Source organism: Indicator indicator, chromosome 3 (assembly GCF_027791375.1).
Source record: "Indicator indicator isolate 239-I01 chromosome 3, UM_Iind_1.1, whole genome shotgun sequence".
Classification (NCBI taxonomy): Eukaryota; Metazoa; Chordata; class Aves; order Piciformes; family Indicatoridae; genus Indicator; species Indicator indicator.
The window spans coordinates 50018040-50142493 of NC_072012.1; the positions used below are offsets into that span (position 1 = coordinate 50018040).

Here is a 124454-nt window from a genome sequence, read left to right on the forward strand (position 1 = left end):
CCCCCCGCCTCCTGCCGCCCGCTCGTACGGCCGCGCGGGCAGGGCGCGCTGCGCTGCGGCGGGCAAGGCTGGGGCGGCGTCAGCGGGAGCACGGTGCCGGCTGCAGGGCTTTAAAGCAGCCTGTAAGCTGAGATGCTACCACAGACAGCGGCGCGGTGGCGACCGCAGCAGCAGCAGCTCCGCGAGCCCACACGGGCGCCCGTCTTTCGCCCCCGCCGCGCCGCGGGGCGTGAGAGCGGCTGCCGCGTAGCTCTAGGTACCCCCCGGGCCTCATGGCGACGTTTCGCGCTGCCCTCAATTTCTTCCTTCTTCTCCTCCTGTTCTGCCTGCCGGGGCTGCGGCGAGGGGCGCGGGGCGGCGGGCAGCGCCCGCGGGGCTGCCCGGCGCCGTGCCGCTGCGAGCAGGAGGGGATGCTCGTCCGCGCCGACTGCTCCGACCTGGGGCTCACGGCCGTGCCCGACAACCTCAGCGTCTTCACCTCCTACCTGTAAGTGTGGGCAGCCCGCGCTGGCGGGCTGGGAAAGGGGAATTTGGCGGGCGCCTCGGTACCAGCAGCGGTGGGGCGGCCGCTGGCGGTGACAGGAGACGCGCGGAGCCCCCGGGTTGCCTACTGAAGACTTCAAATAAGTTTCTAATCGCTTTTTAATCAGCGGGCGGGTTGTAAAGCGTTTGTAGGTATCTCGCTGTCTCCGTGCCCGGAGGATGGCTGTGTGATGTGCCGTATAGAGGGTAATTAAAAGCGGTTGCAACGGCAGAAATTCGATTCGATCTGCAAGGACGTTATATCTTCACCTTTGATTCCCGGGACAGGGCTTTGAACTGCGGTTGCTGCTGATTTAATCTTTAACAGATTCCCCCCTCGGGTTGAGGAAAGGCAATAATAAAGCAACCTCCCAGGAGGTGGGCAGCGCTTGGGGACCAGTGGCGTGCCCGGGTGGCCCCGTGCCGCCGCCGCGGGGGGCAGGTGCCTGTGCCCGGAGCCGGGCCCGGGCTGGCGCACTCCACCCTTGCCGGAGCCCTCCTTCTGCCTCAAAGAACTCTTCTTATGGGGAGCCCTTCCTCTGCTTCAAAGAACTCTTCTTATGAGGCATCTTCGCCCGCCCGTGCCACGGTGCTTGGGAAACTGCGCTGCGTCTCGGGCGCGCTGAGTTGCAGCGTATAGGGACAGGGACGGCCAGAACGGATACAAGATGTACAACAAAAAAAAGCATCCCTCAAAACTGCGTGGAGGCTTTTTCTTTGTTTCCTTCGTTTTGACGGGATTATCGTCATTTCAGCCTTTCTTGGTTTTGAGCGTTGAAAGCGTTAGTGCACTGAAAGCGTTAATTCAGTGCCCTCCGTACCGATTTCATATTTGTGGTTGCATGCCCGGTAGCATTTTTAATTTAATGCTTCTCCTTATGTAGCATAGAGTGCATCCGTTTCTGAATGTGTTTGTCCGTCAGTATATTTGTATGTACGTGCTGTTGGCGTGCTTGCTACTATGGTTACTGTAAAGACGCTTGGATAGTACTATGTATCTGGGGCACTAAAGTGACAATTCTGAACTCACTTTTCTGTTCATACTGGACTTCAAAGGATGTAAAACATGTGTTGCATCCCAGAAAGTAGACGGAACTAAACTAGAAATGGCCATTCTAAGAGAATTACGAACATGGCATCAGCAAGGTAGAAATTAAACGCAACCAATAATAAGTATATGTTAGGAGAAAGTTTCATTTAGTGAAAACAGCATTGGTTTAGAAAGAGGATGTACAGCTGAAAGACTTTTCTAAATATTATGCTTGTAAATACTGTTCTGAATGTCATCTTATAATCAGTTTTAGCTTATCATAAGCATTTCAAAGTCAAAGCTATTAGTAATGCCAAGAGGCAGGACACAGTGTAACTGAGTGACCACTTAAAGTAGAGCAAGACTTTGGCTATGTATAAAAAAGATACAGTCTTTAAGACACATACAAAGTGCTTCTGGTTTCAAAAGGTCCAGATTTAGGGCATACACATGACAATGTTTTCTGGTGCTTAAATAGTCATAAGCAGAAAGAGAGATAATGAAGGTATCAAGGCATATGTAAGCCTTATATATCCAGTGTCAAGAGGTAAATGCCCTAAATTTTTGGAGGAATGCTAAAACTGGAAAAAACATTAGAGAACCTACTGTTTGCATGTCTTATGGGGAAAAAAACCCAAGCCATAAATATACTTGATGTTGTCAAAATACACCGCTGAAGAGCTGTATACCTCCAGTAACCTGGCTGCTCAGTAGGATTGTCATCTGGTACAGACTTTTGGGTTTAGATCCTCTTGTCCTTCAGCAGGGGAATGTCTTTATCTGATTGAGAATTCTGAGCTGCTTCATAGCACACACCCTGAAGTAAAAATGCACCACTGTGGGATAGGCAGACTTTGAAATGTCCAAGGCTGCATGCAGGCAGTATAAGAGTATAAACAATTGGCTCATACACATAGTCAGCCGGTCTTAACCCTTTTTCCATATTTACCAGGCTGTTATCCTTGCATTGATTAATTATTGTCTAATTATGCAGAATCGAAGCTCCTGCCTGCCTCCCTTAAAGAAATGTCAAGCCGCATTTTCTGTAGATGGCTAAGCAGTGGCAAATTGTAGAACATGCCTGCTTGTTAGAGAGATGCTTGTCTCCCTGAGCTTGGTAGTAGCTACCAGATACTTCTTGATCTTTCTGGTTGGTTTTTGGTTGTTTGTTGGTTTTTTTTTCACCAGAAAACCAGAGTTGTCTTTGTGCCGTGACAATTTTTACTTTACATCAAAGTGGGAGATTAAAACTGTATGCTGACATCAACTCTCTTCCCAGCAAGACAAAAAAAAAATCCCTTCTCTAATCAGTTCCATTCTTGCCCAGTGGACATACCTGACCGAAACTGGTCTGTGGTACTACTTTATGTTAAGTTTGAGCTTTCAAAGTTTTTGGTTTGGTTTGTTTGTTTTTTTTCCCCCCCCTACGTTTCTGTCATTTTGATCTTACCTCTTTATCTCACAGAAGTGTTTAAAAAAAAAAAATAAATGTTTTCTGATTTGTACTGGAAATTGTAAAAAGCTGAAATGCTGAGGCCATTAAGGTTTGATTTATGTTGGGACAAACGTGTACAGAGCATGATATATTGTGGTGACTGAATTTCTCATGGCTTTTTATGATGCTGCTCTTGCAGCAGAGCTAAATGTAGTCTGCAGATGGACCTGCTACGCATTTCTGCATTCTTATTTACATTCCCAGGCAACAATTCTTGCTTCCCATCAAAAAAAAAAATCTTTTTATCTACGATTACGTGTCAGCTGCCACGAACTGTTAGGCGTTTTAAGAGCAGACGAGGAGATTCCAGGACTTTCTTTCCATTCCTTTTTCTTCATTTACTGTTTTAGGCTAACTAATGTTTTCGGTGTATTTAATTCAATTCCCGTTGACATAGATGAGAATTCCATGTGCTGATGAAGGGCAGCACTGAGTCTCTGTTTCAAATTAAGCACATGTCACTTTCCTATCAGTGCACAGCAAAATGAAGAAGCCAGGTTCTACAGGTCTCTTGCGCTTGAGATCCTCATTAATTCTAAAACCAAGCCTGTGCATTAGTGAAATATTGCTGCCACTTAACTGTGATGTGGAAAATCGAGGCAAAGAAGGGCTTACTCAGAGTTAGAGGTAAAGTTTATGACAAACCCAGTAATTAAAGGCAGAGTGCTTTATCCTCACTCCATTGCTTAACCACAGGCTCACCTTACTTCTCCTAAATATAATTACTCATTAAAATTACTGTAAAATCTGGCAGCTCCTGTTCAAGAATATTTAGTATGATGAGTATAATATATATCTGGTTTTGTATTTGAAGACAATGTCAAAGGTAGCTCTTAAAGATTTTGAGGATCTCTGTTAGGTGCCTGGATAGCAGAGAAACGTACATTTGTAATAAATGCCAAGGCTGTCTTTAACATTTCAGATGCTATATTCTTTATGATCAAAACCTCTCAATGATATACTTAGTGGAATATTTTAAGTGAAATATGAAGCAGAATGTTTTTCCTAACATATACCATCTTAGATTGACGTAGACATGGGTGCATACTTGTGTAAATATTGCAGCATATGGTATGTTGCCTTTTACATTCAAGTTTACTTAATGAATTATCTGTTATTACTTACTGAGACGCATGTTATTTGCATTAAAAAAAGGTTTCATTTTGAGTACATGGTAGACATGCATAGAAACATTTTGGAAAAATCTGATTCATATAATTTTTTTAAATTCAAACTGAAAGTGTTTAATATTGCTAAGGGGGAAAAATTGCAAATAAGAGAGAATAAAATTGCAAATAAGGGAAAATAAAATTCTTTTTTTTTTTAATATTCAAAAGTATGTTCCCAGAAATTAACTATACTTCTGAAATAAGACAGTTGTTTCTCTGTCAGAAATACCCAAAAACATTAAGACTAGCCCTTTGGGGTAAATTTGGGCTATTTTAGTCACTCTCATCTCATGGTGCAAACTCAAGTCTTGTCTGCATCCTCAGCTAGGGGCATCTTGGGAATGACCATAGGTTTTCAGAGGGATCAAACAGCAAGATATCTTCTTACGAAGAACTAAACTTTATAATATCTCTTACAACTTCAGATCCCTTGACAAGATTTAGGTATTAGGAAGTTAGTAAAATGTCTGCTTTCAGAAGAAAGTGCTTCTTTATATAGCTACAAACTTTATAAACCATTTTTGTGCCTTTTTAGTTGAAATAAAGTGGTTGCCATGTGGTTTCAGTTAATAATCTGAGTCTTGTTCCAGATGAGGATGAAGGTGAATCCAGGTTCTGGATTTAGAATTTAGTGTTAAATCTCCCTTTTGAAAAGCAAACTGAGCATTTCCTCTCTCCTCGTGGCAATAGTAGGTATGGGAAGGTAAAAAGCATGCATACGCAAATCAGAGATACGTAAAATTGGAAGAAATTGCAAACTATGTTTTCAAGGGATTTGCTTTAAATTTCAAAGCATAATGTATCAACTCAAAGACAGTTTCTTTGTGAAGAAGCTGGATTAAAAATGCATTTAAGAAGCAATTGGCACTCTTCCCACTTGAGAGTACAGCGCTAAAAATGACTTTACACTGCCTCCTGAAGAGCCTTGTGCTGCTCAGAATGGGGAGGAAAAGCTACATCCACAGCTCCTCTCTCCTTTGTAGCATTTGCTCGATGGAAATGTTGCATAAATGGACAGGGCAGAGGAAGCCGTCTTGAAGCTTGTAGAGTGTAAGGGGCTGGGGATGCAAAGGCACCTTCAGTTTGGTTTGGTATCTGAAGTGCATAGGACAATTGGCTGGGCAGAGGGAGCCTGGCTCCAGCTGTGAACGCATGCACTGGGCTGACCTTCCCAGTCGGCATGCCAGCAGAGATTAGACTTTCCTCAAGCAGCCCCTTGTTAACCCAGGCTTTCCCCCCATGTCATTTGTCTTTCAAACATTGCTACCAGTTTCGCAGCAGCCCGGGTCACTTGCTTTTGCTCTGTTTGTTGGCCAAGATGATACTTCATCTGCATGTGCTGCTTTCTTAATTCTCTGGGGGGTTATTTAAATGGTCTTGCCTAATACGATTTATGGTATTTTCCCTGACTTACTTCCTTGAACTGTCCAGCAGATCTGATTCTTTTCCCAGTAAAAGTCATGGTAAATAAGGTGTGGTTCCTTTGGCTTCAAACAAACTGACTGAGGGCAGAACATGATGTGGTGTTTTTGACATACCAAAACAGCTTTAGACTGCAGTCTCTGAAGAAAATAACCTAACGTCTTCAAAAAGAAGGAGAAGTGATCAAAAGCACGCTTACTCCTCAGAGATTTGGCAATTCATGTGGCAAATCCTTACGCTACATGCTCTGTACTGTTTGCCGGGAAGACCTGAGAAACTTCTGTACAATATTGCATGGTCAACTGTGAGGGAGTTTAATGCCTGGAGGATTACAAAAGAAAGAAGTGTAGCCAGGGAGGGATAGAGCCTGAACTGCTGTTAGTGTTACTTGTTGAAGGTGTGCTACCCTCTTCTCTCTTTTAGAAGCAAGGTTGCAATGAAAAATGAGCAAAACTAAGACAATAAGCATCTTTGGCTGTATATATGAGTAGCTCAGGGAGCTGGGGGTGCTTAGCGTGGAGAAGAGGAGGCTCAGAGAAGAACTCATTGCTGTCTACAACTCAAGGGAAGTTGCAGCCAGGTAGGGGTTGGTCTCTTCTCCCAGGCACCCAGCACCAGAACAAGAGGACACAGTCTCAAGCTGTGCAGGGGGAAGTTTAGTCTTGATCTTAGAAAGAAGTTTTTCACAGACAGAAAGATTGTCCATGGGAATGTGCTGCCCAGAGAGGAGATGGAGTTGACGTCCCTGGAAATGTTCAAAAAAAGATTGGATGTGACACTTGGAGCCATGGTTTAGTTGTCAGGTGGTGTGAGATATTAGGTAATAGGTTAGACTTGATGATCTCTGAGGTCTTTTCCAACCTGGTTGATTTCTTTGGTTCTGCAAACAAGAGGACACAGTCTCAAGCTGTGCAGGGGGAAGTTTAGGCTTGATCTTAGAAAGAAGTTCTTCACAGACAGAGAGATTGCCCATGGGAATGTGCTGCCCAGGGAGGTGGTGGGGTCAATGTCCCTGGAGGTGTTTAAGCAAAGCCTGGATGAGGCACTTAGTGCCATGGTCTGGTTGATTAGTTAGGGCTAGGGGATTGGTTGGACTTAGTGATCTTGAAGGTCTCTTCCAACCTGGCTGATTCTGTGGTGATTCTGTGATGATTCTGTGATGACTGTGCGATGATTCTGCGATTCTGTGACAGTAACTCCTGGTAGCCCTGGTATGAGCCCCAAGAAGCATCTTTTTTTACTGAAAGCCTATGGACAACATGCCTATTGGCATGTTTGAGTTGGAATGAGCATTAAAACAGCAGCACCCATGTAGAAAGACCATCCTGGAGTGTCACTCTTCTCAAGCTGCTTCTCAGAAAGCTGCTCACTCAAGCCAAGAGAGCACAAGCAATCTAGTGTTATGCACCTGCAATACCTGGCACTCTAAGTGTGAATGAAATGGGTTAACAGTGCAGATCCTCAGGAGCTGGTGCATTATGTCCCCAGCTTGATAAAGCCTTTGCTACAATAGTGCATTCTGTACAATCATCCAGTTTTATTACTTTGCTATGCTGTACCAAGATTTAGCTCTGAGCTTTGGGGTTTGGGGCAGTGGCACAGCACTAAGGTCCATCCCAGAAAGGACAGGTTGTATTTTCCTGACTAGACACTACTGCAAAACATAACTCTTCTGAAGTGTAGTGTTATCCAACAGTGATAAGTATAATAATCAGCCACTCTCAAATTAAGATCTTACTGGTAACAAATGGGCTCTTAGTTTGGGCTTCGTTGTATGATTTGGCTCCAGTCCTGCAAATACTTACACAGATACTTCGCTTCAGTGTCAGGAATGGTTCCAGTGAAAGCACACCTGCAAATGTTTGTTGGATTGAGGGCTTGAATAATTCTATAACCATTATCCCCTTCCCCAAAAATGTCAGCTCAGTTGTGTGGAGTAGTTTCACAAAGATGTTCTGCTACCTTTACGCAGCCCTAAAGTCTTACATATAACAGAAATTGCTTAAGAGCCATCCTTTCAAACATGTTCAACATCTTTTCTGAAGATTTAGTTTGATGTGGAATGGCATGTGTTAAGTTATGTAATTGCAATTAAACAATTTTAAGGAAATTATTGTGGTTTAAAAAAATGGCTGAATTTTGTTTGCATCATGGTATGGAAGTGGAGCCCCTTTGTGCAGGAGGCAAGATACTATGTGTATTTGAGCAAATTAAGTATCTGTCAGCCTAAACCAATTAAACCAGCTCTAGTTTCCACTATGCAATCTCTCCCCTCTTTTGCAAACATTTGAATAAATGCTTCCTTGTTTATTGAGAGCAGCCATGCTTAAGAGTGTTGCCAAATAGAAGCTTTAGGCACGCAACTAATGCAGAAGTATTTGCTGGATTGGGATTTAAACTGTGTAGTAATAGTGCATAAACATAACCCCTTCAGCCTTAGATTATTTTTGTGCTTGTGTCCCATACCTTCCCATGAAAAGCGCACAACAATTTGGTGCTGGTATTTGTGAAAGGGAGGTAGGAGATAGAAAAGTAAAGCTGGTGATTAGTACTAACTACATCTCTATTTTCACCAGTTCACAGTCTCACAGTATATCAGAGGTTGGAAGGGACCTCAAGCCCTACAAGGAGAGGCTGAGGGAGCTGGGGGTGTTTAGCCTGGAGAAAAGGAGGCTCAGGGGAAACCTCATTGCTCTCTACAACTACCTGAAGGGAGGTTGTAGCCAGGAGGGGGTTGGTCTCTTCTCCCAGGCACCCAGCACCAGAACAAGAGGACACAGTCTCAAGCTGTGCCAGGGGAGGTTTAGACTCGAAGTAAGGAGAAAGTTCTTCACAGAGAGAGTTGTTAGACATTGGAATGTGCTGCTCAGGGAGGTGGTGGAGTCACCATCCCTGGAGGTGTTCAAGAGGGGATTGGACATGGCACTTGGTGACATGGTTTAGTAGTCATGAGGTCTTGGGTGACAGGTTGGACTTTGATGATCCTTGAGGTCTTTTCCAACCTTATTGATTCTGTGATTCTGTGAAGAGATCATCAGGTCCAACCCTCCTGCCAGAGCAGGATCACTTGGGGTAGTCCGCACAGGAATGCATCCAGCTGGGTTTTGAAAGTCTCCAGAGAAGGAGACTCCACAACCTCTCTGGGCAGCCTCTTCCAGTGCTCTGTCACCCTCACTGTAACAAAGTTTCTCTTCATGTTGAGCTGAAATCTTCTATGTTCAAGCTTGAACCCATTGGTCCTTGTCCCATCACTGTGCACCACCCAAAAGAGCCTGGCCCCCTCCACTTGACCCCCACCCCTCAGCTCTTGAGAGACATTGATCAGATCCCCTCTCAGTCTTCTCTCCTCCAGACTAAACAGCCCCAGGGCTCTCAGTCTCTCTTCAAAGGGGAGATGCTCAAGTCCCCTAAGCATCCTCCTGGCTCTCAGTTAGTTCCTTATGTTTTGTTGTTGGGTTGGTTTTGTTTTGTTTTTTCTACTAGTTCTTTTACCAAACACTCCAGTCTGCTTTGCTTGAGGATGGAATAGTTACAGCACTGGTATTGCACAGAAAGAAAACTTTGCTAGCCCCTTGTTTCTGCAGCAGTAGGCATCTTACAATGCCAGTTATACCATGTCTTCTTCATGCTGTGATAATAGAAATGCTAGTCGAAGTGAAGGAGAGAACAGATGTGAGATGATGTCAGCATGAAGGGAAGTGTATCTGCACTGATTTGGCATTCACAGGGTTTGTAAATGAGTCTCAGTCTACCCTGAGGGGAGAAGTAGGTCATAGCTGGCAAAAAAAGGCAAGTAAGATAAGGCAATGCTCTCCCTCACCCATCACTGAAAGTTATCTGAACCACCTTAATGAGTAATTTGCCTTTGGGTTTTTTATCCCAGATCAGTTTGGCATGGAAGCTGCCTCAGAAATTAAATCTTTCCCCTGTTGATCTCATGCATGATGAGGTTGCAATTATGCTTGTGGTGGGAGGCAGACCAAGTTCTTTAGTGCCCAGAAATGAGATTCATCCTTATGAAGGTGTAGAAACCAAAGTTTCTTGACCACTCTGGTTCACAGATGTTGCCACTTTGTTGCTCTGTCAGGGGGGTTGGACTCAATGATCTCTTGAGGTCCTTACCAACCACTAATACACTGTGATACTGTGATCTACCTACATCAGAGTTCAACTGATTTGGTAGTGGCTGGTAAGTGCTAGAGATGTGTAGATTAAAAACACTAAATGAGGTGCTAATTATGAGTGTGACATGGTAAAATCAGGTGAAATCCCAAGGGATTCCTGGTCTGCCTTTAATTTTGCTCTTGGCTGTATATGTGGGCTGAACTCTGGGACGTAAAAGATTCTTACTAGAACAACTAAAGCCTATGCAAGCATCTGAAAGCAATATTTGACCTGCTGACAAGAAAACAGAGGATCCATATGCTTGGTGCAGTATGGAAGTATTGCCTTTGCTCACACTGAAGTTGTGCTAAGACAAGGGTTTGGAAGAAGGCCAAAAGAAGTGTGGTTTCAACCTGGTGAGCTAAACAAGGGTCTCATGGAGCAAATTCCAGTCCTGCATAAAGCCTTACTGTTTTGACTTTAACCTGCAACAGGCACACACAATTACAGGAAGATGAACGGAAAAGCAAACTGCATTGTGGAAAAGAGATGGCAGGAAACTTGGGAATCTGTCTGTAGCAGTGCTATGGAGCAGTGAAATGTGGCCCTTGTCAGGCAGCTCAGGCAATCTGAAACCCTCAGGAGAAGTTGCTGGAATCACAGAATCACAGAAACATTCAGGTTGGCAAAGCCCCTCAGGATCACCAAGGCCAACCCACAACCCTACTCTACAAGGCTCAGCCCTAAACCACAGCCCCAAGCACCACACCCAAACCACCTTCAAACACAGCCAGGCTTGGGGACTCCACCACCTCCCTGCTCAGCATATTCCAATCCCTGACCACTCTTGCCCTCAAAAAAGGTTTCCTACTGTCCAGTCTAAAGCTACCCAGTGGCAGCTTGAGGCCATTCCCTCTTCTTCTATCACTAATGACCTGGGAGAAGAGACCAGCACCAACCTCTTCACAACCTCCTTTCAGGGAGTTGCAGAGAGCCAGGAGGTCTCCCCTCAGCCTCCTCTTTTCCAAACTAACCATCCCCAGCTCTTTCAGCCACTCTCCATCAGATTTATTCTCCAGTTTACATTTGTGCCATGTGTCTGCAATAAGGTTTGTAAGGTACAGTTAACTTGGCACAATCAAGTTGTGCCAGGGGAGGTATAGGCTGGATGTTAGGAGGAAGTTCTTCCCAGAGAGGGTGATTGCCCATTGGAATGGGCTACCCAGAGTGGTGGTGGAGTTGCCACTGCTGGAGACGTTCAAGAGGAGACTGGATGAGACACTTGGTGCCATGGTCTGATTGATTGGATAGGGCTGGGTGATAGGTTGGACTGGATGATCTTGGAGGTCTCTTCCAACCTGGTTGATTCTGTGATTACCAGAAACATTTGTGACTACCTGGCTCTAGTGGAGGTAACACCTAAGTGTTCAGCTGTGATGGGGTTTGCAGTACTGCTGCTGCTGGGTGTTCTTTAAAAATGAGTGTGGGGAACTGTGGAAGAGTGATTGGTAGCAACATAAGGAGTTGACATGGTGTTATTTAGTCTTAGCATGAAAAGGGACAATGTGAAAGCTCCTAACCTGAGAATGGCATCCGGAGAGGTTGTGAGTGCCTCACACCACTTGGAGGCTTTGCAATGTCTTTTACCTCTTCCCTATGCATATGTAGAGTAGTGTGAACTGTTGAGTGGTAAACTTCAACTTCTTTCTGGGCAAGACAGAAGATGTGAAATGAAATGGCAGGACAGTTCTGGAGCCCCTACTACAGGAAAGATCTGGAGGTGCTCGAACATGTCCAAAGAAGGGCCACGAGGATGAGCAGAGGGCTGGAGCTGCCCTACAGTCCAGGACAGACAAGAGAGTTGGGGCTGTTCAGTTTGGAGAAGAGAAGGCTCCCAGGAAACCTTCTTGTGGCCTTCCAGTATCTGAAGGGGACTACAAGAAAACTGGGGAGGGACTTTTGAGTGTGTCAGGGAGTGATAGGACTGGGGGGAATGGATCCAAGATGGAAGTGGGAAGATTCAGATTGGATGTTAGGAAGAAGTTCTTCCCCATGAGGGTGGTGAGACACTGGCACAGGTTGCCCAGGGAGGTGGTGGAAGCCTCATCCCTGGAGGTCTTGAAGGCCAGGCTGGATGTGGCTGTGAGCAACCTGCTGTAGTGTGAGGTGTCCCTGCCTGTGGCAGGGGGCTTGGAACTGGATGATCCTTGAGGTCCCTTCCAGCCCTGACAATTCTATGAATCTGATTCTATGACAAGCCTCTTGGAACATCCTATCTGCCTGAAGGCCAGGGACACTATGGAACATAGCTGAACACGTTCTTGAAATCTTGAAGTATGTGTTTTTAGAATATAACAAATGATCCCTGAATACTGATAAAGTGAAAAACTTTTATCTGGAATAGAAAAATACATTGTGCAGGAAGAACAGGTTGATGTGGGAGAATATTCTAGCAGAAGTGTTTCCTAGGTTATTTGGGTGGAATATTTATAATAAGTCATTATGGGAAATGAAGAAAAAGAGACCCAGTGCCAGATTCCTGTCTGCATTTCATTCCATGTGTGTAATTTAATAGACTTGTGCCAAGAAAGATTTCAGGTAGTTTTTTCTCTCTTTATACTAATGGAATTAACTTAATTTTGTAGAAAGGGTACTGCTGAAATAAGTTTGAGGGTTTTTTTTTTCCTAAAACATTAATTACTATAATTAAAAGTAAGCATTTACTTCAGTTTTAATGTACCAACTCCTGGCAGAAAAGCTTCTGATGTGTCATTACTGTGCATGGTGTCCGTCTTCCTGAAATAAGGACAAGTAAAAATAATTTTTAAAAAATATGGTTTTAAACATACATACAGCCAAGTGACCATTACTGCCTCAGGATCCCAGGATGTTAGGGGTTGGAAGGCACCTCTGGAGATCAGCACTGGTTAGGCCACACCTTGAGTCCTGTGTCCAGTTCTGGGCCCCTCAGTTTAGGAAAGATGTTGAATTGCTGGAGCATGTCCAGAGAAGGGCAACGAGGCTGGGGAGAGGCCTTGAGCACAAGCCCTGTGAGGAGAGGCTGAGGGAGCTGGGACTGTTTAGCCTGGAGAAGAGGAGGCTCAGGGGAGACCTCATTGCTCTCTACAACTACCTGAAGGGAGGTTGTAGCCAGGAGGGGTTTGGTCTCTTCTCCCAGGCAACCAGCACCAGAACAAGAGGACACAGTCTCAAGCTGTGCCAGGGGAGGTTTAGGCTGGAGGTGAGGAGAAAGTTCTTCCCAGAGAGAGTGGTTGGCCATTGGAATGTGCTGCCCAGGGAGGTGGTGGAGTCCCCATCCCTGGAGGTGTTCAAGAGGGGATTGGACGTGGCACTTGGTGCCATGGTTTAGATAGGCATGAGGTGTAGGGTGACAGGTTGGACTCGATGATCTTTGAGGTCTCTTCCAGCCTTCTTGATTCTATGATTCTATGATTCTATGATTCTATGATTCTATGATCTTCCAGTCCAACCCCCTTGCCAGAGCAGGACCAGAGAATGCAGCACAGGTCACACATCCAGACAGGGCTGGAAAGACTCCAGAGAAGGAGACTCCACAACCTCTCTGGGCAGCCTGTTCCAGTGCTCTGTCACCCTCACAGTGAAGAAGTTCTTCCTCATGTTGAGGTGGAACCTCCTGTGCTGCAGTTTCCATCCACTGCCCCTTGTCCTATCCCAGGGCACAAGTGAGCAGAGGCTGTCCCTGTCCCTTCCTTCCTGATCCCCAACCCTCAGCTATTGATAGACATTGATCAGATCCCTCTCAGCCTTCTCCTCTCCACACTAAACAGCCCCAGGGCTCTCAGCCTCTCCTCACCAGGCACTGCTCCAGTCCCTTCAGCATCCTTGGAGCCCTCCCTTGCACTCTCTCCAGCAGATCCCTGTCCCTCTTGAACTGGGGAGCCCAGAACTGGATGGAGTATTCCAGGTGGAACCTCAGTAGGGCAGAGTAGAGGGGGAGGAGAACCTCCCTGGATCTGCCTCGTTTGCTGGCAGGACAGGTTTGTTCTGTGATGTCAGGGAGTTGTGGGGAATGGTACAGGCTTCCCAGCACTTTGAGCAAGGAGGTGTTTGCTTTCCTATTTCAGTATTTTGCTGTTATTGTTGATAGTGTTCAGTGAAAAGAGAACAGGTTTTTTTGGAGCACTGTGCTAGCTTCACTCCATTTATCACAGCAAGAGCTGTCGTACCAAACAGAGTTATCAAACTCACATTGCTCTGCATGTCGGTGCCTCAGCTGTTCTGCCTTCAATGGCTGCCTTGCTCAGCCTGTGAAGAATCCCGTAAACCTGAAGCCAGATGTGGTCTGTTTTCCACATTAATCATGAATCATGAACATAGCATCTTGCAGTTGCGTTCCTGTCTGTGTGAGCATAGAGCAGTGCTGTAGGAGCATCAGATTTCACGAGGAATTTGCAATATCCAGATTCTCTGGATTGTATTATTTACAGTATCTCTTTGGGAGAGGCATATAGGGAAATGCTGCATGCTCTCAACATGCTGCTAGTTTAATCTCTTCTGATAAGGGATTGTGAAAGTCAATTATGAGTCAATTTGGTTCCTAGTGAAGCTAGAACTGAAACTCCTTTTAATGATTTGGATTGAGCTCCTGGTATGTTACAGTTAGGTTTATTGTAGAGAGCTCTGCTGGGTCACAGTGAGACTAATCTAAGGGAAATTACTCTTTATCCAAACATCACTGTATGTCGAGTACACAAACAGGTTGGGCTTTCATAGCTGGCAAATGAATAATTACCTAAGCACACAATAATAGTAATTAATTGTAAATGACATTCGTTGGTGGTTTTGATTATCTCAGTATGCAGAGCTTCTATCAAAGTGTTCACAGCTTTTATGAGGCAGCAGTAAGGCAATTCTTCAACCCATGTGTGCTGGTCAAGATTAGAGCAATGAAAACAAGTGCTCTGTGTATCAGTGCCCATGTAACACTAGGGCTTGGGAAATGGGTGGATGTCTGAGCCACAGCAGAATTGTAATAGAAAGACATAAAGCATTATGAGAAGAGAAGGCACCGAGGAGACCTTCATGTGGCCTTCAAGTATCTGAAGGGGGCTGCAAGAAGGCTGGGGAGGGACTTTTTATGGTGTCAGGGAGTGATAGGACTGGAGGGAATGGAACAAAACTAGAAATGGGGAGATTCAGATTGGATGTTAGGAAGAAATTCTTCCCCATGAGGGTGGTGAGACACTGGCACAGGTTGCCCAGGGAGGTGGTGGAAGCCTCATTCCTGGAGGTTTTGAAGGCCAGGCTGGATGTGGCTGTTCACAACACATTGTGTTGTGATGTGTCTCTGCCCATGACAGAGGGGTTGGAGCTAGATGATCCTTGAGGTCCCTTCCAACCCTAACAATTCTATGATTCTATGATAATGTCTATATTCCAGTCAGCAGTATCACTATTAGCATTAAAGATAAATGAAATACATTTCTAGCTGTAACTTACTGAAACAAAATAAGACATGAAATAAGCCTCCTGTTCTCTCTTCTGTAAAATGGTGGTTTTTATCAGAAACATCTCCAGCAATTTGATAATCTTAACATTTATTAGCAGATAATCTGAGTGTTCCTCTGTGCTATGAAGTCCATTCAGACTGAAATGCCTTGGACCATGTGACAGTTTTAGGCTGCTGCCTAGGAAATTTTCCACAGATCTTGAGTAGAAAGTGGTAGCATATAAAATAAATTACCATTGGATGTAAAGGGAAAATAATGATAAGGTCTAACTAATCCCATTGGTCTGATGACCAACATAAATTTAGTTGTATAAAGTATTTTCTCTGGGCTCTTTGCTCTAGCTGATACCAGCTGGTGGCTTTTGCTACCCTTGGCTGCCTTCTTCTTGTGGCTAAGTAACTAACAGCTACTCTCTTTTCTCTTTTCGCTTGTACAGGGGGGAAGGGGGCAGAGAGAGGGCAGCTATTGGTAGCCCCCTGGTTCTGTCCAGGGGAGTCTTTGTGTCGTTTATAAATTGTAAATATATATAAATATTATGTAGTTTGTACACATCCATTGCATTTCATATCTCTAGGTTGTAGTTTGCTTGTAAATAGAGCTTCATTTGCTTCCATCCCAAACTGAGCTGGGCTGGCAATTTTATTTTGGGGAGTGGTTCTCCAAATTAGTTGGGGGGGGAATAATTTCAACCCCCCACAGACCAGTACTAGCCAAAGTGACTCTTTAGAAGACAGATGTGAGGAGCTACCAAAGAAACTAATATATTTGTATGCTGCTTAACTCATGCAGCAGCTCCTGGCTTATTAGGCAAGCTGAGCTCTTCAAAGAGTCAAACACCTGAGTCAGTCCATTTGGGTGCAATTAGAGCAAGCCTGTTGCTCCTGCAGTGACCCGGGCTGCACTTTGGGAAGGCATGGTTCAAGACTGTGTAAGCTGACCTGACAGAAACAGCCCAGGGCTGCAGCAGGTGGGGAGAAGGACACAGAACAAAGGGAGCTCAATATTTTTCTTTATAAACTGTAGCATCATTATTGATGAAATGTGAGATGGAGTTTCCCAGCAGTTTACAATATGAGTAAGAGGCTTTGAAGTTGCATACTGAGATGATTCTACAGTGCTGCTTCAGAGCATATAATTCTTTAGCATTTTAATGATGTCATATATATGTGTGTGTGTGTTTTTCACCTCTAGTTATAGAGGGTTAAGACTGGGGTTTAATATTTTTTCATGTGTCAGGGCAAGCATAAAGAAACAATTGCATAGAGAGTCTGATCAGAGGGCTGGAGCTCCTCTGCTATGGCCACAGATTGAGAGAGTAGAGGTTGTTCAGTCTGGAGAAGAGAAAGCTCCCAGGAGTCCTTCTTGTGGCCTTCCAGTATCTGAAGGGGGCTACAAGAAAGCTGGGGAGGGACTTCTTAGGGTGTCAGGGAGTGATAGGACTGGGGGGAATGGAACAAAACTAGAAATGGATAGATTCAGATTGAACGTTAGGAAGAAATTCTTCCCCATGAGGGTGGTGAGACACTGGCACAGGTTGCCCAGGGAGGTGGTGGAAGCCTCATCCCTGGAGGTTTTTGCAGCCAGGCTGGATGTGGCTGTGAGCAACCTGCTGTAGTGTGAGGTGTCCCTGTCCATGACAGAGGGGTTGGAGGTAGATGATCCTTGAGGTCCCTTCCAACCTTAAAATTCTATGATTCTGTGATCTCAGTGCACAGATTTTTAAAAGTGGGGAAAGAACCCCCAATAATATTCGGATTCCTGTCGTTTCCTTGTATATCACCACCCATCCGAACAGGCAGCGTAGCTCATGTAAAAGCCTTTTATTTCCCATGAATACTTTTTAATTTATTTGTAATCATCTTGTTGACAGGGTTGTGTCTGACTGCCAGATTTAGTAAAAACACCTAATTAAGTGTTCTGATAGGCAAGATAAGGTTTACTGCTGGCATAAGATCATAAAATCCCTGTAAAGCACTCGGGGAATAAATTCTATTAGCATAATATATTGAGAAATAGTAGAAGACACAATACTGATGGGTAAAAATTTAGTCTAAACAAATGAAAGTGCTTGCTAAACCATGGAATAATGTCTTCAAACCTGCAATTTCATCTAAATATATAAATAAATGACACTTGAGCTTCCTCACAGTAGAGAAGCAAGTTTGAGATATCACCATCCAAGTCTATACCTAAGGCTGAGTGATACTAAAATTAATAACAGGTTGATTTTAATACCAGTTCTGTACTTCATGCTGCTCTCTCAGTGTTTCACAAAGTACACAGAATCACAGAGTCATCACAGAATTGTTAGGGTCAGAATGGACCTCAAGGATCATCCAGTTCCAACTCCCCTGCCATGGGCAGGGCCACCTCACACTAGATCAGATTGCAATTTAGTTTAAAGGGTAATGATGAAGAAGAATTCAGTCATGGGTATTGGTTTATATTGCTTCTGAAGTCTTGTCCTGGCAGGGGGGGCTAGAGGTACCTTTGGCCATTTAGAAATATTTCCCTTTGTAGGTTACTTAGGACAACAACATAGCTCAGAAGGAAATTAGAAAAAGCTTACAGCTGCTTCTTAGAAAAGCAGTCAGCTCAGAGATACCCTGGGAATTGTTCCACTAATCAGAAGTGCCAAGCAGAGAATGTAACATGTCTTTCTCTGCCTTTGAGGAGGTTTGCTGTGTGCCATTGCCTTGTCTTCAGAGGGCTGCTTGTGGGCAAGCAAGCCCCTTTCAGACTGCTCTGCAGCTGGGTCAGCAAAGCACTTCCCAGTCCAGTTCCAAATTATGAAGGTCTATCAGAAAATTGAAATGCTGACTTTTCTTGGATCTTAAAAAATTATGTCCATGTTCTTAAGCTTTCACATCTAGAAGACCTGATGATGTAACTACAAGCTTTGCTAGTTCTGGGTAAACTCCCTGGTAAAATGATTGGAATGATTATACATACTGTGTTTTCTGGAGACATAAATGTGGGCTGATGCATCTTCAGGCTGATGCATCTTCAGGCTGATGGTTTCAGCTGCAGTGTTTCTGTATAGTGTAGAACCTCCATACACTCATTAAGTCTTACCCTTAACCTGTGAAATATATTAAAATATAGAAATTAGTGTTTTGGTTTTTTTTCCTCAGTATCTGAATCTTTCATTCTGGCAAAGTGGAAATACTTTTGAAGTTCTGTTAACCATTAGATGTTTCCTGGGATACCAAAGCAGCTTGTACTCATGGGAGTTTGGCAATTACATACTTTTGTACACAGCTGCAGACGTAGCTGCTTTGTGTGTGGATGCAAAGACAAGATCATGGTGTGCCTGGTGTGACACCAGGCATCCAGCTGTGCTTGGGGCCCCATCCCTGGAGATATTCAAGGTGAGGCTGGACAGGCCTCTGGACAGCCTGATCTAGGTGAGAATGTCCCTGCTGACTGCAGAGGGGGTTGGACTGGATGACTTTCAGAGGTGCCTTCCAACCCAGACCATTCTATGATTCCATGATATAACCTCTACAGCATCTACTCAATGCCTGGTCCCTTCCTATAAGTCTGTGTTTGCTATCTTCATCTCTACACACCTGTGTTGCTTTTAAGACCTCTATCCTTTAACCTATCAAAGTAGGAAAGAGACACCTTACACCAGAAAACTAAGCTATTTTAAACTTCTCAGTTTATTATTCCACATCTAGGAAGAGGCTGTTCATGAGAGTTTTCTGCCTACTGAGCCTGAATTACATCTCTCACTGTTTAGGACATTAACTGATAAATTCAGAAAGATTATTGACTTTCTAAGTTGCAGTTGGTGGGATGCATACAGATAATCTGTCTGCCTATATATATGCTGGGAAAGAGGTTCTGGCAAATATTTGAGCTTTATAATATTTCACAGGATCCCAGGATGTTAGGGGTTGGAAGGGACCTCTGGAGATCTTCCAGACTAACCACCCTGCCAGAACAGGACCATAGGATCCAGCACAGGGCACACAGGAACACATCCAGACAGGGCTGGAAAGGCTCCAGAGAAGGAGACTCCACAACCTCTCTGGGAAGCCTGCTCCAGGGCTCTGGGACCCTCACAGTCAAGAAGTTCCTCCTCCTGTTGAGGTGGAACCTCCTGTGCTGGAGTTTCCACTCATTGCCCCTTGTCCTGTCCCAGGGCACAAGAGAGCAGAGGTTGTCCCTGTCCCTTCCTTCCTGACCCCTAGCGCTCATACAGTTACATACATTTATTATATATTTATATACTTTATTAAATATCTTATTGACTATATTAATTGTATTAATACTAATTATATTAAACATTAAGTTTTATGTATGGATATACATTTACTCTTTATTTTACGTTACATTTTATATGCTATGTCATTGAAATGTGCCTGACAGTCACTTTGAAAACCTGCAAGCCTGCACATCTGTACATTGATCAACAGCAAGTGTACAGGCAGTAGAAGTTAAGGCAGCTGGCTGAATTTGATCCTTAGATCACTGACTAGATTTCAGCTGTAGTCCTAGATCTGCCTTCTTCCATCCCTGGAAGTGTTCAAAAAAAGGCTGGATGAGGCACTCAGTGCCATGGTTTAGTTAATCAGATGGTGTTGGGGGATAGGTTGGACTTGAGGATCTCAAAGGTCTTTTCCAACCTGGTTAATTGTGATTCTGTGCTTCTCTGTGGAAGTAGTTATTGTCAAATAAACCTGTAAATTGTGTGGTCTTGTTATCACAGTGAACTGTGTAAGCTCTGATAAAACAGAAGCAAATCATTGAAGAGTCTGCAATTATGAAGCCATTAAAATGAGGAAAATCAGAGTTTAATTATTAGGCAATGTATACTGTGAAGGGCAAGGCAAGAGATTGCAAAATGGATCAACGAAGGCAATTAAATCCCTATCTCATTCTGACAGCAAGCACATCTAGCCGGTTTGGGAAGGTATTTAACTGCTACTTTGTAAGTGAAAACAAATCCCTGTGTGGCACAGTGTGAATATTCTCATTCCTGAGAGCATGCTGCCCCTTTCTAAATGCTGTCAAACCACTCATTTCAGCTGCCTCAAGTGCTTTGCAATGTGTTAAATACTGATAGCTTCATTATTACAGGAATCTCTTTGTTATGAAGAAAATGTTTCTCATTTTGAAGAGGAGATACAGATGTAGTCTAAAAACTTTCAGCTTCTGGAGAGGTGGGCACAAGCCAACCTCATGAGGTTCAACAAGACCAAGTGCAAGGTCCTGCATCTGGGTTTGGGCAATCCCAAGCACAAATCCAGGCTGGGCAGGGACTGGCTGGAGAGAAGCCCTGAGGAGAGGGACTTGGGGGTGCTGGTAGACAAGAAGCTCAACATGAGCTGTCAGTGTGCACTTGCAGCCCAGAAAGCCAAGCAGAGCCTGTGGCCAGCAGGTCAAGGGAGGTGATCAGTGGGAAAATCAGAGTAAAACTTATGAACTATTTGCTTCCCTAAACAGAAAGAAAAAGCTGTAGAAGATGCTTCTTTTTCAACTGTTTGGTGCAAAGTTTTCCATGCAAAGCAATTTTTAACAGTGATTTAAACACCTGAAATCTGAATCTTGCTCAACCAAAAGGATATTAAAGTAGCAAATGATATTTGGGAATTACTATGCAATAATTCTGAACACTTCACAATAAAAATATGTCATTTTTATTGTCCATATTAAGGTAAGCATTTTACTGTTACAGTAACATAACAAATCATGTAGATTTTATTTTTCAGACATGGGATCATAAATGAGCTGCTAAATTACATCAGATAAAAGATTATTTGTAACAGTTGCTCCTCACTTCCAAATCTACAGCCTTCTGTCAACAAAACCAGGTTTGGGTCTATCTCTCCTTAGCCTACAGCCCACATGAGACCATGTTTAAGAAAGGGAAAGAAAACTCATCAGATAAGAGCTTACAGTTGTGAATGCCACCTTACTCCAAAACACCTATGGAATATACCATCCAGAGCATATTTGCAACAAGACTTTAAGAACTATTATTAACCCTATGGAGTGCAGTATGGCTCCTATGGATCACAGGACCAGAGAATGTTAGGGGTTGGAAGGGACCTCTGGCGATCTTCCAGTCCAAGCCCCCTGCCAGAGCAGGACCAGAGAACCCAGCACAGGTCACACAGGAACACATCCAGATAGGGCTGGAAAGGCTCCAGAGAAGGAGACTCCACAACCTCTCTGGGCAGCCTGTTCCAGTGCTCTGGGACCCTCACAGTGAAGAAGTTCCTCCTCATGTTGAGGTGGAACCTCCTGTGCTGCAGTTTCCACTCATTGCCCCTTGTCCTATTACAGGGTGCAAGTGAGCAGAGGCTGCCCCCTCCCTCTTGACCCCCAGCCCTCAGCTATTTAGAAACATTTATAAATGTATATACTTGATACCTTTCTACAAGAATTATTTCATTCCTTTAGACACTGTGACACTATAATGGTGCAGTAACAGGGGCAAAAAAGGACTGTAAGAAGTGACTGTAGAAGCCAATTTCAACTGCATTTGCTGGTTTTCCCTTATTCCCTATGCAGAGAGGGAATATTCTCCTCTGCCATTCCTACTTTGAAAAATCAATTCAAATTCATCATTCCCAGGAATGCTCAGCAAATAAAACAGACAAAAACACAGCAGTCACATTTCAGAAGTTATCATCTCATATATCACATAAAAAAAAAAAAAAGAAAAAAACAAAAGCACAGCAACAACAACACAAACAAACAAACCAACCCTGCCAACCCAAAAGGTTTCTGCTTCTAAATAACTTAACCCAATAAGGTTTCCAATTTGATCTTTCACTCTTCTAAAATTCAGAAACCTAAGAAATGACACAGAATCACAGAACCAGAGAAACATTCAGGTTGGAAAAGCCCCTCAGGAGCACCAAGGCCAACCCAGAGCCCTACTCTACAAGGCTCACCTCTAAACCACAGCCCCAAGCACCACAGCCAAACCACCTTCAAACACAGCCAGGCTTGGGCACTCCACCACCTCCCTGGGCAGCACATTCCAGTCCCTCACCACTCTTGCCCTCAAAAAAGGTTTCCTACTGTCCAGTCTAAAGCTACCCAGTGGCAGCTTGAGGCCATTCCCTTTTCTTCTATCACTAATGACCTGGGAGAAGAGACCAGCACCAACCTCTCCACAACCTCCTTTCCAGGTAGTTGTAGAGGGCCAGGAGGTCTCCCCTCAGCCTCCTCTCTTTCACACTAACCATCCCCAGCTCCGTCAATCTCTCTTCAGTCACATAGAACACTTGGGGCACTAAGGAAAATGTCCCTTAGCAGCTATGAATCATCTCATTCTGTGTGTGTCACAGTAGCCAGAGACTGCCCTATACCTTCACCAGACACCATGACATTGGCACTTGGTACCATGGTCTGGTTGATTGGATAGGGCTGAGTGATAGGTTGGACTGGATGATCTTGGAGGTCTCTTCCAATCTGGTTGATTCTATGATTCTATGATTGATCAGAATTTGTTGGGTTTTTTTTCCTACCAAGATTTGTATTTTAACATTTTGAAGCCAGTTCTGTGTTTCCTGATTACTAAATATCAAATCACCAAAATATGTTTTGTAATCACATTCTACATAAATAATTTTATAAGGAATTATATTGAACATATAATAAGCTAAGAAGAATTGGAATAATAAATAGCATTATAAGGAATTAATTATATTAAAGGTAAATAAGCTAAGAAGAATTATATCACTAGATAACAATATAAGGAATTATATTAAAGGTATAATGAGATAGGATTAATAAATAGCATTATAAGGAATTATATTAAAGGTAGAATAAGCTAAGAAGAATTATATCACTAGATAACAATATAAGGAATTATATTAAAGGTAGATTAAGATAAGAATTGTATCACTAGATAACAATATAAGGAATTATATTAAAGGTATAATAAGCTAGAATTAATAAATAGCATTATAAGGAATTATATTAAAGGTATAATAAGCTAAGATGAATTGTATCACTAAATAACAATATAAAGAATTATATTAAAGGTATAATAATTTAAGAAGAATTGTATCACTAAACAATATAAGGAATCACATTAAATGTATAATAAGATAAGAAGAATTGTATTTTAAAATCTTACTCCTCCTAACATGTTTAAGGCCAATACAAGTGTTCTATACACCTTTGCAATAAGGATTTTTTTTTAATTGACTTTATTTGGTTTACAGTATAGAAAACTCTGCAGGGAGCCTCAAGAGCTTGTTCAATTCATTATTATTAAATCAACATTCAGAGAGCTTCTTTCTGCCCTTCCCTGGCAGGATTAATGGATTCTGGCCTGATTTGTGCATTTAACAGTGAGAGCTCTTGCTGGGTAAGCTAGCAAGCTTGACTAATTCTCAGTTGTGCTAACTTCATAAACCTATTTTAGGGTTGTAACTTTGATTAAAGATTAAAGGTAGTGACTTCATGCTGCTACCTTTGAACGTATGATACTCTAACACGATTATGGTTAATAAGTGTAAATAAAATACTGCCTATAAATTGTGAGGTGCCCATCTGAAAATATCTGCCTAGGGGATATTTCAGAACATGCTGCAAACTGCCATCTTTGTGGTTTGAAACGAGACTCCCCCAAACAATCAATGCATTGATATTAAAACACCTGCATATGCTTTAAATGCTGGAAATAGAAAAGGATGCCCTGAATTAGTAAACTCCCTGACAAGAACAGGTAATTTGCATTTTGAAGCAACTTGAGTTAGAAAAGTGAACAATTCTGGTTTGGTTTTGTTTGGTTTGGTTTGGTTTGATTTGGTTTGGTTTTATTTGGTTTGGTTTTATTTGGTTTGGTTTGAATTGATTTGGTTTTATTTGGTTTGGTTTGATTTGGTTTGATTTGGTTCGGTTTGGTTTGGTTTGGTTTGGTTTGATTTGATTTGATTTGATCTGATGTGATTTAAAGCTGGCTTGCTCAGCAAAGCCATTTTAAACCTGCAAAGCATTCCAGTTGCTATCGGGTTTTTCACCTTACCAGACAACCCTAGAATCAGTATTCAGAAAGGCCTCAAGAAAGGAGAAAAGAGAGGAAAAAATATTTTCAGCCTGTCTGACAAGACTACATAAAAAGCTCCTGATCAAAGGCTCTTAAATACACGTTACTGGTGTGACAAACAACATTTTTGTCCCTTTATTAGATTTATTTTTCTTCTGAAAACTGCAGTGGCCAGTGTATAGTTTCTGAAAGAAAGCTGGCTGGGTTGTATTCTTTGATTCCTAATTAACACCTCCAGCCTCAAAAGAGGACTAACAGAAATACCATAAAATGTTGCAGCTGCATTGTTATTCCGCTTGGTTGGTTTGTTAAAAGTCGGCTGGGCATTGGCAGCTGCAATAAAGGGAAAGCTCAATGGCTGTTTTGTATTGTGCCCACTGAAGTGAAAGAAGGCAACCATTTTATTTTCAATGGGCAGCTGCATAGTGATGCTTAAATGGAACTAAATGTGAGATTTACTGTTAATTTATAGTAATTGGTTATAAATAAAATTGCAGTAGAGCTTCGCTTTCGTCTGTTAAAGCCACAGAACGCAGACTGAAGGGAAATGAGTTCTGAGGGGTAAAAAGTGAACAGTAAAATACTAAGAGTGATAGAAAATGCTGCTTGAAGCAGTAGGAGTAATAGCATTCAGGTTTGTAACGTAATGCAGCAGCCACCTTGGAAGCAAGTGGCCAAGTCATTCTTTAGATCATGCTTTGAGAAGTAAAGGTAGACATTGCTTTGCCCCACAGTAGCAAACCCTAGAATTTTAGTGCTGGTATCAGAACCAAGTGCAGCTCTGCCCGGTGAGCAGAGCTTTGTGTTTTGGGGAGCAGAATAAAGGAGGCATTTAACTCCAGTCAGATAAACCTCACTCACATTCAGCAAATGCAATTAAGGAAATATGTAAATCTAGATGTTTCATCAAATGCTAGCTGAGGGGTTACCACTTCTTTCCTTGCACAATGACTGAACTAAAGAACCTCAGTGTCTGTGTAAGGACCATTGTTGCAGCCCCAGAGCCTGTTGGAAACAGAGTCCAGACTGGCCGTGGGAAATACCTACATATTTGACACAGGCCCCATTTCTGAGAGAAAAGGGGGTGGAATAGAAAGTATGGAGATTTTACTGTTGCATTCTAATCAGCCATGATCTGCCTAATTTGCTTTGATCAGGAAGATAAACTAATTTTCCTATAGGCTGGATGAAAGTAATTAGCAACCCAATGCTTTCATGTTTTTGAAAAGGGCAAAGAAAAGAGGAGCAGAAATTGTAATGGTGGGAGCAAAGTACCCCTAGTCGGCTCATCTGAAAGCATTGTTAGTGCAAAATAGGATGGTGCCAGAGGAGAGGGGCCCTGATTAAGGTGGGTTTATGGGCTAGGATGCCCTTGCAGACCATGATCTGTAATGCTGTGCAGCTCAATGTTTATGAAGATGAATTTCACATGAGTTTCACTATAGTCAGATTTTGTTCTCTTCTATAGAAAAAGAAAAAAAAAACCCAAAACACTCCTGTTCTCTGAGAGTGCTCTTTGATTCCACAAGGCATCTTGGTATCTATCTCCACAATCACACTGGAATAATTGAGTGCTTAATTAAACCCTGAATCTGCTGCTCCCATAAGGCTTTAAGGTGAGGGTTTCTAAGGCCACACAGTGAAATCAAAACCACTATATAGCCATAGGGTATATAGAGCAGGGTAGATTAAGGCTGGACATCAGGAGGAGGTTCTTTACCATGAAAGTGGTAAAATACTGGATCAGGTTGCCCAGGGATGTGGGTGGATGGGGCATTCAAGATCAGACTTGAAGTGGCTCTGGGCAGCCTGATCTAGTTGGAGGTGTCCCTGCTCACTGCAGAGGGGTTGGGTAAGATGACCTTTGAGGGTCCCTCCCAACCTGATGCAATCTGTGAATCTGTTTGTACCAACTTAGGAATTATGAAGCCTTGTAAATGTATACAGTTCTTACGAGATAGCAGAAAGCAAAAATGTGGAGTAATGGTTTTGATAAAGTTCTTGTCTTTCAATGCAAAACAAAGTCCTCTAACATCTGATGAAAGGAAATGTTAGACTTTCCTTAGATAAAGCTATATAGCCATAGCCAAAGCCACATTATCCCTCTCTCCTGATTCCAGTAGTTAACAGCCATGCAGTTCTGTGGGCCTGCACTGGGAGTGTTAGCCTCACACATGCACTATCCTGTACTATGCCTCAGCTACATTGTCTGGGAGCTATTACTGCCCCTTGGGTTTGGACATCCCTTTGAAGTATAAATGAAAATTCCTTGAAAAACACAAAGTTTCACAGTAAAACCCTTAGTATGCAGACATAAGGATGTGCTGAAGGGCCTGGAGCACTGCCTGATGAGGAGAGGCTGAGAGCCCTGGGGCTGTTTAGTGTGGAGAGAAGACTGAGAGGGGATCTGATCAATGTCTATCAATAGCTGAGGGCTGGGGGTCAGGAAGGAAGGGCCAGGGACAGCCTCTGCTCACTTGTGCCCTGGGATAGGACAAGGGGTAATGGATGGAAACTCAAGCACAGGAGGTTCCACCTCAATGTGAGGAAGAACTCCTTCACTGTCCCAGAGCCCTGGAGCAGGCTGCCCAGAGAGGTTGTGGAGTCTCCTTCTCTGGAGCCTTTGCAGCCCTGTCTGGATGTGTTCCTGCGTGCCCTGTGCTGGATTCTCTGGTCCTGCTCTGGCAGAGGGGTTGGACTCGAATATCTCCAGAGGTCCCATCCAACCCCTAACATCCTCTGATCCTGTGATAATGTAATGCCAGGACACAGAACTGCCATGTTTACCCAGGCAAGCAATAAAATAATCTTAATGAAGTCCTTAGGTTGCAGAATCCCCCGTGTTTAATCCCTATCTTTAAAATGAAGATTGTTTTGGAAGTACTTATTAGTCAACTACTATTAAACTAAGAAGCTTTAAAAGATTCTATGTTTCTGTAATTTTTGGTTTGACTGCTGCCAGTCAGCAGTCTGCTGCTCTGTCAGTAACAGGACTGTTACCATGAGTAAACAGGTCTGTAAATCATGCATCACACCTGACTTAGAAGATGTTACTGGACTGCATTGTTCAGCTTTTAGTTGTCTCATTGTGAGAAACTTGACTTACAAGGAGATAGAAGATATTTCAGGAAGACATTAGGGGCCTAAAACACTCATTCCTTGTGGAGGCCAGGCAGATCTTTCACATCGAGTCATAGATTTGTCAGGGACAGAAGGAACCTCAGGGATCATCCAGTTCCAACCCCCCTCCCATGGGCAGGGACACCTCACACTACATCAGGCTGGCCAGAGCCTCATCCAGCCTGGCCTTAAACACCTCCAGGGATGGGGCCTCAACCACCTCCCTGGACAACCCATTCCAGGCTCTCACCACTCTCATGGGGAAGAACTTCTTCCTCATGTCCAGTCTGAATCTCCCCACTTCCAGCTTTGTTCCATTCCCCCCAGTCCTGTCACTCCCTGAGATCCTAAAACATCCCTTCCCAGCTTTCTTGTAGCCCCCTTCAGATACTGGAAGGCCACAAGAAGGTCCCGTTGGTGCCTTCTCTTCTTCCTAACATCTAATTTAAATCTCCCCGCCTCTAGCTTGGATTCATTCCCCCCAGTCCTATCCCTACATGAGAAAAGAAGGTCTCCTTGGAGCCTTCTCCAAACAACCCCAACTCTCTCAGTCTGTCCCCATAGCAGAGCAGCTCCAGCCCTCTGCTCATCCTCATGGCCCTTCTCTGGACATGTTCCTGCACCTCCAGATCTTTCCTGTAATAGGGGCTCCAGAACTGGACACAGTGCCTGAGAGCCTCACCTTTGTACAGACTTTTGGGCTCTGCAATAGCAATGCAGCCCCAAATCCTGTAACTTTCAGCTGTACTGAATGGAAGTTAAGGATTCCCCTGTTCCCTAGGCTGCCCCATACTTTGTATGAATTGAGTGGTTCAGCAGGCAGCTGCAGGCAGCCAACTTAATAATTTTGTCCACCTACCTCTATATTTTGAAATGTGTATTTTAAAAGTCACATAAGCATAGGGACTCAGTTTACCATTTGTGCTGTGGCTGTTGCATTGCAGTCCACAGCCACAACTGGGATTGTGGCTCCACTGTGTCAGAAACAGTTAAAATACAGAAGGAGGCTCTATAAAGCTTTTTTAGGGGTGGGGAAAGATGTTTGTGATGAATGGGAGAAAGATTTTATGGTGTGGGTAGAGAAACAGGGGCATATGTTGTATCTCAAAGACACTCCTATTAAAAAAAAAATAATATCCTTTAAAGACTGAGTTTGGAAAATTAATTTCCCCTGCTAGCAAGATGTATTCAAGAGTACTGGGGAGGGGAAAAACATGTCTATATTCCTATACAATAGCACTGTTAAACTGAAGCATGTAACAGCTTTTTCAGTTGTCTTTCTGTGTCCTAAAAGATGTTGGCATTATGAACATCTGCAGTATTTGTCTCCCAGCCCACGTGATGTCAGCTCCAAAAGCTGTGCTTGTTTGAATGTGAGAACATGGTCACAAAACTGAAAACTGATGGAAGAGTTGTAAAGAAAAGTGGAAGCAATCATTGAAATACCATGGAGAGCTGTGGTTAGCCTGGGAATCTTTACTGGTTTTGCTTAAGGAGGCAGCAGAACTTCACAGATAAAGCATTGGTCTGAGATTCAGACCTGTTGTTTTCTTCTGTTTCCTTATTGCATTGTTTAGTGCCACAGTAAAATTAATTTACCTTCCACTCTACAGCCTCTTCAACTCCTAAGTTCTAGTTAGCTCTCTGTTTCTGTGGTTTGAAAACTGTTGTAGAATTGAGTATTGCTGTGCACAAAGCACAGGAGAGAAAAGCCAGCACACACATAATTACTTTGGCTCAGAAAATTATCCTCTGCCAGCACACATCTTTCTTGGGTCTGGGTGGGCAGAAGTTGCAGCCCTGGCACTTGTGAGAGAAGAGATAGCAATACTGTCTCAGACCTTCGAATTACACCACTTGTTCTGTAGGATGAGAGCCAGAGTGCAGATTCTTGCAGCTGTTGTTTGGAAAGCTGAGGAAGGACAGAGGACACCTTTTGTCCCTCTTTTGGGCTTGCACAGAAATTAATTTCCTAAATCCTTAGATTTTTTTTTTTTTCAGAAAGAAAACCATGGGGAACTCAGAGGGACTGTAACTCTTACAGGAAGAAAACACTGATCCTAATTATGCGAGTTGTCCTTCTTTCAGAGCATTCTGTTGATTACAAGGCCTAAAGTTCTTTAAAAAAAAAATCTTGTGGTAATACAGAAATAGGCAACTCAAAATGGTGCAGAAAAGAAGCTTTACAAGGAGCACTTCACACTCTTGTGACATCACTCATTTTCAGTCCCAAAATGAAATCACATCTACATGATTTAGGAAGGTGTGTGTGAGCTCTGCCTGTGTTCTGAGCCATCTGGAAACCATCAGCAAAGCTCTGAGCCTGACCTTACCTGAGCACTACCCTTACTAAAAAGGATGCTTTTTTATCTAGAGACACCTAAGAATCTGCACGTGAGAGAAACCTGCTCCACCTCATTGAACCTGGAGGAGTCTGACTGCAAGATAGAAACTCACATGAAGCTCTGCTTTCATGAAACATCTTAAGTTACAGAGAAGAAAGATCTCAAACATGTTACAGCCTTACTTGCATTCACTTTTGTTAGGGTTTTGCTCATTTTTATTAAATTATCCTTGTTACTTATTCTGTGTTCCTAGGAAGACCTACCTATTTATGTCTTGAGAAAAGAAAGCCCCCAAATTAAGTCACAAATCTTAATATATAATGACTAAAGCAAAGACCACTTTCACTTGTGAAGAAAACTACTTTCTGTCATGAAAAGAAAAGCTTGAGGAAGTGACCAGACAGAATCACACAAAACATCAGTTGGTAGAGACCTCTAAGCTCTAAGCTTCTCCTTTTCATCAGTAGCAGGAGGAATCACAGAACTGTCAGGGTGGGAAGGGATCTCAAGGATCATCCAGTTCCAACCCCCCTGCCATGAAAAAGGACACCTCACACTGCATCAGGTTGCTCAGAATCACATCCAGCCTGGCCTTAAAAATCTCCAGGGATGAGGCTTCCACCACCTCCCTGGGAAACCTGTTCCAGTCTCTCACCACCCTCATGAAAAAGAACTTCTTCCTGCTGTCTTATCTAAATCTTCTCTCCTCTAGCTTGGATCCATTCCCCCCAGTCCCATCCCTACCCAACACCCTTAAAAAGTCCCTCCTCAGCTTTCTTGTAGCCCCCTTCAGACCCTGAAAGGCCACAAGAAGGTTCCTCAGAGCCTTCTCTTCTCCAGGCTGAACAACCCCAACTCTCTCAGTCTGTCCTCATAGCAGAGCAGCTCCAGCTGCTAGATTAGAGAGGTGAAGGATGCACCTCCCAGTCATGGTCTTGGCATTTGGAGCTCAGCTTTCCATATTGCAGCAAACTGAAACAAGACAGCACAGCCTGGCTCTCCAGGCATTGCTGGTGCTATTAAAAACCCCATCCCTGGAGGTTTTTAAGGCCAGGCTGGATGTGGCTCTGAGCAACCTGATCCTTGAGGTCCCTTCCAACCCTGACAATTCTGTGATTCTATGACTTGAAGGCAGCTTTGTGGACATTCATTTTGACTGAAATACACAAATCTGTTCAGAACTTCCAGGATGAAGCCCTGGTATAGCCTTGCATGATCTACCAGGGATTCCTGAGAGATCCTTTCTTTACAGCTGTCCACTGAGCTCTGCCACTTTTTCATTTGAGCAGTTCTATTTGGCTGTTTAGAATTTTCAGCTTGAATCCTGCAGATTCAGCACCACACAAGAAAAAACAAAGACTTCAAGACATGGAATCATAGAACTGTGAGGGCTGGAAGGAATCTCAAGGATCATCCAGTTCCAACTCCCCTATGCCATGGGCAGGGACACCTCACACTACAGCAGGTTGCTCACAGCCACATCCAGCCTGGCTGCAAAAACCTCCAGGGATGAGGCTTCCACCACCTCCCTGGGCAACCTGTGCCAGTGTCTCACCACCCTCATAGGCAAGAACCTCTTCCTGACATCCAATCTGAATCTCCCCATTTCTAGTTTTGCTCCATTCCCCCCAGTCCTATCACTCCCTGACACCCTCAAAAGTCCCTCCCCAGCTTTCTTGTAGCCCCCTTCAGATACTGGAAGGCCACAAGAAGGTCTCCTCAGAGCCTTCTCTTCTCCAGACTGAACAACCCCAACTCTCTCAGTCTGTCTCCAGAGCAGAGCAGCTCCAGCCCTCTGCTCATCCTCGTGGCCCTTCTCTGGACACCTTCCAGCACCTCCAGATCTTTCCTGAGGCTCCAGAACTGGACACAGAGCTCCAGGTGTGGTCTCAGCAGAGTGGAGCAGAGGGGAAGAATCCCCTCCCTGGCCCTGCTGGCCACACTTCTCTTGCTGCAGCCCAGGCTCTGCTTGGCTCTCTGGGCTGCAAGTGCTCACTGCTGGCTCATGTTGAGCTTCTCATCCACCAGCAAGGAAGGATAACCTTTGTGTATCTTTGTGAGAAATGTCCAGTTAACCTCCCTGCTTCCCAGGCTGATTGTTCTTAGTATTCATATTGAATTGTCCAGTGTAGTGAACAGGTTCATTTGTTTAAACTATGATGTGTTTGGATGGGAGGAAATATGACAGGCACCTGATTTTTGTGATCTTTTTCTGGTATCTGAACTGATTATTTCAATAATAATGATAACAAAATGCCTTGTGCACTTCAAAATGGCTTATACATTAGCTTAGCTATAGCTGAGCGGATGCAAAATGCAAAATAAAAAAAAATGAAAGAAAGAAAAAAATAGAAGAGAACATAAACATTATTATGATGTAAGAAGAGCCTAAAGAAAAGAGTTTGTATGTGTAAGAGGGAGTAGTTCTAAGGGTTTAAAGTCTATCTGTTTGCTGTATTTGGAGAAAAGCAAATTTAATAGAGTATTGCCCTAAAATGCAAACATGATGCAGTGATCTGCTCTGGTGAGACCTCACCTGGAGTACTGCAGCCAGCTCTGGGGTCCCCTATACAAGAGAGACAAGAGCAGTTCCAAAGGAGGACCACAAAGATGATCAGAGGGCTGGAGCGCCTCTCCCATGAAGAAAGGCTGAGAGAGTTGCGGCTGCTCAGCCTGCAGAGGAGAAGGCTCCAAGAGACCTTACAGACCTTACATTGCAATATCTGAAGGGGGTCTCCTGGAAAGCTGGGGAAGGGCTGTTTAAAGGGCTTGGAGTGATAGGATGAGGAGCAATGGTTTGAAACTGGAGCAGGGTAAATTTAGGCTGGACATCAGGAGGAGGTTTTACCATGAAAGTGGTAAAGTACTGGGTCAGGTTGCCCAGGGATGTGGGTGGATGAGGCATTCAAGATCAGACTTGAAGTGGCTCTGGGCAGCCTGATCTAGTTGGAGGTGTCCCTGCTCACTACAGATGGGTTGGGCAAGATGACCTTTGAGGGTCCCTCCCAACCTGATGCAATCTGTGAATCTGTTTGTACCAACTTAGGAATTATGAAGCCTTGTAAATGTATACAGTTCTTACGAGATAGCAGAAAGCAAAAATGTGGAGTAATGGTTTTGATAAAGTTCTTGTCTTTCAATGCAAAACAAAGTCCTCTAACATCTGATGAAAGGAAATGTTAGACTTTCCTTAGATAAAGCAATCAGGTTGGGAAATGTTAGACTTTCCTTAGATAAAGCAATCAGGTTGGGCTTTAATCAGTTTTGTTGTTGATTTAGAAGAAACATACCTTCCTCTCTTAAAATAGTGATGTAATTGTAAAGCTGTCAGTCAAGGGTCCCTATTGGAACTGATTACACTTGATAAAAATAACAAGGCATGACAAATAGCAGGGCTAGGTTTCAGTAATTCACTGAAGAATGTCTCTACCAAGTCTTTGTGGCAAAATGTCTTGTTTGCAGGACAAATGCAGAGTTGAAATAACAACCCATGAATACCACTGGTGAAATGGCTATGTACACAAGGTGAATGCTAAAGTTTTCCCTTCTGAATGGACCTTTTAATCCAGGCATTATCTAGGCTCTGAAAAAGTCTTCAGTGGCCTTATGTACAGATTAATGGGAAAAACTGAGCCTCAGAGTTGGGCTATTTGCAGAAACAGTTTTCAAGATTTACTGATGGTTGACAAATGCCATTTAAGCTTTCAAAGCCATCAATATGCTATTGAAAGGGATTTAGAGGGAAATCCTCCCACTATAGAAGAGGAGGACTTTGAAGGATCTTGGTGGAAGCCCTTGGTCTCCCCACCCCTTCAAACCTTTCACTGGCTGCCTTTGGCAGCCCGAGCCCTGAAACGCGTGGCTATGGGAAAGGGGGAGGAGGTGCCTTTGAAAGGCGTTTGTGTGTCGCTGAATGTGCCAGTCGGCTTTTGTTCAGCCCCGGGAGCTGAATGGAAGTGTTTCCAGAGAAAGTCCCTTGTGCTCACCGTCAGCTTTTCAAAAGGCTTTCTGCTAATAGATTTTTAATATGGGAGCTGGAAATGGCGAGATGCAAGTTTGAAAATGTTATTGAATTGGGAAAAAAAAAATAAAAACAAAACAACAACAAAACCAACCAAACAACCCCCTCCAAAAAAAAAAAAAAAAAAAAAAATCCAAAACAAAACAAAACACCACCAAAAAAAAAAACAAAAAAAACCCAAAACAGCAAAACCAAACCAAAAATTGCCCAGAAAAGGCTGTCTGCCCTATAGCAGTCGTTAATGATGCTGACATTTCCTTCTTTCACATAGGCTTTAAACAAAAAGCAATCTCATACATTATACATGTGACAAGACAAATCACCTGAGCTTTGAGTTTAATTATTTAAAATAATGCCCTGCCCTTTTTTGTCCACAGACATTTTGAAACCTGTTTCTATGTTCTTTGTGTTCTCTGGTTATTAAAAGCTCATTTTCAAACCACAGGCCTTTATTAATAATTATCCATTATGGCATTGGGTTAAAAAAAAAAAAAACACAACACAACACCTTAGATGATCATGTTTGTGATAAAGGGGTTGTAATTTAACATCAGGATGTGCAAGTGCAGGGTCCTGCAGCTGGGTCAGGGCAATCCCAGGCACTGATACAGGCTGAGCAGTGACTGACTTGAGAGCAGCCCTGAAGAAAAGGACTTGGGGGTGCTGAGGGTTGAGAAGCTCAACAGGAGCCAGCAGTGAGCACTTGCAGCCCAGAGAGCCAAGCAGAGCCTGGGCTGCAGCAAGAGAAGTGTGGCCAGCAGGGCCAGGGAGGGGATTCTCCCCCTCTGCTCAGCTCTGCTGAGATCCCACCTGGAGTACTGTGTCCAGTTCTGGAGCCTCTGTTACAAGAAAGATCTGGAGGTGCTGGAAGGTGTCCAGAGAAGGGCCATGAGGATGAGCAGAGGGCTGGAGCTGCTCTGCTATGGAGACAGACTGAGAGAGTTGGGGCTGTTCAGTCTGGAGAAGAGAAGGCTCCAAGGTGACCTTCTTGTGGCCTTCCAGTATCTGAAGGGGGCTCCAATAAAGCTGGGGAGGGACTTTTGAGGGTGTCAGGGAGTGATAGGACTGGGGGGAATGGAGCAAAACTAGAAATGGGGAGATTCAGATTGGATGTCAGGAAGAGGTTCTTGCCTATGAGGGTGGTGAGACACTGGCACAGGTTGCCCAGGGAGGTGGTGGAAGCCTCATCCCTGGAGGTTTTTGCAGCCAGGCTGGATGTGGCTGTGAGCAACCTGCTGTAGTGTGAGGTGTCCCTGCCCATGGCAGGAGGGTTGGATCTGGAAGATCCTTGAGATTCCTTCCAGCCCTCACAGTTCTATGATTCCATGTCTTGAAGTCTTTGTTTTTTCTTGTGTGGTGCTGAATCTGCAGGATTCAAGCTGAAAATTCTAAACAGCCAAATAGAACTGCTCAAATGAAAAAGTGGCAGAGCTCAGTGGACAGCTGTAAAGAAAGGATCTCTCAGGAATCCCTGGTAGATCATGCAAGGCTATACCAGGGCTTCATCCTGGAAGTTCTGAACAGATTTGTGTATTTCAGTCAAAATGAATGTCCACAAAGCTGCCTTCAAGTCATAGAATCACAGAATTGTCAGGGTTGGAAGGGACCTCAAGGATCAGGTTGCTCAGAGCCACATCCAGCCTGGCCTTAAAAACCTCCAGGGATGGGGTTTTTAATAGCACCAGCAATGCCTGGAGAGCCAGGCTGTGCTGTCTTGTTTCAGTTTGCTGCAATATGGAAAGCTGAGCTCCAAATGCCAAGACCATGACTGGGAGGTGCATCCTTCACCTCTCTAATCTTTACAGCACTGCTGGCATCAGAAAGGAGAACAAAGGCAGCAAGTGGGCTGAGGTAGACTCTTCATAGCCTGTTTGTGGTGTGGGGAACACCAGTCTGCACCTCACCAACTCCAAACCTCTCATGAACGGAAAGGAGGACTGACAGGATTGTGGAGAATAAGGAGAATAGAGTAACACATCTCATCAGAAAACCTGCTTCTGCTTACTGAGTGCCTTAACTTTACTCTTCACAGGATCACAGATCCCAGGTTGGAAGGGACCTCCAGAGATCATCAAATCCAACCCTGTGCCAGAGCAGGATCATAGAATCCATCACAGGTCACACAGGAACACATCCAGATGGGTCTTGAAAGTCTCCAGAGAAGGAGACTCCACAACCCTGTGACAGGACAAGGGGCAATGGATACAAACTTGAACAGAGCAACTTTCACCTCGACATCAGGAAAAACTTCTTTACTTTGAGGCTGCTGGACCCTGTGTGACCTGCCCTAGGTGACCCTGCTTTGGAAGGGGGGGTTGGACTCAATGATTTCCACAGGTCCCTTCCAAACTCTACCATTCTGTGATTCTGTGAACCTCCCCCACCAGAGCAGGCTGACCTAGAGCAGGCTGCACAGGACAGCATCCAGGCAGGTTTTGAATGACTCCAGAGACAGAGACTCCACCACCTCTCTGAGCAGCCTATTCCAGTGCTCTGCCACTCTCAACGTAAAGAAGTTCCTCCTCATGTTTAGGTGGAACTTTCTGCATTCAGGTTTGTGTCCTTGTACCTCTTGTCCTAACCCCGTCAGGTACTTGTAGGCTTGCAATGACATCTACCTCCCATGTAAGTCAATGGGAGCTCTGCTCCCAGCATCAGTGGAGCCAGGTGTTTACCCCCAGGCACTACTGCAGTGCTGGCACTGACTCACTGTGTTATAATTTTTAAGGCATGTAAATAACAGGGCAACTGCTTCTTTCCAGTTGTTTTGTTTGGGTTTTTTTTATAGCATTTGGAATAGGTAAAGAAAAGAGATCTTGGAAAGCTCATTTCATGTGCAAAAATGCAGAACAGACAGGTGCAGTACAGAGAACAGCTCACATATGCACACAGGTGCAAGAGAGTTGGCAGCAACAGCTTGCATTTGTTAAAGGTTTGCTTTGCCTACTGGTGTTTTAGAATATTGCTCAGTGTTCACAGAATCACAGAAACATTCAGGTTGGAAAAGCCCCTCAGGAGCACCAAGGCCAACCCACAACCCTACTCTACAAGGCTCACCCCTAAACCACAGCCCCAAGCACCACAGCCAAACCACCTTCAAACACAGCCAGGCTTGGGCACTCCACCACCTCCCTGCCCAGCACATTCCAATCCCTGACCACTCTTGCCCTCAAAAAAAGGTTTCCTACTGTCCAGTCTAAACCTACCCAGTGGCAGCTTGAGGCCATTCCCTCTTCTTCTATCACTAATGACCTGGAAGAAGAGTCCAGCACCAACCTCTCCACAACCTCCTTTCAGGTAGTTGTAGAGAGCCAGGAGGTCTCCCCTCAGCCTCCTCTCTTTCACACTAACCATCCCCAGCTCCTTCAGTCTCTCTTCATCACATTTCTTCTCCAGGCCCTTCCCAGCTTCCTTGCCCTCCTCTGCCCTGGCTCCAGCACCTCCACATCTCTCTTGGATTGAGGTGTCCCAAACTGGACACAACACTCCAGGTGTGACCTCCCCAGAGCTGAGTCCCAGGGGACAATCCCCTCCCTGCTCCTGCTGGACACAGCATTTCTGATCCCAGCCAGGATGCCTTTGGCTTTCTTGGCCACCTGGGCACACTGCTGGCTCCTCTTCAGCTGCTTGTCCATCAGCACCCCCAGGTCCCTTTCTGCCAGCAGCTTTCCAGCCACACTGCCCCAGTGTAGTGTGACTACAGGATTAAGGACTTGCTATTAATGTAATTCAGCCTTTTTTATACCAGCCCACATGAAGCTATGTCATGAATTGAGTGACTTTAGAACACCTAATTAAAAAAAACAAAACTCCCTGATGGAGACATCCTCAGTTTGAAGTACATCATCTTTGAAAGATTCAAATTATCCATATTTCCTGTCTCTAGCTACTGTAGAAGTTTGGGTGTTCAATCTACCAGTGTAAAATCTGACAGCCCTGTCATTCATGCCCTGACCTCTCTAGGAGGTGTTGGAAGAGGCTGTCAGCCAGCTAGGAGTTGGCAGATCTGGAGGCCCATTGTACCTCAGCAGACAAGGTCTGTCAGACATAAAGGGTAGATATTTTAAAGTTTAGAATTAAAGAATTTAAAAGTTTAAAAGAAAAATCCACAGCTTTGTATATCTGCAGAAGATTTACAATATTTACATCTTAGATATAGGATCCCCTGCATTATTCTATGCCAACACTGGCAACTGAAAAAAAAAAATAATGCTGCTTCACTTCCCTTAGTTGTTTCCCCTATGTGATTTAGCTTGTAGCAGCCACAAACAGCAACACAGTGAACACCTCTCAGTCTTCTCCTCTCCACACTAACCACCCCCAGGGCTCTGAGCCTCTCCTCACCAGGCAGGGCTCCAGTCCCTTCAACATCCTTGTAGCCCTCCCTTGGACTCTCTCCAGCAGAACCCTGTCCCAGACCTGGATGCAATATTCCAGGTGAGGTCTCACCAGGGCAGAGTAGAGGGAGAGGAGAACCTCCCTGGCTCTGCTGGACACACTCCTCTGAATGCCCCCCAGGACCCCATTGGCCTTCTTGGCCACCAGGGCACATTGCTGTCCCATGCAGAACTTGTTGTCCACCAGCACTCCCAGCTCCTTCTCCTTGGGGCTGCTCTCCAGCAGATCACCTCCTAGCCTGTACTGGATAATGTTCTGGATAATAAACATGATAATGTAACTTGGAGCTTGGGACCCATTTCACTCATCTTAGGTCTTAGGTCCATGGTTGGACTCGATGATCTTAGAGGTCTAAGGAAAGTCTAACATTTCCTTTCATCAGATGTTAGAGGACTTTTTGTTTGTTTTGTATTGAAAGACAAGAACTTTATCAAAACCACTGCTCCACATTTTTGCTTTCTGCTATCTGTATACATTTACAAGGCTTCGTAATTCCTAAGTTGGTACAAACAGATTCACAGATTGCATCAGGTTGGGAGGGACCCTCAAAGGTCATCTTACCCAACCCCTCTGCAGTGAGCAGGGACACCTCCAACTAGATCAGGCTGCCCAGAGCCACTTCAAGTCTGATCTTGAATGCCTCATCCACCCACATCCCTGGGCAACCTGATCCAGTACTTTACCACTCTCACTGTAAAGAACTTCCTCCTGATGTCCAGCCTTAATCTACCCTGCTCCAGTTTCAAACCACTGCTCCTCATCCTATCACTCCAAACCTTTCTCAACAGTCCTTTCCCAGCCTTCCTGTAGGTCCCTTTCAGATATTGCAATGTAAGGTCTGTAAGGTCTCTTGGAGCCTTCTCCTCTGCAGGCTGAGCAGCCGCAACTCTCTCAGCCTTTCTTCATGGGAGAGGCGCTCCAGCCCTCTGATCATCTTTGTGGTCCTCCTTTGGAACTGCTCTTGTCTCTCTTGTATAGGGGACCCCAGAGCTGGATGCAGTACTCCAGGTGAGGTCTCACCAGAGCAGATCACTGCATCATGTTTGCATTTTAGGGCAATACTTTATTAATTTGCTTTTCTCCAAATACAGTAAAGAGACTTTAAACCCTTAGAACTACTCCCTCTTACACAAACTCCTTATTTTAGGCCCTTCTTACACCCTAGTAATGTTTGTGTTCTCTCTTTCTTTTTTTTCTCTTGTTTTTGCATTTTGCATCCAATGAGTTATACCTAAGGCAAGGTATAAGCTATTCTGAAGTACTTTATAACTTCAGTGTTGTCTTTTGAGGCTTTGTCATCCACTCAGATATATTTTGAATTAGTTTCTGCTGTAGTCAGGATGTAGTACTTTAAAAAGTAAACTATGTGCTTTTTGTAGATGCTCTCTCCTCATATAAATTGCCATAATTTAGATCAGCTTCTTTGAATTCAGAGGCATGAAGTTACAGACCTGCAAATGGAAGGAAATTTGCCCCTCAGTTTGTAAAATGGATTAATGTGTCCAGTAAAAAAAACCCAACAACAAACTTTTCTTACATTTTTGTCCTTTTCAAAAATTAATAATAGTAAAAATAAACAATTTCTGGAGGTGCAGAAAATGTGAAACTAAGAGACCAAGGAGTGTTGGCTTGGTTGTTTTTTTCTCCCCAGGCTTGTTCACTTCTACTAAATGCCTTTTCTCAGTTTAGCTGCACTGTTCTTGATCCAAAATAAGACAAAGTGTACCTGATATACAAGCAGTTCATGATGAAAACCAGAACAAGCAGTTGTCTTTGTAAATGACAAGACAAACAGATCTATTTTCATGTTGTGTATTGCTGCACTCTTTGAAGGACATGAATGGTGGCTGCAGTGCTCATCTGTTTGAATTAGTGCAGCAGAATCAAGTGATAACTCCGCAAGAAAAATAATGCTACTACAATCTGTGGGCATGGAAGGAAGATAAATTTCATTCAGTCCTCTTGTACTTGCTCCTACTTGGTTCTGTGTTATAAAATATTCCTTTAGGTACTTAAGATTTAAAATGTGTCAGTTAAGTACAGCAAATGATTGACATGTTGGACTATTTCTGTGACTTTACACTGGCAGTTATTACTTAGCAAATTTGAGTCTTCAGCACCAAATGAACAGCCATGGATCAGCTTTGAAAGCTGATTTCACCTGGAGAGCACAGTGAATTTTATAGAGAGTCAGAATCTTTGTGCCTAGAATGAAATGTCAGGTGCTTGTCAGATTAATGCAGCACTCTGTGTGTCTTTCATCTGATCCTTGATCTTGACTTTCTTTTTTTGACCCTAAGTGTTTGCTCTGCCCTGCTCCCTCTGCTGGAGTCTAGGATAAACTGAATGGCAAAATTGTTTCCTGAAAAGATTAATCATGCACATGGTGTTTGCTTTACAAGTGTTTTGCAGCCTAGATTTAAGTAAGTCTTTGGTGGCTGTTTATATGAGAGAGTCGCCTGCTATGGTCAGGAATAATGCCTGCTGTTTAAAGTAGCTGTGGTACAGAGCTTCTGCAATCATAAACCAAATGGTGCTGTCTGTGACAGGTATTGGGAGTGCACAATTTTGGCCAAAGCCTTTTGTTAGTTTGCATTGCATCCAGACATGGTCTATCAGCCTGGTTTGCCAGGGATCTGGGGTTCAATATTTACCCAATGGGTTATGAGCCAATAGGCAGCAGGAGAAAAGAAGTGTAGACAATGGCCCTCTTGACCTTCCTGAATCACAGAATCAGCCAGGTTGGAAGAGACCTCCAAGATCACCAAGTCCAACCGATCACCCAAGCCTGTCTAATCAACCAGACCATGGCACTAAGTGCCTCATCCAGGCTTTGCTTAAACACCTCCAGGGATGTCGCCCCCACCCCCTCCCTGGGCAGCACATTCCCATGGGCAATCTCTCTTGCTGGGAAGAACTTCTTTCTAAGATCAAGCCTAAACTTGCCCCTGCACAGCTTGAGACTGTGTCCTCTTGTTCTGGTGCTGGGTGCCTGGGAGAAGAGACCAACCCCCACCTGGCTGCAACCTCCATTCTTGAATCACCTTTGAGACTTCCCCGAGTTCAAGGCCTGAACCTTCCTATAGATATCTATTTACAGTTGCAATGGTTGTATCTTCCACAAGCAAAATGCACTGCTGGAACAAGCACCACTGGTGTGCCATGTAAAGGGAAGGACAGTGCAAGGGGGCAGGTGAGAGTAGTGTCCATTTGTGAGAAGAAATGCTGTGACAGTTGTCAGGAAATGCTTGCAATGCATATTTATGCATCCTTCCATGCTGCCCTGTGCTGCTCTGCAAGGGTCATTTAAACATGCAAATCCATGGCTATCCAGGTCTGGGCTCCCCAGTTCAAGAGGGACAGGGATCTGCTGGAGAGAGTCCAAGGGAGGGCTCCAAGGATGCTGAAGGGACTGGAGCACTGCCTGATGAGGAGAGGCTGAGAACCCTGGGGCTGTTTAGTGTGGAGAGGAGAAGACTGAGAGGGGATCTGATCAATGTCTATCAATAGCTGAGGGCTGGGGGTGAGGAAGGAAGGGACAGGGACAGCCTCTGCTCTCTTGTGCCCTGGGATAAGACAAGGGGCAATGGATGGAAACTTCAGCACAGGAGGTTCCACCTCAATGTGAGGAAGAACTTCTTGACTGTAAGGGTTCCAGAGCCCTGGAACAGGCTGCCCAGAGAGGTTGTGGAGTCTCCTTCTGTGGAGCCTTTCCAGCCCTGTCTGGATGTGTTCCTGCGTGCCCTGTGCTGGATTCTCTGGTCCTGCTCCGGCAGGGGGGTTGGACTCTCTTCTCTTCTCCAGGCACCCAACACCAGAACAAGAGGACACAGTCTAAAGCTGTGCAGGGGGAAGTTTAGGCTTGATCTTAGAAGGAAGTTCTTCCCAGAAAGAGAGATTGGCCTTGGAATGTGCTGCCCAGGGAGGTGGTAGAGCTGATGATCCCTGGAGGTGTTTAAGCAAAGCCTGGATGAGGCACTTAGTGCCATGGTCTGGTTGATTAGATAGGGTTGGGTGATCAGTTGGTGTGGCAGTTTGGGCTGGGTGCCCCCTGCCACTGCTGCATAGGATACACCTCTGGTGTCCTGGGTGCCCACCCACAGGGGTGGACACAGGACTCGGCGTATTTCTACCCATAAATCCTGTGCCCTATAAGGCCATCTGCAGAGTCATTCTCTTCCTCTTTCTTCCCTCTCTGCCCCCGTGGGAGATGCTCTCTTATCGGGTAATGCTGGGGGAGTATCCAAGGCCTCTTGGGCCTGTCTAGGCCTAATGCCAGGAGGAGAATGGAGGGGGAGGCAGTCTCAGACCTGGCCAGCCTGAGACTTGCCTAGCAGTGGGAGGGGGAAGAAGGAGCCCTGAGGGTTTGCGTATACCCTCAGGTGGGAGAAGGGAAGGATTGGGAAGCCTCTGGGTACTATGTAAGGGACTCTGTATGCTTTAGGATGCTCTTTGCCACTATGCTTTGTAGTTTTCTGTAGCTTCACCAATCGCTTTTCCATTTAAACTTTCCATCACTCTCCAATCCGTTTGTGTGAGTCTCATTCTTTTGTCCCTTTCGGGGCAAGAGATGTTCTGGCTGGCCTCGAACCAGCACAGTTGGACTTGGTGATCTTGGAGGTCTCATCCAACGTGGCTGATTCTGTGATTCTGTGACTTGAAGATCTCCAGAGGTCCCTTCCAACCTGTTGTATTTTTCTTCTTGGACTGTTTTGCAAATGCTCAGAATTTCCCCATGTAGTCACCAAGAAAAGCCAGGTAGCTGCACAGTGCAGTTTGCACTATTTCCCATTAGCACAGGTAGGGTTCCTTTTGCAAGTCAGCAGGGACACAGTGTGCTGCTTTATTGGCACAGAGTGTAATTAAGATATCAGAGTAAGCTGTGCTGCCAATGCAGTCGTTGAAGCAAAACTTTGTGTCTTTTGAAAAGATAAAAGTTTCATTTGCTGCTATGTTGATTTTATAGTCATCAGCTGGAAAAGGGCTGCAGAAAAAGGGAGAACAGATGATGGAAATGGACCTGATGGAGCAGGTCCAGGGGAGGGCCACAAAAATGATCGGGGGGTTGGAGCAGCTCGGCTGTAGGGACAGGCTGAGGGAGCTGGGGGTGTTCAGCCTGGAGAAGAGGAGGCTCTGGGGAGATCTAATAGAGACCTTTCAGTACCTGCAGGGGGCTACAAGAAGGATGGAGAGAGACTGTTTGCAAAGGGCCTGCAGTGACAGGACCAGGGGCAATGGCTTCAAACTAGAAGCCTGTCCCCATAGCAGAGCTGCTCCAACCACCTGATCATTTTCATGGCCCTCCTCTGGACCTGCTCCATCAGCTCCATGTCCTTCCTATATTGAGAGCTCCAGAGCTGGATGCAGTACTCCAGGTGAGGTCTCCCCAGAGCAGAGTCAATTGGCAGAATCACCTCTCTGGATCTGCTGGCCACACATCTTTGGATGCAGCCCATTGGCCTTCTGTGCTGCAAGCTCACACTGCCTGCTCCTGTCCAGCTTCTCACCCATCAGCAGCCCCAAGTCCTTTTCCTCAGGGCTGCTTTCTATCACCTCCTCCCCCAGTCTGTATTGATAGGGAGGATTGTTCTGGCCCAGGTGCAGAACCCTGCACTTGCTCTTGTACCATCAGGGGGTCCTGTGGGTGACACTGGTAATAGAAATTAGTAGAAAACCAGAATTCAGGGTCCCCAATCAAGCAGAGTGCTGGCTAATCCTGGTTTTATAGAATGCCCTAAATATGTGTCTGTCTGAAGGTGCTATTATTCTCATCTTCCACCTAGGCTGTCTTTTGAAGTCTAAAATGTGTACCAAAAAAAAAAAAAAAAAACAACCCAACCCAAAACAAACAAAAACCCCAATTAAGACATGTTGCAAATCTGACTATTGAAATGATACTGTTCAAATATTGGGTTTGTTTTAATATTCAGTAGTACACAATTCACTCCCTGCAGGAGTTTTTCCTCTGCCAAATAAATCTGTGCTTTTTTATTCCTGAGCCAGGATAAATCCTTTGAGCCTTTATCAAAGTGAAAGGATAATAACCTGCTAAATGGTGTGAAGGAATTAGGTGATAAAGCACTACAGGAAAGAATGAATTTCTTAAGCACACAGTTCTCAAATTATACCTAGATTTTGAAGTGAAGGCAGAGACCTGCATTCTATCACTATCAAAAGTGATTTGATAATTGTAAAGTATTAACACATTTCCTTTTATTTCAAAACCTCTCTCCGTGAAATATGTGTTTAAATTACACGTTTTAAAATCCAGCCCAAGATCAAAGGTGGAAATTGGCTATGCTGACTTAAAGCATATATTCTGTAATGTGAAACAGGCTGTGAGTAATAAGAACTCCATGCAACAGAACTTCTGCCCACCAAAATGCAGATAACTTATTTACCTCGTATGGTCTCCACAGCTGGAAAAAATAAAGTTATCTAAATACTACCTAAAGTAGCTGGAACCTATAAGCATCTCTATAAATATCTCTGTGTTTAAATAGTGGAGAGTTTTAAATTATCACCTCAAGTCTGCATAAAATATAGAGGGCTCTGACATTTTAATTTTAATGTAGCAGTCTACAGGAATTGTTATCCAGTTCTGGAAGCTGCCATCTTCCACACAATTTCACTATGCAGTCTGGTTATGGTTTTTGTACTTAATGCAAACCAATTCTAATGGGTCACTATCCATGGGACAGCAATGTGCCCTGGTGGCCAACAGGGCAAATGGAGTCCTGAGGTGCATTAAGAGAAGTGTGTCCAGCAGATCCAGGGAGGTTCTGCTCCCTCTCTGCTCTCCCCTACTGAGACCTCACCTGGAATTTTGCATCCAGTTCTGGGCTCCCCAGTTCAAGAGGGACAGGGATCTGCTGCAGAGAGTCCAAGGGAGGGCTCCAAGGATGCTGAAGGGACTGGAGCCCTGTCTGGTGAGGAGAGGCTGAGAGCCCTGGGGCTGTTTAGTGTGGAGAGGAGAAGGCTGAGAGGGGATCTGATCAATGTCTATCAATATCTGAGGGCTGGGGGTCAGCCCAGGGGACAGCCTCTGCTCACTTGCACCCTGTGATAGGACAAGGGGCAATGGATATAAACTACAGCACAGAAGATTCTACCTCAACATGAGGAGGAACTTCTTGACTGTGAGGGTCCCAGAGCCCTGGAACAGGCTGCCCAGAGAGGTTGTGGAGTCTCCTTCTGTGGAGCCTTTCCAGCCCTGTCTGGATGTGTTCCTGTGTGCCCTGTGCTGGATTCTGTGGTCCTCCTCTGGCAGGGGGCTTGGACTCGATGGTCTCCGGAAGTCCCTTCCAACCCCTAACATCCTCTGATCTGTGATCCTGTAATGATACTGTGGGGTATGGGGGAAAGAAGGGAAGACAATGAAAAAGCATGTTAAGAATAAAACAAAAATGACATGAAATTAAGTCTGAAACATACCTGGAATGAACCGTGACAGAGCTGATAGGGTTGGTTGCTTCCTGTGCCAGGAACTACTGTGGAACCCCACCAGGAAGTGTGCTACAGAGCAGGATCACATTACATCCTTGTTTTATGGTTCATTTCACTTATTTAATGCAATTTGAGAACCTGCTTAAAAAATAGAAGACTCTAAAAAGGGGGATGCTTATTGTTTGAAAATATGTCATGCCTTTGACTCAGGTAGGTCTGAGTTTTGGGGGCAGCTGAGGTGGCTAACATGAGGCATTGCAGACTGGTGTGACCCTGTCCAGCAAAAGCAAAATGTTTCCATGTTCCTACAATGTAAAGAATGGTGCAGATATCTTCTGGCTGTGTGCTCTTGCATGGCTGCCTCAGTAAACCAAGTGTGCTACAGTGCTACAACAACAACAAAAGTCACAGCAGTTTTCCCTTACTGCTCCCAAGGAAAGGTTAATAGAGTAGAGTGGTTCCCTAAAGTGATGGAGGCTAAAATGATGGAGGCTAAATGCTAATATAGCAGAGTGGTTTATGAAAATGATGTGGGCTAAAAGGGCTGTTTGGTGTTCCAGCTGATTTATAGAGCGTGATAAAACATTCCAAAAACCTGTGGAAACAAGGAGCAGGCTACAGCCTGTATCAGGCTTGACAAAGCTTTGTGCACACGAAGGAAGACTCTTTAATGGGCTAACGGGATGAATGATTCATCCACTCTGGCAGAGGAACTAGTTTTTGTTAATGTAGTACCTAAAAAATGTGTGGAATGAACAGCTGGAGAGCAGAGCTGTGGCCTGCCATGCTAAGGCTCTGTCTGTTTTCTCCTGCAGTGATCTCAGTATGAACAACATCACAAAGCTGCCCTCAAACCCCGTGCACAACCTCCGCTTCCTGGAAGAGCTGTAAGTATCCTCATGCCCTTGGTGGGCACAGTCAGCACCAGGCACATTCCTGTGTTTGTGGCTCAGACTTGCTGTGGGAACCAGATAAAGCAGTGCAGGAAAGCTGTCAGCCTGACACTTCTGGCACATGAGGAAACACTTAGTTGGAAGGGAAAAAAAAAAAAAAAACCACAAACCCAAAACCACCAAACCCAATTGCTTGTGATTCTGGAAATGAACTTATAAAAGAGTTACCATGAGGCTACAGCTTCTCTGAGCAGAGGCAGAGCCAAACAAATTAAAGTTTTTAAACAAGGGCTGGTGAAAAGAGCTGGGTTGCTTCTTGGAAATAGTTAAGCAGCAGGATATTAAAAGTTTGAATGCTGGTTGATGTTTATTAAAATTGCAAGTAAAGCTGTAATCAAAACCAAAACCTGCTGCCTGGCTCTGCCTCTGTCAAGGACAACTGAGCCCACATTGCATAGTGTCAAGGCTTCTGTCCTAATCACTTCTAATTACTGTTTCCTTACTCTAAAGCTTAGCATCCCTGAAGGTTAACTGTAAAGTGCAACATCCTGCAAAAAGCTTAGTTATGCTCTCTAGCACCTGCATTGGGGGGAAAGTGCCCTGCAAAACCTAGCTAAGCAAGCATCAAAAGAGGAAGGTCATTTTCACAGAATCACAGAAACATTCAGGTTGGCAAAGCCCCTCAGGATCACCAAGGCCAACCCAGAACCCTACTCTACAAGGCTCACCCCTAAACCACAGCCCCAAGCACCACAGCCAAACCACCTTCAAACACAGCCAGGCTTGGGCACTCCACCACCTCCCTGCCCAGCACATTCCAATCCCTGACCACTCTTGCCCTCAAAAAAAGGTTTCCTACTGTCCAGTCTAAACCTACCCAGTGGCAGCTTGAGGCCATTCCCTCTTCTTCTATCACTAATGACCTGGGAGAAGAGACCAGCACCAACCTCTCCACAACCTCCTTTCAGGGAGTTGTAGAGAGCCAGGAGGTCTCCCCTCAGCCTCCTCTCTTCCACACTAACCATCCCCAGCTCCTTCAGTCTCTCTTCATCACATTTCTTCTCCAGGCCCTTCCCAGCTTCCTTGCCCTCCTCTGCCCTGGCTCCAGCACCTCCACATCTCTCTTGGATTGAGGTGCCCCAAACTGGACACAACACTCCAGGTGTGGGCTGAGCAGAGCTGAGTCCCAGAGGACAACCCCCTCCCTGTTCCTGCTGGACACAGCATTTCTGATCCCAGCCAGGATGCCTCTGGCTTTCTTGGCCACCTGGGCACACTGCTGGCTCCTATTAAATTGGAGTTTTGAAGTGATGATGACTAACCACAAGGGAAAAGTATTGTGCCTTCCTGAGAGCTGGATTTGGCAATAAGCCTAGTTATAATGGCCCAGGCTTAAAGGAGATACAGGATCCTGAGGAGTGATGAGGACTCAGTAACTGGTACACCATAGATCTTGTGGGAAAAACCTGGCACCTTGTGCTGGGTTGAGATTACCTCCCAACTAATTTGGAGAGCTACCCCCAAAATAAAATTGCCAGCCCAGCTCAGTTTGGGATGGACGCAAATGAAGCTCTATTTACCAGCAAACCACAATCTAGAGATGTGAAATGAAATGGATATGTACAAAATACACAATAGATGTACAATATAGAGATATTTACAACTTATAATCAAAGCAGAAACTCCTCAAACCCCCCCTGGATGGATCCAGGGGACTGTTTGCCTCTTCCCCCACTCTCTCCCTCCTTCCTGTACCTCACTTAGAAGTCAAAACAGAGATCCCCTGGCAAGGCCACAGGACAGAGAGAAAGTTGCAAACAGAAGCAACAGAAGAAGGAAAGAGAAAGAACTGTTTATGCCTTAGCTCTGTATCCCATTAGCAATCCAATGAATTCTGTAGACCTTAGCATTATTTTTCTTTTACATCCAATGGTAATGATTTTTCTTTCAGCCTTTGCAGTCAGGAACTAGGCTGAAGTTCCCCTTTCAAACTGTAAAACACCTGCATTTGCATGACTACCAAAAGCTGATTAAAACTAATAATAATAATAATGAACAATTAAAAAAACCCTGAAAGTATTTTGTAGTGCTAACTTAGAACAATGCCTTACTTCCAAGCAGCCTTTCCCTTTGCTGGCTTATTTTTATTCCTGGCAGCGTTTGCATTTAGAAAGCATCCACACAGAATCCCAGACTGCCAGGTTGGAAGGGCCCCCCAAGGATCATCTGGTTCAACCTTTCTAGGTGATACTGTGGTGTAAATGAGATGGCTCAGCACCCTGTCAAGCTGAGTCTTATAGCTGCCCACTACTACTCTTGGGAGTTTATTCCAATGTCTGAAGTGTTCTCATTGTGAAAAAAAAAAGTCTTCTGGAGTTTTAATTCCCTCTCCTCCTTGGTTTCTTTTCTTTGGTTGTTATTCCCTGTATTGCTGTGTGGTGGGTTGAAAACTAACCTCCAACCAATTTGGAGAAAATACCCCCAAAATAAAACTGCCAGACCAGCTCAGTTGGAAAGCCAATGAAACTCTACAAGCACACTGCAATCTAGAAATATGGAATGCAATGAATATTCACAAAATCTACAATATTTACCTATATTTACAAATTATAAACAACAGAAGAAGACCCCCTGGACAAAACCAGGGGCTACCAACACCATCCTCTTCTTGCCCCCCTTCCTCCCTATACACAAGACAAGAGAAAGAGAAGAGCAGAGAGCAGATGTTAGTCACTTAGCCACAAGAAGAATCATAGAATCATAGAATCAGTCAGGGTTGGAAGGGACCACAAGGATCATCCAGTTCCAACCCCCCTGCCATGGGCAGGGACACCTCACACTACATCAGGCTGGCCAGAGCCTCATCCAGCCTGGCATTAAACACCTCCAGGGATGGGGCCTCAACCACCTCCCTGGACAACCCATTCCAGGCTCTCACCACTCTCATGGTGAAGAACTTCTTCCTCACCTCCAGTCTGAATCTCCCCATTTCCAGCTTTATTCCATTCCCCCTGGTCCTGTCACTCCCTGACACCCTAAAAAGTCCCTCCCCAGCTTTCTTGTAGCCCCCTTCAGATACTGGAAGGCCACAAGAAGGTCTCCCTGGGAGCCTTCTCTTCTCCAGACTGAACAGCCCCAACTCTCTCAGTCTGTCCTCATAGCAGAGCAGCTCCAGCCCTCTGATCATCCTGGTGGCCCTTCTCTGGACACCTTCCAGCATGTCCATATCCCTCTTGTAACAGGGGCTCCAGAACTGAACACTGTACTCCAGGTGAGTGCCAAGGTCAGCACCAGCCAAGCAGAAGCCCCAGGTAGTATCTGCTAGAGCGAAGAAAGCTGAAAAAGAGCAAAAATTAGTTTATCCAACTAACTTTATGTTAGTTATCAGCCAAATAGGATTATTTATACCTTAGTATTATTTTCCCTTTTACATCCAATGGTAGTTTATTTACATTCTACCACTTTTCTGCTCAATCTGTGGAAAATGTTCCTAGGCACAGCCTAAAACTAGCACATGCTGTTGGTGCAACTTTCAGCTAACACACAGAGTAGCAAGGAGGGATCCACACCCCCTGCTAACAGCATAGAGTGCCTATGAAGGGCATCATGCCACAAAGCCCCTGCTTGGGGGCTTTTGCATCATGCTTGTGCTTACTTGTCCCATCTCCTGTCAGCTGGAATAACCTTACTAAAAGCTTCCAATCCAATGATTTGTAGGAAGAAGTTTTTCCCCATGAGAGTGGTGAGACACTGGCACAGGTTGCCCAGGAGGTGGTGGAAGCCTCATCCCTGGAGGTTTTTGCAGCCAGGCTGGATGTGGCTGTGAGCAACCTGCTGTAGTGTGAGGTGTCCCTTCCTGTGGGAGGGAGGTTGGAACTGGCTGATCCTTGAGGTCCCTTCCAACCCTGACAATTCTGTGATTCTATGGTTTCTCATAAGCCATTAAAGAAGAAAAACAGAATCATGGGACTTAAGTTGCTTCTTGTGAAACTGTTCAACACTCAACTTAATCCTACAGATCAAGACTTTTGGAGGTGTTCTTACCTTTTTCTTGTTCTGGGCCCACTTTTTCCACCAGAAATATTAAACTGTTACAACCCTCTGTTTCAAATTAAGTAATTCCAGTCCTTCATTGCTGGTAGTACAAGAGAAATACTTCTTTCTTTACTATCCCTGAATCACAGAATTTACTGCTTGTAAAAGACTCAAAAAAATGTTAAGCATCAAACTCTCCTAAAAAGCCTAAGAAGAAGCTACTATATACAAATGTGTTTGAGCATCATTAACTTGATTATTGCTGCCCAATCTGACATATGCCAAATACAAACCCTTACACTGTACTAAAACAGATCGTAAACACTCTGAAACACCTCAAAGTCTCACAGAATCACAGAATTGTCAGGGTTGGAAGAAACCTCAAGGATCATCCAGTTCCAACCCCCCTGCCATGGCCAGGGACACCTCACACTACAGCAGGTTGCTCACAGCCACATCCAGCCTGGCTGCAAAAACCTCCAGGGATGAGGCTTCCACCACCTCCCTGGGCAACCTGTGCCAGTGTCTCACCACCCTCATGGGGAAGAATTTCTTCCTAACATCCAATCTGAATCTCCCTTCTTCTACCTTGGACCCATTCCCCCTAGTCCTATCACTCCCCAGCACCCTATGAAGTCCCTCAGCACTGTGTTTTGTTTGACACACAGGCAGTGAGCTCTTCCCTTTGGCTCACAGAAGTCAGTCATTGCAGTTTCTTATTAACTGTGGTGCTGTTTCATGCAACCCCTCCAGTTTATAGTCACTTCTCAAAGCAGCAGTAAAAGCTGAAGCCTTTGAGGTGAGCCAGCTGATTACATTTTCTTAAGGCAGATTCAAGCCCATTGTGCTGAGAGACTCTTCATTGTTCAGAGCCATGTAATACACCTCAGTCTACTATTACATAGAAAAAAAGTATTGAGAGTGGAAAGGGAACTGGATATTCAGTTTCTATTTAGGGGATACAGCCCTAATAGTTCCATGCTCACCTCTGGTCCTTTCTGAGCAATGATTGTACATATGAAAATCATTTTGCCCTTCCAGGCATCACCACATGATTTTTGATTCCCCTCTTACCTAGGAATTCTGTGTTCTGTTTATGTGGCTTAGTTAAAAGGGACTATTGCCAAGCAGAACTTGGTCCAGATACAGACCTCATAAAAATAAGATTGTACAAGATCTTTATACCAAAACAGTATTGCCATGAAATTAAAATGCATCTTAGGAGTGTCTGTCTTCTCTTGGAAGTATAACAACAGCAGGAGCCTAAAAAAAGCATTTTTTGTTTGGTTTTTTGGGGTTGGTTTTTTTTTTGTAGTGTTGAGGAAAATGTTCATAATCTTTACATTAAAGGTCTGATTCAGAGTTTGACAAAACCTGATAGTGGATCCACTAAGTTTTGGGTTAAATGTTCCACCCTAGCTGTGTGTTTTGGCAACACTGATGAGTCAATACCCTTAAAGTGCTGAGTTTATTAAGACAGTTAAAAACCAATTGGTTTGATTCCAAAGCCAGGATGCACAAACCAGCTCTGTTCATCCAGCTCTGACCTTCTAGGCTGAGTCCAATGCACTCTTCCAACCAAGGTTAGATACCTCTGCAAACAACATTTTTGCAATCCTGGTGATCATGCCAAAGACTTTGATCACTGAAGTACAACATTGAACCTCTGCTGTATTTTTGAGGTGCACCTTCCTCTAAACATTTGAGAGAACCTTGTGGGACTTTGAACTGTTCTGGCTCTTAAAAAGGTTTGTTTGTTGGGTTTTCGTAGAATCAGCCAGGTTGGAAGAGACCTCCAAGATCCTCCAGTCCAACCTGTCACCCAGCCCTATCCAATCAACCAGACCATGGCATCAAGTGCCTCATCCAGGCTTCTCTTGAACACCTCCAGGGATGGTGACTCCACCCCGTCCCTGGGCAGCACATCCCAATGGCAAATCTCTCTCTCTGTGAAGAACTTCCTCCTAATCTCCAGCCTAAACCTCCCCTGGCGCAGCTTGAGACTGTGTCCTCTTGTTCTGGTGCTGGTTGCCTGGGAGAAGAGACCAACCCCCACCTTGCTACAACCTCCCTTCAGGTAGTTGTAGACAGCAATGAGGTCACCCCTGAGCCTCCTCTTCTCCAGGCTAAACACCCCCAGCTCCCTCAGCCTCTCCTCACAGGGCTGTGCTCCAGACCCCTCCCCAGCCTTGCTGCCCTTCTCTGGACACCCTCCAGCATCTCAACATCTTTCTTGAACTGAGGAGCCCAGAACTGGACACAGGACTCAAGGTGTGGCCTAACCAGTGCTGTGTACAGGGGTACAATGACCTCCCTGCTCCTGCTGGCCACACTATTGCTGTTGCAGGCCAGGATGCCATTGGCCTTCTTGGCCACCTGGGCACACTGCTGGCTCATGTTCAGCTACTGTCAACCAGCACCCCCAGGTCCCTTTCTGCCTGGCTGCTCTCCAGCCACTCCAAACCCAGCCTGTAGCACTGCATGGGGTGGTTGTGGCCAAAGTGTAGAACCCTGCACTTAGCCTTGTTAAATCTCATCGCATGTTGGGTTTTTTTTGAGCAAGATCTTTTAATTGTGGAATTGATGAACCTTTCAGGTCTAATTTTTACTTAAAGTGCATATGATGGAACTCCCACCAAGAGAGAAATATGCTTTGGCTCCTCCATGATCAGCACATTGCTCTGTATGAACTTGTCCAACACCATTAAGTCAAATTCTTCATTAGAAATTCCAAAAGCTGCAGATATTTATCACTATGGCTGCAGAGTATTTCTAGATGTATGTCAGTCTACACTCTGTGTAGAATGCCTATGTTGTTAGAACATTAAGTCAAAAGGTGTGGGGTTTTTAACAATGTAAAGAATTACCTGGGCTGGGACTCTTCATAGTTTTAAGAGCAGACACATCCAAGTGTGGACATAATCATTTTGTGATCAGTAACACTTCAAAGCAGTGCCTGAAACTCTTGCATTTTATCAATTAATGTCTCTATGAAAACTGAGGAAGAAAGCCATCAGTAATTTAAAACTATTTGAATCAGACCTGACTACAAGTCCTCCCAACTAGATATATTCAGTCTGGAGAAGAAGAGGCTCCCAGGAGACCTTCTTGTGGCCTTCCAGTATCTAAAGGGGGGTACAAGAAAGCTGAGGAGGGACTTTTTAGGGTGTCAGGGAGTGACAGGACTGGGGGGAATGGAGCAAAACTAGAAATGGGGAGATTCAGATTGGATGTTAGGAAGAAATTCTTCCCCATGAGGGTGGTGAGACACTGGCACAGGTTGCCCAGGGAGGTGGTGGAAGCCTCATCCCTGGAGGTTTTTGCAGCCAGGCTGGATGTGGATGTGAGCAACCTGCTGTAGTGTGAGGTGTCCCTGTCCATGGCAGGGGGGGTTGGAACTGGCTGATCCTTGAGGTCCCTTCCAACCCTGACAATTCTGTGATCCTGTGATTCTTTTTTTTTTAGTAAAACAGCAGCAAAGGACTGGTTTAATACTACTGTTTTACCTGCTGAGGCAGCCTGTTCCCAAGTAACTTCCATGTCACAAAATCAAGCCATGAAGGCACCTTAAATTGATTGCAGAATCCATACAGGTGCTTTGAGGTTTGCTGGCACCCAATAATTTCTTAAAATAACCTTGCAGAGAGTTAAATATCTCTACAAAGGTTTTCAGATTGATCACAGTATTATTAGAGCAGTTAGGCAGGCAGAAGTGCCTGGAAATTGCATTTTGCTGCAGTGCTGCAGTGCAGCCTTACAGCTACCACACAAATCAGGCACACTGTGTGAGTCTCACCATGAAGTGTGTGGAAATCCCTGTACACAGCAGAAGTGGTGAAGGCCATTGCAGATGTGAACATGGAGTCCTAAATTACCAGGCACAATCTGCTGCCATCTGTTCTTATTTATTGTTTTCCCTTCACTTCTCTGTGTTTGCTCTTTCTTCCCACAAAGAGGTTTTCAAGGCTGTTAATGGGAATTAGGAATTCTTTTGCCTACTGCCTTGGAGTGGTGGGACTGAGCTCTCTGGGCATTCACATCCTTGAAAAATGAGAGCTCCTGGGGTCTTGTGCAGTCTTTATTTTTGTGCTGGTGTGGGCACTGAAAACTGATTCTGTCCTTTTTACTGTTAGGTAAGGTATTAGAAAACATGGAAGTACTGTACCCATACTCCAAAACTTCCTGGAGAAAGTGGGGGGAATCTTGTAATTAAAACATGGAATTCTCAGGGCTTGAAGGGACCTCAAGGATCATCCAGTTCCAACCCTCCTGCCATGGGCAGGGACACCTCACACTACAGCAGGTTGCTCACAGCCACATCCAGCCTGGCTGCAAAAACCTCCAGGGATGAGGCTTCCACGACCTCCCTGGGCAACCTCTGCCAGTGTCTCACCACCCTCATGGGGAATAACTTCTTCCTGACATCCAATCTGAATCTCCCCATTTCTAGTTTTGCTCCATCCCCCCAGACCTATCACTCCCTGACACCCTCAAAAGTCCCTCCCCAGCTTTCTTGTAGCCCCCTTCGGATATTGGAAGGCCACAAGAAAGTCTCCTCAGAGCCTTCTCTTCTCCAGACTGAATTTACTTCAACAGTCTTTGGATTTGGAAATGGGATGTGTACAATCCACCATTTGTTACTCCATTCATCTTGCTTCAACATTTAGACACTGAGAAAGACATTTTAGCAAATGTAGGATTGTTCTGGGAGTGGTGATTTGGTGACTGCTTTCTCTAAACACAGCAGTAAAGTTATGTCTCTTATTGGTTGTGTCCTTGGGATCCACTGCTGGGAATCAGTGTGGGATTTCCTGGCTGCTGTTGGAGTACAGAATCACAGAATCACAGAAACATTCTGTGGTTGGAAAAGCCCCTCAGGATCACCAAGGCCAACCCACAACCCTACTCTACAAGGCTCACCCCTAAACCACAGCCCCAAGCACCACAGCCAAACCACCTTCAAACACAGCCAGGCTTGGGCACTCCACCACCTCCCTGCCCAGACATTCCAATCCCTGACCACTCTTGTCCTCAAAAAATGTTTCCTACTGTCCAGTCTAAACCTACCCAGTGGCAGCTTGAGGCCATTCCCTCTTCTTCTATCACTAATGACCTGGGAGAAGAGACCAGCACCAACCTCTCCACAACCTCCTTTCAGGGAGTTGTAGAGGGCCAGGAGGTCTCCCTTCAGACTCCTCTCTTTCACATTAACCATCCCCAGCTCCTTCAGTCCCCACTCTCCTTCCCAGCTTCCTTGCCCTCCTCTGCCCTGGCTCCAGCACCTCCCAAGAGCTGTGCTTGCTGCAAGCAGAAGGCAAGAACCTGTCTGCCTCTTTAGCAGAAGGGACCTGTTAGAGCCCTGAGATCCAAAGAACTTGTTCCGAGGGATGGCAGTGGACAGCTTCACTAAAGGAGCCATCAGTTGTCTTTAGCAGTGACTGGGTCACATTCATGCCAGATGCAGACAAGAGTCTCTGCCTTTTATAAGCAGAGAAAGGAATAATACAGTTTAGACCCTAAGCTTAACTGCCAAAAATCTATGATCCATTTTATCAGTCAGGACTGAATACACACTGATTTCATTCCAATTGCTTGAGGTCAGTTGGAGTTATTCCAGTTTACACCCTGTGAGCATTTGGCATAGGCATTTTAAAAGGCAATTTGGCCCTAAAGCTAGAGCAGAGTGTGTTATGTTTGGATTGCTAACTGAAGTGTGAGTAGCAATAAATACAATAGAGAGCACAGGTACAACTGCAACACTCACCTCCTCCTTTTTTAAAAAAAGGAGAATCTCTTTGCCTTTTCTTCTTTGATCTCTTCTGTGCCTCAAATTTTTTGGTGTATCATTTGACCTACATTTCTTTTTTGCATTGCTAAAATGAGTACAGTTTTAATTACCTTGATGGACTGAAATACAGAAAGACCTCATTGCTGTTGATCAAGATGTGCAGGGTGAGTGCCCAGAGGCTGGAGCCAGGCTCTGCTGGGTGATGCCCAAGGACAGCACAAGGGGCAGTGGTGGAAGCTGAGGCATGGGAAGTTCCATGGAAACAGGAGGAAAATGTTTTCCCTGTGAGAGTGACAGAAGACTGGAAGAGTCTGCCCAGGGGGGTTGTGGAGTCTCCCTCTCTGGAGATATTCAGGACCTGTCTGGATGTGTTCCTGTGTGATCTGCTCTAGGTGCTCCTGCTCTGGCAGGGGGTTGGACTGGATGAGCTTTGGAGATGCCTTCCATCCCCTAACACTCTGTGATTGTGTGAAATTGCATGTTGTCTCTGCAGTCCAACTGTCAGTAAATCATCTGTACCCCAAGACCTTCTCTTCTCCTTTTTGTTTGATTTGAGAAGTGTATTAATGCCAAAAGAAGGCTCTGAAGCTGTGCCTCTGGGCATCAGTCGCTCAGCCAGAGCCATAGGGCACTTCTTAAGGACCAAATTAATTCCACGTGAAGAGAAAAAAAAAAAAGTCTTCACTGTTTTCCCTTTTCAAACTTTGCAGACGTCTTGCAGGAAATGGCTTGACATCCATCCCTAAGGGAGCCTTTGCTGGCCTTTTCAGCCTGAAAGTGCTGTAAGTACACTGTGTGTTGTTTGATTTCCTAAATGCTCCAGGGAACTCATTACCCACTGAAGGCTTGATCAAGTAAATTGCATCTCTTGTTCAGCTCTTTTTGCACGATGCAGCTGAAGTGAAGATGCATCTGAACATCATAACATCTTTGGGTTTTCACATAGAAAGTGTCCTCAACACAAAGATTGGAAAACATTGGTGGCATTCTAAAAACAGCTTGCTCATCAAGTCTCTGTACAATAGCAAAGGTAAAAAAAAAAAATTGGTTTGGTTAATAGTTTCTCTAATTGTCTCAGAAGTTCTTGTTTCAAGGCTAAAAATCTTAGTGAACTTTGCCAGATCACACAAAACTGTGGGCAAAGTGCCTTCTCCCCTTCTTGAGAGCTGAGGAGGGGTGGTGGGGGGGGAAACCATTATAGACCACCAGGTAATTTAAAACACAGTTCATGTTTCATCTCTTGTCCTTTGTGGTGTAATTACTAGAAGATAAATCATAAAAACTTATCACAGAACTCTGCATTGTTTGAAACAATAGCATATATGGTTACTAAAATTATTAGCAGGCCACATGCCCCATAAGGTTTATGCTGCAGGGGATGTTTGCAGAGGTAAACTGGAAAGAATGCCAACCTCCTAGGCCAGATGCTACTATAAAAGTATATAAAGCTCTGCTGAAAAAAGAGGCAAGTGGGAAAGAATTACAAAGAGCTTCCCTCTCCATCTACTCTTAAGCTGGCTAGCTGCAGCCCTTGTTGGTCTAAGGAGATTTAGGTAGGCCAAAATGGTTTCATTTACAGTGTCCCATTGAGTGTGCTTCAGTTTGAAGGCAGCATGTGCTACTGCAGTTTTATCCACACAGAAGTCTTAGAGAGAGAGAGGGAGAGAGACAGAGAGAGAGGGAGATAGAGGTAGAGATGATAGAGATTAGATAGATATGATAGAGATGATAGGGAGAGCTAGAGATAGAGGTAGAGAAAGAGATAGAGGTAAAGACAGAGACATAGATGAGAGAGAGAGAGGGAGAGAGATGATAGGAGAGCTAGAGATACAGATAGAGATAGAGAAAGAGAGAGATAGAGGTAAAGACAGAGATAGAGATGAGAGAGAGAGATAGAGATAGAGATAGAGAGAGATAGAGATAGAGATAGAGAGATAGAGATAGAGATAGAGATAGAGATAAAGAGAGATACAGGATTTGATCCGAACAAGGATGTTAAGCTGTGTGAATGCAACTGTATTCAAAGGGAGGAAAAGACTTTTTTGGAGTGAAAAGTGATTCTTCAGTCTTTGCAAGCTGAATGATGTGATATTGCAGAAGATAGAATTCTCAGCTCATTGTTAGCAACATTCTGTTTGAGGAAATTGATTTCAGTGGGGAAAACTCAGCAGGGTTTGCCTGAATTAAAATTTTATTCAAATCATAAGCTCCTCATAGAGTTAAACATTCTGTTTGCCATAGTATCATTTTCCTGAGCAAGGATTTCCAGAGTAGGTCCTTCACATCTGTATCAGAATAAGAAATCTAAACACTTCAGAAAGAAACCAAAATCAAGACACGAGGATGACAATTTCAGCATCCCTGGAGGCAATGAGGAGCTCAAGGGCTATTGAATGCAAAATGGATTTACTCTTTTTAAGTTCTTCAGCTGCTTTGAAAATCCTACTCAAAGCTGATGTGTAGCTGTTAACAAATCCAACATGCTACAGGTTGGAGAGAGCTGGTGGTGGACAGGGGCAGGGGACCCAAGTGTTGGTTTAGTTTTCTTTCTAATCTTAAAGTAGAAGCAGTACAAAGGAGGTAAGCCTGGAATAAAATTCACAACAGGGAGAAATTGCTTTGCTGTGTTGATTCTGGGGTGTTTTGTGCTACTCCCACTGCAGGATGCTGCAGAATAACCAACTACGGCAAGTTCCTACGGAAGCGCTCCAGAACCTGCGCAGCCTGCAGTCCCTGTGAGTACGCTTGATACATCAGCTTACAGCTTTGCATCAGCAGCATGTGATCACCTACTGATTACCTGTAAATATCAGCTAATAGGGTGGGGAATCAACTTTTAACTGTCAGGGAGCTCCTTCTCAACAGAATTGTACTGCTCAATGAAACATCCAGAGTGGCTGAGCTCATGTGAGTCATTTCCTGACGTCGGCAGCATCTTGGCAGCATTGTAAACTGAATCACAGAAACAGAAACATTCAGGTTGGCAAAGCCCCTCAGGATCACCAAGGCCAACCCACAACCCTACTCTACAAGGCTCACCCCTAAACCACAGCCCCAAGCACCACAGCCAAACCACCTTCAAACACAGCCAGGCTTGGGCACTCCACCACCTCCCTGCCCACCACATTCCAGTCCCTCACCACTCTTGCCCTCAAAAAAGGTTTCCTACTGTCCAGTCTAAACCTACCCAGTGGCAGCTTGAGGCCATTCCCTCTTCTTCTATCACTAATGACCTGGGAGAAGAGACCAGCACCAACCTCTCCACAACCTCCTTTCAGGGAGTTGTAGAGAGCCAGGAGGTCTCCCCTCAGCCTCCTCTCTTTCACACTAACCATCCCCAGCTCCTTCAGTCTCTCTTCATCACATTTCTTCTCCAGGCCCTTCCCAGCTTCCTTGCCCTCCTCTGCCCTGGCTCCAGCACCTCCACATCTCTCTTGGATTGAGGTGCCCCAAACTGGACACAACACTCCAGGTGTGGGCTGAGCAGAGCTGAGTCCCAGGGGACAATCCCCTCCCTGCTCCTGCTGGACACAGCACTGCTGATCCCAGCCAGGATGCCTTTGGCTTTCTTGGCCACCTGGGCACACTGCTGGCTCCTCTTCAGCTGCTTGTCCATTAGCACCCCCAGGTCCCTTTCCAGCCACACTGCCTCAAGCCTGGAGCATTGCTTGGGGTTGTTGTGACCCAAATGCAGGACCTGGCACTTGGCCTTGTTGAAGCTCATCCCTTTGTTTTGCTTGGTTTTGTTTCAACTTGTGCTGAATAATACCCTGTTATTTTCAGACTTTCTGCAACTGTGGTACCTCTTTCTAGCATGTTAGTATTTACAGAAGAGTTTGTCATGTAATGGTTAAATTGGCTTTTCCTTAAGTGCCTCCCTCAATGCCTATCTATACTAAAGTCCATCAGTTCATTTTTCTCCCAGTTGTGTATCATCTGCCCATGGCAGGGGGGTTGGAACTAGATGATCCTTGAGGTCCCTTCCAACCCTAACAATTCTATGATTCTGTGATCAGTTCCTTCTGCTGCACTTGCAGTTCACATACATTCTGCAACAGCAAGGCCACTCCCACCATAGTATGCAGTAAATAAAGCATGTTTCTGGATTATCCACAGAATTCCATTGTCATCTGGTACCAGTACAACCCCTACTGATTTCAAATGTGCCACATAAAATACCCAGATGGTTGAAGATAGGCAGGCAGGTTCCTTGGAGAGAGCAAACTCTCAGCTGACTCGTCTTGGACTTGGTGATCCTGAGGGTCTTTTCCAACCTGATTCTGTGATCTCTCTGCTTTAGTTAACCATCTTCTATTTTCATAGAACTGCTTTAAAATTAAATTATTTTCCTAGAACTCCCACAAATCTGGAAGTCAGTCTGAAAGTGCAAATAACTATCACAGAAAGTGTTGCTAAAGTGTGCATTGATCCCCAGGGATAATAGTAAAAGTCTAACAATGACAAGGGCACCAAACTGCCCAGGCAGGATAGAGTCAAGATGTATTGGTTGAGAAATATACTGTGGTGAACATGCTCTTCCTTTTTTGTGTACAAAGAATTTCCACCAGAAGGCTAACATCTTTTCACAGGCTCACAGGATGTTAGGGGTTGCAATGGACCTCTGGAGATCTTCCAGTCCAACACCCTGCCAGAGCAGGACCAGAGAATCCAGCACAGAGCACACAGGAACACATCCAGACAGGGCTGGAAAGGCTCCAGAGAAGGAGACTCCACAACCTCTCTGGGCAGCCTGCTCCAGGGCTCTGGGAGCCTCCCAGTGAAAAAGTTCCTCCTCCTGTTGAGGTGGAACCTCCTGTGCTGCAGTTTCCATCCACTGCCCCTTGTCCTGTCCCAGGGCACAAGAGAGCAGAGGCTGTCCCTGTCCTTTCCTTCCTGACCCCCAGCCCTCAGCTATTGAGAGACATTGATCAGATCCCCTCCCAGTCTTCTCCTCTCCACACTAAACAGCCCCAGGGCTCTCAGCCTCTCCTCCCCAGGCAGTGCTCCAGTCCCTTCAGCATCCTTGGAGCCCTGTGCTCATACATCCAATTCAGCCAAAACAGGGCCACCAGGGTGATCAGAGGGCTGGAGCACCTCTCCTGTGAGGACAGACTGAAAGAGTTGGGGCTGTTCAGTTTGGAGAAAAGAAGACTCTGAGGTGACCTTCTTGTGGCCTTCCAGTATCTGAAGGGGGCTACAAGAAAGCTGGGGAGGGACTTTTTAGGCTATCAGGTATTGACAGGAATGGGGGGAATGGAATAAAGCTGGAAGTGAGGAGATTCAGACTGGAGGTGAGGAAGAAGTTCTTCCCCATGAGAGTGGTGAGAGCCTGGAATGGGTTGTCCAGGGAGGTGGTTGAGGTCCCATCCCTGGAGGTGTCTAAGGCCAGGCTGGATGAGGCTCTGGCCAGCCTGATCTGGTGTGAGGTGTCCCTGGCCATGGTAGGGGGGTTGGAACTGGGTGATCCTTGTGGTCCCTTCCAACCCTGACTGATTCTATGATTCTATGATGCTCTGAAAATCTGAGGAACAGAATTAATGAAACAAAATTATTTTCAGAAAACTATGTCACCTGTGTATGACTTAGCACCACACAGACACACATTATACTGAATTAGCTCCCAGCTTCCTTTGTCAGTCTTCAACATTTACCTTCTTACTACACAAAGCATTGGTTAAAGTTTGTAAAAGTGAAACAGCCCTAAGGATTAATTACCTGATAATTGTTATTTAGTCAGTGCCTTTTCTTTATTTCCTTTATTGACCAGAGACAGACTGAAATATCTCAGCCATATGCTTTTGAGGTTACAGTTCTTTCCTTTGATCTTTGAGAAAGTCATGAGACAATGCTGGTCTAGTGACCAGTTTAGATTTTCTTTCTGCTAAACAAACAAAACAAAAAAAAAAAAAAAGAAAAATCTTGCTGAGATCACATCACTCCATACACATTCTGGACCAAAACATGATAAGTGAAGCAAACAAAGAGTTCCTTTGTTGCTCTGAAAGAGGCTGCTGGATTTTCAGCACAGTTTCTAAACAAAGTGACAGTAGCACTCAGGCTTTCATTGCAAGGATTTTCTTCCTCAGGTGAAGAAGTAGAGGAAAGAAACCAAAGACAGTTTGTACAGCCTGTGTGAAGGGCTGATACCCTGTGGCAGATTTAAACAAGGGTGGAGAATAGGAGTGGTCAGTGGAAACCTTTAGCCAGCTGTGTAGCAGCCCCAAGATGGAATGATAGGGGTTTGTGCAGAAAAGCTATCACCTGAAATGTGATCACCAGCCAAAGAGATATCTTTGAGGAACAGAAAACTATTCTTCTTTTGTTTGCTTAAGTGAGGTTGTGCCTGTCAGATAAAGGTCTGCACAGATTCAATTTCTTCTTTCATACAGTCTAGGAATGTTCTGTTCACAAGGTGGTTCTTGCACTGCTTTCTGATTTACAATAGGAATTATTTCTTGAGTCTTTTGAAATAGCAGGAGTCTTTTCAGGAGTGTAATTAAGAGGTTAAAAGCCTTCAGAAAAGCAACTGCTCTAAGATAGCAACTTCTTGTGTTTATTGTGTTGAACTGTGCGGGTGGCATAATTTCTGCAAGCCTCATTAACCCTATGCTTTAAGTGACTGTGGATGGGAAAAACTGAGAACTGGTCACAGCACTCAAATATCTGCCTTTTGTGGGTTTGCTCAAAGCAGTCTTCACTGAATCACAGAATTATTGAGGCTGGAAAAGACCTCTGAGATCATCAAGCCCAGCCTAACACCACCACATCAGCTAAACCATGCCACCAAGTGCCACAGCCAAGCTTGCCTTAAACACCTCCAGGGATGGCGACTCCACCACCTCCCTGGGCAGTCCATCCCAGGCTCTAATTCCCCTTTCCAGCAGGAAGTGCTTCCTAACATCCAACCTAACCCTCCCCTGGCACAGCTTCAGGCCATGCCCTCTTGTCCTGTCCCAAGTTGCCTGGGAGCAGAGCCTGACCCCCACCTGACTACAACTTCCCTTCAGGTACTTGTAGAGTGTGCTAAGGTCCCCCCTGAGTCTCCTCTTCTCCAGGCTGAACACCCCCAGCTCCCTCAGCCTCTCCTCATCACTTCCCCTCCAGTCCCTTCCCCACTCTCATTGCTCTCCTCTGGACCTGCTCCAGCCCCTCAAGATCTCTCTTGCAGTGAGTGCCCAGAGCTGCACACAGTGCTGGAGGTGAGGCCTCCCCAGTGCCCAGCACAGGGCAGAATTCCATCCCTGGTGCTGCTGGCCACACTATTCCTGATCCAAGCCAAGATGCCCCTGGGCACACTGCTGACTCATGTCCAGCCAGCAGTGTTCAGGTCCCTCTGTGCCAGGCTGCTCTCCAGAAATGACATTCTACAGCCAACAGCAATGAGATGCTACTTTGGTTAATAAATGGGTTCAGCTACCAGAGCTTGGACAATGATTATGTAGGACTCCAGCTCCCTTTGTGGTAGGAGGATTTATGGAAATAACCAGAACATGTTGATTTTGATCTCCAAATTCAACAGAAGGGTATCTTCAGTTTACTATGTGGGCTGTGACATCCCTCTGAAACCCAATGTGAACAGAGATTCTCTGGATTACTGCTCCTACCAACTCAAGTGGCATGTGTTTGTGTTTTGCTGCTAAGCCAGAAAGCATAAAAACCCTTCATAGGTACCATGATGGAAAGGAGGGAACACACTGATATGTCACAACTTCAATCCTGGCAGGAGGGTTTGAAGTCTCATTTCACAGGTTTGTAAAATCACAGAACCACACAATCACAGAATGTCAGGGTCTGGAAGGGACCTCCAAAGCTCATCCAGTCCAACCCCCTGCCAGAGCAGGAGCACCCAGAGCAGATCACACAAGAACACATCCAGGCAGGTCTGGAATATCTCCAGAGAGGGAGACTCCACAACCCCTCTGGGCAGCCTCTTCCAGTTTTCTGTCACCCTCACAGGGAAAACATTTTCCTCCTGTTTCCATGGAACTTCCTATGCCTCAACTTCCACCACTGCCCCTTGTGCTGTCCTTGGGCATCACCCAGCAGAGCCTGGCTCCAGCCTCTGGGCACTCACCCTGCACATCTTCATCACCAGCAATGAGGTCACCTCTCAGGCTCCTCCTCTCCAAGCTACAGAGCCCTCAGCTCCCTCAGGCTCTCCTCATGAGGAAGGTGTTCCACTCCTCTAATCATTCTTGTGGCATATCTGATGCATGTCCAGCATTTGGTTTAACCATGAATGAATGAGCAAGACACTCCAACAAGACATTAAGGGATTTCTTGATCACAAGGTGCATCCAGGTTGTAGCTGGGCTTCCTCTTGAGAGAAGACTCAGAAAAAAAGGGGAAAAAATAGATTCTCCCTTAGAATATCTAGGGAGATTGTCAGCAGGTCTAGGGAGGTTCTGCTCCCCCTCTACTCTGCCCTGTGAGACCACAGCTGCAAGACTGTGTCCAGTTTGGGGCTCCCCAGTTGAAGAGAGACAGAGACCTGCTGGAGAGAGTCCAAGGGAGAGGCAGGAGGATGCTTAGGGGACTTGAGCATCTCCCCTGGGAAGAGAGCCTGAGAGCCCTGGGGCTGTTTAGTGTGGAGAGGAGAAGGCTGAGAGGGGATCTGATCAATGTCTGTCAAGAGCTGAGGGCTGGGGGTCAAGTGGAGGGGGCCAGGCTCTTTTGGGTGGTGTACAGGAATAAGCCAAGGACCAATGGAGACAAACTTGAACAGAGAAGGTTTCAGCTCCATAGGAGGAGAAACTTCTTTACAGTGAGGGTGAGAGAGGCCTGGAGCAGGCTGCCCAGAGAGGTTGTGGAGTCTCCTTCTCTGGAGACTTTCCAACCCCACCTGGATGCATTCCTGTGTGGAGTCCCCTGGGTGATGCTGCTCTGTCAGGGGGGTTGGACTGGATGATCTCTGGAGGTCCCTTCCAACTTCTAACACTCTGTGATTCTATGCTTCTGTGAAACCTTCCAGTAGCACAAAACTGCCTATCCAGTCATATTGAATTGATTAACAAATGTAACTCAAATCCTTTTTGCAAACCTCTGCCTCATTGTTTTGGGGTACCAGTGCAGGAGTCCTGTTTGCAATTCTGTGTGAATAATCTCTTTTCATGATTGCTGTCCACGGTTGTAGCCTTCACAGCATGTCACAGGAAACACCAGTGGGGTACAGTCCACACAGCTCCAGCCTTTGCTTTGAAGGGCTTGGAGCTTTTAAGTGAAGCTCATGGTGAATTTCATACTGGCTGCTTTATTTACATGCTGCCTATCAGAAGAGATCAAGCATTTCTTTTTTTTTTTTTTCCCCCCTCTCAGTTGGCTCTCTCTGGAATATAATAGCAGCTTTCAGACTTACCACATGTTATCTCTGTGTTTTTAGTGGTAAGCAGGGTCATGTATGGGAGTTAATGGGAGTATTTCTGGAAGTGCCAAAACTTTGATCACCACATGTGAAATCATTGGCTGAAAACAAGGATTTTGATCAATGCTTTATACATCAGTGTGCATTACCTACAGCATGACAGGAAGCACAGCCACAGCTGAAACCTTTTAATATCTACAAGAGGGAAAATGTGACTTGGAAATTTGAAAGAGATTAGATTACAAAAGAGCACTTGAGGCAGTACTCCTTACAAGCACTTGCAGGATACTTAACCCAGTTACAGGACCTGCAGCACAAATCATTGTAGCTGCTGGATTTCTTGCAAGCTTTCTTTAAACAGTAGTTCAGCTACCTAGGATTTCACAGAATCACAGAAACATTCAGGTTGGAAAAGTTCCTCAGGATCAGCAAGGCCAGCCCAGAACCCTACTCTACAAGGCTCACCCCCAAACCACAGCCCCAAGCACCACAGCCAAACCACCTTCAAACACAGCCAGGCCTGGGGACTCCATCACCTCCCTGGGCAGCACATTCCAGTCCCTGACCACTCTTGCCCTCAAAAAATGTTTCCTACTGCCCAGTCTAAAGCTACCCAGTGGCAGCTTGAGGCCATTCCCTCTTCTTCTATCACTAATGACCTGGGAGAAGATTGATGATTTAATTTATATTACAGCAGTCTTGGTTTTTCTTTCTATGTTGTTATTTGTTTTACAGCAGTCTTGGTTTTCTTTCTATGTTATTTATATCACAGCTGTCTTGGTTTTCTTTCTATGTTGTTATTTGTTTTACAGCAGTCTTGGTTTTCCTCCTATGTTGTTATTTGTTTTACGGCACTCTTGGTTTTCTTCCTATGTTGTTATTTATATTACAGGAGTCTTAGTTTTCTTTCTATGTTCTTATTTATATTACAGCAGTCTTAGTTTTCTTTCTGTGTTGTCATTTCTATTGCAGCAGCCTTAGATTTCTGTTGTGTTGTTATTTTTATTTACATTGCCAATGGTGGGTTTGTATTTGGAAACTTCAACTTAAAAAAAAATCACTTCCTTGAGTGGCTACCAAATATTGGTGAGAGAAACCCCCTGGTCTTACAACAAGAGCAGAAACACCACCATTTCAGCCACAGGATCACATGCAAGCAACTGACTGTTGGCTTCCCCACTCACCCAAGCATCCTGTAATCAGCTCCTGCAGAGCTCAACAGGGAGGTCAGAGCTTTCCTACTGAGCAAGATGCCAACTGCAATCCAGTAACACATCCAGTTTGAATAAAGCCTCCATTCTTTAATCAGTGTAACTGTCAAACTGAGGCAGCTCTAACTTCTTAGTTTACATACCACCATCACCCAGGGAAAAAACTGGCTTCTGACTGAACACAAAGAAGCTTCATCTACTGGCTCCAATCAGACCTCCTTGGAAAACACAGGCATGGCGTGGTTGTTGCCCAGGGAATGGGGCAGTGACAGTCAGGAGTATTTCTAAATATTTCCAGCCTCACCCATTTGTTGACAGACAAGTTGTTTTGGAAGCTGTGTCTCTGCTGCTTGCCATATCAGTTGTTATTTAGAATTTAATTGTACGAGGGCTTTGACACTGAACTCTATAAATTTGTTCCAAGTGACCTTGTCTCAGTTATTTGCCAGCCTGGCATGGAGCCTCGGCGGTCACTATTTGTTCTCATGCAGTATGTAGGAGCAGCTTGCAGCAGGAGATAGAATGGACCTGACATTTTACATGAGGGAAAACCAGGAAGCAGCTTTAAATAAAGAGATTAGTGTGCCTGCCACAAAGAGTATTGCCTTTCCCTCAAACAGACCGAATTCGGGGTGTACAGAATTGCTTCTTTGGGCAGTGGGGTGTGGCTCTTGGTTCTGTAGGGTTTTCAAACATCTATTCAGATTTATTCCTGTTTTCACCATTCAGTTATTTGCTCCTCTGTACAGATCTCCTCAAGAAAAAAAATGGTAAAGCATGGCTTTCATGTTCTGAAAGAGGTACAACTCTTTCAATGTTCTGAAAGAGGTACAACTCTTTTCCATGTTCTGAAAGAGGTACAACTCTTTTAATGTTCTGAAAGAGGTACAACTCTTTTCCATGTTCTGAAAGAGGTACAACTCTTTCCATGTTCTGAAAGAGGTACAACTCTTTCCATGTTCTGAAAGAGGTACAACTCTTTCCATGTCCTGAAAGAGGTACAACTCTTTTCCATGTTCCTAAAGAGGTACAACTCTTTCCATGTTCTGAAAGAGGTACAACTCTTTTCATGTTCTGAAAGAGGTACAACTCTTTTCCATGTTCTGAAAGAGGTACAACTCTTTTAATGTTCTGAAAGAGGTACAACTCTTTCCATGTTCTGAAAGAGGTACAACTCTTTTCCATGTTCTGAAAGAGGTATAACTCTTTCCATGTTCTGAAAGAGGTACAACTCTTTTCCATGTTCTGAAAGAGGCACAACTCTTTCCATGTTCTGAAAGAGGTACAACTCTTTCCATGTTCTGAAAGAGGTACAACTCTTTTCCATGTTCTGAAAGAGGTACAACTCTTTCCATGTTCTGAAAGAGGTACAACTCTTTTCCATGTTCTGAAAGAGGTACAACTCTTTTCCATGTTCTGAAAGAGGTACAACTCTTTCCATGTTCTGAAAGAGGTACAACTCTTTTCCATGTTCTGAAAGAGGTACAACTCTTTCCATGTTCTGAAAGAGGTACAACTCTTTTCCATGTTCTGAAAGAGGTACAACTCTTTCCATGTTCTGAAAGAGGTACAACTCTTTTCCATGTTCTGAAAGAGGTACAACTCTTTCCATGTTCTGAAAGAGGCACAACTCTTTCCATGTTCTGAAAGAGGTACAACTCTTTCCATGTTCTGAAAGAGGTACAACTCTTTCCATGTTCTGAAAGAGGCACAACTCTTTTCCATGTTCTGAAAGAGGTACAACTCTTTTAATGTTCTGAAAGAGGCACAACTCTTTTCCATGTTCTGAAAGAGGTACAACTCTTTCCATGTTCTGAAAGAGGTACAACTCTTTCCATGTTCTGAAAGAGGTACAACTCTTTTCATGTTCTGAAAGAGAAACAACTCTTTTCCATGTTCTGAAAGAGGTACAACTCTTTCCATGTTCTGAAAGAGGTACAGCTCTTTTCCATGTTCTGAAAGAGGTACAACTCTTTCCATGTTCTGAAAGAGGTACAACTCTTTCCATGTTCTGAAAGAGGTACAACTCTTTCCATGTTCTGAAAGAGGTACAACTCTTTCCATGTTCTGAAAGAGGTACAACTCTTTCCATGTTCTGAAAGAGGTACAACTCTTTTCATGTTCTGAAAGAGGTACAACTCTTTCCATGTTCTGAAAGAGGTACAACTCTTTTCCATGTTCTGAAAGAGGTACAACTCTTTCCATGTTCTGAAAGAGGTACAACTCTTTCCATGTTCTGAAAGAGGTACAACTCTTTCCATGTTCTGAAAGAGGTACAACTCTTTCCATGTTCTGAAAGAGGTACAACTCTTTCCATGTTCTGAAAGAGGTACAACTCTTTTCCATGTTCTGAAAGAGGTACAACTCTTTCCATGTTCTGAAAGAGGTACAACTCTTTTCCATGTTCTGAAAGAGGTACAACTCTTTCCATGTTCTGAAAGAGGTACAACTCTTTCCATGTTCTGAAAGAGGTACAACTCTTTCCATGTTCTGAAAGAGGTACAACTCTTTCCATGTTCTGAAAGAGGTACAACTCTTTCCATGTTCTGAAAGAGGTACAACTCTTTCCATGTTCTGAAAGAGGTACAACTCTTTCCATGTTCTGAAAGAGGTACAACTCTTTCCATGTTCTGAAAGAGGTACAACTCTTTCCATGTTCTGAAAGAGGTACAACTCTTTCCATGTTCTGAAAGAGGTACAACTCTTTCCATGTTCTGAAAGAGGTACAACTCTTTCCATGTTCTGAAAGAGGTACAACTCTTTTCCATGTTCTGAAAGAGGTACAACTCTTTCCATGTTCTGAAAGAGGTACAACTCTTTCCATGTTCTGAAAGAGGTACAACTCTTTTCCATGTTCTGAAAGAGGTACAACTCTTTCCATGTTCTGAAAGAGGTACAACTCTTTCCATGTTCTGAAAGAGGTACAACTCTTTTCCATGTTCTGAAAGAGGTACAACTCTTTTCCATGTTCTGAAAGAGGTACAACTCTTTCCATGTTCTGAAAGAGGTACAACTCTTTCCATGTTCTGAAAGAGGCACAACTCTTTCCATGTTCTGAAAGAGGTACAACTCTTTTCCATGTTCTGAAAGAGGTACAACTCTTTCCATGTTCTGAAAGAGGTACAACTCTTTCCATGTTCTGAAAGAGGTACAACTCTTTCCATGTTCTGAAAGAGGTACAACTCTTTTCCATGTTCTGAAAGAGGTACAACTCTTTCCATGTTCTGAAAGAGGTACAACTCTTTCCATGTTGTGAAAGAGGTACAACTCTTTCCATGTTCTGAAAGAGGTACAACTCTTTTCCATGTTCTGAAAGAGGTACAACTCTTTTCCATGTTCTGAAAGAGGTACAACTCTTTCCATGTTCTGAAAGAGGTACAACTCTTTCCATGTTCTGAAAGAGGTACAACTCTTTCCATGTTCTGAAAGAGGTACAACTCTTTTCCATGTTCTGAAAAAGCACAACTCTTTTCCATGTTCTGAAAGAGGTACAACTCTTTCCATGTTCTGAAAGAGGTACAACTCTTTTCCATGTTCTTAAAGAGGTACAACTCTTTTCCATGTTCTGAAAGAGGTACAACTCTTTCCATGTTCTTAAAGAGGTACAACTCTTTCCATGTTCTGAAAGAGGTACAACTCTTTCCATGTTCTGAAAGAGGTACAACTCTTTTCCATGTTCTGAAAGAGGTACAACTCTTTCCATGTTCTGAAAGAGGTACAACTCTTTCCATGTTCTGAAAGAGGTACAACTCTTTCCATGTTCTGAAAGAGGTACAACTCTTTCCATGTTCTGAAAGAGGTACAACTCTTTCCATGTTCTGAAAGAGGTACAACTCTTTTCCATGTTCTGAAAGAGGTACAACTCTTTCCATGTTCTGAAAGAGGTACAACTCTTTTCCATGTTCTGAAAGAGGTACAACTCTTTCCATGTTCTGAAAGAGGTACAACTCTTTTCCATGTTCTGAAAGAGGTACAACTCTTTCCATGTTCTGAAAGAGGTACAACTCTTTCCATGTTCTGAAAGAGGTACAATTCTTTCCATGTTCTGAAAGAGGTACAACTCTTTCCATGTTCTGAAAGAGGTACAACTCTTTTCCATGTTCTGAAAGAGGTACAACTCTTTCCATGTTCTGAAAGAGGTACAACTCTTTCCATGTTCTGAAAGAGGCACAACTCTTTCCATGTTCTGAAAGAGGTACAACTCTTTCCATGTTCTGAAAGAGGCACAACTCTTTCCATGTTCTGAAAGAGGTACAACTCTTTTCATGTTCTGAAAGAGGTACAACTCTTTCCATGTTCTGAAAGAGGTACAACTCTTTCCATGTTCTGAAAGAGGTACAACTCTTTTCATGTTCTGAAAGAGAAACAACTCTTTTCATGTTCTGAAAGAGGTACAACTCTTTTCCATGTTCTGAAAGAGGTACAACTCTTTCCATGTTCTGAAAGAGGTACAACTCTTTTCCATGTTCTGAAAGAGGTACAACTCTTTCCATGTTCTTAAAGAGGTACAACTCTTTCCATGATCTGAAAGAGAAACAACTCTTTCCATGTTCTGAAAGAGGTACAGCTCTTTTCCATGTTCTTTAAGAGGTACAACTCTTTCCATGTTCTGAAAGAGAAACAACTCTTTCCATGTTCTGAAAGAGGTACAACTCTTTTCATGTTCTGAAAGAGGTACAACTCTTTCCATGTTCTGAAAGAGGTACAACTCTTTTCATGTTCTGAAAGAGGTACAACTCTTTCCATGTTCTGAAAGAGGTACAACTCTTTCCATGTTCTGAAAGAGGTACAACTCTTTCCATGTTCTGAAAGAGGTACAACTCTTTTCCATGTTCTGAAAGAGGTACAACTCTTTCCATGTTCTGAAAGAGGTACAACTCTTTCCATGTTCTGAAAGAGGTACAACTCTTTCCATGTTCTGAAAGAGGTACAACTCTTTCCATGTTCTGAAAGAGGTACAACTCTTTCCATGTTCTGAAAGAGGTACAACTCTTTCCATGTTCTGAAAGAGGTACAACTCTTTCCATGTTCTGAAAGAGGTACAACTCTTTCCATGTTCTGAAAGAGGTACAACTCTTTCCATGTTCTGAAAGAGGTACAACTCTTTCCATGTTCTGAAAGAGGTACAACTCTTTCCATGTTCTGAAAGAGGTACAACTCTTTCCATGTTCTGAAAGAGGTACAACTCTTTCCATGTTCTGAAAGAGGTACAACTCTTTCCATGTTCTGAAAGAGGTACAACTCTTTCCATGTTCTGAAAGAGGTACAACTCTTTCCATGTTCTGAAAGAGGTACAACTCTTTCCATGTTCTGAAAGAGGTACAACTCTTTCCATGTTCTGAAAGAGGTACAACTCTTTTCCATGTTCTGAAAGAGGTACAACTCTTTCCATGTTCTGAAAGAGGTACAACTCTTTCCATGTTCTGAAAGAGGTACAACTCTTTCCATGTTCTGAAAGAGGTACAACTCTTTCCATGTTCTGAAAGAGGTACAACTCTTTCCATGTTCTGAAAGAGGTACAACTCTTTCCATGTTCTGAAAGAGGTACAACTCTTTTCCATGTTCTGAAAGAGGTACAACTCTTTTCCATGTTCTGAAAGAGGTACAACTCTTTCCATGTTCTGAAAGAGGTACAACTCTTTTCATGTTCTGAAAGAGGTACAACTCTTTCCATGTTCTGAAAGAGGTACAACTCTTTTAATGTTCTGAAAGAGGTACAACTCTTTTCCATGTTCTGAAAGAGGTACAACTCTTTCCATGTTCTGAAAGAGGTACAACTCTTTTCCATGTTCTGAAAGAGACACAACTCTTTTCCATGTTCTGAAAGAGGTACAACTCTTTTCCATGTTCTTAAAGAGGTACAACTCTTTCCATGTTCTGAAAGAGGTACAACTCTTTTCCATGTTCTGAAAGAGGTACAACTCTTTCCATGTTCTGAAAGAGGTACAACTCTTTTCCATGTTCTGAAAGAGGTACAACTCTTTCCATGTTCTGAAAGAGGTACAACTCTTTCCATGTTCTGAAAGAGGTACAACTCTTTCCATGTTCTGAAAGAGGTACAACTCTTTCCATGTTCTGAAAGAGGTACAACTCTTTCCATGTTCTGAAAGAGGTACAACTCTTTCCATGTTCTGAAAGAGGTACAACTCTTTCCATGTTCTGAAAGAGGTACAACTCTTTTCCATGTTCTGAAAGACGCACAACTCTTTTCCATGTTCTGAAAGAGGTACAACTCTTTCCATGTTCTGAAAGAGGTACAACTCTTTCCATGTTCTGAAAGACGCACAACTCTTTTCCATGTTCTGAAAGAGGTACAACTCTTTCCATGTTCTGAAAGAGGTACAACTCTTTCCATGTTCTGAAAGAGGTACAACTCTTTCCATGTTCTGAAAGAGGTACAACTCTTTTCCATGTTCTGAAAGAGGTACAACTCTTTCCATGTTCTGAAAGAGGTACAACTCTTTCCATGTTCTGAAAGAGGTACAACTCTTTTCCATGTTCTGAAAGAGGTACAACTCTTTTCCATGTTCTGAAAGAGGTACAACTCTTTTCCATGTCCTGAAAGAGGTACAACTCTTTCCATGTTCTGAAAGAGGTACAACTCTTTTCCATGTTCTGAAAGAGGTACAACTCTTTTCCATGTTCTGAAAGAGGTACAACTCTTTCCATGTTCTGAAAGAGGCACAACTCTTTTAATGTTCTGAAAGAGGTACAACTCTTTCCATGTTCTGAAAGAGGTACAACTCTTTTCCATGTTCTGAAAGAGGTACAACTCTTTTCCATGTTCTGAAAGAGGTACAACTCTTTTCATGTTCTGAAAGAGGTACAACTCTTTCCATGTTCTGAAAGAGGTACAACTCTTTCCATGTTCTGAAAGAGGTACAGCTCTTTTCCATGTTCTGAAAGAGGTACAACTCTTTTCCATGTTCTGAAAGAGGCACAACTCTTTCCATGTTCTGAAAGAGGTACAACTCTTTCCATGTTCTGAAAGAGGTACAACTCTTTCCATGTTCTGAAAGAGACACAACTCTTTTCCATGTTCTGAAAGAGGTACAACTCTTTCCATGTTCTGAAAGAGGTACAACTCTTTCCATGTTCTGAAAGAGGTACAACTCTTTCCATGTTCTGAAAGAGGTACAACTCTTTTCCATGTTCTGAAAGAGGTACAACTCTTTTCCATGTTCTGAAAGAGGTACAACTCTTTCCATGTTCTGAAAGAGGTACAACTCTTTTCCATGTTCTGAAAGAGGTACAACTCTTTTCCATGTTCTGAAAGAGGTACAACTCTTTTCCATGTTCTGAAAGAGGTACAACTCTTTCCATGTTCTGAAAGAGGCACAACTCTTTTCCATGTTCTGAAAGAGGCACAACTCTTTTAATGTTCTGAAAGAGGCACAACTCTTTTCCATGTTCTGAAAGAGGTACAACTCTTTTCCATGTTCTGAAAGAGGTACAACTCTTTTCCATGTTCTGAAAGAGGTACAACTCTTTCCATGTTCTGAAAGAGGTACAACTCTTTTCCATGTTCTGAAAGAGGTACAACTCTTTTCCATGTTCTGAAAGAGGTACAACTCTTTTCCATGTTCTGAAAGAGGTACAACTCTTTCCATGTTCTGAAAGAGGTACAACTCTTTCCATGTTCTGAAAGAGGTACAACTCTTTCCATGTTCTGAAAGAGGTACAACTCTTTTCCATGTTCTGAAAGAGGCACAACTCTTTTCCATGTTCTGAAAGAGGTACAACTCTTTCCATGTTCTGAAAGAGGTACAACTCTTTTCCATGTTCTGAAAGAGGTACAACTCTTTTCCATGTTCTGAAAGAGGTACAACTCTTTTCCATGTTCTGAAAGAGGTACAACTCTTTCCATGTTCTGAAAGAGGCACAACTCTTTCCATGTTCTGAAAGAGAAACAACTCTTTTCCATGTTCTGAAAGAGGTACAACTCTTTTCCATGTTCTGAAAGAGGTACAACTCTTTCCATGTTCTGAAAGAGGTACAACTCTTTCCATGTTCTGAAAGAGGTACAACTCTTTTCCATGTTCTGAAAGAGGTACAACTCTTTCCATGTTCTGAAAGAGGTACAGCTCTTTTCCATGTTCTGAACAAGGTGCAACTCACTACAGCAGAGGAAAGGCAGAGAAAGGCTATCAGAGTACACAGAGCTTCACTAAGCTGAATCACACTGCTCCAAGTCTTCCCCTGAAAGCATCACAAGGCGAAAGCAAAGCAGAGTAAAAGCAATACCCAGTGAATAGATGACATAGCATTTCAAGTGCCACAGCTGCAAAAGGTCCAGTGGATTTAATCCTTATTTACACAAATGTGAGAGCAAGATACTGCCTGCAGACTCTGGTACCACACAGGCAACTGAGCTCCCTCTGTTGGTTCTGCAGCAACTGAAGTGAATTTGTTAGCTTCACAGAATAGTAGAGGTTGGAAGGGACCTTTGGAGATCATTAAGTCCAACACCCTCTGCTCAAGCAAGGTCACCTGGGGCCAGCTTCCTTTCCAAGCTAAATTGCACTGGCAACACCAACCTCTAACAAATATTGTGATCCACTGCTGAAAAATGTTAACTTCAGGGCTCACTGGAATCACTGAAATAAGCAATATTTAAGAGACTCAGAACTGAGTTTCATTTTTGGCTCTTAGAATGGGTGTCTTGTGTCTGGAAATCCAAACCCTAAAGGCTCCAAAAGAGAATCCCTGGCTGAGTCAGGTCAGAGCCCTGGAACAGGCTGCCCAGAGAGGTTGTGGAGTCTCTTCTGCAGCCTTTCCAACCCTGTCTGGATGTGTTCCTGTGTGCCCTGTGCTGGATTCTCTGGTCCTACTCTGGCAGGGGGGATGGACTCGAAGATCTCCAGAGGTCCTTTCCAACCCCCAACATCCTGTCATCCTGTGAGTTTTTTGCACTTTTTAGTTCCATACTTCTAAATAAGTGGCAAATGAAACAAATTTGTACCCAATCTGTAGAGATGCTCTGCTCAAAAAAATCAGTGTGTCCTCTCAGTGAGTTGATGGCTCTGAAGGAGAGCTGTCTGCAGTGAGCTAGCTGACACAGAGACCTGTAAAGATGATGTGAGAGCTGAGGTGTAAGGCTGCAAGCAAGATGGAAATACAGATTCTCCAGGAAATGAAAAATAGCTGTGGCAATCCATGCCACAGAATCACAGAATGTTAGGGGTTGGAAGGGGCCTCAAAAGACCATGGAGGCCATCCTTTGGTTTTGTGTTCTTGGTGATAACATCCAGTAGCCAATGTGTATGTCTGATTTTCTCTATTTCTTTTTCTCCTAGACGTCTGGATGCCAACCACATCAGCTATGTGCCCCCCAACTGCTTCAATGGTTTGGTCTCCCTCAGACACCTATGGCTGGATGATAATTCTCTGACAGAAATTCCTGTCCAGGCTTTTAGAAGTTTACCAGCACTGCAGGCAATGACCCTGGCACTGAATAAAATCCATTTCATACCAGACTATGCTTTTGGAAACCTCTCTAGTTTAGTAGTGCTGTAAGTTCTATCGATTGGTTTTAGACACAGTCTCAGCTTCTTTGCAGGGCTTTGGCCTCTCGTGGTCAATTGCTTGAAGATGGCAATGTTTAATTTGGAAGTTTCTGGAGACAATCTTTCATAATGAAGTGTTCTTCTCTTCCCTTTTCAGCTGGCAAATGATAGGTCAATAGGTATATAATGATAGGTCAATAGGTATAATGATAGGTCAATAGGTGTATAATGATGTGCACTTGCAGCCCAGAAAGCCAACCAGATCCTGGGCTGCATCAGGAGAAGTGTGGCCAGCAGGTCAAGGGAGGTGATTCTCCCCCTCTACTCAGCTCTGGTGAGACCACACCTGGAGTACTGTGTCCAGTTCTGGAGACCCTATTACAAGAGGGATATGGACATGCTGGAGGTGTCCAGAGAAGGGCCACCAGGATGATCAGAGGGCTGGAGCTCCTCCACTATGAGGACAGACTGAGAGAGTTGGGACTGTTCAGTTTGGAGAAGAGAAGGCTCTGAGGTGACCTTCTTGTGGCCTTCCAGTATCTGAAGGGGGCTACAAGAAAGCTGGGGAGGGACTTTTTAGGCTATCAGGTAGTGACAGGACTAGGGGGAATGGAATAAAGCTGGAAGTGGGGAGATTCAGACTGGAGGTGAGGAAGAAGTTCTTCCCCATGAGAGTGGTGAGAGCCTGGAATGGGTTGTCCAGGGAGGTGGTTGAGGCCCCATCCCTGGAGGTGTTTAAGGCCAGGCTGGATGAGGCTCTGGCCAGCCTGATGTAGTGTGAGGTGTCCCTGGCCATGGCAGGGGGGTTGGAACTGGATGATCCTTGTGGTCCCTTCCAACCCTGACAGATTCTATGATTTTGTGATAGGTCAATAGGTATATACACATTAATTAAAAGCCTGGGGGTTTTCTTGCACTCTTAATGTGAAATCGATAGCTTGGGGCTGCGAATCTGCAGTTTCCCCTTGTACCTTTGCACGAGGTTTAATGATAGTCCTTCTGTCAAGAGGTCAAATTCATTTGTTCTAGAAAATGATCTTTTTGGAATACAAATTAAGTTTTCTGACTTGTATATGCACTACAAACCCAGAAAGAGAGAGGGAGACGGATGGATGGATAGATAGATAGATAGATAGATAGATAGATAGATAGATAGATAGATAGAAGGATAGATATATGGATAGATAGATAGATAGATAGATAGATAGATAGATAGATAGATAGAGATAGATAGATAGATAGATAGATAGATAGATAGATAGATAGATAGATGGATTGATAGAGAGATGGATGGATAGATAGATGGATAGATATAGATAGATAGATAGACGGATGGATAGATAGACAGATAGATGGATAGATAGAGAGAGAGAGAGATGGATGGATAGATAGATAGGTAGATAGAGATAGATAGAGATAGATGGATAGGTAGATAGAGATAGATAGATAGATAGAGATGGATAGATAGATAGTGATAGATGGATAGATAGAGATAGATAGATAGATATAGATATAGATATAGATATAGATAGATAGATGGATGTAGGAGAAGCAGGATTTTTACGTATCCCTGCAGACAAACTATCATTTGCTAAATCACTTGTTCTGATGCAGCTTAAAAGCTTCCTTCTCCTATAAAGAGCTATGTAAGGGAATTCAAAGCTCCCCCTATCTGCTCAGCCAAACAAACAGGAAAAGATGAATTGTGAGCCACCTAAGGCTTGAGGCTGAGTGAGAGAAAGATTAGAAACAGGAAATGAACCGAAAGCTTTCCAGGTGACTTGGGAAGAAGGCCATCCAGTAGAAAAAAAGTGTGCAGTTCCCTTCATAGAAAGTAGATGGAATTCTGTGTTTTGTTGTATTGCATACCAGTTCCAACCAGGTGAAACATGTAGCTTGCACTAAAGTCTGGAAGGTGTTCTGTGGAGCATGGTTTCAGCTTTCTATCTGCTGGAAATGTACCAAGTGGAAAAAAAAATCTAGCCTGGCTGGAGAGACTGAGGTGGAGAAGTTATTTCAAGATACCTTGGAAAAATGTTACCATTGTTAAAGACAGGACAGTATATTCCAGCTTTACAGGCTGGCTGAAACCAGCCTTTAAGACACTCAGTATGTTTTAGCATATCTAGTCATAGAATCATAGAATAGAATCACAGAATGGCTCAGGTTGGAAGGGATCTCAGAGATCATCTACTCCAACCTCCCTGCCACAGCCAGGGACACCTCTCAACTAGACTCAGCTGCTCAAGGCCTCGTCCAGCATGGCCTTGAACATCCCCAGGGAGGAGGCAGCCACAACTTCCCTGGGCAGCCTTTTCCAGAGTCTCACCACCCTCCTACTGAACAACTTCTTCCTCAGCTCCCCTCTACCCCTGCTCTGCCTCAGCTTCAAACCATTCCCCTTTATCCTGTCTCTAGACACCCTGATGAAAAGTCCCTCTGCAGCCTTCCTGTAGAATCCCTTCAGATATTTGCAGGCAGCTCTAAGGTCCCCCCAGAGTGTTCTCTTCTCTTCTCTTCTCTTCTCTTCTCTTCTCTTCTCTTCTCTTCTCTTCTCTTCTCTTCTCTTCTCTTCTCTTCTCTTCTCTTCTCTTCTCTTCTCTTCTCTTCTCTTCTCTTCTCTTTTCTCTTCTCTTCTCTTCTCTTCTCTTCTCTCTTCTCTTCTCTTCTCTTTTCTCTTTCTTTTCTCTTCTCTTCTCTTCTCTTCTCTTCTCTTCTCTTCTCTTCTCTTCTCTTCTCTTCTCTTCTCTTCTCTTCTCTTCTCTTCTCTTCTCTTCTCTTCTCTTCTCTTCTCTTCTCTTCTCCTCTTCTCTTCTCTTCTCTTCTCTTCTCTTCTCTTCTCTTCTCTTCTCTTCTCTTCTCTTCTCTTCTCTTCTCTTCTCTTTTCTCTTTCTTTTCTCTTCTCTTCTCTTCTCTTCTCTTCTCTTCTCTTCTCTTCTCTTCTCTTCTCTTCTCTTCTCTTCTCTTCTCTTCTCTTTTCTCTTCTCTTCTCTTCTCTTCTCTTCTCTTCTCTTCTCTTCTCTTCTCTACTCTTCTCTTCTCTTCTCTTCTCTTCTCTTCTCTTCTCTTCTCTTCTCTTCTCTTCTCTTCTCTTCTCTTCTCTTCTCTTCTCTTCTCTTCAAACCCCCAACTGCCTCAGCCTGTGCTCACAGCAGAAAGATTTATTTTCTGTTGATTTTACTTTAATGATGGCAGTCCCAGGATATCTATTTGAGTGCCAGTATTAAGCACCAGTTGTACCTGGCACACCCCAGGGTTCTTTATCAACAGTTGCAATCACCATGTCTGCCTAGTGATAAATATGTTCAGATAAGCATATGGGGCACCAAAAGTGGGGGGTAACAGCTGCCTTGTGCCCCAAAATCTTTGCCTTCTGGTTACATTAAGTACCAATCCCATTCAAGTTAGAGTGTTAAAGACTTGTCACTCAGTTGGGCTTCTGCACCTATCTCAGTACCAAAGACATGAACCCTTCATGACCACTGATCTTTGGATCCAGTGCCAGAAATGCAAGGACAGGAGGACAGTTAAGAAGTGCAGGAAAAAATTCTTTCATTTAATTTCTTTTTCTTCAGCTCCATTGTGCTTCCTTGTTTTAGATCTGCCTTGCTTGTTTCCTGAATCATTCCTCATGATCTACAACATAGTAAATGTTTGGCTCATCAAAACACTTGTGTGAGGTTTCCAAGTCAGTGCAAAAACACCTGGTCAGTTGGAGCAGGTTTGAAAAGCTCTTAGCATTAAAGATCCAAATCTAATTGCAATTTAAGATGCACTCTTCAGGCTAACTAAGGCATTAAAGGTCAGTGTAGTCATTAACAAAAAAATTAATTCTTTTTTTTTTCCTAGGAAAGGCAAAACCCCCAGAACATTTGCATTTTGCTCTCAGAATCCCTGCTTTCTATGGACAGGTAGACTCAGTTCCTGTAGTTTCTGCAGAACATTGAGGAGTCTCTGACCTTTAACATTATTTTCAGAGCATGGTGAAGCACTGAAGGGATAGTGCATGGCAGCCTTTCATTCATAGCCCTTTTTCCCTTTTAGAGTAATACTCCTGTAGTTTCACTTCACTGTAGGGGTAAAGTGTCAAGAACAAAATACAAGGAAAAATCGGTTGGGAAAAAGGCATCTTTATTGAAAAAAAGGGGAAAAAAAGACCTCCAACTTGTATCTAGTCACATTAATGAGCAGAGTGAGGTTTTTCCATGTCAGTCTGAAAGGCTTGGAATAATTACGGCAGCACTCTGAGCCTTCAAGCAGGAGAGTTGTTTGAAATAGATAGCAGAATTACTTTCCATTTCTAAACATCTGAGAAAGCACTGGTTGGTTTTCATACTCTGAAAGGAGCACAAGGTACAGCATTTTTAACATTGGTTGAATTCCTCTTTGCAGTGAAGCTATGTTTTGTCCTATTGCTTTCTTTCCTTCCATTCTGCAAGCCTAATGCCCCTTTCCTGACTGCTGGGTTATGCATCTCCTCACCTGCTCCTGTTCTCTGCCATGCCCTCTTAACATCCTTTGAATGTACAGTGTTAAAAACATGTTCATTTACCACCACTCTACCATTCCCCAATATTCAATGTACAACCCCAACCTGGAACCCTTTTTAAGCACTCTAGGTGGTCTTAAAACAAATCCCTTCTGGGAAACCAAATGGAAGCCTGTGTGAGTGGGGAGATATCATCAGGGAGAAAGGGGGGAGGGCAGTCAAGGTACCTTCTATGGATGCTCTTTCTAAACCATGACTTGCATAAAATCAGCGCATGTCTGGAAATGTTTCTTTTGATTTAACCATCAAAATGTTTTTTCCTTAAGTCCACTGTGTGCAGTGTGTTTTCCTGACTGTGTGCTTAATGTTCCTCTGCAGACATCTCCATAACAATAGAATCTACTCCCTGGGAAAGAAATGCTTTGATGGGCTCCACAGCCTAGAGACTTTGTGAGTTGACCTCTTATTTGTTTCTTTTTTTCTGTTCCTTTTTTTTTCCAGAGTGTTTTCATTAATATTCTGAAAGAATAAAACCAGCCTAAAAGCTAAATGTGGATTTTTGGCTTCCCTAATTGCTACGGGATCTAAGTGATGGTTTACAGTGACAAAGTAACAAATCCTAGCTTTTGGCTGTAAAGTTAGTTTGCCTTTTTGATAATCATTGTGAGCTGATAAATTGTTTGAAGGAGAGCTGAGAACTGTATTGAGCACTGAAAAAAGAAGTGGTTGTAAATGTTGGCCTAGTTTAGCACTGTTGAGTTGTCCTTATTAATCAATGATGCTAATAGCTAGGTGGAGAAATTGTCACCATGAAAAGCTTTAACATTAAGAAACTGCTTCAGCATAGAGGAAGGTTATAAAATGAGATGGTTTTGGTTTGTGGGGTTTTTTTATCCCTGGGAAAAAAAAATGCCAGGTAGCCAAACTGGGCATATGTGTTACAAGGAGGGAAGAAGAACATCTCTGGCAGGAGGGTTGGACTGGATGATCTCTTGAGGTCCCTTCCAGCCCCTAACATTCTGTGATTCTGTCTCACTTGCATCCAAGATTTTGTCTTCAGAATGCTCTGCTAAAGAATGGCACTGGCCAAGACTAAGCTTTCCTCAAGTTTTCACTATTGTTTGGACCAATTCAAAATTTCTTGAGTTTTCTAACAAAAAACAATGGTGCAGAATGCCAAACAGAAGGGCAGTGCTGATGGTTAGTGCCAAACATTTAGCCACACAGTTGAATCAAGAAGTTGTCTGCTAGAGAAGCCCACAGCCCCCCAGGGAACTTTGCATATCCTTTCCCCTGCCACCTGCCACAGTCAGCTGCATCATTTTCAGAGATTTTAGATCTTTCACCCAACCAGGATGAGGCTAAAAGGCCTGCTATGAGGAACAGATAGACAAAGCATCAGGCATGGATAGTGCCAGTCAAAAGTGACTGTTTGCTTTCTCACCCACAGAACTATGTACTGCCCACCTTCATCTTTCTTTAAGATCACACAGCAAGAACTTTGGGGCTTTGGGTTTTTTCCTTATAAGAACTATTTTTTACTACATTGATTGTTAGATCATAGGCTGGACTTGATGATCTCAGAGGTCTAGTCCAGCCTCAATAATTCTGTGATTCTATGATTGCAGAATCACAGAACATTAGAGGTTGGAAGGGACCTCCAGAGATCATCCAGTCCAACCCCCCTGCCAGAGCAGGAGCTCCCAGGGGAGTCCACACAGGAATGCATCCTGCTAGGGTTGGAAAGTCTCCAGAGAAGGAGACTCCGCAATCTCTCTGGGCAGCCTGCTCCAGGCCTCTCTCACCCTCACTGCAAAGAAGTTTCTCCTCATGCTGAGCTGAAAGCTTCTCTGTGCAAGTTTGTCTCCATCCTGTGCACCACCCAAAAGAGTCTGGCCCCCTCCACGTGACCCCCAGCCCTCAGCTATTAACAGACATCGATCAGATCCTTCTCCAGACTAATCTCTTGCCACTGAATGGCAATTTTAATTTGAGCCAACTGGGAGTTGAGAGGAAGTCCCTTAGTGCAGCACTGGAAAAGAAGATGGGAAAGAGAGAAAGGAAAATGTAATGGTTTGGTTTGGTTTGGGTTTGTTTTTTTTTTTGAGATTCACAGGACAGGTGGTCAGAAGTAGGAAAAAAGAGAACAATGGGATAAGTAATTGCAAACCCAGTTCCAGCCACCTGGCATGAAAGAAATGGAAACATAGAGGACAATCAAGAAAAGTGTGGCCCGCAGAGCTGGGGAGGTTCTTCTTCCCCTTTGCTCTGCCCTGCTGAGACCACAGCTGCAAGACTGTGTCCAGTTTGGGGCTCCCCAGTTGAAGAGAGACAGAAACCTGCTGGAGAGAGTCCAAGGGAGAGGCAGGAGGATGCTTAGGGGACTTGAGCATCTCCCCTGGGAAGAGAGACTGAGAGCCCTGGGGCTGTTTAGTGTGGAGAAGAGAAGGCTGAGAGGGGATCTGATCAATGTCTCTCAAGAGCTGAGGGGTGGGGGTCAAGTGGAGGGGGCCAGGCTCTTTTGGGTGGTGCACAGCAATAAGCCAAGGACCAATGGAGACAAACTTGAACAGAGAAGATTTCAGCTTAACATGAGGAGAAACTTCTTTTGAGTGAGGGTGAGAGAGGCCTGGAGCAGGCTGCCCAGAGAGGTTGTGGAGTCTCCTTCTCTGGAGACTTTCCAACCCCACCTGGATGCATTCCTGTGTGGAGTCCCCTGGGTGCTGCTGTTCCTGCAGGGGGGTTGGACTGGATGATCTCTGGAGGTCCCTTCCAAACTCCAACATTCTGTGATTCTCTGAACCTGGTAACAAGTGTAGGTGCAGCCACTTCAGTGCAGTAGGAGGGTGCAGCCCTTGCCTCAAGCACAGTAACTGCATACAGAGCAGTCTGCAGATCATTTCAAGATAATGTGAAGAGATCTCTGCAAGTGATGGACACCAACCTTAAGGTCATTGGTTTACATGGGTCTGGAAATGATGTTATCACTGGAGGGCAAAACCAAACTGTAGGTTCCTGTAATCTCTTCTTGTCAATAAGCAGGAGAGAGAGAGTTTTCCAAGCAGGAAGGAAAGCCTCATTGAGTTCAGACAGCAGTTTCCTGCCTGCATGACTTCAGCCTGATACTATTTCAATGTCAATCTCTTGTAAACTGCCATTTGTAGGGTTTTTTTTCTGTTCAAAAAAGGGGGTTGTGCTGATTTTTAAACTGCATTCTTCACAAAGCTATGCCAGAGAGCACCACAGCAAACCAGCATAGCTCAGCTTTAGTTCCAGGTGTCTCCTGAACAAGGTACCAGTCATGCTAAGGGCAGGAGTGGGCTTTCAGGCCATTTGTCCTACCATAACCAAGTCTAATTACTGCTGCAGCATAAGCAGCTCTTAAAGCAGAGCTCAGCACCCAAGCTGAGCTACCTTTTTATAATTCCTGTGGTTAGAAACATTCTCTGGACAAGTATTGACAAATCTTGTAATTAACAATATGGTAATTGTGAGCTACCTGTCTGCTTTCACAAATGTTTTAGTCAGAGGAAGATTCCCCCCAACTATTTTACCCATCCAGACTCCAGGATCTCTTTTTTCTTTCTCCACTAATACAACCAGATAGTGAATCAGGCAAATGAAACCTTGATCACAGATCACAGGATGTTTGGGGTCTCTGAAGAAGATTCTTCCAGTCCAACCCCCCTGCCAGAGCAGGACCAGAGAATCCAGCACAGGGCACACAGGAACACATCCAGACAGGGCTGGAAAGGCTCCACAGAAGGAGACTCCACAACCTCTCTGGGCAGCCTGTTCCAGGGCTCTGGGACCCTCACAGTCAAGAAGTTCCTCCTCATGTTCAGGTGGAACCTCCTGTGCTGGAGTTTCCATCCATTGCCCCTTGTCCTATCCCAGGACACAAGTGAGCAGAGGCATTGATGGTGAGATGCATTACATACAAAGTTCCTGAATATTCTGTTTGAAAGATATTTTTTCCCCTGTTAATACTTTCAAGCAATGAAAAGGAAATGCCATTTACAAAACAGTAGTATCTGAATCCAATTAATGTTTTCTTCAATGCAGAATAGCTAAGATATACCTAAAAAGAGGATGCTGATAAAAAATAGGAATGATAATGTGCCCTAAACAGAGCTTCCTAATTGTAGGCATAAGCTTTTATCACAGACAGAATCACAGAATGTTAGGGGCTGGAAGGAACCTCCAGAGCTCATCCAGTCCAACCCCCTGCCAGAGCAGGAGCACCTAGAGCAGATCACACAGGAATACATCCAGGTGGGGTTTGAGTGTCTCCAGAAAAGGAGTTTCCATACACTTTTGAGGGTTTCCTGGCTTCCCTGTACATACTTATGCAGTGCTTGGAAGATGCAGTTTGATTGCAGAGGCCAAGAGCCCTCTGTGACCTGCTGTGCAGTGCACACCCTGACTAATGGAATGCTATTTATTTTCACACAGAGATCTGAATTACAACAGCCTGGATGAGTTCCCCACTGCTATCAGGACACTAACAAACCTCAAAGAACTGTAAGTACAGAACCCATATAGGAAGGAGGAGGTTTTGTCTAGCATCTGATGGGGTTTTCATTTGGTGCTGGTGATTTGATCAGTAATCCTTAAAAACTGATATCCTAGGGAAAAATGTAATAAACAAGGAATCACAGAACTGTCAGGGTTGGAAGGAACCTCAAGGATCATGCAGTTCCAACCCCCCTGGCATGGGCAGGGACACCTCACACCACAGCAGGTTGCTCACAGCCACATCCAGCCTGGCTGCAAAAACCTCCAGGGATGAGGCTTCCACCACCTCCCTGGGCAACCTGTGCCAGTGTCTCACCACCCTCATGGGGAAGAATTTCTTCCTGACATCCAATCTGAATCTCCCCATTTCTATTTTTGCTCCATTCCCCCCAATCCTATCACTCCCTGACACCCTAAAAAGTCCCTGCCCAGTTTATTGTGGCCTTCCAGTATCTGAAAGGGGTTTACAAGAAAGCTGGGGAAGGACTTTTGAGGGTGTCAGGTAGTGATAGGACTGGGGGGAATAAATCCAAGCTAGAGGAGGGGAGATCCACCTCTCAGTATCAGACTTAAAAATCCTAGGTGCAAGAAACCTTTGAGTGTGAAATTGCAACCAAGTCCATCACAGAGCAGGAGCTCAAATGCTTCAGAGCCATTTCAGGGCCCTGGCAGCCAATCTCACAAGCACGAGGTGTCTCCCATGAGGTTGTGCTGTCTCAGCTAAGAGCTCAGACCCACATGGGTTCAGTTCACTGCAGGACCACCTTAGTAAAGGTGTTTCTGGTTGGGACCTTATTTCTCTCTCAAAATTTGTGCCTTGTGCTGGAAACATCCAGGCTTGGGGACTCCACCACCTCCCTGCCCACCACATTCCAGTCCCTCACCACTCTTGCCCTCAAAAACGTTTCCTACTGTCCAGTCTAAAGCTACCCAGTGGCAGCTTGAGGCCATTCCCTCTTCTTCTATCACTAATGACCTGGGAGAAGAGACCAGCACCAACCTCTGCACAACCTCCTTTCAGGGAGTTGTAGAGAGCCAGGAGGTCTCCCCTCAGCCTCCTCTCTTTCACACTAACCATCCCCAGCTCCTTCAGTCTCTCTTCATCACATTTCTTCTCCAGGCCCTTCCCAGCTTCCTTGCCCTCCTCTGCCCTGGCTCCAGCACCTCCACATCTCTGGATGTGTCCACAAAACTGGACACCACACTCACTCGCTCACTCTCAGCTCAGAATGGTGATGAAGGGAGAGCTACTGCCCTGGGAAGTGCCATTGCCACAGCTCTTCTTCAGCACAGCCACACAAGTCCTCTGTTACTGGTTCCAGATGGGATCATCATATTGCTTAGAGTCTGCACCTGCAGGGATGCAGTTTTTACTGCATGCAGAGGAACTAGGGATTGAGAGCCTTGCTCTGTAGCTCATCAGCAGTGCCTAGACAAGTAAAATCTATGATGTGGGACCTGTCCAAGTGACAGCCAACTGTACTTGCACCAGTGAACAATCTGAGGCTTTGTAAGTGCATAAATTTAAGCTAGGAAGCCTTTTTCATACCCCACTGAACTAATGTGAGTTTCCCACACAAATCATCATTGTTCTTTGGAAATCTTACTTGTTTCTTTTGTTTTTCACAATGGAGAACTACTCATATGAATAAAATCCAGTAATTAATGATGAGACAAAGATTCAGCTGCCTGTCCAGCAGGCACAACACCACTGAATAGTTTGTTCATGCCCTCATTTCAAACATTTCAGCAAAAAAGGGTGGTTGTGGGAAGCTCAACATGTCCCAAGGTGATCTCTGTAATCAGTTACTTGAGAAACTCCTGCAGTCCACTATTATCCCAGCAAAAGAAACAGCTGCAGTTTAACAAGTACAGGAGGAAATAGAGATCTACTCCTTTAGTGCTCTGTAATTATCAATACTTAACTCTTCAGGTTATTAGTTCCTCTCTGTGTGTGTATTTGCATTATAGATATACACATTGTGCTGGGTTGAAACTACCACCAAAATAAAATTGCCAGACCAGCTCAGCTGGAACCAAATGAAGATCTACATACAAGCAAAACTACAACCTAGAAATATAAAATGAAATTAATATGTACAAAATATACAATATTTACAATTTATAAGCAACACAAGAACCACCCTGGGCAAAACCAGGAGGTTACCAACACCTTCCTCCTCTCTGCTCTCTTCCCTCCCCTCCACCCTGTACAAGGGAAAGAAAGAAAGCAGCGAGCAGCTTCTTAGTACCCCACAGAATCACAGAAACATTCAGGTTGGGAAAGCCCCTCAGGAGCACCAAGGCCAACCCACAACCCTACTCTACAAGGCTCACCCCTAAACCACAGCCCCAAGCACCACAGCCAAACCACCTTCAAACACAGCCAGGCTTGGGCACTCCACCACCTCCCTGCCCACCACATTCCAGTCCCTCACCACTCCTGCCCTCAAGAAATCTTTCCTACTGTCCAGTCTAAACCTACCCAGTGGCAGCTTGAGGCCATTCCCTCTTCTTCTATCACTAATGACCTGGGAGAAGAGACCAGCACCAACCTCTCCACAACCTCCTTTCAGGGAGTTGTAGAGAGCCAGGAGGTCTCCCCTCAGCCTCCTCTCTTTCACACTAACCATCCCCAGCTCCTTCAGTCTCTCTTCATCACATTTCTTCTCCAGGCCCTTCCCAGCTTCCTTGCCCTCCTCTGCCCTGGCTCCAGCACCTCCACATCTCTCTTGGATTGAGGTGTCCCAAACTGGACACAACACTCCAGGTGTGGGCTGAGCAGAGCTGAGTCCCAGAGGACAATCCCCTCCCTGCTCCTGCTGGACACAGCATTGCTGATCCCAGCCAGGATGCCTTTGGCTTTCTTGGCCACCTGGGCACACTGCTGGCTCCTCTTCAGCTGCTTGTCCATCAGCACCACCAGGTCCCTTTCTGCCAGCAGCTTTCCAGCCACACTGCCTCAAGCCTGGAGCTTACTTAGACACAACAAGAGCTGAGCCAAGGTCAGCAAGCCAGCAGAAGCAACTAGCCAGTATCTGCTAGAGCAAAGAGACCAAGAAAGAAAAAAACTGAGTTTATACAACTAATGTTGTGTTAGTTATCAGACCAATGGGATTATGTAGGCCTTATCATTATTTTTCTTTTGCATCCAATGGTAATTTATTTCCATTCTACCACTTTTACTCAAGATCTGTGAAAAACTTCCCAGGCATCAGCCTAAAACTGCCACATCATACATCCACAGAGATTCATATATTGCATACAGCTGTGAGGCAATTTGCTACTGTGAGCATCTTGATTTTTCTTTTTTAATGCCATTTTGCAGTTTGGTTTGGTTCAGCCAGAGATTGATCCCAGCCATTTTGTTGCTTTTCTTTTTTTCTTTTGCTTTCTTCAGCTCTGCCTTATTCCAGAAAACAAGGACATACCTTTACATGCAGATGCCTTTCTTGCTATAAACACAAAAAGCCTGTTGTGCATTGTGAGTACAGATTGTGCCTTCACTCCTGTTTGGCCTTTTTCTTTGCCTTACTGTGTAAACTGTTTTTGCTTTTGCAGGGGATTCCACAGCAATAACATCAAGTCAATACCTGAGCGTGCCTTCGAGGGCAACCCATCCCTTATCACAATGTGAGTGATGAGAGCCTGACCAGGGACTCTTCTTGTTAGAGTGGGGAACTAAGGATAAGAAGGACATGGACCTGATGGAGCAGGTCCAGAGGAGGGCAACAAAAATGCTCAGGGGGTTGGAGCAGCTCTGCTACAAGGACAGGCTGAGGGAGCTGGGGATGTTCAGCCTGGAGAAGAGGAGGCTCCAGGGAGACCTAATAGCAGCCTGCCAGTACCTGAAGGGGGCTACAAGAAGGTTGGAGAGAGACTGTTTGCAAAGGCCTGCAGGGACAGGATGAGGGACAATGGCTTCAGACTAGAGCAGAGCAGAGTTAGATTGGATGTGAGGAACAAGTTCTGTACCATGAGGGTGATGGAACACTGGAACAGGTTGCCCAGGAAGGTAGTTGGGGCCCCATCCCTGGAGATATTCAAGGTGAGGCTGGCCAGGGCTCTGGGCAACCTGATCTAGTTGGGGATGTCCCTGCTGACTGCAGGGGGGGGTTGGACTGGATGAGCTCTGGAGGTCCCTTCCAACCCAGACCATTCTATGACTCTATGGTAATACTTGTGGCTAAATGTCAAATCTCTTTTCTTGTGCCCATAGTGTGTAGCACATCATTGTACAAGCCAACAGGCTGAAGCCTTTCCAGCTTTCTGGAAAGAATTGCAGCTTGCATGCCCTGTTCAAGGGAAATAAGCAGTGGGCTCTGGCCTGCAACCTTTTATCTGAACTATTTCTTCTAAGCCTCTTAAGCATTAGAGGTGATATAGAAGCTAGGAAAAATTATTCTTCATGGACTCCAGTCTGAGTTCACAGAATCACAGAATCAACCGGGTTGGAAAAGACCTTTGAGATCATCAGGTCCAACCTATCACCCAACACCACCTAATCAACTAACCCATGGCACTGAGTTGTCTTCATAAGATTGCATTTAATGGGCAAATCTCAGAAAAGAAACTGTGAAATAAATGTAATAAAAGGAGCAACTCATCTGGAGCAATATCTCTCTACGAGCACTTTGAAAGTGCAAGGGAACCTCTCCTGAGCAGGTGACCTAATAAGCTTGAATTTGTCTCAAGTCATAAGGCTTGGCTAAGACACCTGAAGGCTGTGAGGCCATTCAGCAAGATTTGGACAGACTGAGACTGGGCAGAGAGGAAACTAATGAGGTCCAACAAGGATAAGTGCAGAGTCCTGCACCTGGGAAGAAGAATAAACTGCAGCAGGACAGGTTGGGAGGGGATCTGCTGGAGAGCAGCCCCAAGGAGAAGGAGCTGGGAGTGCTGGGGGACAACAAGTTCTGCATGGGACAGCAATGTGCCCTGGTGGCCAAGAAGGCCAATGGGAGCCTGGGGTGCATTCAGAGGAGTGTGTCCAGCAGATCCAGGGAGGTTCTCCTCCCCCTCTACTCTGCCCTGCTGAGACCTCACCTGGAATATTGCATCCAGTTCTGGGCTCCCCAGTTCAAGAGGGACAGGGATCTGCTGCAGAGAGTCCAAGGGAGGGCTCCAAGGATGCTGAAGGGACTGGAGCACTGCCTGGGGAGGAGAGGCTGAGAGCCCTGGGGCTGTTTAGTGTGGAGAGGAGAAGACTGAGAGGGGATCTGATCAATGTCTATCAATAGCTGATGGCTGGGGGTCAGGAAGGAAGGGACAGGGACAGCCTCTGCTCACTTGCACCCTGGGATAGGACAAGGGGCAATGGATGGAAACTGCAGCACAGGAGGTTCCACCTCAACATGAGGAGGAATTTCTTCACTGTAAGGGTCCCAGAGCCCTGGAACAGGCTGCCCAGAGAGGTTGTGGAGTCTCTTCTCTGGAGCCTTTCCAGCCCTGTCTGGATGTGTTCCTGTGCGACCTGTGCTGGTCCTGCTCTGGCAGGGGGGTTGGACTGGAAGATCTCCAGAGGTCCCTTCCAACCCCTAACATCCTGGGATCCTGTGATAATAAAGTTCTTAATATTTGGGTTTTTATCTTTGCAAATCTGTGAGGGAGAAGGAATATTTTGTTGGCTGGCTTCTGTCTTTAGAACCCAATCACCAATGACTACTTGACCATTATAGAGTGCAGTGTGGTTGATGGATACAAGCCTCTGCTACGAGCAATTCATCAGAGACAGTCTCTGGATTTGATGATAGCACAATCCTGTAATAATAAATTTAGAGTCTGTTAAAATACTTTTCACAAAATGAGTTTTTATCCTCTTTTTTGCAGACATTTTTATGACAACCCTATCCAGCTCGTTGGAAAATCTGCTTTTCAGCACCTGCCAGAACTCAGAACTCTGTATGTATTCACTTCTTTCTTTTAGTGGTCTTTAGATGTGGCAGTACTGGAGTTGTCCCACACTTCCCTCACCACCCTTGTATTGAAATGATGCTTCTTTAAATTCCAGGACTTTAAATGGTGCTTCACAGTTAACTGAGTTTCCTGATCTGACTGGGACCACAAGTCTGGAGAGTTTGTGAGTGCTGGAGTAGTTTTTCTTTGTTCTATTTTGGGAGTTTTTTGGCTGTTGGTTTGTTTTTTTTTTTTATACTTATTCTAAATAATTTGTTATGCAATCTTTGAAAAGTAATCTTTTTTATTTTTTAATCTTTTTTTTTTCTTCCTGAATGCTTACAACAGGACACTCACAGGAGCACAGATCACCTCTCTCCCCACATCAGCTTGTGAGCAGTTGCCTAATCTCCAAGTGCTGTAGGTTTCAGTAAGATTCTTAATACTACATTCATGCAAGGGATTGATGGGGAAAAATACATGAAATTGTTACCATGTTAGAATTAGCCAGTTCCTGCTCTTGCTCTGTATCACTGCTTAGGAATTTCAGCTCAGGGAGTGGAGCCCTCCTCATATTATCCAAAAGTTCACAACCAGCTTATCAGTCAGGATTTCCCATAGGTTGCTGGCAAAGAGACTTGACTTGGCAGGGTTTTAGGAAGGGGCAAAGCAGTTCTTGATTTTCTTTAAAAACAACAGAACTACCTTCTCATCCATTCCACCTCTCCTGCAGCAGGCTGGGGTTTTGCACTCACTGAGGCAGAAAATTCAGTGATGTGGATGTCAAGTGGAGGGGGCCAGGCTCTTTTTGGTGATTCACAGTGATAAGACAAGGAACAACAGGTTCAAACTTGAACAGGGAAGGTTTCAGCTCAACATGAGGAGAAACTTCTTTACAGTGAGGGTGACAGAGCCCTGGAGCAGGCTGCCCAGAGAGGTTGTGGAGTCTCCTTCTCTGGAGCCTTTCCAACCCCACCTGGATGCATTCCTGAGTGGCCTGCCCTGGATGCTGCTGCTCTGGCAGGGGAGTTGGACTGGATGATCTCTGGAGGTCCCTTCCAGCCCCTGGCATACTGTGAATGGAAAATACAAGTGAGGAAGGAGTGCAGTTTTGAGTCCTTGTTATGCTCCTCTTTTAGTTTCTTTTCCAACCAGCTGAGTGAAATTCTAACAGGCTATTCCTTGGCCAAGCTGGGACATAGTTTTTAGGCTAAATAGCTTAATATTATTTTACCTTGGAAAATTCATTTCAGTTTGCTTAATCAGTAAGGAAAGTAATCATTGTGCCTGCATCTCTGAGAAGGAGCCAACAGCACTTTCCTCTCTGTATGACATCACTAGGAATGTATTTGGAATTAGTTTTGCAGCCAGCGTGGAAATAGCACTAATTACAACACAGTTGTTGAATGCCAGCCTGGCTGCCATGAACACTGCCAGAAAAAAACTGTTTCAGTTGAAGGACTCAATGTAATCACTTCCACAATGACAAAAAGCAGAAAGGGAAAGTCTGTTCATAGGCTAAGGTTTAAATCTGTCCTGTAGTATCCCAAAGCAATAAATGATCTCAAAACAGGAGGAAAATACCTGCTATAGTAATTACTGACTTGTGCACTTGGTAGTAGAGTAGGAGTGGCCATTGGGAAGTCATTTTTTTTATCTTTTAATATCACAGAATCACAGAATGTTAGGGGCTGGAAGGGATCTCCAAAGCTCATCCAGTCCAACCTCCCTCCCAGAGCAGGAGCACCCAGAGCAGATCACACAGGAACACATCCAGGCAGGACCTGAATATCTCCAGAGAGGGAGACTCCACAACCCCCCTGGGCAGCCTCTTCCAGTCTTCTGGCACCCTCACACAGAAAATATTTTCCTCCTGTTTCCGTGGAACTTCCTATGCCTCAACTTAGAATCACAGAATCATAGAATCGAATCATAGAATCAAGAAGGTTGGAAGAGACCTCAAGGATCATCGAGTCCAACCTGTCACCCTACACCTCATGCCTATCTAAACCATGGCACCAAGTGCCACGTCCAATCCCCTCTTGAACACCTCCAGGGATGGTGACTCCACCACCTCCCTGGGCAGCACATTCCAATGGCCAACCACTCTCTCTGGGAAGAACTTTCTCCTCACCTCCAGCCTAAACCTCCCCTGGCACAGCTTGAGACTGTGTCCTCTTGTTCTGGTGCTGGTTGCCTGGGAGAAGAGACCAAACCCCTCCTGGCTACAACCTCCCTTCAGGTAGTTGTAGACAGCAATGAGGTCTGCCCTGAGCCTCCTCTTCTCCAGGCTAAACAGTCCCAGCTCCCTCAGCCTCTCCTCACAGGGCTGTGCTCAAGGCCTCTCCCCAGCCTCGTTGCCCTTCTCTGGACATGCTCCAGCAATTCAACATCTTTCCTAAACTGAGGGGCCCAGAACTGGACACAGGACTCAAGGTGTGGCCTGAACAGTGCTGTGTACAGGGGTACAATGACCTCCCTGCTCCTGCTGGCCACACTATGCCTGATGCAGGCCAGGATGCCATTGGCTCTCTTGGCCACCTGGGCACACTGCTGGCTCATGTTCAGGTGGCTGTCACCCAGTACCCCCAGGTCCCTTTCCACCTGGCTGCTCTCCAGCCACTCTGACCCCAGCCTGTAGCTCTGCATGGGGTTGTTGTGGCCAAAGTGCAGCACCTGGCACTTGGACTTGTTGAATGCCATCCTGTTGGACTCTGCCCATCTGTCCAGCCTGTCAAGGTCCCTCTGCAGAGCCCTTCTACCTTCTAACAGATCAACTCCTGCCCCCGACTTGGTGTCATCTGCAAATTTACTGATGATGCACTCAATCCCCTCATCCAGATCATCAATAAAGATATTGAACAGGGTGGGGCCCAGCACTGATCCCTGGGGGACACCACTAGTGACAGGCTGCCAGCTGGATGTGGCACCATTCACCACCAACTTCCACCACTACCCTTGTGCTGGCATTGGGCATCACCCAGCAGAGCCTGGCTCCAGCCTCTGGGCACTCCCCCTGCACATCTTTATCAACAGCAATGAGGTCACCTCTCAGGCTCCTCCTCTCCAAGCTACAGAGCCCTCAGCTCCCTCAGGCTCTCCTCCTAAGGAAGATGTTCCACTGCCTTCAGCATCTTTGTGGCTCTGTGCTGGACTCTTTCAAGCAGTTCCCTCTTGACCTGGGGGGCCCAGAACTGGACACAATATTCCAGATGCAGCCTCAGCAGGGCAGAGTAGAGGGAGAGGAGAACCTCTCTGACCTACTAACCACAGCCCTTCTAATCCACCCCAGGATGCCCTTGGCCTTCTTGGGCAAAAGAGCACATTGCTGGCTCATGGTCAACCTCCCATCCACCAGGACCAGATAGTCCCTTCCACCAGGGAAGTAAATGGGTGGAGATGGACTAAATATGAACGATTTTAAAATGAAAGTGAAAAAAAATTCCTGATTTGCCTGATAATGTGGCAAAGGACATTTTTCCTAATTATAGGCATAAGCTTTTATCACACAATCACAGAACCACAGAATGTTAGGGGCTGGAAGGGACCTCCAAAGCTCATCCAGTCCAAGCCCCCTGCCAGAGCAGCAGCACCCAGAGCAGATCACACAGGAACACATCCAGGCAGATCTTGAATGTCTCCAGAGAGGGAGACTCCACAACGCCCCTGGGCTCCTCCTCTCCAAGCTAAACAGCTGCAGCTTCCTCAGGCTCTCCTCATAAGGGAGATGTTCCACTGCCTTATCATGTTTGTGGCTCTACACTGGACTCTCAAGCAGTTCCCTGGGGTCCTTCTTGAACTCTTTTTTTTTTTTATGTATTCTTTCCACTAGCAAATTTCCCATTCAGTTTTCCCTGAGCAACATGTAGGATGTGACTGTTGGGTTGGATGGGGGTTGGTGTTTGGTTCCCTTTTTTTTTTTTTCCCCTCTCCAGTTTCTGCAAATTGCCCAGGCTTGGTTTGGATTAGTTATATTATACCATAAACCACTCCAGATGTTTCAGTTATTCTGTAATTTGTTGAGTTTTGGCTCAAGTCTTTTTCAAGGGATTTTTTTCCACCATGTAGTGATTGATTTCAGAGTTGGATCAATTTTTTTTTTTTTGACCATTTCCCTCAGTTATAAGATGTAACAGCCCAAGGATCAGAGGCAATGATGTTTAATTAGGATGGAAAGCAGATTACAGTCCATTATGATCATTACCAGAAAATACAGGACCTTCTCTGGAAAAAATATGAGGATATATATTTAATAGATTATTTTAAATATTGGTCACAGCTTAATCCTGATGAATGTGAAGTCTGTGATGGAAGTCCAATGTGCCATATGAGCAGATGGCCAATCCCATTACTGTAAAACAGAATCACAGAAACACTCAGGTTGGAAAAGCCCCTCAGAGTCATCAAGGCCAACCCAGAACCCTGCCCTACAAGGCTCACCTCTAAACCACAGCCCCAAGCACCACAGCCAAACCACCTTCAAACACAGCCAGGCTTGGGCACTCCACCACCTCCCTGCCCAGCACATTCCAATCCCTGACCACTCTTGCCCTCAAAAAATGTTTCCTACTGTCCAGTCTAAACCTACCCAGTGGCAGCTGGAGGCCATTCCCTCTTCTTCTATCACTAATGACCTGGGAGAAGAGACCAGCACCAACCTCTCCACAACCTCCTTTCAGGGAGTTGTAGAGAGCCAGGAGGTCTCCCCTCAGCCTCCTCTCTTTCACACTAACCATCCCCAGCTCCTTCAGTCTCTCTTCATCACATTTCTTCTCCAGGCCCTTCCCAGCTTCCTTGCCCTCCTCTGCCCTGGCTCCAGCACCTCCACATCTCTCTTGGATTGAGGTGTCCCAAACTGGACACAACACTCCAGGTGTGGGCTGAGCAGAGCTGAGTCCCAGGGGACAATCCCCTCCCTGCTCCTGCTGGACACAGCATTGCTGATCCCAGCCAGGATGCCTTTGGCTTTCTTGGCCACCTGGGCACACTGCTGGCTCCTCTTCAGCTGTTGTCCATTAGAAGTCCACACTCAGCAGAAGTCTACAGTTCAGGTAGGCAATCTTCAGACAACACAAGGAGTTTGCAGATGTAGGATATGGAGTTAATAATACATCTTGCCTGTTCCTCTCCTCTCTCCTCCCTAGGCAGCAGTCAGGCTCTGACAGGTGAGGGATGATAACCCAGTTTGCACATTCCTGTTCTCATGGGAGTGTGGATAAAACCAAGGTGTTTCAAATTGAGGATGAAGGCAGAAAAGGAAAAATCTTTTTCTTCTCATGTTACTTTAATCTTCTCTGTTCTTGTATGTTACAGAGATCTGTCTTACAATCTGCTGGAAGATTTACCCTGCTTCACTGCTTGCAAAAGACTCCAAAAAATGTAAGCATCAAACTCTTCTAAAAAGCCTAAAACGAAGCATCTGTCTGCAAATGTGTTTGAGCATCATTATCTTGATCATTGCTGCCCAATCTGACATATCCCAAATACAAACCATTACAATGTACTAAAACAGATCGTAAACACTCTGAAACACCTCAAAGTCTCACAGAATTGTCAGGGTTGGAAGGGACCTGAAGGCTCATCCAGTTCCAACCCCCCTGCCATGGGCAGGGACACCTCACACTACAGCAGGTTGCTCACAGCCACATCCAGCCTGGCCTGAAAAACCTCCAGGGGTGAGGCTTCCACCACCTCCCTGGGCAACCTGTGCCAGTGTCTCACCACCCTCATGGGGAAGAACTTCTTCTTCACATCTAATCTAAATCTCCCCTCCTCTAGCTTGGATCCATTCCCCTCAGTCCTATCACTCCCTGACACCCTAAAAAGTCCCTCCCCAGCTTTCTTGTAGCCCCCTTCAGATACTGGAAGGCCACAAGAAGGTCTCCTCGGAGCCTTCTCTTCTCCAAGTGTCCCCCAAGTGCCTTTGAAGCTGAGGGCTTTCTGTTTGCTGTTTCAGTGATTTGCATCACAATGAAATCGGAGAAATCAAAGCAGAGACGTTCCGGCAGCTGGCTGCTCTTCGCTCCCTGTGAGTACAGCCCCAGCAGCCCTTCCCTCAGGCTCCCAAAAACCCTGGGCACACACTGGCTGCTCACTGGCTGTCCCAAAACAGCCTTCTCTGGAGAAAGATTTTTCTTTCTTTTTTTTTTTTTCCTTGATCCTTCACCCTTTAGGTGATAATTGTGTAAGGAGGACAAAGAGTAAAGTTCAGCACCTGCAGCAGGGAGTTCCAGGATTTAAACTGAGGGCTCTGAAAGCTGTTACTTCTAAATGCTTCTGAGGGAGGTGAAGAGAGATACTAAGCCAGAGTTGGTGCCTACTGGCAGGTTCATTTAGTAGTCACTTCTGGGGAGCACAAATCTTTTTACAGAGAACAGCATCTTTGGAAGCCAGCCATGTGCAAGTTCCCGGTTGGCACTCTGACACATGTCCTAGCAGAGTAATTTGGGCAAGAGATTACTGCTGGTTGTAAGTTTCAGGATCAAGGCCTTTTTCTTTTTTTTTTTTTTTGAGTTGCTTTCAGTCAATTTGATTTTTTTCAAGGGCAGTGAGAAATGAGATTAAGAGGCTAAACCTATTGACCAGGAATTTGCTGCTCTTAGTCACATCATGAGGACCTTTTAGAAGCAGTCCTTATGCCCTGCCCTTCTTTCTGCTGCCCAGGAAGCTGTGAAGCTGGCTGAAAATAACTGCCTTCAATTGTAGAAGGCATTAAGCTGTTTTAGTAAAGCTGTCAGTTTAATCTAAAAGCATTAACTGACTAACAGAATTTCATAGAACTGTCAGGGTTGGAAGGGACCTCAAGGATCAGCCAGTTCCAACCCCTCTGCCATGGGCAGGGACACCTCACACTACAGCAGGTTGCTCACAGCCACATCCAGCCTGGCTGCAAAAACCTCCAGGGATGAGGCTTCTACCACCTCCCTGGGCAACCTGTGCCAGTGTCTCACCACCCTCATGGGGAAGAACTTCTTTCTAACATCCAATCTGAATCTACCCATTTCTGGTTTTGCTCCATTCCCCCCAGTCCTATCACTCCCTGATACCCTAAAAAGTCCCTCCCCAGCTTTCTTGGAGCCCCCTTCAGATACTGGAAGGCCACAAGAAGGTCTCCTCAGAGCCTTCTCTCCAGACTGAAAAACCCCAACTGTCTCAGTCTGTCCTCATAGCAGAGCAGTTCCAGTCCCACAGGTTTAAAAACAGGAAAAGGATTTTACACTGTGAGAGATACAGAAGTTTATTGGAAATATTTACATGTAATTAATACCTTTTTTATGTTTAGGCTTCCTAACCAAGTGTATGAAAACTTCCATATTCACTCAGTGGGTATGTAATTTTCCACTCACTTTTCTTGTAGGGATTTAGCTTGGAACAAAATTAAAATAATTCACCCCAGTGCCTTCTCTTCTTTACCATCTCTGATCAAACTGTAAGTATTTTGTATATCTTTTACTTTCAGATTTTCTTTTTTTTTCTTGCAAGCAATGTCATAACTTAGCTCCCCAGCAGAAACTGAGGCTTTCATTGTTCTGATCTTCTGGTCTGTTGAATCAATATCTAAGTGCCTGCTTGCTTGTATTGCCCCAGTTCCCCTAAGTATTATGGCACAGCTGCATCATAAGACTGTGTAAGCAGAGTGATTTTGGGGTCCATGGAGAGTATCAGTGCATCTGCCTTTCTTATAGAATCATAGAATTGTCAGGGTTGGAAGGGACCTCAAGGATCATCCAGTTCCTACCCCCCTGCCATGGGCAGGGACACCTCACACTACAGCAGGTTGCTCACAGCCACATCCAGCCTGGCTGCAAAAACCTCCAGGGATGAGGCTTCCACCACCTCCCTGGGCAACCTCTGCCAGTGTCTCACCACCCTCATGGGGAAGAACTTCTTCCTAACATCCAATCTGAATCTCCCCATTTCTAGTTTTGTTCCATTCAAGTCAAATTTGTTCTTCATTCAATTTGGTAGCACTTTAGTCTCCTGTAGCAGCAGGGAATATTTCCTGAAGCACTGAGGGGCTGGAGGTCCAGAGAAGGGCAATGAAGCTGGGGAAGGGTCTGGAGGACAGGGCTGGGGAGGAGCAGCTGAGGGAGCTGGGGGTGTTTAGTGTGGAGAAAAGGAGGTTGAGGGGAGATCTTATCACCCTCTACAACTACCTGAAAGGAGGCTGTAGAGAGGTTGGTGTTGGCCTCTTCTCACAGATCACAATTGATAGGAAATGGCATCAAGTTATGCCAGGGGAGCTTTAGGTTAGACATTAGGAACAAGTTCTGTACTGAAATGGTTCTCAAAGACTGGCAGAGGCTGCCCAGGTTGAATGGCCATCCCTGGATGTTTATAAAATCCATCAGATGTGGTGCTCAGGGACATGGTGTAGTAGTAGCCCTGGTAGAGTTAGATAATGGTTGGACTGTGATGATCTCAAAGGTCTTTTCCAACCACAGTTATTCAGTGTGTGCCATTCAGTGAATTCAGGACTAAGGAACTGGACTCAAGATGAAACAAGAAACATTTTACACACACACTCACAGACTAGCATGGCAGGAAATACTGGAAGAGAGAGGGAGAAACAGAGAACAGAATGCTCCTGGACTTACTCCTCTGATTACTTTACCCTGGCTCCTTGATTCCTGTCACTTTTTTGTTCACCTGTTTTCCTTTCCCCAAGTTATATTTTCATGTTCATCTGTGCTGCCTTCTCACAGCTCCCCAGACAAACCTCAGCATGGATCTGTCCCTTTCACTTGCTCCAGCCCAGACTCACCCTTCCTTGAAATCCACATCTTCTGTAGCGACCTGATCTGCTCCCTGCGAAGCTTCCAGGGCAGCTGTGCCCTCTAGCATCCCACTGAGCTTTTTCAGCTGAGGGAAGCTGTTGTGGTGCTGGCTGCCTTTAGCTCAAACAATCTACTGAACAGATTTTTAACCCATTTGCTGCTCTCCAAACTGGCACTGTGCTTGCTTGGAGTCCAGGCTATTACTGTTAGTGTGCTGCTGGACACACAGGTGCAGACTCCTGAGCCGTGATGCAGCTTTGCTCTGCTGAGTGGGGCCTCTGTCTGATGCAGTCACTTTTGATTGAGCTAGGAAGGTCTAAGCTGTTTCTCCAATGTGACATTTGTGTTGCTGATCACTCCTAATCTGACTTTCATTTGCTGTTGTGCAGGGATGTGTCATCCAACCTTTTGTCCTCTTTTCCTGTGACGGGGCTGCATGGCTTAACTCATTTAAAATTGACAGGAAATCGTGCCCTGCAGAGTCTGATACCATCTGAAAGCTTTCCAGAGCTCAAGTGAGTATATCCTTAGAGCAAAGAAGCCACATTTGTGTCTGTGTGCAGGGGAAGGTGTGTCAGTGGGTAATGTGTGGGTGATGTGTGCTACCTCACATGGTCACTCTTTGATCTGTGCTCCTGGAACTAAAGCAAGTGTGATGAAATGATAGACTTCTTTTATCGTGCTCACTTTCAACTGAAGTTAACTATGAAGACTTCTGAAATATTAACCCCAGTTCTTGCTTCCTGTGAGCCACAGCTGCTTCCTGCTGATATGTTTCAAAACCAGTATAGCTGGCAGCTTAGTTGGATGTCCTTCTTCACTTACAGGACCTACATTACACTTAATGAGGGCACAGCTAATATCAAGGGAAGAACAAACTCCTGAAGTTAGAATCATAGAACCATAGAATTGTCAGGGTTGGAAGGGACCTCAAGGATCATCCAGTTCCAACCCCCCTGTCATGGACAGGGACACTTCACACTACAGCAGGTTGCTCACAGCCACATTCAGCCTGGCCTTAAAAACTTCCAGGGATGAGACTTCCACCACCTCCCTGGGCAACCTGTGCCAGTGTCTCACCACCCTCATGGGGAAGGATTTCTTCCTGACATCCAATCTGAATCCACCCATTTCTAGTTTTGTTCCATACGTTCCACTTGAAACGCACAAGGAAACTTCATTGTACCAATACTAAAATTAGTCTAGAAACCCTCTGCATTTCTGTTGTGGAACCCTCTGCATTTCTGTTGTGGAACTCTTTTTGTGACTTCTCATTTTGTATTTTTACCCATGGATGATTCTCCTTCAGTCATGGTTATTGAGTCAGGTTTCTTTGTGCTAGCAGTGGAGGAGCAGCAGAGTCCAGTGACTGCTGCTAACCCATGTCCTGCCATGCTTCCTTGTTCTTCCACAGGGTCATGGAAATGCCTTATGCTTACCAGTGCTGTGCCTTTGGAGCTTGTGAGAGCCACTACAAACTCCCCAGCCAGTGGAGCAAAGATGGGAACAGCAGCATTGATGATCTGCACAGGAAGGATGCTGGCTTGTTGCAAATTCAAGGTGATTGCCATCTTTGGGCTTTAAAGCTGCCTGCAGGCTGTCAGCAGCCTGTGATGTTAAACCAATTCAATACCCTCAAGAGCCTCTCCCTCTCTCTTGCCTGGCAATATGTTTTTCAAGCATTCCTATGCATAGCAAACTCATTTTTTGGAGTCTGCCTTTCAAAACTCTCACTCCCTCATCTTTCCATCCAAACAATAGCTGCAGGAAGAGAAATCCTACACAGTCTCAAGCTGTGCAGGGGAAGTTTAGGCTTGATCTTAGAAATAAGTTCTTCACAGACAGAGAGATTGCCCATGGGAATGTGCTGCCAGGGAGGTGTGGGGTCGACATCCCTGGAGCTGTTTAAGCAAAGCCTGGATGAGGCACTTAGTGCCATGGTCTGGTTGATTAGACAGGCTTGGGTGATGGGTTGGACCTGATGATCTTGGAGGTCTCTTCTAACCTGGCTGATTCTGTGAAAGACAGGGAAGTGATGCTTGTGTGGAACCCCAGACAAGAGCAGGCCAGCAACGAGCTGGTTTCTTGCCAGCCTTGGAAGGAGCAGTGCAGCCTTGGCTCTCCTGCACTCCACATGCTTCAGGATGAGGCAGGATGGCTACTTTGGCATAGCTGCCAATATTTTTGCCAGCACTTCCTGGGTACCAGAGAGTGTATCTGCCCTCCAGGACAAAACACTACTGTATTTTTCTTCCCCTTCAGCACAAGGTCTGTCACTTGACCTGTTCCATAGGTGCAGACACACACATGCCTGCTGCTACAGCCTGCTGCTTTCTGTGTTGACTCTGCTCCAGTTAGTCTCAGAGTTCAGGCCTGGTCTCAGCAAGAACAGAACCAAGAACACAGGGCAGAGCAATGACATAGGAATACAGAAAACCAAGTTAATTCCTAGAGGCCTGGCACAGCAGCAGAAGTCTGACTTTAAACCTCCCTAGGTAGTCATCACCCTGCAAATCAGGTAAGAAAGAATGAAAGCAGTTCTCTGTATGTGATTATTGTCAGGGAAGTGATGGTGCCAACTTTTTAAAAACTTCAAGTACAGTAATTAAAAACCAAGCAGGCAAATGTCTGCTTCTGTTCTGTTTGGCAGGCAAAGGGACAAGCCCAGGCCTTAAATCAGAGAATGACAGAACCATAGAATGGTAGGGGTTGGAAGGGAGCTCTGGAGAGCACCTAGTGTGTCCCCCCCTCATTGCTAATGCAGGTACACCTAGATCAGGTTGCACAGGAATGCATCCAGGTGGGGTTTGAAAGTCTCCAGAGACAGAGACTCCACAACCTCTCTGGGCAGCCTGCTCCGGGGCTCCATCACCCTCAAAGAAGTTTCTCCTTAGGTTCAAGGAGAACCTAAGGTTCTAGTTCATGCCCTCTGCCCCTTGTCCTATCACAGGCCACCACTGAAAGGAGCTCAGCCCCATCCTCATGACCTCCACCCTTTAGATATTTCTATGGACTTTTAAGATCCCCTATCAGTCTTCTCTTTTCCAGGCTAAAGAGCCCCAGGTGTCTCAGCCTCTCCTCATAAGAGAGATGCTCCAGTCCCCTAATCATCCTCATGGCCCTCTGCTGGACTTTCTTCTCTGTCCCTGTTGAACTGGGGAGCCAGCACTGGACACAATACTCCAGGTGTGTCCACACCAGGGCAGACTAGAGGGGGAGAAGAACCTCCCTCAACCTGCTGGCCACACTCTTCTTAATGCACCCCAGAATGCTGTTGGCCTTCTTGGACATAAAGGCACATTGCTACCTCATGGTGAACTTACTCTCCACCCAGTTCTGCTCAGGGTACCCTCTGTTCCCTCATCCAGGTCCTGGATGGATCTGTTGGACAAGACTGGACCCAGCACTGACCCCTGGGGATCACTACTAGCCACAGGCCTCAACTAGACCCTGCAGAGCTGCTCACAACCCTCTGTGCTCTGTCATTCAGCCACTTCTCAACCCACCTCCCTGCCCACTCCTCTGAGCCACACTTTTGCAACTTACAGTAAAAGAAGTTTTCCTAAAACAAATCTTGGTCTCTTTTGCCACACAGATGAGCGTGACTTTGAAGATTTTTTCCTTGACTTTGAAGAAGATTTGAAAGCTCATCACTCAGTGCAGTGCTCTCCTTCTCCAGGTACGAAGCTGCCAGACACAGGCTTACCAGAGATTCTAGATGCAGACCAAACTCTGAGTCTAGGACAATAACCTCACGTTTTGCCACAAGATTAATGCAAATGCATATAGCAATGTAACATTTTTGCATTGAAGTGCAGAAAACTATTCAGCTACTAAATTCATCTATGAGTGGAAATAAGTTTTTCCCAACCCTCAAGAATATCCCTGCTCCAGGCCCCTCTGCACAGGAATTGATCCCCTTGTCAAGAGAGTGAGAGGGCAAAGATTCTGCTCCACCAAGACACAGATGAAGAAAGGGAGCAGAGTCTTTACACTCTCAGTCTTTTGCAAAGCTAAAGCAATTCTCCTGACTTGTTCTACACTTGACCTTCTTGAACAGCACAAAGTTCAGTTTGATGTCTAGAAAAGGCAAACATTACTGTCATCATTGCCCAGGGAGGTGGTGGAGTCACCATCCCTGGAGGTGTTCAAGAGGGGATTGGATGTGGCACTTGGTGCCATGGTTTAGATAGGCATGAGGTGTAGGGTGACAGGTTGGACTTGATGATCCTTGAGGTCTCTTCCAACCTTCTTGATTCTTGATTCTTGATCATGCAAAGGACCTCCAGCACTGTCATTTGCTTCAGAGAATGGTGCATCCCTGGCTTTGCATTGTGACAGGAAGGAAAAGGAAATCATACTGATTGAATTGCAAAGCTACAAGGTACTGCTGAAAGCTTTCTTTAAGACAGGGGCAGAAACCTGGCTTGGGAAGGTCACTTGCAGCATTAACAGTTGTGGTCATGAGTTTTCAGAGAATCACAGAATGTTAGGGGCTGGAAGGGACCTCGAAAGATCATCCAGTCCAACCCATGCTTGCTGGATCAGGCAAACATTTTCCCTAGCCATGCTCTCATTGTGAAATATGAATATGAACCCAAAGTGTACTTCAGCATTCATTCCAAGCCAAGATTCTTGTCTGTAACAGCAAATAATAGTAAATTTTTTAAGGTTATACAAAGAGGAATAGAAAAGGCAGGAAGCCAAATAATTTAGACCCATTTGACCATCACATATTCTCCTGTGAACTAAGTATAACTACAGAGGTCATGAAAATGTTATTGTCTTCAAGGTAAGTTATCACCAGACACAGGAGAAAATTCAGCCTCTATGATGATCTTCCAGATGATATCTTAGAGATATCTACTGACACAGTAGATGCTTCTGCCCACTTGATGGCAGCAGCTGTAGTTACCACAGAATCACACAATGTTAGGGGCTGGAAGGGACCTCAAAAACTCATCCAGTCCAACCCTCCTGCCAGAGCAGGAGCACCGAGAGCAGATCACACAGGAACACATCCAGGCAGGTTTGGAATATCTCCAGAGAGGGAGACTCCACAACCCCCCTGGGCAGCCTCTACCAGTCTTCTGTCACCCTCACAGGGAAAACATTTTCCTCCTGTTTCCATGGAACTTCCCATGCCTCAGCTTCCATCACTGCCCCTTGTGCTGTTATTGGGCATCACTCAGCAGAGCCTGGCTCCAGCCTCTGGGCACTCACCCTGCACATTGCACATCTTTGTCAACAGCAATGAGGTCACCTCTCAGGCTCCTCATACAGAGCCCTCAGCTCCCTCAGGCTCTCCTCATAAGGAAGATGTTCCACTCCCTTCATCATTTTTGTGGCTCTGGACTCTTTCAAGCAGTTCCATGAGGTCCTTCTTGAATGGAGAGGCCCAGATTTCCTGATACACAATGACTGCCTCTTGTTTGTTTCCCATGCTGCATGCATTAGTGTAGATGCACCTTAGTTTTTCTAAAGTTCTTGCTGCTTTTGTGGATGAAGAATTCCTAATTCCTACCTGTCTGTTCTCAGGTGCTCCCACAGTTGCTAATTTATCAGTGGCCCTTGTATCTTTCCTGCCACTTGCCTCCACTGATGCGGCAGACCAACAAGCCTCCCTACCACAGCATCCTCAAGGGAAGAGCAAATTGTCAGATCTCCTTTTTAACCAAAATTCACAGCTTGGCTGCACCAAGAACCTGCAAGAACACAAAATGTGATGTCTCAGAAAGCACAATATCATCTTTTAGCTTACCTGGATGTGGGGGGTTGAAATTCCCAACCAACATAAAATTGCCAGACCAGCTCAGTTGGAAAGCAAATGCAGCTCTATTTACAAGCAAAACTACAATCTAAAATATGGACTGCAACGAATATGTACAAAATAGACAATATTTACAATTTATAGACATCACAAGAACCCCCTTGGGTGAAACCAAGGGGTTACTAATAGCTTCCCCACAACCTGCTCCTTTTCCCCCTGTACACAGTAAAGGAGAGAGAAGAGCAGGGAGTTGCTGTTAGTACTTAATCACAACACACAGCCAAGGTCAGCAAAGCCAAGCAGAAGCCAGAAGCCAGTATCCGCCAGAGTGAGGAAGCAGAAAAGAGAGAAAGTTAGTCTAAACCAGCTTTGGTAGTAGTCTATCCAATGGGACTGTTTAGAACTTATCATTATTTTCCTATTTGCATCCAATGGCAATTTATTTGCATTCTAAAACTGTCTGTTCAGGATCTGTGGAGAATTTTCAAGGCTGAGCCTGAAACTACCACAAATAGTAATTTGCTTACATCCTGTCACTTTCTGTTCAGGATCTGTGGAGAATTTTCAAGGCAGAGCCTCAAACTACCACCCTGCATTTCCCTTGCCCTGTGTTGCTGTTGTCGTTTCAGGTCCCTTCAAGCCCTGTGACCACCTGTTTGGCAGCTGGCTGATCAGAATCGCCGTCTGGGCCATCGTGGCTCTGACCGTGGTGTGCAACGCGCTGGTGTCCGCCACCGTGTTCAGATCTGCCTTGTCTACGTCCTCCATAAAGCTTCTGATAGGCCTCATAGCCGTTGTGAACGCCCTGATGGGGCTGGCCAGCGGGGTGCTGGCCGGCGTGGACGCGGCCACCTTCGGCAGCTTTGCTGAGTACGGAGCGGAGTGGGAGAGCGGTGCCGGCTGCCAGCTGACTGGGCTGCTCTCCAGCTTTGCTTCACAGGCTTCCATCTTCCTCCTCACCCTGGCGGCGCTGGAGCGCGCCGTATCTGCAAAGCAGGCTGCCAAGTTTGAGAGCAGACCCTCCGCTGCTGGTGTCAGGCTGGGCATTGTCCTTTGCCTTGCCCTGGCTCTGACCGTAGCGGTGATCCCGCTCCTCGGGGGCAGCCAGTACGGCCTCTCCCCGCTCTGCCTGCCCCTGCCCTTCGGAGAGCCTCCTGCTATGGGCTACATGGTAGCGCTGGTGCTGCTCAACTCCCTGTGTTTCCTGGTGATGACTGTCGCTTATACAAAGCTCTACTGTAGCTTGGAGAAGGGAGAACTGGACAGCATTTGGGATTGCTCCATGGTCAAGCATATAGCCTTGCTGCTTTTTACTAATTGCATTCTTTACTGCCCCGTAGCCTTCTTATCTTTTTCCTCCTTACTAAACCTCACTTTTATCAGCCCAGAAGTGATTAAGTCAATCCTGTTAGTGATTGTCCCACTGCCTGCATGTCTAAACCCACTCCTTTATATATTTTTCAATCCACACTTCAAGGAGGACTTGGGAAGCTTGCAAAAGCAAACTCTCTTATGGAGGAGATCAAAACATGCCAGCCTGATCTCTGTGAATTCAGAAGACATAGAAAAGCAGTCCTGTGACTCAACCCAAGCCTTGGTAACCTTCACAAGTGCCAGTATATCATATGACATGCCCACCAGCAACTCACTGATGCCACCCTCTCACCACATGACAGAGAGCTGCAAGCTTTCAGCAGTTGCATTTGTTCCCTGCCGCTAGCCTCAGTGGCCACACAGAAAAGACCTACGTTTACAAATGGTTTTTAACCCCAAAAGTAAGTATGGATGTGGTGCATACAGGCTGGAGAGTGCCTCTGAGTCATTGTCACACAGAAACTGCAGCAGGCTGAAAATCCAACCCTTGAGCCTTCTCAGCCTGCTGTTGAAATGCTGGGATAGAGAGAGAAACTGGAAGCTCTTCTGGTTCGTGCCCTTTGTATCAGCTGCTCTTTTTTAAAGTAGCAGTACTCAGAGAGGGCATCAGTTGGTTAATAGCCAACATACCATGGTAAAGTGGTCAGCTTTTCTTTTTTTTTCCAAGTATCACCTGGTACAGGTTGTTTTCAGGGATCAAGGGGGTTCACCTGGTTATTGTCGTTTGGGTTTAGCAACAGTTGGTCAGTGCCATGATGATTTTCATAAGTGCCTGTGTGTGGCCCTCATTCAGCAAGGTGTCTAAATGGAAAAGTAGTCCTAAAGGCTTCTGCAGAATAGTTCCATGCTTGATAAAGCCAATTTGATAATTTGGCACTGAGGTTGGTTTTTAGAAGTTATCTGATGTGGCAAAACATTTTTGGTGGTCAACCAAACCTACAAGATCAGTGTGGTGTGAAAGAAGCTAATCAACCTCAATTAGCACTTGAACTGTAAATGGCAAGTCATTGCCATATGGATATTTCACTAGTGAGGTTCTGCAGAGGTTGGTCCTGAATGGCTACTGTGCCAGTGGAATTACTTCCAGAATTACTGCTGCTGAAGTTGGCAGAAGGTTCATAGAATTTGAAGGTGAAAGATACTACATAGAGAGTCACAAATACAAAGAGACTGGAATGCTGAGGGCAATCCAAGGGCACCAAAGACACTCACATAGAAACATGCACTTAAGGCAATTTGTTTACGAGCAAAATCTGTATTCCTGCCCATGGCATGACCTCTGTCCTGTGAGAAACTGATTGTGGAAAGCTTCTGGTTCAAGATCACCAGTCGAAGATTCAGAGATCACTGTGTCCTTTTGGCTAAGGATGGCAAATGTCCTTAGCCAAGGCAGCATCAAGTAGGAGTGAAGAGGTTGTATGATCTGTGTGCTTAGCACTACTGGGATGTTTCAAACAGTTCTTGCGTTCCTTGGCTGTGAAGATAATTGTGACATTGAAAAGGATACAGTTTATAAGTAGCTGCTTCTGGGAAACAGAAGCTTGAGAGAAGACTCACTCAAGAGGAGAACAATCTGATAAGCCCAACTGGAAGTTGTCATTAGGGATATGCAGCATGGAAATAAAGGTACAAATTGTTGCCAGTGATGGTCTGTCATTAAACATCTCTACATTCAGTTTTGATATTGCCGAAAAGCAGCATTGGAGCAGCTATTGGAATTCAGGGACTTCAGGTGGCTTGAGTTGAGGAAAAAAATTGGATTAAATTAACAAAGTTCCCCTCTGGCTTTAAGTCTGTTAAGACTTTGCTGAATCAAAGCATGTATCAGAACACATCAGAAGCATCCAAGTTAAGAGAGAAGAGACTTCAGTGCTTTGCCAAATCTACTGCCAAAACATCTCAGACAACAGAGCCACCTTCACTTCCTTAGAGCATCAGTCTTTGACCTTGGCCAAGCCACCAGGGGCTATGCTGGTATTCTTTTCTCAGAGCTGGCAGCTTTTGCCTGAAGGAGCTGATCATTTCAAACACAGTTCACAGGTTTGCTTTTGTTGTTGTTAAAAATAGCTCCCTGAGGAGTGACATTTAATAGCCGCAAGTACTCACTGCTCAGCTAATGGCCATTCAACCTCCAGGTGAAGGAGGCTAATTTTTTAACATTACCAAGGTCAGGCTAACCCAATAATTAAGATAATCAGTCACAGATGATCTCTGTTGTTCATCTGATATAAAACTTCTGGGACTCAAAGAATGACTTCTGGATGTTCGCAATGAAGACCTTTTTGCCACCAATGGATATACCTTGAGTTTCTTGTCCAGCCACACTGTTTTGCAGTTATAGATGGCATCAGCTGACTTTGGCTGACATGTTCATCCTTCAGAAAAACAACAAAAAATGAACCAATGCTGCCCAAAGTCAGCTGAGTACTTATCTTGATCCTCTGTCCCTTGTGGCTTTTGAAGCAGTGCAGCATACAGCTGGAGAACAGTGCCTGAAACCACTTTGGATTAAACAGCTTCAGTCATCCGTTGCACAACACCTATGAGATGTTTACTTAGCTTGAATTGAGCTCTTGAATTCTTACTCTTGAATTTGCATCTCTGCTGCACTGCTCAATGTCAGGCAGATTCCTTTCAGCTTGCTGTATTTGAAAAAGTCTGCAAAGTGATTTGAGAAGCAAAATAATAGTTCTAAAGCCTAGGTAAAGAAAGGCTTCTTTTATGGGAACTTTTTTTAGCTTGCAGGAAGCCCTACAGGCTTTTGTGTCTTAATTTTGTAAGCATGTTTGAAATATTTTGATCAGATATTTGAAACTTGAAATGGTTCAGATTAATTTGATAGATTTTTTTTAAGTGAAATGTGTAAATATAGAGCTGTATTTATTACTACAGTGCAAGACAACAGTAAAGGATGGGAGATTAAGCCCTGTACAGTTTCATATTGATATTTGCTCTATTTTCTGCTCATATGTATTACTAAATTCATTATCTGTAAATAATATAATGTAAATGTGTAGTGATTGTAAATAGGTGAGGTGCTTTCTTTTCTATCAGTGTGCCAGACATATGGAATGTGTAATAAAATGTGACCACACAGGAAAGAGCAGTTAATGGGAGCCTGACACCTCACAAACTGGCACACACCCTCCATTAATTCTTCTCCAGTTACTGTAACACTTGCCCTGACCTCCCTAGATGTCCACAGTTCTTGGCAAAGTAGAAATTCCAGATTGCATCCTCTCATTAGTGTACATGGAGCAAAACAAAACAAAACAGAGAGTAGCATTTCATTTCATAGTGTCACAGAATCTATCTAGTTGGAAGAGACCTCCAAGCTCATCCAGTCCATCCCTCAACCCAGCCCTGAAGGACCAACACCAAACCATGTCCCTAAGCATCAGCTCCACACACTGCTTGCACACCCCCAGGGATGGTGACTTCAGCACTGCCCTGGGCAGACCATTCCAATGTCTGAGAGCCCTCTCTGGGAAGAAATATTTCCTAGCATCCAGCCTGAACCTGCCCTGGTGCAGCTTGAAACCATTTCCTCTGGTCCTGTCCCTTGCCACCAAGGAGCAGAGGCTGCCCCCTCCTTGCTCCAACCTCCCTTCAGAGAGCTGTAGAGAGCAATGAGGTCTCCTCTCAGCCTCTTCTTCTCCATCCTGAACACCCCCAGCTCCCTCAGCCCCTCCTCATAGCCCAGGTGCTCCAGGCCCTTCTCCAGCCTCATTGCCCTTCTCTGGACACACTCCAGCACTTCTATGTCCTTCCTATAGTGTCCTTCCTACAGTTCCAGAACTAAACACAACACTGAAGGTGTGGCCTCACCAGTGCTGAGTACAAAGGGATGATCACCTCCCTGTTCCTGCTGGCCACTGTGCTTCCACACAGATGAATTAAAGACAGGCAGCAGCTAAGCACAGTCCTGAAGGAAAGGTAAGACAGTGGCTGCCTTCCTGTGGGAGGCACAGCAGCACGGAGCCATTCTATGTGCTTGGGTTTTCAGAGATTTTGACTGAAGGTAATTTCCCTGAAGTACCTGAAAGAAAGAGGCAAAATACCAATGAGGTAAAAACTCTGAGAAGGCAGTTGTTGAGTCAGGAATTCACTCCCTATGGTAAGTAGCAAATTACAAAGATTTAAAAAAAAAAAAAAAAAAAAAAAGCAAGTTCCCTGACCCTAGATGTCAGTTGGTTTTAGCAGGGATTGTGCAGGTTCTAAGCATACATGAGGAGGCTAGAGTGGATCAGGTCTTTTCAACCAGAAGGGCCAGTGGAGAAGAAGTAATTTTGGTACATGAGTCTCACAGAATCACAGAATGTTAGGGGACCTGAAAGGCTAATCCAGTCCAACCCCGCTGCCAGAGCAAGAGCACCTAGAGCAGATCACACAGGAACACATCCAGGTGGCTCTTGAATATCTCCAGAGAAGAAGACTCCATAACCCCACCCTGGGCAGCCTGTTCCAGTGCTCTGTAACCCTCACAGGGAAGAAGTTTGAATCAAGTTTAAGTGGAACCTCCTCTTCTCCAGCTTGCACCAATTGTGCCTTGTGCATCACCCAGCAGAGCCTGGCTCCATTGTCCTGACATTCACCCTTCCTTCACATCTTTATAAACACTAATGAAGTCATCCCTCAGTCTCCTCCTCTCTAAGCTAAAGAGTCCCAGCTCCCTCAGGCTCTCTCCCTTCATTATCTTTGTGGCTTAGCATTGGACTCTTTCAGAATAGTCTTAACGAGGTGGGACAGAAGCAGTACTGAATGGGGATGAGAAAGGTATTAGTTGGAACAGACCTCTAAGATCATTGAGTCCAACCATAAAGCTAACACTGCTAAGTCCACCACTAAACACTGAAGTGCTAGAGTAGATCCAAAAAAGGGAATAAAGCTGTTGAAGGGCCTGGAGAACAGGGCTGGTGAGGAGCTGCTGAGAGAATCAGTGACATCTCCCGTGAAGCACTCAGGCCACAGAGCTGCAGTAACAACTGAAGGAGAGGTCGCTACAGGCTCATGCGATGCCACCTGCTCACCTCTCACCAGATCCATTCTTGAGTTTTGTCTGGGAACTCAGTCCTCAGGGCAACTGCACACACATGAGAGGCCAAAGGGAAAGAACTAGTCAGGGACACAAGTGAAATCCATGAAGCAGGTGAGATCAGCTGCAAGGAAAACAGATGGGAGTGAAGGCCAAGCCCTACCAGCCATCAGCAGAACAGCATGAGAGAGTGACACTGCAGGAAAGTGACACTGCATGGGAGACTGACACGTGGCTTCAGACCTCGAGCCCAAACTGGGGGAGATCCCTGAGTCATATGGTGTTCATTCTTGATGTCAGATTTAGACTGACCACTTGCACAGTCCTTGCTGTTTGCTTTCTGCCTTAGTGGCCTACATAGACTGGACAGTAAGGAAGTTGGCTCTACACAAAGTATCAAAGCATTTCCTTTCACAGGATCACAGTAGCACAGTGCATCAAAGGTTAGAAGGGACCTCCAGAGATCAAGTCCAACGCCCCTGCCAGAGCAGCATTACCCAGGGGAGCCTGCACAGGAATGCATCCAGCTGGGTTTGAAAGTCTCCAGAGAAGGAGACTCCACAACCTCTCTGGGCAGCCTGCTCCAGGCCTCGGTCACCACCACTGGAAAGAAGTTTCTCCTCATGTTGAGTTGAAACCTTCAGTTTGTCCCCATTGTTCCTTGTCTTATTGCTGTGTCCAGTTTGTCTCCATTGTTCCTTGTCTTATTGCTGTGCACCACCCAAAAGAGCCTGGCCCCCTCCACTTGACTCCCACCCCTCAGATATTGATAGACACTGATGGTCTCCTCTCTTTCCATATGGTCTGTAACAGGAATCTCAGCTTTACAGTCCTGGGCACCACTTATTTCCTCAGACTATTGTATGAAACACTGAAACAATGACCTCATAATCAGACATTTCTCTGTAATCAGTTTAGGCTGCTGAAAGTTCAGGTCTTCCTGAAAAGCTTCATTACTCAACCACTTAAGAAAGGCTCAAATAATTGAAAATGCTTTTAGCAAAGTTAATGTTTTTCCTTCAGGAAAACACTGGAAGACAACAAAGAGACAGCAGAGTAAGGACGTGAATATGAGAAGATAACAGCAAAAGACCAGAATTAGGATCACAGCAGCAACATCAGTGCTAGAAAATATTTTCCAGGTCCATGAGCCACAGTAATTCTGCAGCTGCTCAGATGCTGTAGGAGAACATAGCTCTAAAATTCCAGCAAAGCTGCACTGCTTCTGCCAGCAAAGAATGGACCAGCATCTCCACCACCCACAATTAGCACCTCATGTTCTCCCTCCATAACATGTGCCAAGCAAGGGACACATCTGTCACTCTGCAACAACCTTAGTGTAAAAAATAATCATAGAATGGGCTTGGAAAGGACCTCTGGAGAGCATCTAATCCAATCCCCCTGCTAACACAGGTTGCCCTAGATCAAGTTGCTCAGGAACACATCCCAATGGGTTTTGAAAGTCCTTAGAGGCAGAGACTCCACACCTCACTGGACAGCCTGCTCCAGGGCTCCATCACCCTCAAAGTAAAGAATTTTCTCCTTAAGTTCAAGAGAAGCCTCCTGTGTTCTAGTTTGTGTCCGTTGCTCCTTGTCCTATCAGGGTCAGCACTGAGAAGAGCCCAGCCCTGTCCTCATGACCTCCACCTTTTAGTTATTTCTGTGCATTTATAAGATTCACCCTCAGTCTTCTCATTCCCAGACTAAATAGCCTCAGGTCTCTCAGCCTCTCCTCAGAAGAAAGATGCTTCAGTCCCCTAATCATCCTTGTTGGACTCTGTTGAAATCTGTTAGATCCCTGACCCTCTTGAACTGGGGAGCCCCGAACTGGGCACAGTACTCCAGGTGCATCCTCACTATGGCAGAGCAGGTGGTGACAAGAACCTCTCTTCACCTGCTGCCCACACAGTTCTCAATGCACCCCAGAATACTGTTGGCCTTCTTGGCCATGAGGGCACATTGCTGGCTCACAGTGATCTTGTCCACCAGCACTCCCACGTCCTTCTCTGCTTCCCAGCAGCTCAGCCCCTAATCAGCATGGGTGCATGGGGTTATTCCTGCACAGGAGCAAGGCTCCACACTTGCCCTTGGTGAACTTCATGAGGTTCACCTCTGCCCAATTCTCCAGCCAGTCCAGGTCACACTGAATGGCAGCACATCCTCTGGTGTGTCAGCCACTCCCCCCCCCGCCCCTCCCCCCAGTTTTGTACCATCAGCAAAGTTCCTGATGATGATGATGCTAATGTGGGTGTTATTGTACACTATCTAAACTAAGGAAATTGATTCATCTCATTGCCTGTCATTGCTTGAGCAGAGTCCCAGCTACATGAGATCAGAAAATGTAAATTTACTCCTGTTAATAAGTGAAGTAGAAGGAATTCCATGTGTGATACCTAATGCTTGCAGGCATCCTGGAAAGCAAAGGCAGCATCAACGCTGAGAGCATAATGAGAACCACAGACTTGTGCTCTAGTGGCTCTGGAGGCATAGGAAATATGAGCCTGTTCCCTCCATAAAACAATTTGTTGTGCCATTGTCAAAATTATCTGAGGATCCCATCTCAGACATAGGGAAAAACAAACATTAAGACTATTCCTCTTGAGAGCTGGCCCACAGCCAGGGTTTCCAAAACCTCAGCTGCAGACAAAGAGTCCACTCAAAGTCTCCATTTAATCTTTTCACAGGTGCCAACATTTTCTACTTGTCAAGTGAAAAATATGCTTCCTTAACAAGGGACAAAGCTGCCCATCTGGGAAGCTAAAGACTTCCACCCAGTAGTGTGCATACACATACCAACAGTCTTCTCCAAATGGCCTTGGAAGTCTCAGGATTCCAAAACCAACAGCTAATGGAAGTTTCAAACATCTTTTTCAGCTGGTATCATTCTTGATATGCGGTCACTGTTTTGACAGGAGTCTGCAGTAATTAATTCAGTTGGTTCCATGCACAACAGCAGCTTCTCAGGACTATCCCTAGAGGTCATTCCAGTTATGAGCATTTCCAGTTTAGGAGCTCACCTTTTCCTGGAGGAATGACCTCTCCTGGGCTTCTAAGGAAAACCTCACAGGGGAGACTGTTCTGCTAGAAACAGAGGTTTCATCACATGTAGGAGGTACCACAGCCTTCTGTGAAATCCTCCTAGGTCTCTTTCTTGTGAACTATAAAAATAAACTCCAGACTCATAGAAGAGTTTAAGTTGGGAGGGACCTTAATGATCACCTAGTTCCAAACCCCCCACCATGGTCCCCTAGACCAGGTCACTCAAGGCTTCATCCAACCTAGCCTTGAACACCTCCAGGGAAAAAGCATTCACAACCTCCCTGGGCAACCTGTTCCAGTGTCTCAATACCCTCTCTGTAAAGAATTTCTTCCTAATCTTCAAGAAGGACAACGGGATCCTGGAATGCAGCAAGGAAAATGTGGCCCAGAGGGTCAGGGAGGTTCTTGTCCCCCACTACTCTGCTCTGCTGAGACCACAGCTGCAAGACTGTGTCCAGTTTGGGGCTCCCAAGTTCAAGAGAGACAGAGACCTGCTGGAGAGAGTCCAAGGGAGAGCCAGGAGGATGCTTAGGGGATTTGAGCATCTCTCCTATGAAGAGAGACTGAGAAATCTGGGAAGGCTGAGAGGGGATCATATTAATGTCTATAAATATCTGAGGGGTGGATGCCAAGAGGAAGGGGCCAGGCTCTTTTCAGTGGTACCTGGTAATAGAACAAGGAATAATGGATACAAGCTTGAACACAGGAAGGTCCACCTCAACATGAGGAGAAACTTCTTTACTGTGAGGGTGTTGGAACCCTGGAGCAGGCTACCCAGAGAGATTGTGGAGTCTCCTTCTCTGGAGACTTTCCAACCCCACCTGGATGTATTTCTGTATGAACTCCCCTGGGTGATGCTGCTCTGGCAGGGGGGTTGGACTGGATGATCTCTGGAGATCCCTTCAACCCCTGACATTCCATGATGGGTAGAAAACAAACCAAAAAATAAATCCCTCTGTTTACTGTGTTCATCAAGTGTCAGACTTGGTGAATTAAGAAGCTATTCAAAATTCAAATTCTTTTTTTTTTTTTTGTTCTTCTATTGGCTCCACTTCAATAGGAATTGGTGACACCAGCTTGTACAGAACCGAAACACAGGTCAAAGTAAGTGACCAGTATCAATTACTGACTTCTGTCCCTGAACACTGCTTTTCTACCTACAAGGACTGAAGGCTTACCCTTGAAAAACATTCTCTCTGCCTTTCCTCTTGACACTACTCTTTACCCAACACTGCTGATCTACACAGGCCTTTCCAGCTCCTTAAGTACTTTTTTCCCTCCTCAGAGGGTTTTACAGCAGTAAGAAATCAATTTTGTGAGCCATAGGTGAACTGTTCTCAGTATTGATCTCCCTCTGCTTTTATTATTATCTCTGTTAGGAGAGTACTTGGGAGCTTTGATCACAGACCTGCATCTCACTCCTCTAAGTGCTGCAGAAATAGAAAAGGGAAAAGGCTGCTTGGAAGCACTCAGAGTCAATTTCTGGGTGCAAGTAAGGCTACAGAGAAAGGGAAAGACCAGGTAGGAGAGGCCACAGGCCTTTCCAGTGTGGAACTCAGAGGTTTTGCAACAACCTTCTGCACTTAAGTGAATTTTCAGCAAATTTTTGTTTCCATACCAGATATTCCTTTTCTGCACAGTGGAACTTTTCACATGGACAGGCAGCAAACTACAGCATAGTCCTAAAAACTGTTGCTTTATGGTGCAGTGAAACATTTCTCATGAAACCTGAGCCTTCATAAGCCATACACTAGGGCTGGTTTGTTGGGTTTTCTTAGAAGGTAAATAAATGGCAAACAATGGAGCCATTGTCCACTTAAGTACCATTCTTACACCAAAAGCCTTTCATAATGACAGCAGCATCATAAAAGTGCTTTGATCTACAAAGGCTCAACTATCTTTGTTTCCTATTAGCATAACTTTCTTTCCCAGTGGAGCACAGAGCATTTCTGATAATGGCACTCTGTTAGGATAATTAGAAAAAGATTGTTCAGCTCCAGTTCCTCCTTAAAGCTCCCTTCATGTCACTCAGATTTTTCTACCCCTCCCCCCCTCCCAAATACCTCTGTCATAAGGAAAAAATTTAAAAGCTTCCCATTTTATGGCTCAGAAGTTTAGGCTGCCAGTGTGATGCTAACCAGCCATTCAAAGAGTCTGAAGAAGGCTGAAAATGAAGCCACCACCTTTTAAAAAACCTACTCTTTGGGTTTCTTTAATGTGAGCATGGATTTTGATAACTATGTCAAAGAGCTTTTAATAAAGTAGCAGGAATGTGCCCTGGGCTGGCTTGCAAGGGAAGCACAAGAAAGCACTAGAGGAAAAGCTTGCCCCAGGGCATTTGTGGGTGTAATATGACCAGAAGCAGGATTCTTATGACAGATGACAGAAGGAGGAAGACACTTGCTAAGAGAGTATTCCCAGACATCCTCTTGGAAACACAGATTTCTTACTTTGTCTTGCCATGCAATACTCAGGCTTCTGCCTCTTCCATCAGAGGTGCAGATGTGAGGTCACAGGCAGCTGGGGCCAGCTGGAGACAGTTTAGTTTTGCCAGGCACTTAGTGCCACCATGTGCTCACTGCTGCAGTGAAACAGCTGCTTTTCCAGTTCCTGTTCACTGAGTCATCTTTCACTAGTTACCTGGGAGGAGAGACCAACACCAGCTTCACTACAACCACCTTTCAGGTAGCTGTAGAAGAGTAAGAGCTCCCCTTAGCCTTCTCTTCTCCAGACTAAACAACCCCAGCTCCAAAGCCTCCAAACCCCTCACTAGCCCTGGTGCTGTTTCTCTGGACACGCTCCAGGACCTCAATGTCTTTCCTGTACACTGGCACTGAGAACTGAACCCAACACTGAAGCTGGGGATGAGGAGATAGAAAGCATCCCCAGAGATAAGGACTTGAGCATTCTGGCAGATGAGAAGCTGGACAGGAGCAGGCAGTGTGAGCTTGCAGTACAGAAGGCCAATGGCAGCCTGGGCTGCATCCAAAAATGTGTGGCCAGCAGAGCCAGAGAGGTGATTCTGCCACTTGACTCTGCTCTGGTGAAACCTCACCTGGAGTACTGTGTACAGGTCTGGAGCCATCAATATAGGAAGGACATGGACCTGATGGAGAGGGTCCAGAGAAGAGTCAGGAAAATGATCAGGGGGTTGGAGCACTTCTGCTATGAGGAGAGGCTGAAGGACCTGGGGGTGTTCAGCTGTCTCTCTGGGGTGAGCTAATAGCAGCCTGCCAGCACCTGAAGGGGCTACAGGAAGGATGGAGAGAGACTGTTTGCAAAGGCCTGAAGGGACAGGATGAGGGACAATGGCTTCAAACTAGTGAAGACCAGATTTAGATTGGATGTTAGGAATAAGTTCTTTATCATGAGGGCAGTGGAACACTGGAACTGGTTGCCAGGGTGGGGTGGGGTGCATTGAGACCCCATCCCTGGAGATATTCAAGGTGAGGTTGGACAGGGCTCTGGGCAACCTGATCTAGTTGGGGATGTCCCTGCTGACTGCAGAGGGAGTTGGACTGGATGAGCTGTGGAAGTCTCTCCCAGCCCAGCCCATTCTCTGATTCTATGAACTGCATCTCTGCATTTCTATATTATTTTCAGCTCGCCCAGGCCCTCCTGTCAGCATTGAAAGGCTGCTTCCTGTTTGCTCTTTGTCAAGATTCTACTGAGCCATGGTACAGCCACTCAGCCAGAGCCCCAGGTGCAGCACTGCAAACTTTACAGTTGGATTCTGTGCTCCCATTAACAGAGAGCAAACAGACATAAAGATAATTCCCTGCCAAGGATTTTACAAGATTAAGTTTCAGTTACAGGCCATTCTTTGCTTTATCTGCTACTCAGTTAGGACAACACAAATAGCAGTATGAGAAAAGAAAAGAAAAGGAAAGAAAAGAGAGGAGAGGAAAAGAGGAGAGGAGAGGAAAAGAGGAGAGGAGAGGAAAAGAGGAGAGGAGAGGAAAAGAGGAGAGGAGAGGAAAAGAGGAGAGGAGAGGAAAAGAGGAGAGGAGAGGAAAAGAGGAGAGGAGAGGAAAAGAGGAGAGGAGAGGAGAGGAAAAGAGGAGAGGAGAGGAGAGGAAAAGAGGAGAGGAGAGGAGAGGAAAAGAGGAGAGGAGAGGAGAGGAAAAGAGGAGAGGAGAGGAAAAGAGGAGAGGAGAGGAAAAGAGGAGAGGAGAGGAGAGGAGAGGAGAGGAGAGGAGAGGAGAGGAGAGGAGAGGAGAGGAGAGGAGAGGAGAGGAGAGGAGAGGAGAGGAAAAGAGGAGAGGAGAGGAAAAGAGGAGAGGAGAGGAAAAGAGGAGAGGAGAGGAGAGGAAAAGAGGAGAGGAGAGGAAAAGAGGAGAGGAGAGGAAAAGAGGAGAGGAGAGGAAAAGAGGAGAGGAGAGGAGAGGAGAGGAGCAGTTAACGTCTATATCCTCTTTTAAGCCAAATTTTGATCTTGGGTCCCATGCAAACATTAAGTCACCTTAAAGATAAGGAAACAGCCCTGCTCTGTTCTTCAGAGCAACAGATCTCCCCTGGCATCAAACAGTGGCCGCCTATGGGACACTGCTCTCACCACATTCCTGACCGCTCCCTAATCCCGGTGCTGGGATGACCCCCAGGCTCAGGTGAAGCAGCAGGATGTGTAAGGACGGCTGCTACCTTTGGTCCGGACTTCTCACTTGTGCTACAGCTCCATCTGTTCCCATCCACTGTAACTACCTCAGTAACTGACTGAATTTCTAAAGGATTTGAAAGATGCTGAAAAACATCAAAGTCGCTGCTGCTACCTTGTTGTTGGCACTCTAGTCAAGTTAGTCAGGAGCACTGCCACAGCTACAACTGCACTCCCATTACAGCATACAGATACAACTAGTATGGCTTACACCTTAGGTAAAGTAGGTAGAGATAGTCAGCTAACAGTCTTCAATGGATACAACATGCACATTCCACAGAAGGGCTCAGGTTGGAAGGGACCTCACAGGTCATCTACTCCAACCCCTGCTGCCATGGGCAGGGATACCTCTCAACTAGACTCAGCTGCTCAAGGCCTCATCCAGCCTGGCCTTGAACACCCCCAGGGAGGAAGCATCCACAGCCTCCCTGTAGTTCCCTTGTAACTAAGTACTGCCAAGACTTAGATGCTTACATTCAACTCCCTGTCTCTGCAATCCTAAAGATGCTGAGATCACACGGAATCAGCCAACCAGGTTGGAAGAGACCTCCAAGATCATCAAGTCCAACCAATGTCCACCAAGATGTGACACAGCATGTAGCAAAATCATTCAAAGTTTTCCCCTGTGAGATTCCCAGCACCAGGGAAATAAATTACTTTAACCAGATGCTGAAAGCTAGGCTTTAAGAAATGTAAATTGGCTTGATTCCATGGAGTTTGTTAAAAGGGCTGGATTGCTTAAATAGTATAAATGCCATACATCCTCCCTGATCCACCAAAATCACTGTCAGCAAAAAAGCCTGTGATCTTCTGTGAATCACAGGTGTCCTTCAAACCAAGGTCACAGGGTCACACAGGATGTTAGGGGTTGGAAGTGACCTCTGGAGATCTTCCAGTCCAACCCCCCTGCCAGAGTTGGGACCAGAGAATCCAGCACAGGTCATACAGCAACACATCCAGACAGGGCTGGAAAGGCTCCACAGAAGGAGACTCCACAACCTCTCTGGGCAGCCTGTTCCAGGGCTCTGGGACCCTCACAGTGAAGAAGTTCCTCCTCATGTTGACGTGGAACCTCCTGTGTTGTAGTTTCCATCCATTGCCCCTTGTCCTATCACAGGGTGCAGCTGAAGAGCCTGTCCCCTCCTTCTTGACAGTCCTTCAATATTTATGAACATTTATTAAATCCCCTCTCAAGTCTTCTCTTCTCTAGACTAAACAGCCCCAGGCAGTGCTCCAGTCCCTCAACCATCCTTGTAGCCCTCTGTTGGACCCTCCAGTCCCCTGTCCCTCCTGAACTGGGGAGCCCAGAACTAGATGCAATATTCCAGGTGTGGTCTCACCAGGGCAGAGTTGAGGAGGAGGAGAACCTCCCTTGATCTGCTGGACACACTCCTCTCAATGCACCCCAGGTGATGGAGTTCAGTTTGTTGCACAATGGTTCAGGAAGCTAATGGCTATCAGGGGAAAAAACAGAAGGAGGGAGGGAGGAAGGGAGGGAAGGAAGGAAGGAAGGAAGGGAGGAAGGGAGGAAGGGAGGAAGGGAGGAAGGAAGGAAGGAAGGGAGGGAGGGGGAGGGAGGGAGGGAGGGAGGGAGGAAGGAAGGAAGGAAGGAAGGAAGGAAGGAAGGAAGGAAGGAAGGAAGGAAGGAAGGAAGAAGGAAGGAAGGAAGGAAGGAAGGAAGGAAGGAAGGAAGGAGAAGGAAGGAAGGAAGGAAGGAAGGAAGGAAGGAAGGAAGGAAGGAAGGAAGAGGAAGGAAGGAAGGAAGGAAGGAAGGAAGGAAGGAAGGAAGGAAGGAGGAAGGAAGGAAGGAAGGAAGGAAGGAAGGAAGGAAGGAAGAAGGAAGGAAGGAAGGAAGGAAGGAAGGAAGGAAGGAAGGAAGGAAGGAAGGAAGGAAGGAAGTAGGAAGGAAGGAAGGAAGGAAGGAAGGAAGGAAGACTAAGTTAAAGCACAGAAAGCCATCTAGCAGAGATGTGAGCAGAGACAGCCAACATTAAACTGCAAAGGGAAATGGGTCTTCCCATCTGACCACCACTTGGGAACCTTAGCTTTGAAAACCCAAGAAACATTGCTACTGGGGAGAAATGAGGGTCTCAGTGTGGTTCCCTGTTCACAAGGGAGAAGCCTGCTCATCATCCTCAAAAGCTGATCAATGCACTCAAACCTCAGCTGAATCTTCTCACTACATGCATTTGGGTGATCAGTTTGTTATTTAGTCACATCAAACAGAAACCTGGTTGCTCTGCAATTCTGACTGGCATTTCATGGGACAAGAGCTCAAATTATCCTTGGGGATAAGGGGGCTTAGCCAAGGTCCAACTAGCAGCTTAAGGGGAGATGCAATGCATGAGCACTCTGGAACTCCAGGGGACACAAATCCATCCCCTGGATGGTCAAATCTTAGAATCATAGAACACATCAGATTGGAAGATCATCTTGCCCAGCACCCCTGCAGTGAGCAGGGACATCTTTAACTAGATCAGGTTGCTCAGGACCCCATCAAATTTGATCTTGAATGTCTCCAGGAATCTCTAGGGTCTCCACTACATCTCTGAGCAATCTGTTCCAGTATTTCACTACCTTCATTGTGCAGAACTCCCTCCCTATGTCCAACCAAAGTCTACCCTTGCTCTAGTTTCAAACCATTGCTCCTTGTCCCATCGCTCCAAGCCTTTCTGAACAGTCCTTGTCCAGCTTTCCTGGAGGTCCCCTTCAGATATTACTATGCCACGATAAGGTCTCCCCAGAGCCTTCTCTTCTCCAGACCAAACAGCTTCACCTCTCACAGCCTGTCTTTGTAGAAGAGCTGTTCCAGTTCTCTGATAAATCTTTGTGGCCCCCTTCCAGACCTGCTCCATCAGGTCCATGTCTTCCCTGTTGCTGTGGGTTAAGGCCTAGCCAGTGGGCAGAGGGGAGTGACCTGACCCTGGGGGGTGTCACCAGACCCCAGGTAAGAGGTACCAGATCAGGCGTATCCCCTCCCCTTTCCTGCCTCTATTTAAGGGAGGGCAGTTGCAGTCTGGCTCTCTCATTTCCTGCCTTTGTCTCTGGACCTGCCTTGCCCAAGGGCTGTTGACGACATACTCAGGCCTGCTGCCCACGGTGCGGCCTACCCCCCGGTGTCAGGGCCTACCTCCAGAGAATCCATTGCCATCCGGGGGAATCCGTGGCCACCCGTGATGGGGTTGTATAGATATCTGTATATATCTTCCCTTGTTTTCTCTACATATGCCTCCTTCCTTAAAACCTGTTTTTTCTTGTTAAAATTACCTTTTTAACTTCCATTTCCATGTACATTGTGTGTCTACCCCTTTTTCTTTCCCCTGCCTATTTTTCCCTGTGGGGAAAGAGGGATGGGGAAGACGAGGGTAATCTGAAATCTGTCCTGGGGAGGGGGTTTGCCCTGGAGCCTCTAAACAGCAACACCTATGTTGAGGGCTCCAGAGCTGGACACAGTACTCCAGGTGAGGTTTCACCAGAGCAGTGGCAGGTTCCCCTCTCTCCATCTCTGGCCACACTGCTTTTGATGCAGTCCAGGCTGCCATTTGCCTTCTGGGCTACAAGGGCCCATTGCTGGCTGCTGTCCAGCTTATCTACCAGCAGCCCCAAGGCCTTTGCTACAGGGCTGCTCTCAATCTCACCATCCCTCAGCCTGTGTTGGAGATTGCCCTGACCAAGTGCAGGACTTACACTTTGCCTTATTGAACCTCATGAGATTCTCCTCAGCTGCCTGCCCAGGTCCCTCTGGAAGGCACCCATCCCATCCTTCAGTCTTATCAACTGCACCACTCAGCTTGGTATCATCTGCAAACTTGCTGAGGGTGCGCTCAGTTGCACTGATGAAGATACTGAACAGCACTTGTCCCAACATGGACTCCCGGAGCACACCACTTGTCAGTGCTCTCCATCTGGACATCCAGTCATGGAGCACTACTTTTTGGATGCAGTCATCCAACCAATTCCTTATCCACTGAACAGTCCACCCATCAGATCCATCTCTCTCCCATTTAGAGAGAAGGATGGTGTGGGGCACTGTGTCAAAGGCTGTAGAGAAGCCCAGATAGATGACGTCTGTTGAGATTCAGGTATTTTCTCCTACTCCGCTTCATAATCTATTTTGATAATTTCCAAACCCTTAAGGTGATCTTCTTCATGGACCAAAGGAAAACCAAAACCAGGCAACGTAGAAAGTGGCTTGAAAAGAGCAGAACTAACAGAGGGTTCTTCTAATGCACCCCAGGATACCACTGGAAGAGAGACATTTACAACCAACCAAGTGCAACCAACCTCATGCTCAGTTGTGTCTCAGGCAGCAATGGCAGGAAGGAACTTAGCCTGCTGGCCTGGCTCCATGCTTTCTGCCCTTGACTAAAGGCACATGAAGGCAAGCAGGGGCCAGGTGCGGCTGATGAGACAAAGGTGGGGAAAGTACACAGAGTTACAGTACAGCAGGAACATGACACAATCATGGTTCTTTATTTCAGAGGATGTTTGAAGCTGGAAGGGGCACCTGGAGGTCATCTGATCCA

General features: G+C 45.2%; 1 protein-coding gene across 1 annotated transcript; it reads left to right on the forward strand.

Moving 5' to 3' along the window:
• Positions 1–272: 272 nt before the first annotated feature.
• On the forward strand, positions 273–107546 carry LGR5 (leucine rich repeat containing G protein-coupled receptor 5). The gene is made up of 18 exons (XM_054400004.1): positions 273–487; positions 46399–46470; positions 57010–57081; positions 58963–59034; positions 76168–76383; positions 81245–81316; positions 85322–85390; positions 88946–89017; positions 91214–91285; positions 91395–91463; positions 91628–91699; positions 96593–96658; positions 97236–97307; positions 98637–98708; positions 100446–100571; positions 101471–101616; positions 103652–103735; positions 106456–107546. Exons 1-18 carry the CDS (start codon positions 273–275, stop codon positions 107544–107546), a joined length of 2730 nt encoding a protein of 909 aa, XP_054255979.1.
• The last annotated feature ends 16908 nt before the right edge of the window (positions 107547–124454 follow it).

Excerpts from the sequence above, each read along its gene's own strand:
- LGR5 (XM_054400004.1), top strand. The coding sequence starts at position 273 with ATGGCGACGTTTCGCGCTGCCCTCAATTTCTTCCTTCTTCTCCTCCTG. Across the intron at positions 89,018-91,213 it reads AACCCATCCCTTATCACAAT|ACATTTTTATGACAACCCTA; the intron begins GTGAGTGATGAG and ends TCTTTTTTGCAG. Across the intron at positions 91,286-91,394 it reads CTGCCAGAACTCAGAACTCT|GACTTTAAATGGTGCTTCAC; the intron begins GTATGTATTCAC and ends TTTAAATTCCAG.